The sequence below is a fragment of the Thermobia domestica genome, chromosome 2, assembly GCF_964235325.1.
Source record: "Thermobia domestica chromosome 2, izTheDome1.hap1.1, whole genome shotgun sequence".
Classification (NCBI taxonomy): domain Eukaryota; kingdom Metazoa; phylum Arthropoda; class Insecta; order Zygentoma; family Lepismatidae; genus Thermobia; species Thermobia domestica.
This window is the reverse complement of record NC_137455.1, coordinates 293,119,799-293,241,694: the sequence shown is the minus strand read 5'-3', so window position 1 is coordinate 293,241,694 and position 121,896 is coordinate 293,119,799. Positions and strand designations below refer to the sequence as shown.

At 35.0% G+C, this 121,896-nt stretch overlaps 1 protein-coding gene across 1 annotated transcript; it reads left to right on the top strand.

The window, feature by feature from the left end:
• Positions 1-13,526: 13,526 nt before the first annotated feature.
• On the top strand, positions 13,527-107,858 carry LOC145678582 (aminopeptidase N-like). Its single transcript, XM_081748898.1, has 13 exons — positions 13,527-14,006; positions 14,909-15,064; positions 18,784-19,092; positions 21,581-21,764; positions 25,980-26,136; positions 38,454-38,719; positions 45,023-45,221; positions 49,445-49,722; positions 56,437-56,636; positions 67,424-67,591; positions 74,225-74,368; positions 81,566-81,647; positions 107,201-107,858. The coding sequence occupies exons 1-13, from the start codon at positions 13,555-13,557 to the stop codon at positions 107,366-107,368; spliced, it is 2,763 nt and encodes a 920-aa protein (XP_081605024.1). The 5' UTR covers positions 13,527-13,554; the 3' UTR covers positions 107,369-107,858.
• The last annotated feature ends 14,038 nt before the right edge of the window (positions 107,859-121,896 follow it).

The following is a 121,896-nucleotide window of genomic DNA, read 5'->3' as shown; positions in this document are numbered from 1 at the left end:
TCCGCCCCTGTTTAGAGTAGCCACAATCGAGTATTTTCCGCTGTATGTTTGGAGTCGTTGTCTTGCTGAACAATAAATTGTTTTCAAGAACCATCTTCTGCGCACTAGTATGGAGATATTCCTTTAATATGTTAATATACACTTTGTGGATCATCACTCCATCGATAAGGTGGAGACGACCCACTCCTGAGGCACTCATACAACCCCAGACGAGCACGGACCCTCCTCCGTGTCTTACTTTAGAGACGAGATTTTGAGGATTCATCTCTGTATTCACCTTGCGCCATACCATACGAGTCCCATTGGACTCGATAAAATTAAATTTACTTTCGTCCGAAAATATGACCCTATTCCAGAAAGAAGCCTGATCCCTTATCTTTATACTCTTTTTCAAACTTTAGTCTCTTTATACGATTTGTCTTGTTCACCCAGAACATTTTCCTGGCTATCCGACCATGATACCCTGCAAATATTCCGCACTGTACTGGCTGATACTTTAACACCGCGTGTTTCCAGATCCGTTGCCAATTGCACAGCACTACTTTTTGGAACCTTTTTTCTTTCCCTAATAATGTAACGTTTAACTTGTTCACTCAACACTCTTGGTCTTCCAGTTCTTTTTTTTATTATTATTATTTTTTTATGGTTTCGCACAGTGATAGAAACATTATACATCGCAATTATTGTTTGTACTGTTGAACGAGGCCTGTCTGCAAGGTTTGCCAGGGGCGGATTCAGGACGGACTTCTGGGGGGGCGGTCGGCGGTAATACTGCTACTTTTAGGAGCTCCAAACTTGTTATGGATGGGTTTATCTATATATAAAATAAGAGTTTCCTCTTGTGGGGGGGAGCGACCGCCCCCCTCTGGATCCGCCCCTGACTCTATAATACCTTCAAACAGCTTCGCACACCTCCCCAATCCCCAGACATGAACCCCATAAAACATCTATGATCTGTTCTGGAGACAAGAATCAGAAGGCACAGCTTGTCTACTAAAGAAGGCCTAAGAAAAACTATTCAAGAAGAATGGGACATAATCAGTCCCGAAGCTACAGAACTACGAACTACTACAGGTGAAATCAATGCCACGAAGACTACAGACAATCATTAACACACAGGGTAATCCCACAAAATATTAAATAACTTAATATACTTTATAAGCATTAATTCAATCATAAGTGTACGGTGACTTTTTGCGTTTACAAAAAAGGAATTCTCTCTTTTCTTCTGAACAAAACAGTGATTGTCTTTGTTTGGCCTTTCTCTTGTATATAGAAATAAAATGTATGAATGTGTAGTCTTAATTCTGGTTATATATATATATTCCACCTTCCGTTCTCATGCTAGCTGTTTTCAATATAAAGTATGCACGGTGTACGAACACTTTCTGCGCTCACTGTAGGTATGTTGACAATAAGCGAATGTTATTAGAATATTTGTTGAGATTTATTTTCCTTCACTGCCTTTCGCCTGGTTAAAAAGTAGTTTGCTTGCAGTGCTTTGGAGCAGCTGCAGGTGGGAACGCGATAATGTTTGAGACATACCGGCGACTTTTTTGTGTGTGAAAATAAGACCTTTCTCATAAAGTAGTAAATAACTGCAGTAGCAATTGTCTACGTAAATGATAAAGACATATCCAACTACAAGAAATTAATACCGTATATATAGCCTATTCATTATTGTGTTTCTCTTTTAACAGCTACTAGCTAAGGATGGCCAATTCCAGAATTTTTACTTTCCGGAATCCGGAAAGTAAAATCGGAAAAATTCCGATTTTTTCTAAATTCCGGATTTTTTCCGAATGTCGGAATTTTTCCGAATTCCGGATTTTTTCTGAATTCCGGAATTTTTCCGAAATCCGGAATTTTTCTGAATTCCGGAATTTTTCCGAAATCCGGAATTTTTCCGAATTCCGGAATTTTTCTAAATTCCGGAATTTTTCCGAAATCCGGAATTTTTCTGAATTCCGGAATTTTTCCGAAATCCGGATTTTTTCTGAATTCCGCAATTTTTCCGAAATCCGGAATTTTTCTGAATTCCGGAATTTTTCCGAAATCCGGAATTTTTCCGAATTCCGGAAAGTAAATTTTCCGATTCCGGAAAACAAAATTTCCGGAATCCGGATTCCGGAAAATTTTGGCCATCCCTACTAATACACCCACCGACCCATATATATATATATATATACGAGGGTCACTACGGAAGTTTTGAGATATGAAATAACTTACATACTTAAAATCAATTTAACACTTACATTTTCTCAAAGTATTCATCATTACACAGGACACACTTTTGCATCTTCGAAAACCACTTTTGGAAGCAGTGTTGCCAATCTTTTTCTTCAAGTGTTGAAAGTTCATTCTCGTAAGCCACTACAGCTTCTTCAGGGCTGCAAAATCTCTTCCCACGCATGCGATCTTTGATTCTGAAAAAAAAAATCACACGGGGCCACGTCAGGGCTATACGGCGGATAAGTCATAAGTTTGACCTCCGTAGATTCTAAAATCTGAATTGTGATGTTGGCCGTGTGTGTGGAAGCGTTGTCATGATGAAGCAGGACCCCACGCAATCCAGTTCTTGGACCTCGTTCTCGAAGCTTTTGGAACACTTTTGTTAGGCAAACAGTGGTATACCACTGAGCAGTAACAGTCCTTTGTTCTTCAAGTGGAACAGTTGCAACATGGCCAGATTTGGAGAAGACAGTTGCGACCATTTTCTTCTCCACACTTCGCGGTCGATTCACTTTTGTGGGTGGATTTTCGTCTGGAAAGATCCAAACTGTAGACTGGCGTTGATTTTCAGGGTCAAATTAATAGATCCAAGTCTCATCACCAGTAACAATGTCACAGACGCGTCGAGAATTGCCTCCATCAAATCTTGCAAGCATTTCTTCACACCATTCCACACGCATGCGCTTCTGCTGTTCAGTCAAAGTGAACCCAACGAGATGAAAACTTCGTGAGGCGAAGATGATCATGAAGAATTATTGTTACTGCTGGCGATCCAATGTTCACTGTAGATTCAATGTCCTTGAAAGTTGTTCGAGGATTTTTCTCGAATCATTTGTTCCACAGCGTCAATGTTTTCATCTGACACAGCTGTTGCCGGACGTCCAGCTCTCTCTTCATCTTTAAGCGATGTCCGCCTCTTCTGAATTCACCAAACCACCGAAAAATTGTAGCATGGGAAGGAGCAAGGTCCCCAAATGCCCCCTGCAAAGGTCAAGGCTTTGTGTCTCGTTCAAACCACTTTTGAAATCGTAAAGGATCATTGCCCGAAAATGTTCCCTTTCGAGCTCCATTCTAGACAGCCGAAACTCCTCACATCAACAAACAAGTGAAGGCGATACGTCCACGCCGATAAGCGAGGCGAGTTGAAACTTGCTTTGCTTCTTTGCTCTGGATAACACTACCGAACGCAATTGTTGGAATTCAAATACTGTGCCACAACAATGCGTATCTCAAAACTTTCGTAGTGACCCTCGTATATATATATATATATATATATATATATATATATATATATATATATATATATATATATATATATATATATATATATATAGGGTGTTTCAAAACAACATCGACAACGTTTGGGAGGTGATTCCTGATACCAAAATAAGACGAAAAGTATAGACCAACCTCGGTACACAAATGCTTCCTTTCGGAGTTAAAGGCTGCCGAAAACATGAAAAAAAAAATGAAATTTAAAGGCCCATAACTCCAAAACTATGGGGTCTACCGTAGTCGGGTCAAGACTTTACTTAAGAACTAATATGTGCTCTATCCGAAAATACATGTTTCAGAATCCTAAGGTACTCACGCAACAACTTTTGAGTTGAGTTGAGTTGAGTTGATTTTAGTTTAGCATCCCTTTCAGCAGCGAGGCTATATGAGACGTGGACCTACTGATTAACGTGGAATCCGAACCACATGAGCTCCCGCCGGGAATCGAACCCGGATCTTCCACGCCAAAGGCGCGTACGCTAACCGCTTAGCCACGGAGGAGCTCGCAACAACTTTCGTACAGGCAATTTGGTTACGGGCATACAATCTGAAGTACTCACTAACTACCTCTATAAAAATTGTTGCGGAAGTACTGCATTACTCAAAACATTACTCACGGCAAAATATATATCAGGCATGTCAAACTCTATCTCAACTGGGCCAAATAATATCAGCGTAAAATAGGGCAAGCAGCAAGAAAAAATTGAAAGAAAACATTTTTATACTTTATGATGTATTTAAAAAGATGGATGCAACATAAGGAAATACGCGCAGTACATTGATATCTGTTGTTTCTTTCCCAATACCTGAAACTTTTTATGCAACTAATTTCCTGATATCTTGAGACACGCAGCTCACATTACCAATTTTCAGAATGAAAGTTAAATAATTGTCTGTTAACCTAGACCTTGTTAAGGATTTGTTCCTTTTTATATGTACGCTGACGACACTGATACGTACCACTTGAATATGCACTGCGTACGACTGATACGTACCACGGAAATCACATCCAATGCAAATTATTAGCTTTCTTTGAACTGCACATACAAAGAAATGCAATTTTTAAAAAATCTTTACAATTTGTAAATAAGTAAATTATACATTGTTTTCTTCTCAAGGTAAACCGAGAGCCACAGGAAAATGAGTCAAGGAACATGTGGCTCATGATGTATGAATTTGACATCCCTGACGCAGATCAATAAGCTTATTTGACTACCATTTTCCATTATATTAGATGAATCTACCATTTTGATCGATCGATTTTGAGTTTTACGTCCCGTTCAGCAGCGAGGCTATGTGAGACGTGGACCTACTGATTAACGTGGAATCCGAACCACATGAGCTCCCGCCGGGAATCTGAAAGAAAACGGTAAAAAAAAGTAGTAAACGAAGAAGAGAGTGCATGTAGTGTAGTCGCTAAAATTAATTCTCTTTTTTACGAGGGCAATTACTAAACAACACCTACTAATTGAAATCCTGATTATTTTCCAATAAAGTAAATTTCAATAAACTTTCTTATTATTGTTCGTCCCTTAATGCATACTCGTCTCATGGTTAATTATCCCATATCGGACTTCCGAAGAAACTCATCGAAACAACTTATTGACCGCGCCAATAGCGACTACTCTCAGTCATGACACCGTTTTCTTCTCTTACTTTTTCTATTTCTAAATGAAAATTATCCTGTCACAACAAATAGAGTATTTTAATACGAAATAGATTACTGGATAATTCCGGGAATATAGTAAGAAGTCGGGAAAGTCGTTGAAAGATGAATCATTTTAAATGTTATCAACGATTAATCAATTTTAGAATGCTTCGAAATAAACACATGTTCCTCCATACCACCCCGACCTAGCTCCAGGCACCACGTTTGTGGGGTTGCCCAGACCTAGACCAGGAAAGGAGAAAATCGAAATTATTCTTCGTAGAGTTATTCCAAACAATGATTGATAACCATCCAGTATCTCTAGGATTGACCACACATATGAATTAGCCAAGAGAAAAAAAAATCAAAGTTGTAAACTCAATATAAATTTATGTATCGTATCAATAAGGGTTTCAACTTCCTGGAAGAAAGATGTCGTATTTAGGCTCATCCTGCTATTTTCGTTTCACTCCTAGAGCCGATTTAAACCGTTAGTAGCGGTCCTTCATGACCTAGGTTATTTACCTTAACACATATAATAAAGCATGACACATATATTATAGATGTTAATATGACCAATGATATCACTAAATTACTTAAATTAAATCTATCATGCATTTACTCGCTCACTCACTCAGGACAGTGTATATATGTTTAAAGGAAACCAACTAACTACAAAGATACAAATAGTTTATTACATAGTTTATTTATTCATAGTAAAAAAAGAGAAATAATTATAAAAAATTATTAAAAGCACAAGTTCTTGGTTATATATCAATAGAATACACAGAATTATACTTTAGTAAGTCTTTATATATTTGATCATATTGACAAATGGGAAAAAAAATAATTACACATATTATATCTTAGGCATGCTAAAGCGAAATTATGATTTGCGACATACGCAAAGAAGACACTTATTTTACTTTTTAAAAAAAATGGACAAAGAAAAAGAAAAGAAAAAAAACTTTTGGGTGTAATAGAACTTATGAGTCTCTACTTCACATTGAGCAATAAAATATTAATAATTCTGAGCGTTCAAATCACAAATCGCGCACTACTTGTAGCGTCCAAAACATTTCGCTCCATTTAACTTAGTTTGTGTTTATACATATCTATCTATCTATCTATATATATATATATATATATATATATATATATATATATATAACTATTGGTTTATAAAAAAACATACATCAACTATATTTAATTTGTGACTATTAGCAGTTTACGTCTGCACTCGCATACTGTAACGTTTATACCCATCTAGGGATTTTGAAATCCTTTCCGCCAGAGGATGTTTCTCCTCTTAGTCAGTCCATTTCCAGATTTATTAATTGGATAATTTCAAGTTATTTGTTTAACACTGGGACACGTTATGAAACCTTTCCTTAGGATCACTTTTGTATATATGTATATATGGTTCGAATTTAAGACGATCTTCCACAGGTGTAAGGAGTATGATTATTTACATTGAGGATAAAAAAAACACTGGTCAAGTCACAGGATACATATGCAGGTGAGAGGTATTAAAGGTACACTTTCCACAATGGTTTTAGGTTGGTAGTTCAGGGATAATATACATTATGATGTGGGTTACATTTAGACCTGCCGTTACTTCTTAATACATGCCAATAAATAATTACATAGGTTATGATTTACATCTATTCAGAAGAAAGGAAAATTATTTGAGTGCACGGCGGTATTCTTGACAAAAATCTATATTCTTATCTTCGTCGGAAACTTACTGGTAAACTATAGCAACCAATACACGTTTGGGGGGACAGACACGAGCGCTCTTACATATATCCATATAATACATTTAATATCCTACTTTTACTTTAACATCATATTCACATACTAAGTACATGTACATTTCGACGTATTCATTTCTCTCTCTCTCTCTATATATATATATATATATATATTTAATAAATGCGCACACATTTAAATTAATAACCCCAACAATAATTTCTGATAAGGTTGCAAACATTGTACAAAAAAAAACAAATGACTTCCGACATTACATATGAAAAAGAATTGATTTTTTATCTGATACCGCGCGTCTATAAATGTTAACTTTCATATAGTCAATTCGTGCATGAATCGAAAAAAAAAACTTTTTGAGGCAGGCACGTAACACAGAGCATTCCTAAAGATATAAATAGATAAACCAAAATACAATTTCTGGGCCCAGATTAACTACAAGATAAACGAAAACCAAAACGGAAGGAAAGTGACCAATGGATTAAAAAAAACTTAAGAGGGACGACGGTGAAAGAACGTAATTGAAGTGTCGTCAAATATGAAGTCGTTATTCATTTTGGCAATAGGTCAAAATGTGATGGAGGACCCAATCATTATCTACTCTATCCATGAATCGTGTCTGGCAACGTCTCAGCTGGTAATTTTAGATCAGAGTTGTACGTTAAATAAATTGTAAGCGACAAGTTCAAAATCGGGGGGGAAGGTTGAAATTAAAAAAAAAACTCTAGAGAAGAAGTATAGGTAAAAAGAGAGGAGACAGAACACTACAACTACGAAAGATAAAGGGTCGAATTTACGTATACAACATACTATAACCAAATATTCTCTTTTATGCCCAAAAGGGTTCGGCTTACCAAATAAATAGCCGAAAAAATATGTCTGCAAAGTTGAGACAAGTCTGTGTCCTCGATGGGATTTTCGGAAAGACGAAGGCTTTAGGGAAATCCCACCACTCACAGTATCCGGTCAACACCCTTGCAGATCCCGGAATCCTCCGGAAGGTTAGAGACGGCGCTAATTTAGAATTTCAAAAGAAAAAAATCATCCGACCTCTCGGAAACTAAAAGATTCCAGAATAGTAATGAAACTAGAGTAATAGCTAAGATATCCCTAATTAGTGATTTGCCAAAATAAAAAAAAATTAAATAAACTGAATTTTGGATCGGTGATTTCAATGACCAAACATCACCGATAGCTCCCCTTCGCAGAATGCGCTAAATTCTGAGGCATCGATTAATTTCCATCACTATCTAGTTTGAAAACTGAGAAAAGAAAACGAAAATATTCAAGGGGGGAGGGGTCGATGCCCGGGTACGGGAAAATAAATTTCAATAACTAATTGTTTTGATTCTGTAACCCTGTCAGAGCTGTCGCCTTCATGAATACTGTAAGCTAGCCCGAGTAGGTAACGTGAAAAAAAATCTCACGGAGCAGGATATTCTATTTTAAAACCGACCGAAAAATATAATTCACTACAGCCCCGTTGTATAACTATTGTCTTTCCATAATTTATTATTCAATATGTCTAGTCAGCGATTGTACGATGCTACCCATGCTATCAGATGATATTATAGTTGATCATTACTATAACACATTAAACTACAAAGTATTGCCATAGTCCGACTATATATCGCCCTCCTGTCCGCGTGATATTCCGGTGCAGGGGTCAGAACCTGAGATGTTTGTAACTACACGTATCTACTCAATACGTATACGAATATATATCGACACGTGGCGAAGTATGCACTGAGCTACTATATATATAACTATATGGGTGTCCTATAATCTATATTCATCTACTATAATATTCATATAATTCATATTCATATTGAAATAAATATTCATATATTCATATCATCATCTTTTTCCATTTACTACGACGCTATATTTTACAAACACCCTGTTTCCTCTATCTACGCCCAGCCTACATACACATTTCATCATAATACTTTAAAATCTATAGTCACTACAAACATTTCCCATTCCAATCACTGCACGACAACCTCATTTGAACTCAAGACTCTTTCACCACACATACAATACTATGTAATACCTGGTAGCTTTATTAAGAAAGAAAAAAATCATACGTATGTTCACTGAAAATAGAATTATCTGCGATAATATTTAATGTTTATGAAATTCTGACAACAATGAAATTATTCTGCAACCACAAAAAAATGAACATTTAATATAATTTCAAAGCGAAGAACTAGCATCATATCGCCCGACTTCTGTTAAGAAGTTACGTATTGTTTATTTACTTAAATATTTCGATTTCTAGACTAAGTAGAATGTTGTAATTTTCAGAAAACATTAGTTTTGGGTCACTTAACCTAACTATACATCCATATGGGCTGGGAATTATACTTACTAGGTTTTATTTTGAAAAGAAGGGTTAATTCCATGGAAACTAAATCACTAAGAGCATCGACATAAGAATGACGGTTAGTACTGACTTTTGACACTAGAGGGCTAGCGACGATATGATCAACCCTTGAACCACTGAATGTGACCTTGTACACGGAATTTTTATACAATGACACTCTCATTTTCTGATATTACTATAGATCGATATGTTGCGTTTAGATATTGATCAAATACGAATGATACACTGTCCATACTTCATTATTTCACACACTCTTTCATCACTTAACTACAATTGCTACTACTGATACTACATTACAAACACATACATGCCACATCCATAACTACAACCTACATTAATACATGTTGTACTAATGAATATACACCAACAACATTCAGATTTTACCATTTTTTTTTAAATCGGCTCTATCGGTTACAAAAGGAAAGAGAAAGAAAGGTACAGGGCCAACTGGCCCTTGTATTCACCAATTCACATTCTTTAAACTGTTTAATCAATGCCCCCGAGGGGACATATCAAAGTATTGGCTAACAATAGGACCCCTGCCCTGAAGGGGCAGGAACCCGGAACAAACTACATGTTCAACTCATCCCGCTGGAAGCCGTACTCCCAAGTCAGGAGTCAGATAGGAGCCCTTACTGTAAATTTACACGTGCATTATTCTACCTATCTTAACAACGCCAAAATTGAATACCGCCATATATGTTAAAAAAAAGAATCACATCGCTACCTACATAAACAAATCTATATATGGACAGGTCTTATAACCCTCAATTAGCAGGAAAATTGGAAGTTGAAAATATCAGGGGAAACACTAATCTTCAGAACCGGTTTTAGGAAAAGAAAAACGGAAATCACACTACTTCTGAATCCTGTCCATAGCGATCGGTAGATGAAATCATGGCGTCACTAAATTGCACTTCCTATTTCAGCTTTTTTAGTCCAGTTTTGTTCTGAAAATTTAATAGTTTATGGCTCCTTGAGACTTCCAGCGATTTTACACGTTAATAAAATCCAAATATTACCTGAATTTTGATGTTTACCACTGCAGGAATCAGTCCATTTACGAAGCAACCAAACTGATGTCGTCGACCAAAATTTCAAGCAGGGAATGGGAATAATCGCGCTCTAACATCATAGCGTGGGTGAATCCTCCAATCAAAACAAAGCATTTTTGGCGGTGGGGCTTTGAAGCGAATAAATTTTGGTAAAATCTGGATTAAACTAGATTTCAGAAGGACCTAGGTATCTAAAAGAGAGGTGAAGAGTGGTCCTGAAAATTCTGTCGAATTTTAGATTGGTTATTTATTCGAAAAGTTCCGTCCAATGGTAGACCTATATTTTCAGATCGCACTGACACCGTAAGAATTGTAATAATCCATTTACATATCCGTATACAAGACTTATAACTAATTTAATATATAAATAAAGATATTGATTCCCAAAACTATAATTCCTAATGAATATTTTACAGCTTTCCATGTTAATTTGAAATAGAATAACAAACAAAATTACGAATTATATGAACAGCCAGAAATTTTTTGTTAAACGTCAAGTACAGTCGGTGCAAAAAATTTCGGGCACCCTCCTATTAAAACATCATCACATTAGACTGTAATGGCATATTACAAATCGAACCCAGGTAATCTACCATTTTGATGTCCACCTAAGTTATTTTTCTTGTTTTCAAAAAAGACCATTGTTGAAAGACGAATTCGGGACAATTTATTTCCAGAGAGTAATAACTCTTTTTGCCTCAATGGATTTCTGTGAAACTAGGCGAGTTTACCGTTTTCGCGTGCAAGAGATTTAGATACATCTCGAGAGAAAATGTTAAGATTCGAATTATGAGAACCTAATTTGTGGAAATTTAATGATTTTGCCCAAGCCAATGCCATGTAACCAGGATGGAAGAAAGTAGGAATGCTTTCAAAATCTTAACTCGAAAATCAATCGGTAAACGACTATTAGGAAGATTTAGGTGCATATGGGAGAACAATATTAAGATGTATGTCGCAGAAATAGGAATACAAAGAAGAAACTGGATCCAGTTGGCTAAGGATAGAGGTCAAGGGAGAGCTTTTCTGAATGTGGCATTGAACCTCTGGGTTTCGTAGACCATAGAGATAGTTAGAAATACAATTATTTTACTGTTAGCAGAAGAAAGCAATTATCTAAGTTTTGAGCTTATAGGGGTGACTGGAAATAATCATTTCGGGTAATCTAAAAAGTTTCACAAGACTAGAGGAATCATAAGTTTTCCGGTACAAGAACTCGATATTAAGAATTTCATTTAGAAACAACTTCAAGAGAATCCATTTTGTAGGAGGGAGAGTAAGTTATATAACAATTGATATTTTAAAATATTTTTTTCTACGTATTTTCTTAACATTCAAGGTTTTTTTATCTGCTTAAGGGTTGCCTGGGAGACAAATATTGACGTTTCTTCTAAAACGGTGTCGTGAAGGTGGTATACTGTCTCGGAAATTGGATGTGTTTTATTGGAAGAGCTCTGTTTCATCTGGTATCTCATCAGGAAGATTCTATCTCATCTTGTCTCGGAGACGTCACTAGTCTGCTGATATGCTCGAATTGCTGAAGGCGTCTATAATAATACTGGTATATAAAGGTAGTTAGAAAACGACTACGAAACACAAGACCTGCCCACAACACTGAAAGAATTATTCATATGTTCTGATTTATCTTCGGAACGATAGAGTGAATTTACACTTGATGGCCCCCGAAGAACAGTATGGTGACGTAACTAAACCCTGTCGTTTTACCCTTTCAGCTGTACACATGTCAGAGGATAACAGATAAGCATTAGATTGATGCGAACGAAATGTCCATCCCAGGTGGGTCATTTCCAAAGGCCAAAAATATAATGAAAACCACAAAATCTGGTTACTCAAAATAGTCGCCGTTTGCAATCAGACTTTTGCCGTCGCTCAACCAACAATTGGACTGGACAGTTAGATTTCGTAGGCGTCTGCAATGAGAAGAACTTATCAACGGCACGTTGCATCACCCAATCATCAGGAAATGTCTTCCTTCCCGAGAAGTGATTAAGATGCCAGATGGGGTAGGGAGAGCTGTCACTAGAATTTGGTGGATGTGGAAACGTTCACATTGTAACTCATGGAGAGTTCACCGTCTTTTAAGTGACATGTGAGCATAAATTGTAGTACAACATGAAGACGCCATGTCTCTTGACCATTAATAGATGCTTGCTCAGTATTTTGGGTTGTGTTTCATGGAGTTCAAGACTGTAAGCAAGAAAGCCTTGAGGGATTACACACACCATAAAAAAGCACCAACACCTTCATCGGGTAGAGGAGTAGTTTGGAACAATGTTCAGGATGTTGATCACGATTCCATCACTGTCCTGGTCGTTTGCGACTGTCGTAGAGGATCTACATTTCATCAGAAGTGACAATCGATGCGAGTAAGCAATTCCAAATTATTCCATACACTCATTGAACTGCATACATCAAATTTTGTTAACCAGTATCTACTCATGAGTCCAACATTTAACCTTATCGATTGCACTGAGCCGCGGAAAGATAATTATGTGGTGTGTGTCTAACTTGTCTGCAATGGTACGAACACTTTTACAAATACCTCCTTCCACGGTGTTCTGAGAAGCTCATGCGAACATTCTGTCGATCAGTGCCCACAGGTTCAATTTGCAAATTTGTGTTATCGGAAGGAAATTTGACAAACCAGCCGCGAATAGTACGTTCATTCACCAATCCTAATCTAAATCTACCGTTAATGATTTCTCGGTTTGCTATGCAGAATGCCCCAGGTTGAATTTCAGAAAGAAAAATCACTCACAGATTTGTGTTCTACATTGCCTGTTTTCTTACGACACTATTCAAATTACGCACTGCCTCCTGGCTGTCTGGGCACCTTCAGCCTATTTGCTGGATATGTACCGAGTTTGTGATGTTAGATGCGTGACTTTAGTCCATTCTTGTGTTTGGGTTTGAGGTGAGTTTCCCAACAGGCATCAAGTGGATATTTCATTCTAACAGCCTAATAGTCTTACACTGTACAATGCACTTCAGCTCTGTGGAAGTTTAATTACATGTAAATATCTTACATAAATTTAAAATCTAAAACTAAGACAGACCTAAATTTTCCGAGTTAATACTTTATTTTTTCTTATCTTTTCAGTATTAATCGAATTCTTTAACTATTTATCTTTGTTCGAGAACTAATAAACACTTGCCTATGAAGTTGTATAATGTTGCATTACAACTTACACGCATGCATTTTCACAGTTCTTGTATTACTAGTGACTCCATCCAGAACAAAACACTCTTACAGACTTCCAAGTAAATTAAGACCTATTAAATATCATATAGAAATTATAACTTACCTGGAGAACTTTACCTTCAGTGGAAGAGTGACTATGTTGTTAAAATGCATTAAACCAACGAATTATGTTACACTTCATCTAAAAGACCTTCAAGTAGACGAGGAATCTGTAAAAGTATATGATAAAAATGAGACCAATATTTTTATCACTGAACATAGATACTATAAAGAAAACGAATTTTATACCATGGAGCTTGGAAGTGAATTAGTAAAAGACAATAAATACATAATAGAGATACCATACAAAGGGAACATCTCAGAACATTTAATGGGATATTACAGAAGTAGTTACACGCATTCAAAAACTGGAGAAAAGAGGTAAGTATAGGTTATTTTCTTCTCTCAAGTAAGTTCAATAGTGACTCTTTTAGGAAATTCACATCAGTAAAAACTAAACCTCTATTGTCAGAAGCTCAGGTGTACTGATTCTTCTAAACAAGGAGCAGGGTATTAGATAATTTTCTTTTTGCTTCGCTTGTAGAGATAGCAATTTAATTTTTTACCGATGTGAATTCCCTCAAGAGCCGACATTAAAAAACTTGCAATTTGTCAACGGTTAATATTATTTGTATGAGAGAACCAACTAAATTCTGGAGCACAGAAACCAGTAGTTTGTTGTCTTAAGCTGTGCTTCCTTTAAATTGACTCTTTATCAGATATTTCAACAGGATTCGGTTCCATTTATACATATGGCAGCACAGTACCAGAGGGCTATGGCTATGTTCGTAGAATCAATTCCAAGCCATGTACGTTCTTTTATGGGAAACCACTTTCATCTCTTTAGTTTCCAGTTCTTTCAAACAGTTACTATCGTAATATCAAAATTCAATTATTATATTTGTCAATTAGTTACATGGATGGTCATAATCAATTGTAACTAAAGTAAATGTCAACATACGTTTTTCTAGTATAAACGAAATGATCCTTGATTCTATATTTCATACCATAATATTAATATGTATGTTGTATACTATTTTTAAAATTTAAGTACTGTATACTGTTTTTTGTTATGTTTTGGAATTAGCTCTGGTGAGACATATTCTCCCCTTTCTCCACTCTACAACGCAGTGTTAACACCTAAAAAATAAAACCTTAAGCTGCACTCGCAATTTATCTTATGGTCTATTTATTTATTTATTTATTCATTCATTCATTTATTTATTCTTTCATTCACTACCTTCTGCAGTATTAATATTACTGTTGTACTTGTTTACATCTAGGTGGCTGGCAGTAACTCACATGGAGCCAACCAATGCGAGAAGAGTGTTTCCTTGCTTTGACGAACCTGCCTTCAAGGCTAAATTCCAAATTTCTCTTGGAAGACCAGAGAATATGAGCAGCATCTGTAATATGCCTATATCAGAAACTATTCCAATGTAAGTATGAGTATATTTTATTTTACTGATAGTCAAAATAGCAGAACAAAAGAAAAAAACTTCTATCCCATTCTAAGATTGACTAAAAGAACTCCATGCCCATGCGTCCCAAATCTGGAAAGTAAGTTCATTGTGACATATAGATAAACAAATAATAATAGCAATAATTCAACTGTTTGTGACATTATCATAATTGTTAAGAACGACCGACCGGACGAGCGAGCATTATCATACCTGGCGACAGATCTGAATCTGAACCAATCTGAGAATCATTTCATTCCAAAAATGATTAAATTTTATTTTATTGCATATCTGTATTGTATTCTAATTTTAAGATTACGCGAATAAATATGTAGTAACTTATATCGTTGTACATGACATTGCTAACAATAGTGTAATATAATCAATTTCACTCCATCACAGTTTCTGTTTCCCGTATTGTAGAACATTACCCAATAAAACTGGACGAAAATCTGGGCGATCATTCATGCACCGATATTGTCCCCTGCCCTGCAATCTCTCTGGTACAGTGTTGTTCATAATATATACCCTACTAACGGAAGACTCTTTGAATTTGGTATCCGCAGCCTCTCTTTCTGCGGTACCTGTCATGCTCTAGATACTCTACAACACCGGTTCGATAGTTGTTCACAGAACGTTACAATTTGGTCTCACTATAAAAAAAAATTATTGCCCGTATCTCCAGAACAACTCCTTCTACTATCAATTGTATGTTATTTCTTGATTATCAATTTTATCCCTATACTAAACATAACGCAATTCTGTGGATCACGTCCCACACTATAGATATGCTTTTATGTAATGTTTTTAATGGTAATGTGACTTTGTACATCCATCAACTTTTGTTACGCATGCACACTATTGCACTTCCAATTTGTAAACAAAGGTTGCTAATGTGTCTATTGTATATTTTTTTATTCTTTTTGATGTAATTGGCTCCTAAGAGTACAACTTTTTTTGTTTATTGTTTCTTATATAATTATCCGGTAGAGTACAATAAAGTATTAAAAAAGAAAGTGGTAGAGCGTTTAACTCTGATGCATGGAGTCCCTGGTTTGATACCAGCTCGCGCCAACTGGACATTGTGGTGAACAAACACTGTGTGCGTGGATTTTCTTGGGGTTCTCCCGTTTCCATTCATTTCTCATCATCACCGTCTCTTTTAGCCTTGCCGGCATAAGCGTAGGACGTAAAACTGAAAGATTTCATTTTAATCCAATAAATTATTCTGAATGTGTAGCAATTTAATGCTTTTTATCACTTAGGATTTCATGGGATATTCATTTCTATTTAGGATGCAGGAGCCGAGATTTTAATTCAGGAACATCTGCTGGAAGATTAATCAACTTCAAAAATATTCAGTCACCAAGTTCACGAATTAATAACGCTTACTAACCATTATATTTATGGGATGTCATGACCTTCAGAATGGCTGTCTTGCCATTTGCATTTCATTTAATGAAACAACCTACGTCGAAGTCGATTCAGTATAATGCCTTTCTTCAGTGAATTACATGTCAAAACAGTCATTTTATGAAAAGAATTTCTATCTTCAGTTTCAAAGTTAACTTGTATAACTTTTTGCCACGCGTGAAAACCTATTTCCACAAAGGTATATATTGCCTTTTATCTGCTTTGGTCCGTACTGATTGGTTGGTACCATGTTTTATAGCAGTTTTACGAACCAAACTAGCTACTTTTATCTACGATCTTATCATAAGCAAGACCCGGATATTGCTGTTTTTCACTTCTATTTCAAGTACCAACTTTCTTGTTTATACTGCCTTTGAGTTATTGTTATACAACAAAGTACTCGATGCCGATGGATGAAACATTGTGCAAATCTCATTGTGTCACTATAATTTTTTCTTGTCTAAGTTAATTACAAAAAGTGTCCATTTTGGTAATAGATATAGACAATTCAACACACTAAAATAATTTCCAAAGACTCTTGATTTGATAGCATTTTCTCAAGAACATTGAACTGACTTTCTTTCCTTTCAATTGCAAATGCCCAAACAATTTCTCTACTAATTTTATTGAAGTGAATATAGCAAGCTTCTATCATTCGCCTCAACTGACATTTATGTGTTTGTTCGTTTGTATGTCTAACCATTTTACGATAATTCTCGTAAAATTTACCTTATTTTAATGATATTTTGCAAGTGTCTTCATCCAAACTTACGAAACAACCTTGTTGTTTGAGACTAAAATTAATCGAGAATAATGGGACACAATGAGGTAAAATTCACTTCGTGCTGTACGTTTGCACACACACACACATTTGTAGCTATATGGGCATTTGTGGTAGGAGAATATTGTGTCTGGATTGTGTCTGATTGTGTCTCATGTTCTTCCATATCATCCTGCTATCTTTTAGCCACTATTCCGTGAGCATCGTTCGTTTGTATTGTTGACGTGCTTTTGTGTACAAAGCATAACTGAAAGAAAAGTTTCATTTCATATCTAACTATAAATGTAATTCAAACTATCATGTAAGGAGACACTAACTATAGCGTCGAGAAAAAAATACTACTCTCACCACCCTCTATTTCTCGCACTTCATTTTTGAGTCTATTCTATGTATTAAAACTTAGAGTTGCCCGAAAGGATACTCATGCACATGTTTCCACTGAATTCAAGTCTTCAACCTACTACAGACATATTTCCCACTATAAAAAAATTCGACCCGTAGTGCGTAAAATTAAGTTGTAAATAATATTGTGTGTATGTTTGTTAATGTTTTTGTTGATATTCTGTTATTTGTGCTTATTACTGGTATTACACTTTAAATAGTCAATGCACTGTATTTAGAACTATACAAATACAAAAATAAGTAGGTAAATGTGCACAGCGTCTCTTCATATTAAAACATTCACCCCTTAAATGCCGAAAATACGATACTTTTTTGCTGAGGCTCCCAGGATCTTTATTAATTACTTTACTTGCTAGTAACACCAATCAAGACATGCAATAAAGTAGTTGAATATATTTATGATTGAAAATGTAGAATGTCTATATGCATCTATTAAATTACGCCCTTCAGTTAGTTGCACAATTGCGTAAACTTTATACAAAATTTTATAATTTTATTCATTGCAATCTTGCAAAATATCTTTACGGGTTTTAAAGATTTTTTCAATATTTCTGGAAATCGTGGTATCATTAAGGTCAAATGGGAAAATAACTTCCTTTGATTACAATTGGTTTATTGATTATAAGTGGAGCACCATTTGGTTTATCTTGGTGTATGAACTGGTACCAAAACAAATCTTCTGTAATAAGAGAGATGGTAAAAATTATGTACTTTAGAAGAATATAGGTCCTGGTAAAATCCAACGTTCTCATATCTTCAATGCAAAGTTATCGTCAGCCGTAAGAACTAAATGACTTGCATTATTGTGTGCGAAACGTACTAATTATTTAATCCACTTCATTCAGTACGTAACTAAAATAATCTAGTTTCTGCAGACTCTCGCTCCCGTGTCCACTCTAGTTATGTTAGTATGATATCAATTTGATGGTCTTTAAAATATTTTTGTTCTTAACCTGGTCTGCCGTGATATTAATTCTAGAATGAAAGCATATAATTTCATTTCAAAACCTAGTATGACAACATTATTTCTGACTACAGATCCAATATTATATGTGTGCATATACAATACACATTCAGTCTAAAATTTCCATCTTTTTTCCAGGGAGGGAAATCCAGGATGGTTTTGGGATAAGTGCGAGAAATCAGTACCGATGAGTACTTATTTGGTAGCTTTCGCATTAACGGACTTCTCGCCCGCAGAGACGGTAACCTCTAACAATCACTCTTTTCGAGTGTGGACCCGGGATCAAAACAAGGAAGATGTAAATTACAGTCTCGAAGTTGGAAGCAAAATTCTCGATTTCTACGAAGAATATTTCAATATAAGCTTTCCTTTGCCCAAGATGGATAACTTAGCTGTTCCCGATTTCGAAGCAGGAGCAATGGAAAATTGGGGACTTATCACATACAGGTATTGAGACGTGTGGTTACTTGGTAAGAGTAATAGGTTAGTTTCTGAAATATATTTTCTTACACATGTTATCATTATTTAAAACCATATCATATTTTTACACAAGATGAAAGTACATAAAGAACTGCTTGTCTACAGTTTTCTAAATACTATTTAAATTGAAATATTCCATTTTAACTAATTTTAAAAGAAAAGTGTTGATTCTAGGGTGGAGAAAAAGAATATCCAGAGAATAAAATATGTAATATGCGCATATGCAAAAATTAAACCAAAAATCTAGTCTATATTGTAGTAACTTAATCTTCTAATAGGAACTTAATGTTGGATTGTTTAGTCTTCTGTCAGTGTCAAGGGTTCAACTACTAATTAAACAATAAATAAGTTAAATCTTTCGTACTGTATATTCTTTCTTGTGACGGACAATAGAAAAGCCTGAAAATTCTGATAGATTTTAAGTCATCAGAACTGAGTCGGTGTTCCTCGTTAAAACTTGACCATTGCTCTATCAAGGTGTTTAAGTTTATGCACTAAAAGTTGCTCATGCTAACTAATGTAACATTCAATTCGCATTAATCACTAATCTCAATGTAAAATTCTTGAATCACAACGTAAAAGGGAATAAGTCAAAAATGCTACCCTTCAGGAGAAAGATTTAAAGTTTTGTTGAATTTTTGGATGCATTTTTGGAACAGAAATATTTACTCTACCTGAAGCCAAATTAAGTGAACGCAAGTTTGAATATTTAACTGTACATATTTTGCTATTTTGTCTTTGAGATTTATATATATATATAAACAAGCATTGTTCGACTTAGGCTGTATGTTGTAAAAGAGGATAAGTCGCACTACGAACAAACTTTATTGTTAAATTTTTTTACATACACAAAGAAGGTTTTACCAGTGTATTTGACATCAAACTAAACAATTTCCGGAACCACAAAATCATTATTATAATATGAAAGGAAAGTAATACAAAATGTTTCTTTCTTTTGTTTCTGTCATTGTCTTTCATGTTAAAAAATCACTCAGTGGTACGTGGAACACTGTAAAGATGCTATCATACAGAATAATATCGTTACCACTGTTTTAATCAGCATCATCAATAAGAGTAGCTCCTGGATCAATAGAAGGTACACTTTTTGGTGTTTTCAAGTTCCCATAAAATGGGTGATAGATTGGATCTAGTATAAGTGGTAAAAGTAAAATAAGATCTTCATACTTAGCTTGATTTATCGAGTTAGGTCCAGAATTTGACGGTTCTATCAGAACATCATTTATTATTGACCCTCTGCGACGTAAATCAAATCGTCATCGTTGCAAGTCGCCTTGCATTGAGTTATACCAAATTCTCGTTCGTATCGTAACCAACGTATATTGAGAAAGTTAAATCTTCTGCCTTCGCTGTCGTTGTGGCGATGAACAAGTACGATCTTTGGAAGATCAGAAAAAGGAAGAAAACCCTTTTGACTCATTTTCACAACAGAGGTTGGCTTCTTTCCCCTTGCCATTCGAACCATTTGTTAATATTTTTGTGAAATTCTTATCTCAATGTTAAATGTTTTCTTAGCATTCTCTATTCGAGAATGATCGCCCTCACATTCCATGTAGGTGTAACCTGGTTCTAAAAACTTATGATTTATGATGCGTAATGTCTCTTTCTTTGTTATGGCGTTAACTATGCATCGAAACAAAATTAATATTGCGGTTTTGTCCGTCAGATGTGTCCCATAGCATTATTAAACGTGTTACACTGTCAGACAATCCCACAATGAAAGAAAACAAACAAGACGCAATTCGGTCGGACCCTCTTCCTGCGATTCCCTCATGTAACTTGTAGTAGTATCGTCGTTAGATTTGTGAATTGTCAGATTGTAAATCCACAATAACCTTTTAAAGAATGCTATGTTACTATGCAAATTGGGTGTTACACTGTTGCAAATCAAAAGCAACACCGACAACACTTTTCGAACTTTCCTTGCACTTTATTTTGTCCAGTCTCCTCATCTCATAAGCATATTCTCCCTTTGCTTGATGAGCTGGCAACGGCTCCTGCAAGGATTCTCTTTTACTGGAAGAAGCTCATTTAATATTTAGGATAAGTGAATCACAGAAATTACACGTGTTTATTTTAGGACGTTTGATAGTTAACAGTCTGAATTCTTTTTTCATGTATTGAATATAGTATATGTAGCTGACTGGTTTCTCTTTACTTACCTGTTCATAATTTTATTTAATTGATATTTGTTAAAATAACGTCCGTCACTGTTTGAATGACTATAATTTTTATTGTTTTTAAGGATTATGTATGGATAAGCTATCATTTACTGATAAAACAACGTGTTTTTTCTGTTTCGTAAATGTTGTCTTTGAATGATGAACTCTAAATAATAACCATATCCATATAGATTCCAGAAAGCAGAAAAAATCAAATTTTTAATATATATACTGGCGTTATTTTAACGAATTCCGATTCATTTCACTTTTTATAGAGAAAAGTTGCTCCTGTACAACCCGCTAGAAGATGATGCACTGTGCAAAATAAGTCAAGTGATGGTGATAGCACACGAACTTGCACACCAATGGTTCGGAAACTACGTGACACCAAAATGGTGGTCGGATATTTGGCTTAATGAAGGATTTGCAACCTACGTCGCTAACATAGGTATAGATCATGTAAGTTACTTGTTTAGGATTGTTTCATACTCTTTATTAATATAAAAGCTATAAGGTCAATATTAAAATTGTATTCATAACCGAATCTTTTCAACGTGTCTCTCTCAAATGAATATGTTTCATTCTTTCACATAATTTGAGTTTCACTTCGATACATTTGTACGCATAATACTGCCTAGGGGGTACAGTGGTAGAGTCCTCACCTCTAGAAAGAGGGAGTCAGGTTTGATCTCATACCATGCGACTGTGTATTGGGCAATACAGTATCTGTGTTTTTTGGGGGGAATTTTCCATCCATTTTTCCCACATTATAATTTCATTTAAATTCATAATCATTCACTTTCGTTAATCGTGAGCCTCCCTTTGTCTAAAGGGCGCAAAGCTAGATAATGATTTCATTTTTCTACGCGCACAAGTAAAGCTATGTGTTGGATTACAATATAAGCTAGGATATACGTACGCTGATCAATAAAGACTTATCAGTATTTATGGATGAGTACAACACCAAGGCACAAAAAACGAAACACGTCTGTGTAGTGGGAGAAGTGACGAATAGATCGAGCAAGTTTGAAGACCATGCTGTCAGGAATGTGACCTTGGCAGCCGTTCAAGCACACTTAGTTCGCTCATGGAACTGATACGCGAAGAACAGTACAGAAATTCTTTTGACTATCTTGCAAAATCAATGTTACGTTTGTACCTCATCCTCCATATAGCCCTGGTTTAACCTCTTGTGATTTCTTTCTTCTTCCAACTTTGAAGAAATACCTCCGGGGACGGTGTTTCGCATCTTTAGGGACAATGGTGAAAGCTGCGGAGGCTATTTTCAAGGATCTATCCAAATATGGCTTGCAGCATGTTTTGGTGACTGGTAAAAACGTTGGGACAAGTGCATTGCATACAATGGTGACTACTTTTAGAAAGACCACCAATATTTGAAGGATTAGTACAGGTAATTATGTTTTATTCAATTATGATCATTATTTATTGATCAGCCTTCGTATATTCCCACATACAATTTACAAGGCTGTAGCACAAAATCGTAAATAACTTCTACGCTCATGCTTGTTACTGAGTAGTTTTTACTCTGTATTATTGAAGCTTGTATTTAAACTACATAATGATATTAGTACTACTGTGTTATTTTCTCTTCCAGATAAGTTCATAGTTGCTTGCTTGTAGTTAGTATTAGGCTACATACATCTAGATATTTGGCAATGCAGTATTTAGGAACTGTGAGATTATTGCTTTTTTGTCTTGATACAACAGTATCTACATGTATTATGTACACTCATGTCCAAAATGATTGTCGCATATCTATAACTGTTTTCTTATAAGAATATAATTTGACAATGATTTTGCAGGGTACTTTTAATACTGTTACTATGTGTATAAACGGGAAATATATATTTGTGGTAAATTTCATAGGGAAGGAATTATAAATACGAAAATTATAATTACTAAAATAAAATATTGCTAAATGGACAAGAAAATTTTATTTTCGTTTTATTGTTCTTATTTACTGCTCTTTTGGCATGAAATGCCACATACATGTCTTTGCCGATTATACACATAGAAACATTATAAGAAATACCGGGTGAATTCGTTATCAAATTTTATTCTTACAACAAAATATTTATAGATATATGACAACAATTTTGGACATGAGTGTGCATCATTTGTATAAAATTTATAGTTATGACAGTTTATGAACTTTACTTCAAAATCTTTCAGCCTTCCTTGCTGGTCTAGTGGGTAGAGCATGTGCCTTTTGCAGGGTGCGAAATCATTTGAAAATGGTGGGGGGGAAGAAGTTCAGCGATCCACACTAATGCTTCGTGGAGCCTCCAAAAAATTGAAATATTAATGGGTTATCAATAATAATAATAATAATAATAATAATAATAATAATAATAATAATAATAATAATAATAATAATAATAATAATAATAATAATAATAATAATAAATGTTCAAACTAGTCGTAATTGTTATTTAAAAATACTTTAATGTTATTTATTCATTTAACCAAAATTGGTAACTTATCTACTGCATTTAATATACACTTCGGTGCGTATGGTCCAGGGTTAGACTCTAGTGGGAGCACAGTACCCTTGTGTTTACCATTATATTGAAGATTACATTCGCGAAAATAGCAGTAGAGATATATAAGTCAGAAATAATAGTCCCTGAGAACCGATGTCCTAACCAAGCATTAGAACTACTAACTTGAAGCGCTCCACCTGGCAAGCCATAGATCCTCATGAGCTGTAGAGTCAGAGAATAGTTTTTATTATTATTTATGAAATTCTTGTTTCTTCGCTACGTACGTAGTGTTTCAGTTTGGTCGTTCAGATATACGGTCACCTTTGTAAGTCTAAATAATACTATGTATCTATATTGTATTATTAGCAAGAATATGTTATTATAAATAATGATTTCAATACAAATACTTGATAGACAACAAAAAACCGTGTTGCCTCAGTGGTAGAGCGCTCTCCTCAGGTGCGTGGAATCATCGGCTGGATCCTAGCTCGCGCCAAATTCTGCTTGCGGTATACAAACAATTGTGTGGGGGTTTTCTCGGGGTCCTCTCGCTTCCTTCCATTATCCTAATCAACCATTATAATTCATCTCATCATGACCGTCTTCCTTAGCCGTGGTGAATATTCATAGGACGTTAAACTTTAGAAAATAAAAGCACAAACACTATAATACGATTGATTTGCTGATTTAAGTTTAATGACCCTTTTCAGCAGCGAGGCTATGAAATGTGGACTTACAGTTTAAGGTGAAATCCGAACCACTGTAATCGTTCAAATTTTTGTCCTGCGGCATCTGTGACTGTCGCGATACTTTTAAGTGTTGCAGCTGTAGATGACTTACTGAACACTTGGTAAAGTACGCCTAACAAACATGCAAAGTTGTGAACAGCATTCACAACACCAAAAACTCTTTCAGAAACAAGATCAATTCGATGTGCCATGCAGTGTACGCTAATTAGGCACGGGTTGACATTTCTTCTAATTTGAGCAGCAACACCGTTTCTCCCAGTAAACACTGCATCCCCGTCCGAACTAAATCCAACCAGTCTTTCTTTAAGATTAAAAATATCTATGCCATCTTCGGAAAATCCTTGAATAATTTTCTCTTTAAGGGATTTTTCATCGGCATTTTCTACAGGCACTAATTTATAAAAACGACAACAAGGTTTATTTTCTTCGTCCACATGTGTTCATATAACAGCAAGTGCTTATCCGCAAACCTGTTTGTAGATTCGTCCACTGAAATTGAAAAAACAATTTGTTTGTTTGAGAAATTTTACCAATTTTGCATGCAACTGGTACGCTAGAGAATAAAGGTCTTCATTTCGTCAACAACCGAAAAAGTTAAACACCTGATCCTTTTACAAATAAACTACGTTTTTTAAAACAGCATGGATTTAAAATTATTGTTTGTCTGAAAATTTTCTTTATAGACCTACTTATATTTTTCTATTAAGGTGTCCCCCCTTACAGATTTTGGTGAGGGGGAAAAGCAAGTGTAAAATTTTTGGTGGGGGGAATCCCTCCCGTCCCCCCCCTGGATTTCGCACCCTGGCCTTTTGTGAATATCGTCCCTAGTTTGATTCCTCGTAGGAGAGCACTAGAAACCAAATTTCAAATTCATTCAGTCTCATTAATCATCCGTCTCCTTTACCCTAAAGGGAATAATCGCGATATATTAATCTTAAAACAATCATTTCGAGTTGAATGATCGACCAGCTTCCTTGAAGAAATGCTGCATATGTTTATGTTGCTTTCCATGTTTGTTTAATATTTTTTACCAAATTATATTCTGATATAAATACGAAATGCCTTTGTCATTAACTCATTCATATTATGTATTAGTATTTTCCCACAGAAAAATGATCTAGAATAATACAGTAACTCAGACTTGAATTAGTAAATTTAAGAACTATAGACAAGGATATATATTCAACTAAGTTTCAGTACTAGCAATGACAAACTCGTTTTTGAGAAGCATGGACAGAAGTATTTTGTTTTATACTGGACTGTTATTATACTAAGCTTCTAAATTCAAACTTCCAAAGTATCTTTTTTTTAGCCTGTTAAGAAATAAAGTTTTCTTGACTCATACAATAATATCGATTAATTTTAATATTGATATTTGATCAAATTTGAAAGAATACATCTCTCTTCCTTGTCTTCCATAGGCAGAACCAAACTGGAAGATACTCGACTATATGGTACTGAAACATATTCTGGATGTTTTTCCTTCTGATGCAACCAATTCTTCTCATGCTGTTTCGGTACCCTTTAGCAATCCACGGGAAATCACCCAGGTATTTGATACCATCTCGTATAACAAAGGTAAAGTGACCGTTATATTTTTTAATGTTGATCGCTCTCTTTATTAGACTATTGTTGAATATAATGAATAAAAACAATTATTTCCTAACTAGATGTCTACACTAAATTCCGATATTTCTTCTAATTTATGTAAATGTCTGTATGCACATTTCTAGTTATGATTGGTGATCGTAGCAAGAAGGTGGCAACATATATTAATATGAACACTTTCTCGAATATGTTCTAACTTCTAGTAGCAAGAGTATCATATGCTTTCAGCATTCTGAAATTTTGTTATCATTATACATACATACATACACACACACACACACACACACACACACGCATATATATATATATATATATATATATATATATATATATATATATATATATATATATATATATATATATATAAACGACATTGAACATCTATAACTCTCCCGAAAGCATCTTTGATAAATTATCAGATGAAAATTATCACTTACCAAGCCTTTATTTTCGTCGTAAGAGAAAGAGTGCTATTTCAACTTTTGAATTTATAAAGATAACAGAAGTTGAAATGAGAAGAATAATTTGTACACATTATTTGGTTATCTGTGACGTAATCTTTTATTAAACTATAAAATAATATTATTCCACACACACTAGAACTTCCCCAGTTACATGAATTAAATTTTAGACACAATAAACGAAATGAAAAAAATGTGGAGAAACAGATCTAATTCACAGTTGGAATCCATAAAAAGTAAAAGTTCTAAAGTAAACAGAGTATGCAACCCTCACTGTAGGTACTTTCCCAGTTACAAGAATTAAATTACACAATAAACGAAATTTTTTTAAAAAAAGTATGGACTCTTGTTAAAGAGAAAAACATGTCTAATTCACAGTTGGAATCCATATAAAGTAAAAGTTCTAAAGTTAACAGAGTATACAACGCTCACTGTAGGTATCTTTCTAGAAAACTGGAATATATTCAACAAGTTGGTTACAAGGCGTCTGCACTTTGTTTATGAAACCTTATTTAACATTTTAGTTATAAGGTTCAGACTTTATTACCGTTTTTCTATGTCACTGATATTTAATGTTTAAAAGATTCAAAGATTTACTGTATTCTACTTTCAATAACTTCCTTTAATATTTGAGTGTTCGCAGCTAAATATACGTAATTTCATTATATCATATCGCTCTTAACGTAATATACATATTCTAGCAGGGTATTTTTTTCAGCGTATCTTAATTTAATTAATTGTATTAGTATTATAACATTTGGTATTTTACTTCAATAATACAGAGTAGTACCATAGTACACAGACAAACGGAAGGAGGTGATAGTAGACGTGAAATTAAGCAACAAATATCTAATGAATATGAGTCGAATGCTGCACCATTTTCACGTAAGAGGCGTTGAAAAACCGGCGAAGGCGTTGATATAATACTTAATATCTCGTGAACGCGGAAAGATATCGGTGTCAAGTCAAAACATTACCCAGAAAGTTGCACCCGACAAACAAATGGAGAATTCATACAGGCATTTTCCATATGTGAGGATACTCATCACACAGCGACCGCTTTGCTACCATTTGTATGTCATGACTTTCTGTATAATCTTTTGATCCGACAGCAATATATTTTCGCTTCATGAGATATTCAGCACTATACTAGCATCTTTGCCGGTTTCTCAGCGCTTTTTAAGTGTAAACGTTGTCGCTTTCGGACCATGTTAAGTAGATATTTTGCGTTTAATATCATGTTTACTCTCACCTCCATTCGGTTTGTCGGTGTACTATCGTACCACACGTAAGTGAACTTTTCTTATTAGTAATAAAACTGTTAAAAAGGCGTTAGGGACCATATGTTTCACCTTTGTGTCCTTGTGTCTGTCCGGGAGGCAAAAAATTCTTGATGGATCACCACGAATTGTGGTTAGGGTGTAGAGGGTCGGAAGTTAACAATGTATTCGTTGGTGGGGATAACATTTAAACCAGAAGCAGTAGAAATTAACCATTTGCGTTTTAATGTTGATCACTATAGAGCAAAAACGTGAATAGATAGCTGGATTACCCTGGAATCGATTACGCGCTCTAAGAATACAGCTAATCTTAATCCTTTACTCCCTAGTAAAACAGAAATTGATTTTAAAAAATCCACTTCAACTTCTCGTTTCAATACTAATCAACATAGAATAACAACGATAAGAAAGCGAGAAGTGGTTTGTTTGAAATCGATTAAGGTTCCAAAGAGTATATTCAATCTCTAGTCTCTCCCTACTGAAATTGGAAGTGGTGGAAATCTAATTGAAACTTCGGTTTCACTATTGAGAAAATATCAAGCCATGTAAGGAAAACTTTTTCACGTAGTATGCATGTGCTACAGCTGCTTGTTGAATATGTCTGCGTTCACGGACCGCGAAACAATATAGCTTAAATGTAATTCAGCACAAAAGTTGTTGATTTCATAGAGATTGATTAGATTAATATGTCATTTTAATATTTCTCTTTTTTTTTCAAACGCAACGGATGAAAATTGATCACATCCAAAATTCTATAAGTTGTTGGTTTTGGTTTTGGAGAGAGGAAATTTATTTATTACTAGACCTAAAACATCTTACTGGAAATTTCAACGTGATAACTGATCCGTTTACTTGAGAAGTTCGTTGTGTCATTTAGAAGCTTCTGTTTCTTTATATAGGTATCAACGTATAAATTTTATTTTTGAGAAAGGGACTTATAATAGTCTAATAAGATCCATGCAATTTAATTATATTTATATTTTAATACCAGATTTTTTCATTTCTCCCACGGCATTCTCAAGTTCAAACAGAAAGCTGTGATAAATTGACATAAAAACACCATTCAAACAATAGACCTTTGGATTTCGAGACATCATATACACAGTGAAGACGCTTAATGTCAAAAAATAATTTTATACGTTCAGATTCATTTCAAAGTAGAACAGCATAATAAATAATTTATCAAAGAGAAACCCACCTCAGCAAGCCACTGTAATATTCTTTTAGTTTAGATTTAGATGTAGACTTTTGCGTTTAGCGTTCCTTTCAACAGCGAGGCTATATAAGACGTAGATATATAGCTTAATGTGGGATCCGAACAACATGAGCTCCCTCTGGGAAATATACTTTTATTATAAAGGATTATATTTAATAAATAGCCTGCATATATAGGAAAGGTTTCCTAGATTTTAAATTAACTGGTGTGAATCAAAGTTATTTGAATTATCCAGATGTAGATTATCACTGAGTAGTTGGTATTCCTATCAATTGTATTAACAAGTGCATCGAAAATATTTTTAAATTTGATTCCTCTGATTTGTAATATATTTACCTATATAATTAAACACGAAGGTCATCCAGGAAATAAAGATAGCTCAATTATACAAAATCAAAAAGACAATATTTATTGGAAAAAACAAATATGTTACACACCTGAAGTTTCCTTCACTTCTATGCATAATTACCACCCTCATTTAAACATTTCTAATATCTGGTCAAGAACTTCAGAATTCCCATGTTACACTCTTGTGCCGCCAGTTCGTTAAGGCAGGTGATCATTGCATTCTTCAGCTTTCCATCACTTGTAAAACGTTTACTGCCCCGAAAGTTTTTCAGCTTAGGGAAAACGTGAACATCGCTAGGACAAAATCCACCAAAAGAACATCTTTACAATCCCAAAGGATGGTCGTCATGACCTTTCGTGTTGAGACTGTCTGTTGCCGTGGAGGGATGATGCCACTCAAGTGATTGGCGTTTGCTCTCTGGGGAAATGAGACACCCAGGTCTCATCACTAGTCACAATCTGATCAAGAAAGTCGTCACCATAGGTGTGATATTGAGTCAAAAATGTCAATGTTGAGTCTTTTATTTGAATGCAGTGACCATCTGGTGTAATATATACGTATGTGTGAAGTCAAGGATGACAACAAAGTTCTGACGATATATATACACACACACAATGAACATGAAACTCAAAATAGTGATGACTTACCATAATATATTAATTACTTTGATCTCAGGGTTTCGTGGCTTCCGTCTTCTGTTGAGCTTTTGTTTGCTACTAGTTTTCCACCTACAGTTATTGGTACCATCACTTCTATTTGTTCAGCGATAAATTTGAGATAATGAAAACTCAATTGTTTAACTTAGCTACTTTAATAGGCTAAATAGTTCAATGAAAATAATAAAATTTACAAGTGCAAAACAGTTATCATAATAGTGAATATTTGTTTGTGTTATTTATGAAACCAGTTTCTTATAAATTGCGAAATCGTTAATTAACTTTTAAAAATTCACAAGTTTACTGAAAATATCTTATATTGCATCTGACCTAACTCAAGAATGTAAGTTGGCCTTTTTATTTCCTACAAAATTGATTACATTAAATTTACAAAACAAAAGGGATAAAAATATAACTTTACTCACGGTCAGATTATAAATAACTTTAAATTGAGGGTGTGTCATTTGGTCTATAGTTCTTTTGACGCGCACTGCACTCAAAATTCAGGTAATAATATATCACTTCACCTTCTTGCTGACAACTGCCCATTGAACGTCTTCCTTTACTTCCAGCGAGGTAGCTCCACGGTCTCTCTATGTGAAAAGTCCCCGTGTTGCCTCTATTGTCCACTTCACTGGAAAGTCCTCAGAAAGTTCCAAAACTTACTCCAACCACTGAATATGATTACCACAACCGATGTCACGTTTAGAAAACCTTGATTAAAACATTTGACATTATATCAGGTCTTCTGTTGTAAGCTGGAATTGCTACTAACTGTTCTTTATCACTGCCCGCAAAATAGCCTACTCGTGTGGCCTTCTCCATTTCGACCGCCTATCGCCCCACTAAAACTGTATTCCAAAGCTCAGAGCTCTAAGATTTTGACTAACGGGTTGTTACACTCCCTAAATTGAAGTCTGTAATCCGAGGTTCTATGATCTTAACTCAACTGCCTGCCTTTCTGCTGTCCTCTTCCTTTATTATTTTCCACTAATTACGTATTCAGTTTTGTTTCTTCTTTCCTATCCGTCCTTTGCAATCAGTGACCATTTTCTCTTTCTGACACACTCCTTGTCTAACTTTACCAATAACGTTCTCTTCATTTTGTTTCACTACGTTTTATTTGCTGGTTTCTCTCGTTTTCTTGGCCACTCTCTCTTTTTTATTGGTTTCTCTCCTGTTTCTTTCCAAGCACATCCCCTTTTATTTTTTCTATTTTTTTTAAAGTTACCCTCCTTGGCCAGAGACCATCTGCTGGAATTACGCGAACTACAAATTTAGAATGAATAGCCTCAAGTGACAAATGTGAAAGGCTTAAGAAATTATTTTCCAAATATAGATTAGAATATTCATTAATCTTGATTTATCAAATATTATATATTTTGTAACAATTTATATTTTTCAGATGGTAGTTGCTTATTACAATACGAATATTTATATTTCTATCATAATTTTGCGTTGATATAATAATGAAAATAAAAGCGCTACTAAGAACTACTTTTAAAATGATAGAATAACTACTTCTATTAATAATTGTTGTATAAAACTATATTCATTCTAGTGATAATGTTAATAATGCTATTAATACTACTTGTTGGCTAAATATAACGAAATTTACAACATATAAGCCATATATAATGGTGTTCAAGGTATCCCTATAAAAGTATATATTTACTTGAAATGGCTATACAATATTAAAATGATCCTTCTTTTTACAAATTTCATGATATTGTTAACTACTAGTACCAATAATAATAATAATAATAATAATAATAATAATAATAATAATAATAATAATAATAATAATAATAATAATAATAATAATTTATCTCTAAATATTTCTACAGATTACGTACTGCTTTTAACTAAGTCAAGAGTGATCTTCTGCCTAGCAGTGGATTGATAATATTTCTACATATATAATTATACGTATGTGAATAGATCCTATATAGATTGAGAGCGAGAGAGAAAGCCTTTTAAAGAAATAGTGCTCCATTTATTCTTTTTAAATTTGCATGTTAAACATTGCGTTTTTACGTATTACAATACTTTCAGTTAGTTAATTATTTTACTTTAGAAAATTTAAACAAACATGATTTTTCGCTTTGGTGCATCATTCCCTACTCTTTTGCTTGGGTATTTCCGCACCCTCCTTCTCTATGCCCTCTCTGGTTCGTTTTTTTTCTTTCTTTCTTGGCGTTGCTTTTCAAAGACCTTTTCTTTTTTCTCACAGCTGCAAACTCTGACCGCATTGACCATTGTCTCTCGTATTTTATGTTACGAGTCTTAATAAATTTCGATAAACGCCAATGTGCCCTGGGAATATATTCTTAAAATAACCACACACTTGGCTTGGGTTCGTTTTTGTCATCATGCGGTTTGTATGCTTCGCGTATTGATCCAATAATTAGAATTATTTTCTAGCGTCAGGTCATGCTATTCTTGGCCCCTTACGTAGCAGAATTCTGGAATTGTTTTTCTTTCCCGAAGGAAAGTATCGAGTTCTCATAGCGTTGGGTGCTGGTTTTCTACCATGTGTTCAGTTGTTGCTAAATCTCTACACGTCTAATTCTAACAGTGCATTATACAGCTCATTATTTCCGCTTGTCCTTCTACTAAATAATATTATCCTCTCCCGGCAATGTTACCAATTTTATTACATACTCTTAATAAGCAAAGTTTTATTTATACACTAAAATTTTCGTTTGCTTATTTCTCTTATAAATTTGGCAACGTATTGATCATTTTTATTCCTTTTTGTTCATCTCCAGCTAATCTGAAATGTGTCAATGTTAGTTTGTTTTGGGAAGTGTCTCCACATTGGTTTAAAACCGCATTTCCGTCTGCTGTATCTACGGTCATTTTTCCGAAAATGTCTTGGTTACCATCTACGAGTAACACTCTTCCAATAAATTCATGGTTTGTCTAGTATCAATCGATGAACTCTCTACATTAAAATTCCTCGCTGGAGTGGTAAAGACACTACATTCTAAAACTTCAGGAAATAAACTACAAAACTTACAACCTTGGCGACGTGTTTACTCGTGTGTGGCCGAAAATCATGAGGGCTCTCTTCTTTGTTTCCTTTTTGTTTAATAAAAGGAGAAAAAACTTGGATGTATGCGAAATCACACCTTGTTTATGTTTAACTTTAATGAACATAGTCAATCAATATGAACAATTAAGCGTATTACACAGGCTTGAAGACTTAGCGACAGAAGAGTATAACATGGCAATTCTGAAGCTCGTGAACAGATACGACTAATATTTAAATGAAGATGGTGATTATGTAGAGAAGTGAAGGAAGCTTCATGTATGTAACAATTATTTTTTCCAATAAATATTGTGCTTTTCATTTTGTATAACTTAACGGGCATTATTTTCTGGATGACTCTCGTATATATAGAGAGCAATGAGTATTTAAATTTATATTTATTTGAATGTTATTGTATTCATAATGTGCAAACATTATGATAAACGCTATAGTCAGTTTTGTTGCACAGTCAGTGTATCAACTCCAGATACCATATGAGAACGCTCAATTAATCCTACAAAAGTTTGACCTTGCAAGATTGGATCTGTAGCAATCAACCAGCATGATAATAATATTGATTAACTGAAGTTCTTGAAACGAGGCGGAGTCAAAAGAGACATGAGAAAAGGTACATTTATTCTAAAAACAGAAAACTGAAACATTCATTATTTTTCTACATGATCTCCCTGCACTTCAATTCATTTTCCTTAACGTTTCACAAGTTATTTTTATTATTAGTCCGTCGGGTAAAAGGTTTTTCGGTTGCACCTGTAACCAATTTTGCACCGCATCAGACTAACTTGTGATTTACGTTTAAATGTGTTAACTTCTGGTGATGATGAGTATTTCCAAACCATGCTCGCAGCCTTACTTTCCGGTTCGTGATGATGTACCCAAGTTCCTCAGTCGCTGACGTCGAAGGCCTGCCTGAACTTTCCCCGTCTCATAAGTTCTTCCAGTGGCGTCGGAAGTATTTTTCAGCTGGGGGGGCAAACTGCTGTCTTGAAAATAGACACGGGAATGTAACATAGGTAAGATAATGCGAATATATGTTTGTAATGTAACAATAATTTGACTTGATTGGTTAATAATAATAATAATAATAATAATAATAATAATAATAATAATAATAATAATAATAATAATAATAATAATAATATAATGAAGCTGTAAATAGTTTCGTGAGAGTGAAATTTTCATCTATTAGAGGCATCTTAGTTTACATCTTTGGATTAATTAATCCCGTGTCAGTTTTGTGCTGGATTTTGGTCTGGTGCAGAAATTTTCAACCACTGAAATCAAAATTAAAAACATATAAAATTGTAAAATTGGTACTGCTCATAATGACTGTTTGTAAGTACAAATTTTACCATTTTATATACTAGTACATATTTTTAACTGTATTGGACGTGGTCACACGGACACTATTAAAGAATCTTAAAGCTACTTAAATCACTTGGAAATGTAGAAATTAAAATTATATTTTTAAAAATCCAGTTCTGATGTTGCAGTCCACTGTAATATTAGAAATTGCTATTTAGAACTACAAACTTTGTAGCACTCTGTAGTAGAAAGTAACTTGTACATTATAAAATAGGCTACATAATCAAGTAAAAAATAAGAATATTTTTTTTCTACCTACTTGTCTTCGTACCAGAAATTAAAAAAATGGAATTTTCACTAAAGACTTCATAAAATTTATATAGAAAACTCAATTACACTAATTATCCAGAGTTATTTGTATTTTTTACTACACTTATTTCAGTATATCCAGTTTGTTATTACATTAATCTCTCTTCCTAATCTCATTATATTCACTTCACTTCACACTAATAAAGTACGACACAATTAATAAGAAATAATCCAAGTTTATATTGAATTTTAAGTGCTATTTTGTGATTTAAATAATTGGTTATAATACGCATGATCTTTCGCAAATGCTCAAGAAGCTGGTATAGTGAGAACGAAAGTCCCTAGACGAACAACTTGGTCGAGAAGGCTACGAACAGTTGGGGTTTCAGCACTAATAGTTTTTAATATTCTGATGGTCGTCAGCGACTCAGTCGTCATCAAAGTAGGTGGAAACAGCCTGAGCTGAGCTCATAATCTATCCACGTTAAAATCCGACGAGTGAACTCCCAATTCCTGCTTCAAATATTCTCTTGAGAGAGGACCACCAGCCCATATAGCTCCTCAGAAAGTATCTTCTAGAGTTTTATGAGTTGTTTGAGGCCTGGCTGATTGAAACGACGCTGCACTTCATTCAACAAATAGTCAATGATTTCAAAGTTCATTTTTGGAAGATCTGATACAGGTTCTAGAGTAGCTGCTATAGAAGGATTATCACTCTTCTCCAACCTAATTGGTGTTGTCTTTGATCTTGATGAAGTGGACAATTTTAAGTGTAGTCTGTCTGCATTTTCCTTTGTTTCCTTATAAATGTTTTCAAATGCACTGTCCGTTCGTAGGTTTCTCAGAGTGTCCTTTAGATTGAATTGCTGCTGCTCTTTTAGCTCCAGAAGCAGAAGCTTCAGAATTTTGAAGCACTTTCGTCAGTTGTCCGCAAGGTACAAAAACACGTATACTGACTATCAGAAGAAATATCATTCCGAATTTGTTCATTCTTTTCAAATACCCTTTTAGAATTACTTTTTGATCATCATTTGGACCACTTGTACTACTGATGATTCTTTTCCAACGTGATTTGAATTCGTTTGTAGTAGATTGAAATTTGTTTAGAGATTTTCGCCTAAAACACCAGCGAATAGGACAAACAGGCAGCAAAATGTTTAGGATTACTTTCGTCAATAGTTTTACAGGGTTCAAGAACAATGTCGGCATGTGTATATTGTCTATCGTTTTGCAGAATCCAGGTTGATGTTTCAACGTCTTTCACTATGGCCCGCACGTCACACAAAGATTCGCATTTTCGTGCTACTTCCTGCAATGGAAGATCTAATGCATGATTATTGCAATGAATGTATATAGCTTTCGGATGTTAAGTCGAAGTTATCTTCTGCACACCATTCACTCGTCCTGACATGATAGCTGCACCATCATGACACTGTATATTTCCTGCATTCAGGTTAGGTTTCGTTAAAATATCTTTGATCGTGAATTCTGTTTCCGATTTTGTACCACTGGGGTGATCATTTCCATAAATATTTTGTTCGGTTTGATGAATCAGAGTCAATACAGCGCACACAGAGACAACTGTTCTTTCTTTGAAATATCAGTCGTGGAGTCGGCTATGATTGCATAAAATGGAGACTCTTTAACTTCTGCTACCAAGTCTCTCTATATTGCATGTCCCATAATCTTTAAAATTTCATTCTTTCAATCAGCACTAAGCCAGTTATCCTGTCGATTAATCCATTGGTTGAAAACAGGCACATCCATTTTTCTTTCATCCAGGAGTGACATCAAATTACAAGTACTATGCAAATGTTCACTGATTGCTTGACCACTGCGAGCTAAATATCTAACACTACTAGTTATTATAAGCAGTGACTGTCTTTCTTATCCTTGTTTACAAACTTGGTCTGAAAGGAGAGCTGAAATAGAGGTTCTGTTTCTGCACTCATATCTTAACCCTTTCACTACCACTGGGATATGTGTGTCCCACGATACATACTCAGAGAACCCCTGTAATTTACCACATGTTATTGCTATGAATCGATGTTCCACTGGTAAAGAGAAGCCCGCTAATGGTTCACAGAATTCTTATTAATATTATCCAATAGACAGTAGTGGAAGTGAATGTGAACAATGAAAGTGATAATGGAACAAAGAGGAACAATGTACTAGTGATAAAGCAGTGGTTGTATGTACTGTAATTTGTTAAATGATGCCGAAATGTAAAATATTTGTAATCATAAATACGACCCAATTGTTTTTCTGACAATATACGTTTCATAATTGAAAATACAAGATGATCATTCATGAGTTGAGTTGAGTTGAGTTGACTTTGAGTTTTACGTCCCGTTCAGCAGCGAGGCTATATGAGACGTGGACCTACTGATTAACGTGGAATCCGAACCACATGAGCTCCCGCCGGGAATCGAACCCGGGTCTAAGATGATCATTCATGTCAATACCACTGGAACATATAGGTCCAATGTAAAAATATCAGAGGGATACATATTGTCCCACCCTTCCCACATCAAAAAACGAAACGGTGGAAAATATTTTTTATATATATTCATACGTTTGAAAACAACTTAAAATAGCCATATATTAATGTTTCTCACTCCGAAAAAAATGGTAGTGAAAGGATTAAACGAACGGAACGACAATAGAGTTCGCATTTTCATATGCTCTAAATTATTAATCCTACCTTATACATTTTTCCTCCTCACTATAAAACTTACTGCACTCTGTATATTGTTTGTAAGAACATTAACTTTATAGAAAATGTATTTAGGCCCTAAATGTCCTGTTACTCATTTAAACTGTTATATTTTTCAAACTTTAAAATCTCGCTCGACGACTCCTTTCATATTGCAGACTTACGGTTACTTAAACAACAATTTTAAAAGAATTTACAGTGTTTTGAGAATGTACACCAATGGAAATAATGATAATTTTCAATTCTTTTTCCTAATTCTTTTTGTCTAACATGGGGGCAGAGAAAGCGTCCGGTCCCTTGTTTCAAAGAGAAAGATGAATCTGGAATAGAGAATTTTTTTTCACATTATTATAAAAAGCAAAACTTAGTTCATATAATCAGGGTTGTGTGATGTTTTTACAGTCTGAAAGTGAGGGGGCAAAACTAGTATCTTGCCCCCTTTGAAAATTTCAGGAGGGGCAACTGCCCCCCTTGCCCCCCGGTTCCGGCGCCCCTGAGTTCTTCCCTGTTTGAAACGCTCTATCCATCCGTAGATCTTGCTTCGCGATTAACAGTTGTCACCATACTGCGCTTGCATTCGACGAATAATTTCCGCAAACAAAAAGTGAATCACTACCCTCATTACCTCCTTGGTGCAGATCGACAATGGAGCTGCCGTGTTTAACGGTCTGTTACACTCCAGCGACTAACGCGGGATTAATAGTGACACGTTGCATAGAAGTGTTGCAGATGACACTAATTCAGTGCTGGATATTAGCAAAGTTACCAAACCCTAGTGCGAGAAATTGCGAGTCTCTTTACTTTTTGACTTCCGCTGATACATGGACTACTACAATAAACAAACTATGAAAATGAATGGCTGAGTTAAGAAGTAAGTAAAATAATAATATGCTACTATAGATATTACTGTTAGATTGTAGCTGATTTAAGTATTCGATTTCAGCGTCAATTCTTCTCAGAATGTTAAACAAAATTTTAACAGAATCAACTTTCCGTGAAGCACTAAATGACTATCTGAACAACTTTAGCTACGGAAATGCAGAACAAAATGACTTATGGCAATTCCTTGACGATCATGGTCATAAAGATCAGACGCTTCCGCCACAGTACTCCATAGCCACAATCATGGATAGTTGGACTTTACAAGTAGGATATCCAGTTCTCAATGTAGAACGAAATTATGAAGCAGGATCTGCAACGATAACACAGGTACGTATTATCGAAGATTAAATGTTCTATCTAGTCTAAATACCTAGGTATATACTAACAAATCTTTTAGTCTAGATTAGAATTAACAAATTTTAAAATTTATAAGACGAAGGAATATTAAACAAATTATTTTTATGAAGAATTTTCAGCTACCTATATATTTCTTCAGCAAATTGTCTTAGATGTAATACAATCTTGGTAATTTGTACAGTTCGCAGCAAAAACCCTGCAACATGAGCATGTAAGTTTATTGTGAAACGACGGTCTTTTGCTCCAAAGTAAGTGTGCAGAGGAGGACTCCGAGGTTTCTCCTGGCGTGATTCGTGCCACTTAGACGTTATGTTGATTCCCTGCGCTGTTAGGCGTAGTTTCACAATAAACGTACATGCTCATTTTGCAGCTTTTTGCTGCGGACTGTACATGTTATGTGTTTCAAGTTACACAAATATGTTTATAATGATATTCCAGTGGTAGCATTAAAGTTATTACTTCTCTCATATGGCAACTGAATGTATTAGTTAATTATGTAAGTCTCTTTGGATTAACATTTAAAATTATCCTCAGGTGTAGTTACAACTTTAATATTTCAACAGAAATGCTAACAAGGGACATCACCCAATTGTCCGGCGCCGATTTCAATGATTTTTTTTTTCTGATAGAGGACATGTATGCATTATTTGTGATGACAGAAATTTTTGCCATGGTGCATGTTTTCTCTTTTCTTATTTGGTCTAGGAATTAATTCGTGCGGTTGGTACGCACACATTGAAGCTGTAGTACAAACACAAAATACATAAATACCTTAAGAAAAATATTGTCCATCGCTAGCCACCACTTTCGCCCATCTGTCAGGCAATGTACGGATTCCGTGGCGAAAGAAGTCCTCATCCTTGGAAGCGATCCAGTCAGAGACCCATGTTTCGATATCTTCTGAAGAAGTAAACCGCTGTCCAATCAAATCGTTGTTCATGCAATCGAACAAGTAGTAGTCCGAAGGAGCAACGTCTGGTGAATACGGCGGGTGGGGTAAAACTTCCCATCCGACATTTTCTAAATAGGTTTTGACCGATTTTGCGACATGTGGGCGAGCGTTATCATGTTGAACAATAAGTTTATCATGTCTGTTCTCCCATTCTGGTCGTGTTCTGGCCAGAGCTTGCTTCAAACGCATTAATTGTCGTCGATAACGTTCTCCATTCATAGTTTCACCCGGTTGCAGCAGCTCATAGTACACCACACCTTTCATATCATACCATATGCACAGCATAACCTTTGCACAGTGAATATCTCGTTTTGGTTGTGATGGACCTGGTTCACCTGGTTTCACCCAGGCCTTTTTTCGTTTAGGGTTCTCGTAATGGATCCACTTCTCATCACCCGTAATAATTCGATGCAGAAACCCCTTTCTGCTCTGTCGTTGAAGCAGCAATTCGCAAATGGTTTTTCGTCTTTCAACGTCTCTGTCTTTTAATTCCCATAGCTTTCAAGCGTTTGGAGGCTGTTGTTCGATCAACGCCTAATGCTGCTGCAAGTTGTTCCTGCGTTTGACACGAATCCTGCTCGAGCAATGCTGTCAATTCTTCGTCTTGAAATTTTTTTGGCTGTCCAGCTCGCTCTTGGTCTGCCAAGCCGAAATCACCACTTCTAAACCGTGCAAACCACTTCTGACACGTTCGCTCAGCTAGAGCATGGTCACCATACACTTCCACCAAAATACGATGACTTTCAGTCGCACTTTTCTGCATGTTAAAGTAATGCAGCAGGACACCCCGCAAAAACACTTTATCAGGCACAAATTGCGCCATGTTCACTTAACTACAAACTGGTGTTGTTGACGCTTTAATCCACTGCCCTATACTACGAACGATACGCGATGACAGGGGTTTGCAACACATGTGTGGATACACGGAACTGTGGGACGCTCCGTTCGTTGCGCCATCTCTTGTCCACCCGCACGAATTAATTCCTAGACCAAATATGATTTTTAAAAGTTGTGATGTGATTATTAGAGATTACTGCAGAAGTCCCTTACTAACCTTTGTAAACGGAACGTTAATGAAAAAACAACCATGTAAATACATATAAGACCCAGGGGGAAGTCGTATGGTAGGTATGGCATTCACGGCAGCCATCTTGAAATCCGCCAGTTTGAAATAAGGCCATTTTTTAAAAATGGAAATAAAGTAATATGATACATAATTTCGGGCTAGAATTTAATCAGGAAGACAATGGTGAGGTTAGTTTTAAGATATGCCCATTTGGGGAAAAGTTACACGCATATTAATTGTTTATACTTACTATGTGCTTAAGTCTCTTACCTCCGCTTCTAACCCGCGTATTAATGATAATAAGTGGATAAAAGCTTCGGTAATACATATTATGCTTAGAGGGAAGTGATACGGTAAGGGTAACCTTGACGGCAGCCATCTTAAAATCCGCCATTTTGAATTAAAGTGAAGTTTTGAAAAATGAAAACCATTGCATGTGACACCACATTTTAATAGCAAATTTTCTCCAAAAGCCAAAAAGACTTTTTAAAATTAACAATGAAAAATACACGTATAAATAATTACATTAGAATATAGTTAAAAGCTGAGACACTGTTTTATAGTCTAAAAGCATGTTATGGTGTTTTATTGATGATATACTTTAGATAAATCACTCCATTAATAATGTAAGATGATGTAGGTACACAGAAGGAACCGACGCAGTGCAAGAAGGAACAGGTAACAAAGTAGAAATACAAGTATCATAGCTAAACGAAGTTTACGCACTAAACGACGTGACAAACATCTTGGCATTTGAAGGCGGCGCTCCAAGTTCCCTTTAAATGCTGCTAGCAAATTAGAGGCCTGCGGTATTGCCACTTTCATTTTGTACACATTCACTTGAGCCTATTCCTGCCACCTGATCGCGCTGAAGTTCGTCTGCTTAGCCAAGTCATAGCCACACCCCTATACTACGTGGCAACGTCGCCTCAGAGCCTGCGTTTTATTCGTTTAGCTGAAATGCTAAGATGCTTATCACAGGCTTTAAAATCCGTTGTTCAAAACAACAGGAGCATAGAATAGATCTGACAAATCTTTCACTGTTTTTTTGTTCCCTCTCTCATTCTATCCTTTGTGATCGCATAGTATTCAGAATTTTTTTTTTCGAATGCCTGATATTCTTGAACAGCGATTAAGAATAGAATATTAAAGTCATGATACAATCACTTTATCATTAGAGTCATGAGTCGATTAAATAAGTGAACACATAAATGAAACAAAAGTAGGCGTACTTATACGCCTTGAAGCAGAAGGTATACCCTAATGGCTAAGATTAAACTGAGAATCTAAGGCGTATACCCTTGCATACCCTCGACTACAGCTCTGCATGTATATTAGGGCTACTACGTCCCTTTTTGACCAGGACATCCCATAGTTGAGAGCTCTTGTCCTGGTGTCCCGTTGGTTTACATTTTGTCCCAGTTTTCAATCGTGTAATCTTTTCACACATTTTCTGTACTCTATCCTTATTTCAATATTCTAAATATTATTTTTGTAATCTATTACATATTTTACACATCAAAGGAAAAAATGATAATAACTTTCATTTGAGAATAGCAACCTGGAATGTACGACCTTTATGACGTGCGGGTCAACTTGAAAATTTAAAAGTGGAAATAAATACATGTAAATAAATATAGTGGGTTCGAGTGAAGTGCGATAGTCAGAAAAAAGTGAAATAATGTCGAGAAATTACATAATATCCAATTCTGGTGGCGTTAAGGCCAAGAGTGGTATCGCGATAGCAATGAGAAATGAAATAGCAAAACGCGTAACCAAAGTGGAATGCTGTAGTCACCACTTGATGTTTGTAAAGTTCAGTGCAAAATCAAAGGATATCGTTATAATACAAATGTATATGCCAATAACCGACCATGATGACAATGAAGCAGAGAAATATATGATAAAATTAATGACATATTGCCTCAGAAGAAATAGAGAAAATCAACGCCATAGTAATGGGAGACTCCAACAGGTCGTGGGAGAAGGAGCTGTGAGTAAGGAGACGGGATCATTTGGACTAGGTAGAAGCAACGCACGGCGCCAGATGCATATTGACTTTTGTATGCAATTTGATACGATGGTGACGAATATGAAGTTGAAGAAAGGGAAAAAGACAAGTTGTCCTCGTGGAAAAGTTCAAGAGAAAGAAACCCTACCAAAGTGATTACATTCATATCAAACAACTACATTCATGTTTCAGGAGTATTGTACGGGACACTATGTAAAGCATATATATATATATATCTTTTGACCTAAAATCTGGTATGTATGGAGCTTGTTCAGTGAGATATTTTCTGGATTTATCGCTAGTTTAGTCAGCTTGTAACGACAATATTATAGCCATGGAATGTCCAACTTGTGTCGAGTTCCACAACGCTTAGAGTTCTTAACACATTTCAGATTCTGTCGAGAATCGAATTCAATACGCATATTTCAAGATGAAGTGTCCCTATCTATTCAGGAACCTTGTTTTTCAGCATATAAGGACAAATATTTTTGGTAACTTCCAATACCTTGCACTTCATTGCAGTGTATTTTAGTATAAACCATTGCCTAATTTATTACAGAATTGTTCATAATGTTATGGCCTATCCTTAGCTAACTGCATCCAGTTTCTACTTTGTATTCCAATCTCTGCGAGATCCATCTTAATATTGTCCTCCCATCTGCGCCTAGGTCTTTCTAATGGTCGTTTTCCGATTGGTCTTCCAGTCAAGACTTTGAAAGCGTTTCTACTTTCTTCCATTCTAGCTACATGACCCGCCCACCTAAGCCTCCTAGACTTGACGACCCTAACAATGTTGGGTAAACCATATAAATTATGTAGTTCCTCGTTATGAAGTTTCCGCCATTCCCCATTCCCGTTCCCCTTGGGTCCGAATATTCGTCTCAGGATCTTGTTCTCAAATACTTTCAGTCTATGTTCTTCCCTCAGAGTAAGTGACCATGTTTCGCAGCCATACAGAACAACAGGCATGATTATCGTTTTGTATATTTTAAGCTTCAAATTCCTCGGCAGAATTTGCGACGACAAGAGCTTTTGAGTTAGTTAGTTAGTTATCTGCAATATTTTCAAGCATAAATGTATTATTTTTTCTATTTATTTGTGTAACGAAATGCAATTGCGTAGTGACATTTTCAACTATGCACAATGTTTTGTTTAGAACTAAAAGTGAGTATTTTATTTCTAAAGAAAAAATAATATTAGTTATATTTAGTTTCAGAGATGTAGATTATGGAAGTCAATATGCTAACCACACACAAAATAATTGAAATCCATCTCGTTGACCATAGTCTTTTATGGACTATAACTGAATAACCCAGTTTACTTTTCGCTTGTAAACTTATTCATATATTTTTTTTATTAATAGAAATATCTAGAAGTCTTTATGCTTTTAAACTCCTACTTGATCCTCATCACTCGACAAATAGTAATAAAAAACAAAGAATAACAGAATGTCAAATCATGCCTAAGATTGTAATCATATTTTTCTTTTCGTTGTTATCCTACCTGATCAATAAAAAACGCAGCAAAAACGCGCAATTGTGAAGGTAGGAGTCCTGTACAGAGCCAATGACTCACGGATAATATAAAGCAAAATTCATGTAGTCTGAAATTTGTGGTAAAGGGCGTAATTTTCAAGCTGTGGAAAAACGTAGTTTTATTTTCTTTTGTTTATTTATATTTTTATAGTGTCTTGTGTGAACTGCAAAGAGAAAAATTTATTGATTTTGATAGGGATATGCCCTGTAAAACCTTTAAAATACATAATTAAGTCGCGAGATGGTAGAAAGGTGCGCGTACTGATTTCATTCTCATAGTAAGAAGCAAAAGACACTGTCCTGTAAAAAATGCATTTTCCTTTTGACACAAATAGTACTGAACAAATAAATAATTTTCCTTTTATAGGTAATTTTAAGACACATATATTCGTTACATTAAAAATAAATATAATATAGTGTTTATTAGAAGTAATTTTACTAGTATTTGTTCTTTCCATTTTTCAGTCGTATTTGAATGTATATGCAGTAACTTAAACAGTATAACTACTTGCGTCATAATAAAATTGCAAAGACATACATTCTTTGTTCCTGTTGTGAAACAGGAACACCAACAAAACTTTTCAAAAGCTAAACGTACTACACGCTACTATATTCGTTTACTGTAATCCTAAAAGCTCCATTTTTGAAGTCCCCTAAATGTAGTATCTCATTAGGTTTCATTTTCGAAGTCCATTTTATTTATTGGCAGAAAAGATTCTACATATCTGAGGATCTAAATAAACAGGACGATAAATCAATGTGGTGGATTCCGTTGACTTACACAGATCAGGAAAATCCAAATTTCAATACAACTGAAGTTAAAGTTTGGATAGAAGGCAATCGCAGTATAACGATTGAGAATCTCCCAGATAACAACAGCTGGATTATATTCAATATTCAAGCAATAGGTAGGTAAGAAAAAAGTATGTAAATTATAATTCGATAGCTTATTATGTTTATAACCATCATTAAACAAAATTAATGAAAGCCATATTTTTTCACTTAGCTCTGAACTTGCTTGAAATTTAAGTGTGTCCGTAAAAAAAGCTTGTCCTAGGATTATATTCCTATTATATCGTTCGTCCGATTAAAAAATTGCATAAATGCAGTACTTTGGTGTAATCAGAACCATATTTTACACCACTGGGTCTTAGAAAAATTGCTTGCTGATTTTGTTCATTGACTTGTTACTCTCTTCATGTTTTCTAAGTTACAATCCTGGTTTGTTAAAGAAAACCTCTGACACTAATCATACGTTTTCTTGTCTTCAACTTTGCATTTTCATTATATTTAACAATGTCATATTGATTTGCTAAGTCACTTGAGTGCTCATTCTTGTGTAACTATGTCATATTCATGTTGTTAATTCACTTGAGTGCCAATTCTTGTGTATCTATGTCATATTGATGTTGCTAATTCACTTCAGTGCCAATTCTTGTGTAACTATGTCATATTGATGTTGCTAATTCACTTGAATGCCAATTTTTGTGTAACTATGTCATATTGATGTTGCTAATTCACTTGAGTGCCATTTCTTGTGTAACTATGTCATATTGATGTTGCTAATTCAGGTGAGTGCCAATTCTTGTGTAACTATGTCATATTGATGTTGCTAATTCACTTGAGTGCCAATTCTTGTGTAACTATGTCATATTGATGTTGTTAATTCACTTCAGTGCCAATTCTTGTGTAACTATGTCATATTGATGTTGCTAATTCACTTGAGTACCAATTCTTGTGCAATCGAATGTCTTTAATGATAGTTGGATGGAGACAGTTTTGAGACTATTCATGATGCCCTCATTTACATTAAAAAAATATTTATATTACTGAATTCTGAGATATTGTAAACTCTTTTCGGTAACAAATTTAACATGACTAATAAGGTAGTATATCACTTAATGGACACTCAAATAATCGATTCGTTGAATTATGGTAACCACTTTGGGAATGCCTACTGTAAGGTTTTGTTTTTGAAGTTCTGTAAAATGAGAGGTAGATCTGACATTTGTAATAACCTAACATTATCATAAAATTCAGTGTATGAAAACGACTCGATTTCACTTGTTCAATCATACACTGGGTGGGTTAATTTCTATGAAAGAACATTTCCGAATTCGTGAACCAGGAACAGTTAGTGATTACCTGTTGCTTTGTGGTCTTATTTGCACTGATAAACTCGGAATATGAAACCTAAACCTTCACGATTTTTTAACGTGATACAATATCACATACAACATTATACCAAACGATGAACAGAGCACTTTATTCCTTAGCAAATTAAAATTACACAAACTTGACTGTGTGAAGCGCTAAATTCCACTATGTCTTGTAGCTCCTTGAAGACCTCTTTATTGATAGTTTGAGCACATGGAACAAATTCGTGATGTACGATCTCGAACATGTTAAGAAAAACACAATCAGCACCACTTTCACCAGGGATTGGAGTTGACTGACATTTTTTGAATCACGAAGATCCAAGTGACTTCCATTTGGACGACCTTACCGTGGATTCGTGGTTGTATCTGTAAACCCATGATTCATCCTCTGTGATGATACTAGCCAGGAAAGTCGGACCGTTCGCTCCTATTTCCTATAATTTTCCTGCTTATGGTGATATAATTTCTGTGTAAGAGTCCTTAGCTTGAAATTTACCGATACAAGCCTCATCCCTAGTTCTTCATATAAGATTTGGTGATTTCGGCCGATGAAATGGTTTTACTCCCCACAATTTCACAAACAGTCAGTCGAAGATTAAATCTCACAAGTGAAGAATCCGAGCTATTTTCTCCTCATTCCCACTCACGGACAGCGAGCAAAACTGGGATCGTCCTCTACGGATATTCTTCCAGCTTGAAAACGCTCAACCCCCTGATAAATCGTCGCACGACTCATTCATGGATCACCGAATGCAACTTGCAATATTTCGTACCTCTCTGTAGCCGTTTTTCCTAGTTCCAAAATTAATATAGTAATTAATATAATACCCATTTGATAGACCGATATGAATCTCAAAACACACCATAGAGAATCATGCATCTCTCAAAACTGTCTGGGCTCAGATAAGCATAACGCCGTGAAATCATGAGGTGTTGCCAGATGGATATTTCGAACTAGGCCTAATAGTTTTTGAAAGGAAAAGCGATTTAGGAATTAAATGATATTGCATACGTAGAACTAGTTTATTTCTTAAATTAAGTTTATACACCACGCTTCACATCATAAGACAATATGGAAATAGAAGGCCAATATTGAATATTTACACAAAGTTATAATTTCTGAATTTTCAGTAACAATTAATTCCAAAGAATACGGTTTGTTTGTAATCTCTGTAGCTTCAAAAAGCAAGAATTGTAATGGAATAGATATATTTGTACAGCAGATAAGTGTCAAACTATCTTACCAAGGATCAACAGGGACTTCTTTTATGCTTTCGATTTTCTATCACAGTCCAGGAAATAAGTTCAATTCCCATGGAAATGATTATGGCTCAAATATTTTTATTTAGTCTCACTACATCAATACACTTACATGTTATTTGAGCAATATTGTCTTTTACTCTACATAAATCTTTAATTTAACACCATGCGGTTTGTCCTGGAAAATTAGTAGAGGTAATCAATAAAAACAACATCAAGAAACACTGACACGCTATTGCTTACCACAAACTCGTAATTCCTGGCTAGTTGTGAAACGAAGTAGGGATCTAGCATCCGGTAATGTATTTTTAAAGAACACATAATGAGTTAATTGATATTCAATACTTAAATGAAGAACATGAAAACATTTTAAAGTCAAGGGTAATTAATAATTATTTTACGAATCATCATGATGTAGGTAACTCTTTTCCAATATTCTGGTGGCTTTCACTCATCCATTGCAGTTCTCTTCGACTTCATAGCTGCATCTGAAACCAATGAGAAATACGGAAGGTACAGGTAAATACGTCATGTTAAGGGTGTTGGATTGTTTAAGGCCTTGATTTTCATGAAACAAAAAACAACACATGTGCGTTGCAGAGTAGACTTCTCCGCGTATAGAAAAAATGTGGCAATGATGCCACTTACTTCTGTTTTGTATCAAAGGTAACAGAAAAAAGTGTTACAAGTTGTCGTATTTACTAACACGTGCAGGTAATTACACCAAGTCTAGAATATTACTAGAAACTTGTAATAAATCTTGCAAGTGCTTACATCGTCTGTATTAAACGAAGTCAAATATTACTACACAACATGTCTGAAGCAAAAAAATAGAGTAGCCAAAGTGCAAGATGAAGATAAAAAGAAAATGTAAAAACAATAATCTCTAAAGTTGAAATGAAGTTCCAAACCGAAAAGTTTGTCCATAAGAAGATAAAAACCAGTGTCACTGTACTGTGACTCAAAAGAAAAAAAAACTACTCCGATATCAAATGGAACATGTAAGAAATATGGAAACATCTTTGACTTCTGCAGTCAGTCCTGCACAAGCCCTGACGTATTTTGCTGTACCGTACTTGGTATTGATTTAGTAGCCATGGAATCTCAAATATTAAAATTACATTTACAAAACGAAGTATTCCTAGATTGACACGAAATAAGGCATACATTGCTGTAAAAAGCAAAAATAATAATAGGCAATGTTCTGAGTTAGTATTATATTAAATAACCGACTCTTACGTCTACTGAAATAATATCTTTTCACGGAACCTTCCCGAAGCAAACAACGCTGCACGGCGTGCGGTCTCAGCGCTGTCACCCGGAGTATTCGTCATATCGGACGTGTCCAAGTCCGTGGCACATATTGGTTACGCATTCTAGCGAACTTCTACGGGAACGTCCCACTACTGAACACTTGGCGTATTTAGCTGGACTGGCGTATATATCTGCAGTTACCTTGTGTGTGAGAACGTTGGCAATACCTTCTAACAACTCATATCTACATACAATAAAACCAACTGTCAATTTTACACCGAACATCCTGTATGCTTTGAAAGACTTATTAGTGGTGGGATATTTGAGTGTCAATTCAGAAACTTCTGAAAAGATTCTATTAAAAAGTTAATTTTAAATTTGATTTGACCTAAATGAAACAGAAAATAACAGAAGCGTAATTAATAACACTTGATTTATTCGTTTCTTTGTGTTAACAGGTTTCTACAAAGTAAACTATGATAAACACAACTGGGCTCTTATAGTCAAACTCTTTAACTCTGATAATTTTAAGGTAGTGAGTGTGATGAACCGAGCCTTGATAGTGGAAGATGCATTAGCGTTGGCAAGAGCTGGAATGTTGAAATATGATTTAGTGTTTGAAATTCTCCAGTATTTGGTCAACGAAAGAGATTATTTACCATGGTGTGCTGCTCTGATAGGAATGGGATATATTGAAAATATGTTACTTAGAACCAAAGAATACGAAAGTTTGAAGGTGAGGATACCAATTTCACTTTCATTTTTATATTTAAAAATATACGAACAAGTTTTCTCTCTTAATTATGTATATATACAGGGGTTGGACAAAAAATCTAAAACGTTTGCAAAAGTCTGAAAAATCATACCTAGTATGTTGTGGGGCCTCCTTTTGCGTCCAAAACAGCTTGGATCTGATGTGGAATGGACGTATACAGCTCCTGAATCGTGGTGTGTGGAATTATGTACCATTGTTCCTCCAAAACATTCTCCAGTTTCTTAAGGGATGCTGGTGAAGGGTAATGAGACCGAACACGCCTTTCTAACTCAGACCACAATGGCTCAATGATGTTCAGATCTGGTGATTGTGGGACCCAGGGGAGGTGTGATAGCTCTTGGTCATGCTCCTGAAACCATGATTTCACTGTTTTTGCAGCGTGACAGGGTACCAAACCATTTTGGTAAATGCCACCACCATCAGGGAACAATATTTGGGCCATGGGTAGAACCTGGTCCCCCAGAATGGCATCATACGCCTTAGCATTCATCATTCCATGCAGGGCTATGATGGGACCTGCAGAAAACCACGATATCACTGCCCATACTGTAGCAGAACCACCTCCATGCTTTACAGTTGGGAGCAGACAGTCTGTATCATAGGCCTGCGATGGTGTTCTCCATACGTAAACACGACCGGTTGTTCGAAATAAGGTGAAGGTCGATTCATCGGACCACATTACGTATTTTCACTGCTCATGAGCCCACGCCTTGTGGTCCTTGCACCACTGGATACGCCTCTTCGCATTTACTGCTATGACCAGGGGTTTGGCGATAGCGGCTCGGCCATGAATTTTCATTTTATGAAGTTTCCGTCGCACTGTTTTCAATGAAACCGGGTTATGTAGGCCGGAATTGAGTTCAGACCTAGTTTTCATTGCAGTGGTCTTATTTTTAGCTGCTACAATCCGTTTTAATGCCCCCGGTCCCTATCTGACAGGATTGTCTTTCGAGCACTGTTGTGCTTTGCAGACGTCGTTTGCCCATAAATTGTGTATGCCCTTGTGACATTGGATACAGTGTCTTTCAATACCTCCACAATGTTCGCCACTGTTGCCACTGAAGTTCCAACCAAACTGGCACCAACGATCATGCCCCTCTTTTTCAGGTCGCCCATTTTACCGCACCACTTTCACACCATGACACTCACAGGTGAATTGGTTATTGCTGACGGAAGAGGAAGTTCCACATGACACATTGAAAACAAAAAACGATCGGCAACCGCAACACGTGTTGTACAGTGGAAGGCCAAACTTACAGCCCTTTCTCATTTGGCGGCGGCGAATTGCCACGCAGGGTAGAAAGACATTGCAAGCAATGGAGCTTTTCATATATGCGCGGCGGTCGCCGCAAATTTTCACGGCGATGAAAAACAGCCGCCTCTCCCTGCTAGAAAGCGGCGCGGCAGATGCCGCGTGTAGCGAAGCGAGACATTGCAAGCAATTGAGCTCTTTACATATAGGCGGCGAATTACTGCTTGGGTGTTGGGGGAGGTAGCAAGTGTTGCCAGGAAAGAGTAGAGAGTGGTTGCGGTAATATGGATGTGTGTGTGTTTTACGTATATATATATATATATATATATATATATATATATATATATATATATATATATATATGTGTGTGTGTGTGTGTGTGTGTGTGTGTGGTATGTGTTTGTGTATGTGGTTATGTTCTAGCTTTCAACCTAACCTGGAGTGCTTTCAACCAAACTTGTTACATACAATATATGGGAAAAGATAATATGTAAAAATAATCGAAAACGACCGATACCGGTACTACCGAAGTGTCGAATTCATAGGTCGTTGATTAAAGAGAGTCCAAATCAATACATTTTTTAAAAATAATTTAATAGAAGATTGGGATATACGTATGTGCGGGCAGCGCCGGGCAAATGAGCCTGTAATTCTATATATTTCTTGTGCTCCAAAATTGAAATATATACTATCAAATATTTCAACAATATTGCATCTTTTATAGTCTTTTGTTATATATTGATGTACTATTTTGCTATATATATTTTGTTACATAAAAATTCGTTATCCGAATTTTAGTAATAATACTGTACCTTAGCATCATTTTGATTATGTGATATTTGATAAATATACCGTATTTTATATATTTTATAACTTTTAACACTTCTATGGGTGTAATTCCTTGAATAGTCACTTGAATTCAATTATGAACTTTATACTTCTTTTACTGATGGTATATTTGTATTTTCTCTTTCATTTCTTGCTGACGTTTTTGAAATATTAAATAATATTCATCACAAACTCCAAGGTAGAAACACGAACATACTATGTCACGAAAAGGGATTTTATGGGGGATAAAATCACTATGAAAACGCCATCTGAATACTTCTACGCCCAACTTTTCATCTTTTCCTCGGTTAAATAAACTTTTGACAATAAAACATATGATTTAACCGTTTGGAGAGACAATATAACTCACACCTAGACTCAGTGTATGATTAATTCAAGCGATATTTTCCTGTTTTATGTAAAGAAGACTTGTAGCGCAAATTAACAAGAACACCTTTCACCATTCATATGGATTTACAGTACTTCCAATCCAAATGAAATTTAGGAGGAACGAATTGAATTGAAGTGCGATTCAGGTGCCAAAAAACTGTATCAGTCAACGTCTTTGGAAGAATTGTAGATTTTGTTTCCTGTCTGCTTACCCAAGAGTAACAAAACAAAACTTAAAAGTTCTTGTTCATTTCTCGACAACTTACCTCCGTGAATCAGGATTTAAGCTGTTGACCACAATAAAAACAAAATATCGCAACCATTGAAAAGTGGAAAATAATATCAGATATGCTTTGTTGAACTTAACACCGAATAATAAGAAACTTATGAAGGAAAAGTAATATCAACCATTACACTGAGCTTTTCCTTTGCCCTTACTTGATAAGTTTCTGAACTCCATCTTACACATTGAAATAGCATTTTGTACTCATTTTTTTAATATAAATTTGTAAAAAAAAAATGCATAATTAGACATAAACCGTCTTATGCAGAGTCGTTTTGACGCATGATTAGGGTCATACTAAACGCCTGACTACTGCAGGAAACATATGTTAGTCGAACTCTTTAGTATGGCACTAATCACGTTACAAAACGACTCTGCATAAGGCCCATTGAGTTTTTAATAAAGCAGAAGTTTTGAATAGGAATAGAAAAGACAAAATGTCGAAGATGTAGCGTTTTGAAGTTTGCTAAAGCTAAAGTGTAAATGCTTATTACAAGTTGTGTTTTATTCATAATTTCACATTTTATTTCTGTCATAGTTTGCACCTTGCTCGCTCTTCACAAACACCTGCTCTTGAAGATGAGTTTTCTTCTAACAAAGTTTTCCGAAAATCCCTATTATAATTATGTTCATTTCGTAAATAAATGTTCCCGTAATAACTGCAGCATGATATGATTCAACTTAAGAAGTGATAGCGAAAACGTTTAGGAGTGACCCATACCATTTTTAATTGAAGCATTATTTCAGCACTGTAATGAATAAAGCTTGTACAAAAAATTCTATCTAAGCACTGCAGTCATAATTCACGAGCATACAAAATTGTTAATAGTGACCTTTCCGAATCTTTCTACACGAAAATCTCGTATCGTACTTTTGTTTCTTTCTGTGTCAGGAAGAACGTGGAGTTATGGAGACCATTTCTGTGAGCTCCAAAATAATGTTGATAATAATTACTAGAAGTAACATGATAATTATTGAGTAACTTTAATATTTAATAGTATTTACCCTCTGAATGTTTATCTATTAACTCTACGGATAAGTAGAGCTTCCTCGTGTCTATACAGTTAGTGTTGGCGTCATCCGTGCGGGAAACCCGTGTTCGATTCCCGGCAGAAGCTTACGTGGTTCATATTCCACGTTAAGCTGCAGGCTCATGTCTTAGCCTCGTTGATATAAAGGATGCAAAATCTAGTAAAATCCACGAATGATTTGAGAGAGTAATATTGAATACAGTAATATTGATGAATGTCTTCGGAAAATAATGGTATCATTCCACGTTCTATACTGCGAATAAATATTCGTTTCATATTACGGTATCTGTCCGATTTTTTTTTAAATTGTTATTTTGATTGATTCTTTATAAGCAACTAACGCATTGCATTATTAAAAATTACCTACTTTATATATTCAATATTTTAATGACAATTAATTATCATTGCAGGAAGCATTGTAATTAATTTGACTTTGAAGAGCAATTCAGACAATGATGAAACATTCTTTTTCAATTTTAACAGGATACTACAATGAAAGCTATATTGTAACAACCGATGGGAGAGAATTGAAAGCATTTCGATTGTTCGGATTCTACCTCGGACTATAAGTCCTCGTCTTAAATAGCCGCAGTGATGTAAAGTGACCTAAAACTTCAAGAACCATGTTGTAATAAACTTTCAGTAAATAAGTATTACATGTAGTGATGCCTTCTAATTGTTTACAATTCGGTCTAGAAAGCCAGCGCCGAGAGGAGCTTATGTGCTTACCACACATCATCCGAAAGCAGTGACGATTTCGCCCGGGGAGAAATTTCAATATATAGGAGGTTAAAATAGTACTACGGGAATATTGGTAACCCTGGTTGAAACGATCGTATATTTGTTCCGTGGTGTTGGCACACCATGAAATCACCATTGCCTGAAAGGCATGAGTGTTACAACCTGGCTAGTAGGCCTTAGGTACTACTGGCTGTTTGGCTAGGACCATAATTTTAATTGCTAAAACTTAATGAGCCTTATGCAGAGTTGTTCTGACGCGTGATTAGTGCCATACTAAAGAGCTCCACTAACATATCGTCGCATGAGAACCACAGGAACATAACTCCAAAAATGCGGTTTTAGCTTTCGATCATTTGTTGTAATGTAGCTCAATTACCATCTTATTGAAAACACATCTTTCTAACAAAATAATATTATTGTCCTCTCGCCTGTAAACCTACGAAAATGGAGTTACGTTCCTCTGGTTCTCATGCGACGATATGTTTCCTGCAGCAGTCAGACCTTTAGTATGACGCTAATCATACGTCAAAACGACTCTGCATGAGGCTCATGAAGTTTAAGCAATTAAAATTATGCTCCTAGCAAAACAGCCCGTAGTACCTAAGGCTTACTAGACAGGTTGTACCACTCATGAATTTTTAAGGCAATGGTTATTTCAGGATGTGCCATCGTTTTTCAGTTTACCCAACAACCAGTCAACTATACTAAACTACTAAATGTATGTAATTATTAAAGAACTTCATTATACGATTCGTACATAACGTTATGATTATTTGAAACATTGAGTAGCTAGTGATAGTGAAGGTAGCGACGTCTATTAGCTTCACTCTTTATTATTAGGAATTAGTGTGACGCACAAAGTAACAGACTTAGACATTTGCCTTTTACGAACATTATTAGCATTTCACCAATCTAATCTTGGAAACTGATTTATATGTATGTGAATCGGGACACAATACACTTGTATGATGGAAAGGAATGTTTCGTTGTATGTAAAAATGTATTATATCTAATATGTTCATACCATTATGTTACTTTGCGATCAAATTAGCGATCTGACTGTCTATAAAACTTTTCTCTCAGTTTTATTGTGTTTTTCGCAGTATTAGTGTTTTTCAACAAGTAATTTTCTGTCTATAATATTTTAATTCTAATTAATATGTTTGAATTTCGTGTTTCTAAAGAAATCGATAAAACTCGTATTGTTTTCCTACTCCTTTAAATATAGGTTAGTCTAAAAGACTATCTGACACACTTGTCTAACGTCAACTAATATTCAAGATTAGCGTGGATAAAATGTTGGTTCACAATCAGAAGGCAAAAAATTAAATAATATTCTGAGACGAGTATATAGTGAGGTGTCAATATACAATAGACAAAACGTAATTATTAAGGGTAAGAGCACAATCTAATAGAGCATTAATTAGCTTCTTCGTACATGACCAATTTCTATAAATATTACTGGAGATAGATTGAATATTCTTAAATATGATAAATAAAATGCCTTTATTATTAGAAAATAGTAAATAGTTTGGAAGTAATTTACAAAAAAAATTAATCTCGTAGTTATCCAAATCAGTAACTTTATTCGTGTAAAATAATGCCAATTGATCCCTCGAAATGTAATAGCAGGAAGAATCATTAGTGTATGAGAATATCAAGGAATACAGTACTTTGAGCTGGAGATCACGTTCAAAAGCGCAATGTATGATATACACGATTTTCTCTATATCGTTAAACATAGTTGGGCCTATGCAGAGTCGTTTTGACGTATGATTAGCATCATACTAAAGGCTTGACTACTGCAGGAAACATATGTTAGTAGACCTATTTAGTATGGCACTAATCACACGTCAGAATGACTCTGCATAAGGCCTAGTTATACTATTTATTTTATCACCATGGATATAATCTTGACTGCATGATACAAAAAAGAGAAAAACTATATATCTTGTAGGTTAGATAATTTTCTAATGTGAAATGTCTTCAATTAAGAATTATTAATTATAAATACGAAAGGTATAGGTGATAAAGCACAAAAGGAATGCACATTAGATTGCACTCAATTCTAATTTCCTTCTCCAAGATAGCTATCATTGAACATTTATTTCGTACTTATAATTTCGTGTCGTGTTTTTTTTCAATTCCAGGAATTCATGAGAACAATAATATCGCCAGTATATAAAGAACTTGGTTTCAGAAGTGGATCCGAAGACGACTTTCAAGATCGGTTATTTCGAAAGTCAATCATGGTTACCAGCTGTGACTATGGCATCGAAGACTGCATTGGCAACAGTCAAACTATTTTCCAACAGTGGATGGAAGAGAAAAATCCTAGCAATAACAGCCGGTGAGTTTGCAACTGTAGTATTATATAGAAAGCAGTTGAATATTACAAATATAATATCTAGAAACTATAAGTAAACTAAAAAGATCATAGATTTTCATGATGAGATGTCTTTTTGTGATTTCTAGTATGGATTAAGACTTGATTAATCACTGTATCGAGAAGTAATGTGACAATTACGCTTTGTGTCAAGTGTCTTTGCTATGTATTTCAAAGAAATTTATCAACTTCATAGAATGACTACTGCATATGACAAATATTTTGAAGTAGTGTTTCGATACACTCCTCCAAGAACTTCAAGATAAACTATAAAACTGATGAAAAATAGGCATGCAAATCAGATTTGTTTAATGAATAGCAATAAATAGAGTTAGAAGAGAACATGTAAGTAATTCGCTGGATTAAAACGAAACTTGAGGGAGGTCATTGAAGAAATGGTTGCTGTGATGGTGAAACAACAATTCTTTACACTAAGAGTAGCACGCGCCTTATTGCCCAACAATAAGCAGCATGCCTATTGGAAAACCTTTACTTGCAGCAGATAACAAATGTGAAATAAAGCACAATAATATACTTTCGAAGTTAACCGCATCAACAATTACTTTGTGTTCAAAGAAATTGAGACAGACCGGAGTAAAGTCAATTTCACTTGTAAAGCCTCTTTATTTTTATAGAATCTACAAGTTGATATCTTAACGGAAATCCAGTCTTGAATAAATCAGTATATCTAGGCATACTTTTTCCAAATCCATATGTTTGAGCTATTTGACAAAATGTCACTTAGGTTGTTTGAAAATATTCATATTTAATCCTAATCCTAAAACGATTACCAAAATCTATTGTAAGATATAATAAAGTTTACATGATTGAGATTTACCCTCGAAAAATAATTCTGGTTTCTGCAAGAAGACGATAGATCCAAACATCATAGTGACTCGTATACTTAATGAAAGGACGCTTGATGGTTCATGAAGAAATTCGCAGCTCCATAATTGAATCGTCATCTTCATGAGATATGGAAGTTTTTACCTGTAGATTACGTTTAAAAGCTTGTTAGAAACGAATCTTGAGGATCTCAGGTTATATTCGACAATGATAGAGATTAAACGTCAACTAGGTTAGCATACAATGGGTATTGAGGTCAGTACCTCAACAATAATAGAGGTTAATAGCCAGGAGGAAACCCTGTGGTGAGGTTTTCGAATAATAACTATGAATTGCAAATTACATTTATATGTTCATTATTCAAACAATTTATCTGTTACTTTTATATAACACCAGTGAAGAAACCAATATACTCAAACACTCAGTCAATTACCTAATCTTTTTGCTGCTGCACATAGCTGCTACAATCAAGTGTACGGTACTTCCGCATTAATATGACGCTTGAAACGTGTGTTCACACAAATATATTTAGCTCTTTTAATTAGTAACTATCTATAGATGTATTTAATCTTATTATAAAATGCTGATTATTTTAGCAATTATGACTGGCAAATGTGTTTTCATTGTGAGTAACTTAATAATTTGTTTCAGTTCGATCAACTACGTAAAAACACATTTGTTATTTACATAAATTCTCAGCGTGCGAAAATCCTTTATATGTATAAGTTTACAGTAAGAGTGAGCCAATGTGTAAATAATATTTGTCGTAATTATACTATTTCAGTTTAATGCAATACGAGTTCAAAATTAAGTAACTAGAAATCAGTGACTAGTAATAAGAAAAATGTTGTTCTTCATTGATTTTAGGAAATCTTTTATTGTAAGTCCAGACTGTGTTTACTTAATAGGTTTGTTTTCAAATATTTCCCTAAATCCTTGTTATGAATAGCAATCAATGATTTATTTTTCTCTTTGCGAAAACCTAAGTTCAAATTCCAACTTTGATAGGCAGTAACTCTGAAATTAAAGTTCTGCACAAGAAAATATATCTCACGCGTATTGAGAAAGTTAAGGTCTACTTGCGTGCTGTTTAGTCAAGATCGGATGATTCCTATAGATCACAGATGATATATTCTGCAGATCCTGGCACGCATCACCAATGATTTCTGTATAGTACTAACAATAGTAAGGTAGTTCCACAGTATTATTAGACATTTGAAAGTGGCGTTAGTATTTCAGCTCAGCTTAACATCAATCATAAGAGATAGTATGATTTTCTCCCAAAAAGATAACGAAATCATATTTTGAAAATTCATTATTATTTCAAAAAGTCATAATCAGATAAACTTTGGATCACACCAGTACTTCTAAAACTATTATCTTGCTTGAGTTTCTTCATAGGTATACTGAAATCAGCCCTTCTCACAGTTATAATCTTTCACAAATATTAATCTTCTCAATGACAGTGTGTTGCTCTTTTTTTTTTGGGATGTAGCTAAATATACAAATTTTACGGGTATTCTCTAAGTAGTCTGCTTCAGAATTCGTTGATTGTTTGGTTAATTTCGACTTTAACGCCTCTTTCCGCACCGAACCTATATAAGACGTAAATCTACAGCATAACATGCGATCCAAACCACATGAGTTCCTACCGGCAATCAAACCCTTGTCTTCTGAGCCGAAGTCGTGTATGCTAATTACATGATCACGAGAGATTTCAGATTCAGAAGTGTTACACTACTCTGTACTGTATCAAAACTGAGTTCCTGTTTCTATTAAACGTTGCACCATCAAAAAGACCTTTATAAATTTTTGACCTCTCAGATTTCCGTTAATTTTTCTATCTGTCGTATAGGCTTTCAGACTTTGCTTACCTCTAAAATACCTGCCTATTATATTAACTATTTAATGTTCGTTTTAGTTTACAGACTTCGTTTTAATTTTATTTTTTCTATGTTTAGCACTAAAAGTGATTTTTAAAGTCAACTATAAGATATAGTACCAATATATGTTGAACGGTATTATGTGCAGCACTTATTTATTGTTTTTCGTTGCTTTATTTTATGTATGATTGAAGTTGATATATAACTGATGCTGGTTTCGGCCAGATGAAGACCTTTTGATGAACATAATGACATTATAGTGAACTAAAATAAATTAATTAAAGCCTGCGACAAACATTTTGGCATTTCAGCTAAACGAATAAAACGCAAGCTCTGACGCGACGTTGCCGAGTGCTAAGGGGTGTGGCTATGGCTAAGCAGACATACTACAGCGCGATCAGGTGATAGGGGATAGACGTGGATGTGTACAAAATAAACGTGGCAATACCGCTGGCCTCTTATTTGCTAGCAGCATTTAAAGTGAACTTGGAGCGCCGCCCTCAAGTGCCAAGATGTTTGTCACGCCGTTTAATAACAAATAAAAGTGAAATGGAAGGTTCAACTAGGAGTTTGAATTACAAAGTATAAGTACAAATTACGAATTAAAATTATTCGTACAATATTTGTGATAACATTGATTTAAAAAAAACAAATTAATGAATCATATACTTTATTTTTTCGGTTGTAGAATTTAATAATAATCACTATACATCGGCTTTTTAGGCTAAAATAGCCTCTACGAGTGTAAAGTAGACTATGGAGTGAAGTCAATTGATCTGTTTGTCTTTATCGATACCAAGGACAGGACCTACTACTGTATTAATCCTATTTGAATTTGATCAGAGACATGAATCAATGTCAGTAGTAATTACTTGGAATAGCAAACTGGGTTGGGTAGAGAAAATTTTATTAAAGCATTTTTATACCGAAATTTAAATTGCCTGACTTACATGATAATGCAACACCTCTGGACATCGCCGGCTACGATCCCTTAGCGCCTTACCATATCCCTCTCGTAACATCAGATTTAGCGTACAGAGCATAGTTGACCTTTCGGCCGTTGTGGCGCTACTAACGTGCACTAAACAGAAGGACAGGTTGTCTGTTCACGTAAGTCTGAGTGGATTTAGACAAGTGTAGTGTGGTCAGGATTGCCAAATAAAAATAGTCTAAATAAGGGGTGGGTTGACGAGTTTCAATGAGTATTAACGGGAAGGTTTTAATAAACATGATCTAGTGGTAGAAAATGAACCATGCATCACTTAAAAAAGTAATCATTTTAGACTGAAAGAAATACAAAAGTATAAACTAATACAAAGAGTTAATATAGATCTAAGAAAAAATAGGTAAATCTTACTTATAAAACATTGGATTTACGTAATCTAAACTATTTCAAAAATCCTACTTCACGCTTGACTTAATTGTACTTATAATCTTTTTCAAGTTTGGATTTTTCTTTAGGCTGTCGAAAAACTCAGCTGTCATCAACTGCACAGAAACACATATTTCTGTGTCAGTCCATTTCAAATTCATATATGAGAAAACTTTCCACAAATGAATTTGACGGTGGGATCCTTAGGCAAAAGGAGACGACTTTAAATAAATTTGGCAACTCGGAGCTTTTCTGAAATAGCATTTACCATTTACTGGCCGCAGTCATGACGACTCATTAAAAATTGCGGGCTTTAAAGTCGTTGTCTGAGGTAAATTTGTCATTTGGGCAAAATATGGGACTTTTGCTGCCCCGTATCGAAGCTCCCCGGGACGCGAGACAAAATCATAAAATAAGGGACTGTCCCTTAAAATCCGGGACATTTGGGAACCCTGAGTGTGGTGTTTTACGTGATTTTTCTCCTTGCTAAAAAAAAAAAAAAGTCACGTGGCGTTTGTAGGCACTATAGTTGCATAATACTTGCAGTACCTTTATGTGGTAAAATTAACAACACAAAAATGTTCTTTTATTGTTTCAATTATGGTATATTGTTGTTTATCATTTTGTCTGGGAGCAATGATATGTTGGTTAGCAGAGCCAATGTATATACAATAAATCGAATTTTGAAAACTGGATTACAATCGCTGCCTTCCACTGCAAATTTCTACTACTATTTCAAAGGAAAATATTCCCGATCACTTTCCTGATTCTGAAGCATATATCCCCATACCAGATACAGTTACATAATTGTTAACTGGTCTTCATACTGATCCTAGTAAGTGTTGTTTTTTGCTTGTGTAATTAATTTTATTTATTTATGTTTCTGATTAGTAATGGGATCTATGCGTAGGTTAGTACTTTTCTAAAGAAAAAAAAAAACAGACGTAAAACCTTTAACTTATGTGCAAGTGTGCCGATTTCTGTGTAACTTTGGGGGAGCCCTATGGCAGCTACGCTTTAGTAGAACAGGGAAAGGAATTACCATGTACTGTAGAAATTGGAGAACCTACTTCAACTTAGCATTTTGCCCCCCCCCCCCCATTAGGGGAGCCAATTTCAACTTCGGAGGGCCCGGCCTTCAAAGCTTCCCAAAATTGATGCCCTTGCTAATGGGATAGAAGAACCCAGAGCCTATATTTCAGATACTATCCCAGTATTTGGTGTGCCAGTGGTAACCCCAAATTTCCCTAATATTTATCTACAATAGATAAAATGATTTTATTTATTTTGTGAAATGTCGTAGTAATATATTAGTAGAGTCTTATTTACATCTTGCTAAAACAGATAATAATAATATACAAAGATCCCATGTTTTAGAAAGATATTTGTGTATTTCTGACAATCTACCATATGAACCCTACTAATATGATAATGCCAGGAAAAAAATATAACCATTTTGCACTAGGAGAAAAATAGACACATTCATTAAAATGTAAACTAAAAGTGAAATTCAGTTAAATCATAACGCAAATGAAATCCAATCCTTAACAATTCAGTCTGTACACACTATATGCACAATAAGAAATAAGTCAACTCATAACATTTTAAAGAAATTAGTCAATTCATAACATTTTAGCCTATTGTTCACTACTATTGTCACAATTTGTATAGTACTTTAATGTTCCCATTTATGGTTTTCTTTTCAGGCATTTTATTAGGAACAGTGAAATTAGCTTCTACTGCTCGGAAAATTATTCAAAGTATAGATTGTGCCTCATGTCACAAACTTATCAGTCAGGACAAATTCAATTCCACGCTTATGGACTTGATATATAAACAAGACAGTAGAAACGTAATGTGCTATCCTACAAAAGAACTAGTATGGGTGATTCACGTTGTTGAAAAGGCCCACCTGTTTGTGAACACCCGAATTTCGGAAACACTTTCCGCCTATATTGTTTCCTTTCTGCAACACGTTTAGTATTTGCAGTGTCTCTTTTCGGACAATCATTCATTTAAATTAAGTGTAAAAATTTGCGATGTAATAGTTCCAGTGTTGCTGAAGAACATAGCAGATGTTGAAACACGATGTTTCGAACATGCAAAATTTCAAAATGCCAAGCCATTATCTGGGGAAGTATTTCGTTTGTAATTTGTTAAGGATTTTTTCCCGGTGTGTTTGTATTATCTTTTATTCTTAATTAATCGATACTAATTGTATTCAATTTTAAAAACAGTTTAGTTTTTGTGATACTATGTGGGGGGGGGACTTTTCCTGTTATAGCTAGCTATTTCATTTCCCTGCTACACAGAGAAAATATTGGTGCACGTAACTAGCGCCACAGCGGCTCCTATAGGAACTAGGCCATGTTCGCTTCTCTGAGCTATTTGGGAAGGCGCTAAGACATCGCATGGTAGAAATAAGATAAGGTAAACCCACGCGCAGCCTGCCCGTTCGCGTGACGTCACCTTCGACACCAAATCACTGACCCTCCGAACAAGATGATACTATTGTCGCGCCCTCTCAGTTGACAGGTTGCTAGCTGTATTTCTATTGAAGATTTTCTACGTTTTCTTTGATTTTAACATTTGGTTAAATTGTTATACGCTGTTGTGTATGACATTTTCTATGTATAAATATTGTATTTTGTACTGTACAACTCATATGTATTTGTTACATTGGCTCTAAAAGCTTTAAAAATACCCTCATGCGCTGTGTATGGCTGTAAAATGAACACAAGAGAAGAGTTGGTGAAGAGAATGCCAAGTTCCATTCATCTCCAAAGCAGGAGGATATAAGCAATTGTTAGAATTTTACCAAATGAATGAATATACTGTATACAGTAACACAATATATGTGTTCTTTGTTATTACCACTTTAAATACTGCTTTTGGCATTAATTTGCTTATTGTGTATCTCTCTATACAAAAGAACAAGCCCTGACTGGGCTTGACGCCTAACAGGGCTGACGCCTAACAGGGCTTTGGGGGGGGGATCCAAAGGGGAAGGAAAGAAAGATGAGTGGAAATTATTATCTTAAAATCTCTATACCTTGGGATCTTTGAATGTTAAAGACATGAAGTTTGGTATTTGAACTTCTCATTCAAAACAATTATACACATTTTTTTAGCGTTTTGTGATATTTTGCCTAGACGAGAAGGAAAAGAAGTGGGAATGAGAAAGGGGTGGGAATTACAATTAATATAAGATGTCCATATATCGGAATCTCTTAAGCTTAAACACATGAAATTCGCTATTTGGACATCTCATTAAAAATTATTAGATATGTATGTAAGCGTTTTTTGATATTTGCTCTAGAAGGAAAGAAACCAGGACAGTTATAATTGGACAGCCATATCATGAAATCCCTTAAAGTTATTGGCATGAAAATTGGTGTTTGAGTTTTTAATTTAAAATAATTAAATTTGAAACAATTAAAGACATGTTTCTGTGTTTTTTAATGTTTCCTTAGAAAATAGAAAAAGGGGTTGGGGCTGTAATTGGTAAAATAAAATGACCATTTCCCGAAATCCCTTAAGAGTATAAACATCTTAATTAATTATATATTTTAGCGATCTTGATATTACCGTTGAAAGGAAAAAAGACGGGAAGAAAATAGTTGCGAGTTGCAATTGAAACGGTTAGAGGATAAAGATGGTTTGTAACAAATTGTACATTTTGGGCAAATGTACACTATATCCGTTAACATACATCCTTCATCGTTTTCAAATCTCTTCACTGGGACGAGGACTCACTAAATGATCTGTTATGTAACATGACTTTCCACGTGCATGAACCGCTTCATTCGTGCGGTTCGAAAAATATAACGTTTCGAAAAATATAACATAACACTTTCATCCTAAGCGCTTCAATTGTTATAATAAGATAATATATCTCAAAATCCCTTAAGATTTAGAGTTCTTAGAGATATGAGAAGTGAGAGGCCATGGGAAAAGCAAATGTAGGGGTCTGGGGGCGAAGTCCCCGGCTAACCGAAGGCAGTTATTCAATAAAAAATCTGCATGAGCTAGATTTTACATGCCGGTTTCTTGGTATTTGTTTTTGAAGCTCCAAGTTAATCACGTAGCTTTAATCCATATGCGCTTATTTTCTAATATTTCACCAGTGGTTTATAAGAGAGTATTTTGGAATGAAAATTTATATTTAAATTCACATTTTTTATTTTTTAAAAATCAGAGGCATGGGTTCAAGCAACGACCATCCAGATTCTCTAGGATTTAAGTACAGACTAAGAGGATATATAATGAGTAAGCATTCTGCTGCTTTATTTACTCACGGTAAAAATGTTAAAGCTATCGAAGAATCTTCTACGCAGCAGGAAACAGTAAGATCTACATTAATTGAAGATATATATATACTTAAAAAATTCCGTACTGTGTGATGAATTATGTACAACAGTGCAACTGTTGATGTATATTTTACCAGAAAATATAAATGAAAATGAAGTTCAAATATGTTCATTAAATAAGCATGACCATGGTCTTGAATTTATTTTCAGGGCGAGTAGGTTTCAAATTTAAAATCAAATATTCACAGTTCCCTGTCGAAGAACCTGCTGCAATACAACTGGACAAAATTAATCTCAAAAAGAGGACTGACATTTCTATCAAAGGAAACGTCTGGACACAATCAAAGTAGCTAACAAATATTTTCTTGCATATCACAAAAAAGAACGAGAATTTATCTGGAAAGAAATAGAGCATCATTAGAAAATTAACAAGTATAATGAAAAATGAATTTAATAATAAGTGTGAATCGAAAGTTTTATCATATTTTATCCGACTTAGAACATGTATAAGAATAAATAAACTAAACAAGCAACTGAAAAACCCTTCCCGTAAAAGAATATTTTAAAGAAAATGAAGAAAGTGGTGAAGTAAGAGAATTGAGTTCAGTAAAAAAAAAAAAAAAAAAATCTGGTAAATGCAAGTGGATTAGGCCTACTGGGGACACCATTTAATAAAAAAAAATAAAAAAAACACGACGGGCAATACTTCTAAGGTTGTGGGGAAACTTGCCTGTACCGTATACATAGATGAAGTTGATTGTTTTGGATGTAATGAGTATATTGAAATACTCGATTTACCCTACTTTTCTTTTCATGTGCATTTAAAAAACAAAAAAATATATTCCCATGTCAGAATAAAATTCCAGTAATATAATAGGCATCTAAATCTGAAATAGCAAATAGATATCTTGAAATTAGGAGAAAACAGTAATTTCACATTGAGATTCCAAAGAGAATATACGGGAGCAAGCAGACGACAGAGCGACTCCTTTCCCGAGCGTGTGTCGAAGGTGACGTCATTGCGCGAGTAGGACGCAAACGCGTTCGGTGATGGACTTACCTTGTCTTATTTCTACCATGAGACATCGTAGCCGGCGATGCTCTGGAGGACAGGAATAGCCACCACCCCTTCTGGCGTAGCCACTGGCTTGGATAATTCTCATCATATCTCTTCTTCCAAATCACATCTCTTTCTCGCATCATATTTCTTCTTCCAGACACTAATATTTTTCAATACAATAATATTATAATGTGAAAGAAAGACAGGGTTACCTACTTACGTTACAAAATTTCCCTATTTTTATTTTTACTTAGTGCTATGATGTGGTATTGATATTCTACGGATATCGTTACATTCTACATTTTTCACATTAAAATTGCTAGTGCTACGCCTCTACATACGTTCCTGGGGAGCCAAAAATTAGAGAACAGTGTACCACTAGAAGGTAAAAAATTTAAGGTCTAATTTAAATGTTCAGTTTAATGATTGGTGGACTAAAATGTGAAAGGAAACTAGAGTGTTTCGAGAAAATCTATGTAAAATATTTAGCACTACAGATATCATGTATTATGATCTTAATTTAAATTCTTCTTGAGCTTCTAGGTTTCATTTTCCGATACACCATTTGCAAATATCTTATACTTCTAGTCTGGTAATCCGACGATGCAGCAAAATAACATGCCTTCTTATGTATGATAGATATCCAAAGAATACTTTTGAAATTATATATACTAGGAAAGAGACGATTATAAGTTGAATAGTAATGGGAATCAAAAACATCTAAGAGTGTGCAATTGCTTACTTTGATAGAACGCTCATCTTAGTGGTATAAGTCACTAACTTAATATTAGTTATATGTGTTTATGTTTGTAAACATTATGTCCGTGAATATTCTTCCGTTTTCTCCCACTTTACCATTCCATCATTATCACTTATTGATCGATACATTTTCATTCACTTTCTTTAGCCTGGAAGGCATGATCACGAAAATGTAAACTTTACAAAATATATTTTTAAAAGTTTATCTGTCAACTCCACCTGATATATTTTAAATACAGAAATTTTGCCTCTTAATTTCCGGTAATGACTGTTACATTTGATAAGCCAGAAGTTGCAAATCTGATAAACAGCTGAAAAGTCAGTTAAAGGATTGTTATGTAAAATGTTATTAATAAACACTTTGCTGGTTTCTTTCGCCAAAAGACGTTTTTTATTTCTAATTATGAAAACATACTTGACCTGATGTCTAACGAAAGAATAATTGTGTATAGTTGATTAAATAGAGTAGATTCTTAACTCAATGCTAATTAAGTAAAATTGAAACTATTAATCTTTTCCAGTGTAACTCCTGACCTTAAAATTACCATTTATTGCACAGCAGTTAGATATGGAGGACCAAAAGAATGGGATTTTCTGTGGCAAAGATATTTGGAAGGTGAGGGACGCAATGAAAGAGACTTTATAATGAATGCTCTTGGGTGTAGCATTAACGAGACGATCCTAGAGAGGTACTAGCAACATCTATCTATCTATTGATATATATAGCTATACCGGAAGTTTAAAATAAAACGTCCAATGCCTATAAATCACAAAAAAATATGTAAATATATAAAACAATAGTGAGAAAGGAATATCTCGGCGCATCAAGTGGAGTGCTCTACTTGTCCGTACGAGTCCCGTATCATTAGACACAGCGGAATAACCTAAAATTATTAAGTACCTAGGTATGACTTTTTATATCATTGGAAATATAATGGAAAACAAACAATTTGCGTAGGGAAAGTTTTTCATGTTTGGCACAGTTCATGAAATCATTTAATTGTCAGTTCTTGTATATTCAGAAGAAATATCCAAGTGTTCTGTGAATAATAAGCGACTGGAGATAAAAGGATGAAACAAAAAGTGAGACAGAAAAATGTTAGAAGGCGCGACAAGTGCAAATTGTTGTGGGGTTCTTGAGGAACCAGCCAAAAATGTTCAATGGTAAGATGTGTAGTTTTGATATATCATGGTAAAACAAAACGTTTCTTGGAAAAATATTTCCTTGTGGGTCAGTGTTTACGAAGTGGCCACCATTTAACTTGCCAGTTTTGTCTTATTGTGCGAGAATTCATAATTCAATGGCGATCATTTCGTAAGCATTTCCTCAAGTTCCCCAAACAACAAACTTTTTTCTTATGTTTTTTTTTTTTAAATAATATTTTCAATTGTGTAAAAATTACGTACATTGTATTCAAAAGCTTTGAGCGACTCTCCCAAGCTTCATGATAAGGGGCCCTACGAGGCAAGCAGAGCGATCAATTACTTGCGCCCTCTGATAGTTTTCTATATTTGTATCCTTTGTAACAAGATTATTTCACTTTGCACACAATTATTGTTCTATGATTACTTACTATTTACCTGGTTCGGACTAGAAGATTTGTATTTTCTCACGAATAAACGTTATTCTATCTAGATATGCCTGAATACCTAAAAACAACTTAATAATTGTTTATTTAACTACCAAAAAAAAATCATTTCATGACGTTTTAATTAACGTCGTTATACCATTATTCTATGTTTTCTATTATTCTTGTTGTATATGGCTCCCCAAAAAACTAACATAAATTGTACTACTAATACAATTTATGTAATAAGTCTGGTCTGTAAAATATTGTAATCTGCTTTTACATAATAGTACTAAACGTAAACTTAATAAATGAAACTTGGGTCTCATATTTTAAGTTACATATGTATAGGATATAAATTTACATATTACATGTCTGTCAGATATTTATCTAATTTTTAAAATAAATATTTTTATATTTTACATAATTATTTATACAGGATGTTAATGAACTATACCAACAAACTGTAAGAGGTTGTTCCTCACATCAAAATAAGATAAAAAGTTCATATGGACTTATGGCGAAAAGTGCATTGTTTCAAAGCTAGGGCCCTGTCCAAAATCACGAAAAGGCCAAATTTCCATAGGACCTATTTCGAATTCAAGAAACTGTGGATGATGGTTCTAATCAGCGTAAAGGAAGCCACGCATATACAATCCAAAAATGCATATTTCATAAATTTTTAGTAGGTATAGATGGTATTCCCTACAGGGTGTAATTCTCAGATATGTTTTCAATAGAGTTTTCAGATATACCTTGATTTCAAGAAGAGTCCAAAGTAGGCAGGGGGTAACTTTGGCAACAATGGACATCCAATGCTTCGAAGGGAAAGCAGAAGTGTTAGAAACCGACATCTCCATGTTGTTTGTGCTTGGAATATCGTGTGATGATATGTACCTGTATTACGTGACGGTATATTTCACGTTTCCTTCACTTATAAGCGTGAAAGAAAACATCGCACCATGCGTTTTCCCGAGAACGAGAGACCATGTGGCTGACGATCCTTAACACTTCCGACATCACGTCAAAGGATTCCGTGCTCACTGCTATCGAGGCTTATCGTTTGCCTACTTTGGACCAATCATAAAATCAGAGCATATCTCAAAATTCGGTTGATGGCATGACTGGAAATTTCACCCTGCAGGGAATAATCTGTACACCCATTGAACATTAATGAAATGTGCATTTTTCAATTGCGTATGCGTGGCTTCCTTTACGCTGAAAAGGACCACCATCCACAGTCTCTCGAATTCGAAATAGGGCCTCTTGAAATTTGGCTGTTTTGCCATTTTGGATAGCCCTAGCTCTGAAACTATGCATTTTTCGCCATAGGTCCGTATGAACTTTTTCTCTTATTTTTATGTGAAGAATCACCTCTTACAGTTTGTCGGTTTAGTTCATTAACACCCTGTATATTTCTGCTTACTATCTCCGGATATCATTCGTTATTTTATCTTGATTTATTAATTATTGACATATATATATATATATATATATATATATATATATATATATATATATATATATATATATATATATATATATATATATATGGACGTGTTGTAGGTGTGTGTGTGTGTGCATGTTAGTTTATAAATTTCATATGCATTATGTATGGACGTCTACGAAGTTTTAAGTAACAAACATACGACATAGGCTTTGATAATTGATGAAATTATTTACGTGGTCGCAACTTAATTTATTGCAATCGTGGCCATAAAATAAGAGAATGCAAAAGCAATACGAATAAGGTGTTCTGATGGCAACAACAAACAAAATATACGAAAATAACATTCAAAACATGAAAATAATAAAAAAATATACACTGAATAAAGAATTGCATCCATTAAAAAGTAACTTATCTAACTATATTGAAGATAGTCAGATCGATTCAATACTTCCGCTCGACAACATAACAGCATGCTTTATAACGAGATTACATGACGTTACCGGGCAATCGACATAAAATCTCGTGATTCCACCACCGACGTATTAGTAGGATTCTCACTTTCAGATCCTTGAATTTTAGATCTGCTGTTAGACATCCGTGAAAGATGGTATTAGGATATAACACAACGTCAGCACCCTTCTGCTTCAAGTCAAACAACGCTCTTTGTTGTACTTCATCGCACTATTCTTTTCGCTGGTACTGACACAATGAAACGTCAAAGTTGTTCGACATAAAACCTTCTTTAAGCTTAACTTGAACTGTATCTCGGAATATTAGAGGGAATACCTCGAGCATCTAGCACAGCATCGCCATTATACTGAATACTCGAATAGAAAGAGCAGTGCCCAAAATAGCATGTTAATCGACATTTCAGACTATAAGACATCTGGTCTTCGTACCACTGTTTTAAAGCATTGCCATATTCGTGAGTTCAGATTGAGGCTGTAACTGAACTTCCCCATGTGAACATGTGGATGTTTCCGTTGGAAGCTGTTGAACTATATGCCAAATATGAGTCACCAAATGTATGAATGGGTTCATGAATATAAGAATAAATGTGAGAGTATCTATTACAATTATTCATGCGTTATATATATATATATATATATATATATATATATATATATATATATATATATATATATATATATATATATATATATATATATATATATATATATGAAAGTATCTATTCCAATTGTTTATTTATTTAACAATAAGATGTTGAATTTTAATAATCCTACAATTTTAATTCCCGATCCTTCAAGGCCTGGCAAAACAAATTTTCTAAACTGTTCATTTGATAAACGTAAAAATATGTTTATTACTTCATTTCATGAAATAGTATGCTGCTGCTGTGCAGTGATACCAAAGTTAGATTTAAATCTAAATATAAGAATTGAAAAGGGAATTCCAGAAACGAACACATTTCACATTGAAGAAAATTCATCATTAATAAGAGATAACTTCATGTCTGAGATAAGATGTAATCTTCCTAATTTATTTACTAAATATGCACATCATAATAAATTAACTATAATATTTATTGTACAAAATTTATTTCCTAAAAGAAAACATGCACATAATATTAGTTTTATATCACTGTGTTTAAAAATTCAGACAATACATTTTTTAAAAAAGCAATATTTGCTTAGACAAACTGCCTCGTCAAAGTAAGCAAATTGTGTATATGTTTGAAGAAGTAGCACGTAATCATCACATTTATTTATTATTTGACTTAAAGCAGAAAATAAACGATGTATTAAGAATACGTACAAATAATTTTCCTTATAAAACAATGTATGTGTATGCTAGCGTAAAAGAAGCACATTCAACAGTATACGCTTAGTTGTTATCAAGATGTTGAAGGTGAAGCAACACATTGGCACTCCCCGTAGCTTATGCAAATGTAAATCTGTTAAACAGAAACAAATATTATTCTATAACATTCTTCGTGCAATTTAGTAAGTACCATTTCACAAAAGGGAACATTCCTTTGAATTTACATAAGAAATAACTTTTAATAGACATAAGAAATAACTTTAATAAAAGGTTATGCGGACTTTTTTTCCAACACCGCATTGCGCTTAAGAAAAAAATACTATACTACAGGAAGGTTGGGTGATTTTGCCTTTAATCTTAGCACCAATATTTGGTATGTTGCAAGCAGTATCCTTGGAAGATAAATTTCGATATACGTAAAATTATTTTAGTTCTTGGATATGCAGTACATCAATCGCGTGCAGAAGAAATGAATAATATTTTAAAGCGTCGTGGCGTTAGTGGTGATGACAAATGGATATTTTATCAACAAGTGTAACATTAATATTTAATTATTCTTCATCGATAAATTCGCAGATAGTTTTTATTATTTTATCTTTTAATGCACCTAAAGTAAAATCATATAATGGTAAAGTACGGGAATCACGTAGTAGCAAACATATTTACAAATTAGAAAGAATATAAAATATCAAAATTATGACAAAGTTATCAAGAATATAATTACTCAAATCCTACCTCATTGTCAGGTATTAAAAAATTACAAAAGAAAACAAAATTATCAAAAGAGAAATTTCACAAGATGCATACAGATTACATGCACCAGAACATAAAGTTCTTGAATGCAAACAATATTAAGGCACTTAGTGAATTGTTAGAAATGAATTTAACAGAAATGCAAACATTGCAAAGTACAAAAATGCCTCGAAGGACTATGTAGACATCAGTACAGTAACATGTTGGACTGTCTGTACTTGCACAGAAAACCCCACGGGAACGAAATTCACGTTGAATGACAAACAATGAAGTGAAAGACCACACACTCCAACTGATAAACAACATATCGCAATCATGTCGATGAACTGATCCGAGAGAACTGGCGCATCACGCAAATAGGGTTTGCTATGAAGTATGGTATATCATGAATCTATGTTATGGAAAAGTTTGTGCATGGTGAATGTCGGAACATCTTACTCTCGACATGAAACAGCACAGGACGGACATTTGAAAACAATTGCTTCTGAGCCATGAACACGAAGGTTTTAAGTTCTTGACACTCTTGTCGTAGGTGTTGAAACTTGGGTGGAACATTTTGAAAATAAAAGCAAGAGTATCTGAATAGAGTATCGCCACAAAGGATTGCCTGTAAAAAGTTTATAGCTGTATCATTGGCAGGCAAAGTTATGGTGACAGTCTTCTGAAACATTCATGATATAGTGCATATGGAATTTATGCTTAAAGGCAGTTCCATCGATTGTAATCAGTACTGTAGTACTCTCACAAACTGAAAGTGCGGATTTGTTGAATTTGTCCACAAATGCTCCCCGCTATGCTAATGCTATGACAACTAGGAAGATTCAACGCCTTAGTCTGAATGTCATACCTCATACTGTATACAGACCAACTCTAGCTACATCAGATTTTAACATTTTTCTGAATCTTAAGGAACACCTAAGAGTACTTTATTTTGATTTTGACGATTCAGTAAAGCAGGAATTCAGGTTGTGGTTCCATCATAAAGATGAATAATTTTACAAAGACGGAATTATAAAACTTTTCACACATTTGGCAGAATTGTGCTGATTGCCACAGTCATTATATGGGAAAATAATCATTGTCCTCTGTAGATTAATGAAAGTTCTATTAATATTGACATATATTATTTTTGTATATGCATTTGTTTTACACCGATACCTCAATCGCTGGAGTTTTAGTAATATACACGTGTTTGTTTTACACCGACACTTCAACCATTGTCACATAAAGATATGGAAGGCATTACTTTTCAGAATGCGCTGCAAGATTTAGTTATAATCTTTTAAAACTGCTCTTTATCACGAATACTAGATTTACGTACCATTACGTTGATTGATGCGTATGAACATACGAGAATAATAACTGACCATGCATATTTAAAACATTACACCCAAATCCAACTTTAATTTAATATGGATAAGAAATTTTCAGTTTTGTTAAAAGTATTTTTCAGTCATTGACAAGTCTTAGCAATGACTGCTTAGCCGGAAATTCATTTCCTGATTTCCACAGTCTATAGCCCAGATAATAAGCGCGTTGTATTGGCTGACAAGTTGAAACTTTGCGAAGATACCTTCATGTATGCAGTTCCATCTTATTGAAAAATTCGTGAGACGAGTCAATAATAGGTGAGAGATGCTGTAATCTCAAATTTTACGTTTAGTCACGATACTCGTGAATTAGTTATGGTTTTAGTTATTAGGATTTCTAACCTCAATTAGCACTGTGTGATAGACCACATACAGAGAAACTTGTAAATATATTTCCAGATACCTCAATTATCTTCTGGAGAAAGAATCACCAATCAAGAGCCAAGATATTACGACTGTATTTACCTCCGTCTCCAGGAGAGAAGCGGGATTTGGCATTGCTTTAAAATTTCTCACACAACATTTTATGGAATTAAATGATTTGTAAGTATTTTACATATATAACATATTGTTTGATTATGCAACGCATAGTAAGAGTCATCATCCATAAAATTTACTTAGTTTTTTTATCTAATTATAAAAAGTTGATAATACTGCGATGTTAAGGTTTGGAGAGTTTAGCGTTTCAAATCTTGCAAAATATTGTGAAATAGAATATGCTCTCAATGATATTTACGATATAATCATGGAACTCTTTCTAAAAAATTAAACTTGTCAGAAAATCTTTGTGATTCGCCACTATGTTTCATCGTAGTATTTCAAATACCCTTCAAATTCTATATTTATCTTATTTCACAGTTACTCGAGATTTACTACCCTTACTAGTAAAGCCACGTTTCTCAATTGTGAATTGCAATATTTATGAAGTTTATGGCTACATTTAAAAGGCCACAAAAATATATAATATTATTATTAATTTGCTTCCTTTATATACTTGTTCTGATTTATTTTCCTCTCAATGCAAGCTAGTTATTTCTGTGCATTCAGGTACCTTATCAGCAATTTCTTTTTTTGTAGAGTCACACTTCTCAGAATGGAAGAAAATAGGAACAGTTTGAAAATTTTACATGGAATCGGAAAAGAGCATTGGCAAGACCTAGGCACAGATACAAGAATAATAGAATCTTAGATGGATATCGGAAAAATAACAATACAAAGTAGAGACTGGTGACATCAAGAATGTGCTTCTGTGAATACGGAGTTGAACCTTCGGGTTTCACAGGCCATACAGTTAACTAGTTAGATTGACATTTTCATTTTCAGGCAATTCCATTTTTAAAACTAGAACTTGATTTCAGAGAAGTTGAAGAGAGAAGGGGAGTTTTGTGTAAAGCAACAGAAGTATTGACATTTTCACTTCCAGGAAACTCCTTTCTAAAGTTAGAATTTAATTTCAGAGAAGTTGAAGAGAGAAGGGAGTTTTGTGTAAAGCAACAGAAGTATTGACATTTTCACTTCCAGAAAACTCCTTTCTAAAGTTAGAATTTAATTTCAGAGAAGTTGAAGAGAGAAGGGGTTTTTGTGTAAAGCAACAGAAGTATTGACATTTTCACTTCCAGGAACTTCCTTTTTAAAACTAGAACTTAATTTCAGAGAAGTTGAAGGGAGAAGGTGATTTTTGTGTAAAGCAACAGAACTATATTAGAAAGATATTAAGCAGTGCCACTGATGAAATCATCTGATATGTTTATAAGAATTTTCATTCTGAAAAATGACCAGGTTACTTCTGATCTGGTGTTAGGTTAAAATAAAGGGTTTGCTGTGAAATATGATGAAAATTATAAAACGTTTTCAGAAAACTTCACCCGAAGAATACTCTTCCCTAAAAATAAACTATCCATTGTGGATTCCTTCGTAAGAAGTGACATGTCATATATAAGAGTTATTAATGATATAATTGTTCATAAAATGTCAACAAAATCGCATGAGCTGTATTTGAGAAAGTCCTCTAATAAATAACTCTTCCCCTAAACTAAACTATTCTTATGCACTGTCGAATAGATTCTGTTTTACTAAACTTGTAATTTAAACTAATTATGTCCCTGTAAAATACAAAGAGAAAACCCAGACAAAATAAGTTTTTCGATCTCCTGAAAAATTAAGATTATGTAAGCGTTAGTTTTACGTTTCAATCTTTCAGCCAATCTCTTGATTTTTTTTTATTTATCATTATCACCACTTGAAAATGCAAGTGATCTGCTACTCTGTTTGCTAGTATATGACAACTTGAAATATTCATTTATGTAACACATCGTTTCACAAAGGAGATGCTTCAATCTCCCTCCAACTCCTGCACATAATTTTATACACAATAAATAATCTGTGGATAATCCTGATTCTGTCCTGATCTTCTTACACTACATAGGCTGATGAAATCACAAATCTTAAATACCCACCTACAAGACCTTAACTCTTCAATTGGTTATTGCATCTTTAGTTCGTTTCAATATTATTTCATACATTTTATTAAACATAGAAGGGTCCTTTATGCATAGTACTTAAGAAATAAATTCCAGTACAAAAGTGCTGATTTAATTATAAATACATAGTGTGATCAAAAAGTACAGTGAATGTAGTTGCATAGCGCCATCTATCGACATTTTATCCATTTTAACAAGTAAGCCTGATAGCCGGAACCTTTGGAATAGTCAGTTTCGAGTTTGAACGAATAATGACGTGTCAGTTGGCTTCTAGAGGCAGAACAGTGAGGACATGTTAGAAGTGTGTCGCGCGTCAACATTAAGTTTTATTTTTAAGTTGCAAAAAAGTCCCAAAGAAACTCGTAAAATGTTAAAATCAGAGTATAGGGATGGAGCGGTAGCATTGAAGACTGTTTATAAGTGGTATGAGCGGTTCAAAAGTGGCAATGAGTCGATTGAAAAGAGGAATGATCGTAACGTCCTTCGATGTCAAAAACAGATGAAAACGTGCTAAAAATGGCACAAATGATTCGTACAAACATGCGAATGACTATACAAGAGCTTTCAGAAGATCTAAACATCTCGTACGGTCGGTGAAAAGTATTTTAAAACTCCCGATTATTGGGCAATGACTTCCTCCTTCATCACGAAAACACACCATGCCAAACATTGCTTTTGATCCGCGAGTTTTTGGCCGAAGAACTATTTCTGTTTGTCCACATTCGCTGTGCTCTCCAGATAAGGCACCATGTGAGTTCTGGCTATTTCCAAAAATTAAAACCCTGTTTAAAGGAAAACGTGTTGACACCATTCCTGACATTGAGAAGGCCTGACAGCAGTTGTCCGTCCCTTCAAAAGAAGCCTTCCAGAATGCTTCCAGTCATGGATTAAACGTTGGGATAAATGCATTGCTAGCCAAGGACAGTACTTTGAAGGAGATTAAATCAAATTCTATGTAAGTTTATTACTTTGTTTCTAATAAAATTATTCACCGTATTTTTTGATCACACCTCGTATGTTCGTTTTGAATTATTAACATCGTTATGATAGATGAAATGAAATTTGGAAATTAACTCACAGACAATAGTACGCCTACATTAATACAAAAAAATGTTCTTCTTATACTAAATGTTCTCAATTTTTAGTTCTTCATATGAATAAATACTTTATTTCTGATTCACTAAATCCTTAATCATGCAAATATATGTTATAAAATTTATCTTGGACATTTCTCTGGTGAAGTTAAATGTACGTATAGAGACCCCCTTTAAACATATGAATTTTAATTCAGCTGATACGTAAGTTCCATTTTGACCGATACAGTCCTGATTCGAAGACTGTGTATCGCCAGCTTACAGTTTGTTCCTACTCCCAGTTGTAACACTTTTTACCTCATTTACCTCCTATCCTCATTACAGTATTCTAAAATACCATTTTCGGTATTACAGTCACTACATAACTTATACATTAATATCTACAGATGTATAATTTACAGTAGACATTAATATTGATAGTGTGCACCATATCACGGCATATAGTTCATAGGCCTACATAGTCTTTGGATCAAAGATGAGTCTTATCTTCGTAGCTATTACTTATACTTCCAACAGGAATGGAAAAAATGGCTCTAGTGCTGGTTAGGTACTTTCTACTGTAGAAAGGAGTGAAGGTAAACCATTCTCACAAAAGTGTCCCGGTTTGGAAGATTCACCTCCCACCAGATACGCCCGTAGGATATCTTCCAAGAGGGAGCAAAATGAAGACACACAAACGAAATTTAGAATTAACACATCCTAATGCATACAGCACTTCATATCTAGTAAAACAACAATTATTTATGTATATACAATGCATAACTGTATTAACTACAGTATATACTATAGAATACTATTGTGTATGAGAAAGTAAATCTAATATGCTACTGAGTAAGTAAATCCCTGAAGCACCCATGCCTTCTACCAAAATCCAAGGTTTTAAATACAAGAAATATGATCAATCTAGTTACTTATGTATATAGATAGCACATACACTTTCCTTTCGTAACTTTGAGTGACATTACACGTGAATGGCATGATTCTCTTGTGTGCAAGTATAAACTTCATATTACTCTGGTATAGGAAAAAAAAATAAAAGTATGTAAAATTTATTACACAAACATACAAGGTTTAGCTGTTTTCGAAGCAAACGGTGATCCTGAAGTAACTGGCAAAACTGACATGAGTACGAAACTGAAATTCGTTTTGTGCTATCATATCACGTTTTGTGCAAAGTGGATGTCTCGATAACAGCATAGAAGGGTTGTGTGCGATAATACACAAATGCAAAACCACGGTGGAAGGAACTAGTCTGCAGTGTTGTAATGTAATGTCGTGCGACCTATCGTATAGTAGTGTGTTTAGAATGAAAAATGTCAAAACGGTATGTATAGATAATCCAAATCCGTTTTTCTACATATAGGGCTTTTATACAACAGCAAAACAGACAACGTGTAACTACTTTAGTGAAATAAATGTACTTCGACTACTTTGGCATGAAACTTTCAGATAAAGGAGATCGTGAGCTCCATAGGAATCGAAGGTTTGTTAAACTTGAAGAGTTGGAAAGTGTAGAGAGGAGTTCAATGCCGTTTGTAGAGAGGAGTTCAATGCCGTCCTGTGGCACGGCACGACATAATAAACCACAGTAAAGATTGCGAAACATTCTACGAAAAGTTAGCGAGCCAGTGCGTATCAGAAGCAGAACATTTTGGCCACTAAGCCAGACCTCCGCAGCGATGATATTCCAGTAGCTCCCCCACCAACTGAGCAGCCACCACAAAAAAGCCTAGGACGATCATCGACCGATTCGTGCCGTACTAACCTGACAATGCTCAATGGAAACCTAGTACCACTTAGCCAACACAAACTTAATGATTTAGTGCACGACCTGAATTTACCAAGAGATACCATAGAGATACTAGGATCTAAACTAAAACCAAAGAGCATTTTGTGTAAAAATAACATGTTCTCGTGGCATAAATCCGAGAAGTGGAAGTAGTTCCATATTTCGTACAGGAAGAAGGGTTAATCATGACATTCCTGCATTACTAAATTTTGCAATGTTCCTTACAATTCTCAATAATATTGTGCAATATTCTTTTGGATCGAAAGGTTCAAAACGACCCCACAAATACCAGTGTTTATTGCCATATTTCCATGCTTCATATTTTTCTAGTTTGAACGACTACATTTCAACATTCATTTCACATACACATGAATTCTGAGGGAAAATGCAGGATATACCTATTATATGATTACTTTCGGAATCGAATAATTTTGAGTTTAGAATAAGCTCTTTACTTACGAACAATAGAAAAACGGAGGAAACGGACGATTGTGTTATCCATGAAGTACTCAGTATATACTACTAATTGCTCAACAACTATTCAAAAATGGCTACATCCGACACATTCAAAATTGTTATCTTCAGGCCCGTATTCACAGGGGGTCTAGAAACTGCCCCCTAAAATTTTCACGGTAGGCTTGCAAATGAACTATAATATAGCGATGAGCTATAATATGGTTTGATCGGCTCCCCCTAACTTTTTCCGCCCCCCTACATTTTTGGGTTGGCTACGGGCCTGGTTATCTTTATCCTCATACTGAAATCAGTGTCAACTAAGATGTTACAAAATAAGAATTTAAACTCACAAGGAGAAAGGACACTTTGGTAAATGAACTTTGAGACCATTTTTTGCAAGGTGATAGTGCACATTTAAATTGTCCATATTAGAAACTGGAAGAGCGCAATGGACTAATATAGCAGAGCAAAAGCGTCTTAAAGTTTTCGACTTGCGGCATATGTCATACGTTGCGCAAATTTCTGAAGTGACGGCGTGGCAGAACCAGTAGCATCTGTGACTCACGTGCCAAGGGTCGGGAATTCGATTCCCGTTGGAATCGCTTTTTTTTTTTTTTTTTTTTTGCTTCAATCAATAAAGTAGCCACTTGTAGTTACAAGTAAAATGTTAATTCACCATATGTTTATAATGAATTAAAACAATAGAAATATTCAAATCAGTTGTAAAATCTTTCAATGTTCCATGTCAACTAGCAACCTGTTCAGTAAATATATGGATATCACGAGTATATTATTGTTACCACAGTCGTTGTGTAAAAAATGTTCTTGACGCTTCGTGTCTACATCTATTGACAGTGTGAGCATTACAAGGAGGATGAGAAGAAAATCCCCTTTGGTAATACTGGATGTTACTATAACCAAAGGAGATTTCCCCCTCATCCTCCTTGTAATAAGCGGCGAAAATCTGTCTCCAACATTGGGGGCAGGACGGATAAGACAGTTTCCGTATTTTTTAAAACCATTTTCAAAATATTTATGAAGTTGAAAAACAATACTATGGAGGATCAGGGGAGCAGAGTTGTCTTCAACATTGGGAGGTGGGCATATTTGAGGCTTATTCTGGGTGGACATCAATTTCATCTCACTTTCCTTTGTTGCAATCGGACACAAATCATCACATTTTCTCCAAAAAACACTTTTCAAATCGGATTATTGGGAGGGACAGTCCTTCAGTTCCAAGATTGGAAGGGACATGTTCCCCTCATCCCCCGTGTCATTTGTGCCAGTGCTTGGAGTACACACACTGTCAAGAGATATAGATAGACACGAAGCGTCAAGAACATTTTTTCCACAACGCTGTGGTAACCATAATATAACTCGTAGTATCAATATATTTATGGAATATATTACATTTTGTTTTAGTTAACATGAAATATTGCAAGTTTTACAACTGATTTGAACATTTCCATTGTTTTATGCATTATAAACATATGGTGAATTAATATTTTACTTGTAGTTATAAATGGCTACTTTATTGGTTAAAGCAAAAAAAAGAAAAAACAGTTCACTTCCGCGTGAATCGAAACTAGGACCCTTGCCACGTGAGTCACAAATGCTACTGATTCTGCCACTTAATAAATCTGCCTATCGTACGATATATGCGACAGTCGAAAACTTTAAGACTCTTTCTCTTCACTATATTAGGCTGTTGCGCTCTCCCAGTTTGTAATATGAACACTTTAAATGTGCACCATCACCTTGCAAAAAATGGTCCCGAAGTTCTTACCAAAGTCTGCTTTCTCCTTGTCAGTTTACAAAAGGAGATAAACAATGAACATTATGGTCTGATTTATTGACAATATTATATCACCCTTACAGTTTGGTTTTACGTGTATTTTGAATATTGTTTCCTGCATTTCAGGTCGACATCCACCTTTGGAATCATTTCAAACATAATAACTGATATCGGGGAATTAATGAACACCGAAACAGAATTGCAACAGGTAAACTTAAAACTGTATTTTACTAAAATAAGAATATTACTTCTGTATGTTATTTCTCTCATCTTACTATTTTTACCAGAAGAAAATTACGCGGTATCCACATCATAAATACGTAAGTCATTGACAGTTGTAATATGTCGTTACTAATAGCATTAGTAGTCACAAAGTCGCGTATCTTCCCAATCAATACGAAGAAAATATTCTAAAAATACGAAGGGGTGCTGATAAGTTCTTAGCTTTACTAAGAAAAAAAAGACAAAATTAAATTTCTTTGATGGATTTATTCAACATACTCTCCCTTCAATTCGATGCATTTTTCGCTTTGAGCTTGCAATTTATTTAGGCCCTCTAAATAAAACTTTTGGTTTAGTGTCAAACCATGGGTTTACTGCTGTAATTGCTTCAGAAATGGTGGCGAATTTTTGCCCCTTCAAGTGTTTCTTTAAATTTGGTAGTAGGTGGTAGTCTGATGAGGCCAGGTCAGTTGAATATGGTGGGTAGTGCAAGTTTTTCAAACAGTAAGCTAGTCCATTTTTGCATCGCAACATTGCTCTTGATGATGATGATGATTAAGTCTGCCTATAATCTAATTTAAAATATCCATTTTTAATACCAATTGAGGGGCTTTTCGGAAAATAACCCTTGTCAAAACACAAAATTTCTCTGAAGAATGAAAAGAAAGCTTTCTTCAGTACACGGTATGAGAAACTTTGCAAATCTGTTTCTTTATAAGTTTCTCTAATACCTTCCAAAACATACATAAACATGCAGCTTTCTATTCATTTTTCTGAAAAAAAAAAAGACCTTGTTTCAACAAGGGTTGTTTTTGCTACAACTCTTTCGATTTGGTGGCGTTTTGTTTGCCATTGTATTGTTTGCCACGACTACATTTTGGTATTGTTTGTCACGATTTTGCCACAGTATTTGCATTCCGATTTTATCAGATCTCATTATCGTGAAGATTCACACACCTGGACTGAAAGGAATGGTTGCCAGGTACCTCTGTTTTGATCCTCTGAAACAAGTGGTAAGTGTTCTCGTCTTTGGCATGAGAGAGGTCTCATTAGACTCGCTGCTGAAAGAGAACATTACACTCCAAACAAATGAACGCAAAACATCATTGATATCACAATAGTTTAGTGAATTGATATAACTGCATTTTCTCTTTTAAAGGAATTCTTAATATCACCTGTTGAATAATGTTCTGCTTTTCGTTATGCTACGCGACTACAGAACTGGATTTCATATACTTAAGAAAAATGAGATATTACAGTTTTACGTCCCACGTTTATGCCGTGTAAGTTAAAGGATATGATTATGATAAGAATGAATAAAAAATAGTGTAATGAGGAAAGTGGTGAAACAGAAGAACTCCCGAGTAAATTCACGCACACGGTGTTATGTCCATCACAAAACCCACTTCGCGAGAGTTGGAATCTAATTAGAGACTCCCAAGCACCAGAGGTGAATACCATTGAACAACCTTTACCTCTATATACTTAAGAAATAAAGAAGAAAAAGAGCGTCCGGAATCGATTGCCACTACCGGCTTTTATTATAAAATTCCACTATAAACAGTATTTTACAAAAAATACTATAAAGATAATTTCTCTAAGTTTGCAAGGTTAGATATAAGTAGTCTTTGACCACAAGGTCGCAGACAGGATCTCCACAGAGCCCCGTAGCAGGCTAAGCGGCTGAGGTTGATTCCAGACAGAGCCCCGTAGCAGACTAGGTCAGGGGACAGGAAAAGTCAAGAGTCCCGTTGCAAACTAGAGGCCTGGAGTTAGGTTACTCCTCTGCCGTGTCGCGACAAAACGCTTTAACTTGAGTTACATTGTTTTGTCGCTATAAGCATTTTTGAATTTCCCCCACCGATACTTATGTTCACCAGGCCCAGCATTGAGCTGAGTCAAATACTTTTGAAAATATACCAAAGAGAATTTCGATGTAAGTAGGAAATTAGCCGATCTGTAGCGACTTTACGGCTCTTTTTCTCAAAACTGCTCCGCCAAAGTTACAGCGTTTTGTCGCGACAGGGCAGTCCTAATGTTCCGTTGCAAACAGGAGGGGCATAGAGAACTGGTACAGGTCCGCTGTCGGCCACCACATTTATGTGTCCTCGGACGCCAGTGGCGCTGCTGCTCCGTTGTTGTCGTCTGCTTCGTGGGAGTCGCCAAAAGTCCGTCGTCTGCAGGTGATAGTGAATCCATCTCGTGTGTAGAATCCTCTTGTAAAACCATATGGTGGTGTTTGTAAACATACATGTGAAGTAGTTTGTATACAACACCACGTGGGACAGTACACACCCCTGGCTTGTTTAAAAAATAAGGGGAAGGGTTATTTTTCTTTTTGTGGGGGTGGCAACACTAAGGGTTCACACAAAAAACCACTAAAAGCACTAATAACACTGAAAAAATTCACTTTTCGGAGCACTATTAAGGCACTGGAAGAAAGCACTAAACAGTTATTCCCTAAACACAGGCAGGATCGGTGCATATTACATGTCACTTCATTTCCCTCGAGGAAAAGCTGTTTTAAGTTTTGGCGTTGGATAGTTAATATACATATATTAGCTCACTAATGGTGAGGGGTGTTGAAATCTGTGAAATCGTTTGTTCATTAGCTGTATGAGTGCTATTAAATGTGTCCATTGGAATTGGTGGAGATATATCTAGACGAGGTCTTTTAGATGTTTTTGGCACCGAACGAAGACGGCGGTATAGTAGTTACAAGATAATAAGAGTTGCGAATACGAAAAAAGTTGCGATTATCACGGGAATATAAAGATAATTTATATGTATATTGGAAAACTCGTGATGCGAACGGCGTGGTTTCTTGGTCGCCCTGTATAAGGTGTAAAATTTCTATAATATTTGTACTAAACATATGTATTTAAATAAAATAATCCAATTTCTAAATGCCAATGATGATGGTAATAATGGTCCTAAATTCCTGGTCATCCTGTATAAAATAACAGCGACCATGATTTTTGGAACATCCTGTATAATGTTTATGTTGCATAATGTCGGTGACAATATGTAGTTCATAGTGAAACAAGAAATAAAATATCGAAGAAATGAAGAATTATAGGTTACTTTCCTTGTATAGATCATTCGCCTTTTAAATGCGGAAAAGCAATCTCAGCATTGTTTCGTTCAGTGAAGAATAATGAATCAGCTTTTTGTAAAAACAGAGAATAGGAAGCGTTTGTATTGCAATGAAAAGTGTTTTTATCTATCTGAATGCTTGTCTTTGTATTTCTTCTTCCGAGGGGTGAGTACTGTCCTTTTTTTTTTTTTTTTTTTTCAAAGTAAAAAGCGAGAATGATTAAAATGTTTTATGCTCTACAATGGTCCTTGCCAATTGAGTTAAATAATTTAGATGAGTTTATTTTCTTATACTGTTCTTTTCTTTTCGTGCTGCCAATTGAAAGAAGAGAAACTATGTTTGCACTATCCTCCGGAAAAGTGTTTTTCCCTGACCTGGTATGAGGCATACACTAAAATAAAGTCAAGTCCGAGTCACTAATTTCACAGTTTAATACATCACATACCTATGAGGAAAGAGTTCACTTCCTATTAATAAAAATACCGTCCGGCAGGGGAGTATTCAGATCAAAACTGAGCCTGTCAAAGCCTCGACAATGTAAAACTCTGTCCCATACAGGTTGTAGGTAGAGCATTAATAAAAAGAGCGTCCGGAATCGCCTCCCACTACCAGCTTTTACTATAAAATTCCACTATAAACCGTATTTTACAAAAATACTATAAAGATAATTTAGTTTGCAAGTAGGAATGCGCACGAGTCGAGTCGAGTCGAGATTTAAGCCTGTCTCGACTCTACTCGAGAAAATGTTGTCTCGACTCGAAAATATGTTTCTGTCTCGACTCGACAGTCTCTGTCTCGACTCGACTCGACTCGAATTCGAGTCGAGACGTCTCGAAATTCGAGTCGAGACAAAATGCACGAGTTAAAATGTGCGCACACATCAGCCAGACTATTATGACTACCTACCTAATTATCAGTATGTCGACCTTTGGAACGGATAACAACGGCGACGTGTCTTGGCATGGACGCAATGATCCTTGGTAGGTCGCCGGAGAGTGTTACATCACATATGCACACACAGGTCACCTAATTCCCGTAAATTCCGGGGAGGGGGCGATACGTCGTGACGTCACGTTCAATCACATTCCAGATGTGTTCGATTGGGGTCATATCCGGCGAGTCGGGGAACCAGCACATCACTTGCAACTCGCTCCTGTGTTCCTAGAACCACTCCTTCACATTCCTGGCCTTGTAACATGGTGCATTATCTTGTCGAAAAATCCTACTACCGTTGGGAAACATGATCATCATGAAAGGGTGTCCGTAGTCTGCAAGCAGTGTGCAATACCCTTCGGCCGTCATGGTGCCTTGCTCGAGTTCCACTAGACCAGCGTTTCCCAACCGGTGTGCCGCGGTACAGTGGTGTGCCGCGAATGGGTCGCTGGTATGCCGCGAGGAAATCGGAACAAAATTATTAATTCTATAGCAATCAAATTGCAAGACATACAGAAAAAGGTATATTTGTATTTCAAATTACTACTATGAATCTAAAATTTAAAGTTTCATACAGTGTTACTTTTCTGTAGAACATTTTTCTGTACATTTCTAATTTTGAAATAAAAGTATTTGTTATCATTGTTATGACCATTATTGCTTCTTTATTGTTGCAGACTATTTCGTAACTTCAAATTTTAAAATATTATTCAATCCTTCCGGCAAAGTAAACATGCATACGAATTACCTATATTTGTGTTTTAAAAGTAAAAGAGATTCGTTTGTTCGTTCGTTATTTAGTGATCCTTCTTAATGAAAGGTTGGATACAGTTTTCGAAAAAAAAAAGTGTATTTTTAACAACTTGAGCCCTATATCTGATTGTAATTGTTTTCTATTTTTAAATTAAAATGAAAAATAAGCATAATGATTTACCACGGGGAAAAAACAGTGGTCTAGCTTTCTTCTCTGTGAGAAGGATGTCAGTAATCAGAAAAAAATACGACAGTATTTTATATTTTCAAATAATAATAATAATAATAATAATAATAATAATAATAATAATAATAATAATAATAATATGCGTGCCGCGAGAATTCAAGTTACCCTGAAGTGTGCCGCAAGTTGAAAAAGGTTGGGAAACGCTGCACTAGACACATGGATGCTCACGTGAATGTTCCCCAGATAAGAATTAAGCCGCAGCCCGCCTGTCTCCGTCTCGCAGTACAAGTGTCAAGGAGCTGTTCCTTTGGAATACGACGGATTCGCATCCTCCCATCGTCATGATGAAGAAGGTATCGGGATTCATCAGACAATGCAACGCTCTGCCACTGTGCCAAGGTCCAGTGGCGATGGTCACGTGTTCATTTCAGTCGTAGTTGCCGATGTCGTGGTGTTAAAATTCGCACATGAATGGGTCATCGACTGCGGACGTCCATCGTTATGAGTGTTCGGTGCAATGTATGTTCAGACTAGTGTAGTGAAGGCCTGGGAAAAACGGAAATTTTGGGTTTAAAAGAACAATTTTTTTACGGTTCTCCCGAGCTTGGAAAAAAACGGAAAATTTGGGTGAAATTGAAATTTTCGAATATTTTATTATATTATGCTTTCAAAATTAAAAGTGTTTTGTATTTACTAGTTTTTAGTTAATATGTTAAATCAGACAAATTTTATAGAGATATGTTCTATGTAAAATTTCCGGAAATTTTGAATCCATTAGAAAAAATAATTTGTTCGGAAATATTAGCAAAAACAGGAAAATATAGTTTAAAACTATTTTTTGGCCTGATGCTAGTAATCTTAATGCTGTAACATGTCTTTAGCAATACAGTAGGAAGTCGAAAATCCGAACTAATTGGGACCACAGGTAGTTCGCATTTTCTAAAATGACAAAAAATGTCATTTAGGCTTACATATACTGTACGGTATGTACTTCTATCGATACAGTGGTTATTCAGTACATACAGCAATTACAATACAGTACGAAAGGCTACTTACATTTAATGTTTCTGAAGAACCTGCTCGTACACTAAATTACACTGATTTTGTAAGTCACACTTAAAACTTATAGGCCTAAGAGAAAATAAAAATAAAAATATGTATGACAAACAATTACATATGAATGAACTTTTGTAAAAACACTGGCTTCACACAACGTCGACGGACATATTATTGTTTGTTTATCGCAAGCGTTAAGACAAAATGTAAAAAGCTTCTAGGGACCGGGTTCGGATTTTTGACGTTCGGATTATCAACGTCCTACTGTATATACAATGTATTTCGCTAACAGAAAAATACTTAAAGCAACAGGTTTTAATTCTACTTTTTAGTTTTCTGATTTCTGGTAAAATCCCTCTTTATTCTTTGTATATTTTTCGAAAAACTCAAAAAGAGAGAGGATCTTATTTACACATACACACATATACCGCACAAGTGAGTGAATTTGAGCAGCAAGAAATATATTAGAGGGTTGAGTATGTGAAACTTCCGTTCGTTATTATTACAGACTAGCAGAATACCCGTTCTTTGCACGGGAAGAATACGTTTCATTTTGGACACAAAGGGCACAAAACTGTCATCAATGAACTTATGGAGCCCCAAAACTATGAATTCGACATTAATATCCGTAATTTTCAATTATCTTTACATGTCACCATCCCCCCTTAGAGTACTAATGGGACTGAATTTCGATTTAAACGGCCGGAAGTGTCACTGTTCATCTCAGCAACCCCGAAAACTATGGATTCGACACTAATATATGTCATTTCCCCCCTCCCGTTCCCTCAAGTTGCATCTTCAAAGTGAAATAATAAAAAGCATCCCGAACCTCATTTATATTGAAAATTTTATCAAGGTCGGTAAAATTTCCAAAAATTTTGAACCCATTAATTAAAAAATTGTTCGGGAATATTAGCAAAAACCGGAAAATATAATTTAAAAAATATTTCTTCGTCTAATGCTAGTAATCTTATTTATACAATGTATTTTGCTAACAGGAAAAATACTTAAAGCAACAGGTTTTAATTTTACTTTTTAGTTTCCTAATTTCCGGTAAAATCTTCCCTCTTTATTATTTGTATGTTTTTCGAATAACTTAAAAAAGGAAATGAACTTATTTACACATATACACATATACCGCACAAGTGAGTAAATTTGAGCAGCGACAAATATATTAAAGGGTTGAATATGTGAAACTTCCGTTCGTTATTATTACAGACTAGCCGAATACCTTGCATGGGGAGAATACGTTTAATTTTAGACATAAAGGGCACCCAAACTGTCACCAATGAACTTATAGAGCCCCAAAATTATGAATTCGACACTACTGTCGGTAATTTTCAATTACCTTTACATGTTCCCGTTCGCCCTTAGGAGTACTAATTGGGCTGAATTTGTGGATTTAAACGGCATCTTCTGTTTATCTCAGGGACCCCAAAAAGTATGGATTCGACGGCCATTTTCGATCATCTCTCTCTCTCTCGATATATATATATATATATATATATATATATATATATATATATATATATATATATATATATATATATATATAGATGAATTTGGATTTAAACGGCCGGAAGAGTCACTGTTCATCTCTACGACCCCGAAAACTATGGATTCGACACTAATATCGGTCATTTTCAATAATTTTATATATCTTCTCCCTCCTCCAAGTTGTGGGGCCAAATTTGATTTAAACGGCATCGGAAGTGTCATTTTTCATTTCAGCGACCCCGAAAAGTATGGATTCGACACTAATATCTGCCATTTTCCCCTCTCCCCTTCCCTCAAGTTGCACCTTCAAAGTGAAATGATAAAAATCATCCCGAACCTCATCTATGTTCAAAATTTTATCAAGGTCGGTCTGATGATTCAGGAGTTATTAAGTTAGAAACATAGTCACTTTCATTTTGATTGTAATAGATAATCTGTCGCACTAGGAAACATGTGTTTGTTTACATACAGGTAGAGGTCTGCGCGGATACAAAATATCGCATCCGCATCCGTACCGTATCCGCAGCATCTCTACCCGCATCCGCAGATAATGAGATAACAAATATATACAACTTACATATTCTATAATACACGTAGTTTTCTGAATCAAACGAAACAATATATTATATCAGTTTCCTCGTGATCAAATACCAACTACGATAAATAAAATGCAATATAAACCGTGCAGACAAATTAGAAATTAATGAACGATTTATGTACTTACCCAAGATCTTCAAATGCAGATATCGGGCCAAAATAATGTCACGTAAGTAATGTCCCCTCAATCGACTAATTTTAGAGCACGTCACTAAGTTTTTAAACTTCATCATTACTCATAAAAAGGGGCATTTGTTTTAAACACAAAGGCGAAATAGAAATTATCGTTATTAAGAAATAAAAATTAATCACAGGACTGCAAACACATCCACATATCCCGAACTGACACTGGCACCAGTAATTGCACTAAATTTTAAAAAAATAAGTGACGAAACTAACAACGCAATACAATGCATGCTTTCACGACCAAGCTCCTTCGTGGCTAAGCGGTTAGCGTACACGCCTTTGGCGTGGGAGACCCGGGTTCAATTCACGGCGGCAGCTCATGTGGTTCGGATTCCACATTAATCGGTAGATCCACGTATCATATAGCCTCGCTGCTGAACGGGACGTTAAACTCAAAATCAACTCAAGCTTTCACGACCAAGCTTTTACTGAAACTAGAAGTGAAAATAACTTCGAATACAAATAGGAAGTCTATACCGTTAATTTCGGGAAGAGGCAATAGAGGAAGTTTAGAATTTACTGCTTTCCTTTGCAGCCCCCACTCATTGTTGGACACATTTAGGATAGGAGAAACAACGCATTGGTTGTTCTTTCTTTCTTTACCAGAGGCCCAGAACATACATACATATACACATACACACAAGAAGAAAGAGAGAGAGAAAACAATTGCTGTTATAAAACTCCAATCCCTCGGAATGTTCAATGAGGTCCGTGGCACCTCTCCGAAGAAAGAAATCTGTGGGATCGCAAACGTGCATTCAGTATCTGCTGTACTTCAAACGAAACAGTGAAGATTTTTTTTTCTTCATTTTTTAAGAGAGAGGGAGAGAGAAAGATGAGCGTATGATTTGATTTGTTTACTATTTCGGTGACCTACGCGCTTCTCCAGTTTGCCACAAAAGGCAAAGATAATTCTGCTGATCAGTTTTCAGTTTATGGAAGGGGATGCGGTGTTTTAAATTAGGGTTTTGGTTCCTGACCTCTCAGGCTATAAAAACTTTATTTGAAGACATTTCTTCCTCTTCAAGGCGAATGGTCTGAAAATTTTCAGCTTTACCAGAGGATTAGCGATGGGGCCTGTCGTTTCTTTCTGTTTAGGTCAGAGATGTCATTCACCTACAAAACGGCAGCTAAAAATATTGAAAACAGCAATAAAAGGACAACTTTCTCGTGTCATTTTTTGTCCTTTTGCTGTCACTGAGTCACAAGCTTCAAACACACATTTTTTTTTATTTTAGTATTTTCAACTGGTTTTAAAACTTTTAATTCAAAACGAACGTTTCTAATGCTCTTTCCACCATTATCAGAAAATTCACAGCATTTTTTTTTTTGGTACAAAAAATGTAGGAAACATTATCCGCAATTTTATCCGCTATCCGCACAGAAAAGAGATATATATCCGCAAATACCCATTTTAATGCGGATATCCGTAGATATATCCACGGATATCCGCATCCGCGCAGACCTCTACGGATACAGGATTTTGTACATAAAGTTTATATAAGTGTCTATATTAAAATATTAAATAATAGTAATTATATGTTTTAGTGCATTAGCATTAGTGAAGTTTGCCTATTGCTCTTTCTCTTAAGAAGTGATTTGGTTAAAATTAACAAAACTTCACTAGATCAAAGAGCATATTAAGAACTCAGTTTCATTCAAGAGAACTATTTGTTGCAACAGAAGCACTTCATGTTGGTAGGCTAGCATGTAACTGTAAAAGTTCTGTAATTAATGCATATCCACGAATAAATGGCATAATAGAAATAAGTGCAGACTATTAATTTTCAACTAGCTGAACCTGCGCTCTCTACACAGCGCATCGTTCACATATGAGCATGAATCTCCTTGTCAATCCCCATATCTGTACATGTCCCTTTACAGATACAAGTGAAGTACGCCTTCATAAAAATCGGGAAGGGTATCATAAACGAGAAATTTTTTCGATTATTTTTTTTTTCAATATTTCGCACCGTTTGCAAGATTTGAGCCCACTTGTAGTTGGAATTTCTAATTCGTATATGACCAGTGTTTCCTTTCTTTTTGCATGCATTATGTAATAAATAAATAAATTACACACATAATTAATTATGTCAGAGATATACGGAGTTCATTGTGAACAAACTCCCCAAACAATGAAGATTCATCTTAGACTGGAGAAATGATTATCCTTCGTTTTCTTATACTTTGGCCATTAAACAAACCCCTGAGAGATATACAACCCCTATATACAACTATGCGACGTTGGAATATATAACTCATAGAGTATGATGCTTTACTTTTACAAAAAATTCAGTACTTCCACTGTACCCCTAAAAATGTAATAAAGAACTAATGGCCATGTTGTTTTTGTTTTTAAATATTCAATTAGAACTGGACAATTTACACAAAATTTTGGAATCGACCAATGAAAACGGCACGTTCCTAGCACTTGTGGGATCAAGATCTCATTGTCGAAAGGACTGGAGACAAACATATAAACTTTTCTGTGGGGATCTAGTACATATACGCGTAAATATGTAGATAATGATTGGAATAGTTTTATTTTCGAGTGCTATTTTTTAATATTGGCAATATTGAAATTTTTGAACTAACGCGTTTGAAGAAAAAAGATATGATTACTAGTAAAAATAATCTAATACAAATATTTTTATTTTTTCAATTTTTCCAATTTTTCAAGAAAGAAATAAAAAAAGTTTTTTACCAACATGTTCAAAATTTCCGAAAATTTTACAACACTAGTTCAGACACACTTGTACTTTGCCCAGCATTAATTAAACTCTGATGTTGGTTTCGACGCAGTTCGCTTCCTGTCCTGTTTTACCAGTCTGCCCAGCCTACGACGTCGGACAAATGTAATGAGGTGGAGGGCGCCCAACCCATCGACGTTTGGACGTCGTTTTCCCATAGTTTCGCCACTTGTTGAAGACACTCACCACAACACTTCTCGAACACCTGACAAGTCCTGCAGTTTCCGAAATTCTAGTGCCGAGTGTTTCTGAATGAGCACTTTCTTCAAGATAATATTAAAAGTTATAGAAAGATTTTCGAGACATTCGAGTCGAGTCGAGATTTTTAGAAGCTGTCTCGACTCGACTCGTGTGTCGACTCGAAAATTCGAGTCGAGAAATACGTTTGTCTCGACTCGTCTCGAATTTTACAAAGTGTGTCTCGACTCGAATTCGAGTCGAGTCGAGTCGAGATTCGAGACATGTCTCGACTCGTGCGCATCCCTATTTGCAAGATTAGATATAGGTAGTTTTTGACCACAAGATTGCAGACAGGATCTTCACAGATCCCCGTAGCAGGTTAAGCAAAATGGCGTTAGGGATCCCAATGCTCCGTGGCAAGCAGAGGGTTGGTTAGATGACCACAGAGCCCCGAAGCAGGCTAAGCGGCTGAGGTTAGGATTCCCGACAAAGCCAGCTAGGCCAGGAGACTAGGCCAGGAGACAGGAAAAGCCAAGAGTCCCGTTGCAGACTAGAGGCCTGGGGTTAGGTTACTCCTAATGTTCCGTTGCAAACAGAAGGAGGGGCACCAGAGAACTGGAACAGGTCTGCTGTTGGCCATCAAATTTATAGGGGTCCTCTAATTTTACTATCTATCTATCTACCTATATATATATAAAGTTTAGGCGGTCGCAAGATTACCAAATGCCAACTGTAATAACAGATGTATATGTGTTAACTTACGAAGCTCAAAGTTGATGTCATATAGCCCTTTTGCTGTTTCTAACTCTTTTCTAATATCCCCATAGGCTTTCTATAGACATAACATACTATAAAGCAGAATTTATGAGCCCAGAAGCATGGAATAAAGTAATGACTATAACACATCACGGTTGGTTCTTACTCCTAGGTGGCTCCTATTAGAACATTTATCCCCTGCATTCTGTACAAACTGCACGTCATCCATGCAAAATATAAATCCAAAGTAAAATGCTGTTATTAGGTCCTGAAATTTATGTACGAACTTCTAGCTTCTGAGACATTTTCTCAGGTCGTCATGTTCTCTCAGGTGATGAACATTCTTGAGCAACAGTGCCAACACTTGGATAAATGTCTAATTGCGCTTTTAAAATTAATTATAGAACACAGAATCGAATGAAAATATCCCTAAATATATCCATGCATAAAGTTACGAGAGAAATGGCCTGTAAAGTTGAGCTTTTTGGCCTCAAATGGTGATTTAACGATAATTTACTCTTACCTGAAATAACAGTCACTACCAGCGTAAGAAAAATTCTGAGTGTCTTACAAAGTTCAAAAAACTCAAATATTGTAACTTTAATTTATAATATCATTGAGAAAATTCGAGATAGCAGCTGCGCAGACATTGACTTGACAAAATTATAACTTAGATGATCAGAATAGATTGTAATGAATTTCTTGATTGCATCACTGTCATTTTTTAAACGTTGCACAAATATTTCTCATTTCTGCATGCCAAGAATCCTCCTGAGATATGATTTTGTGTACACTTATATCAAAACACCAATATTTTAAATTGTTTTTCTTAGTTTCTTCTGGGAATGTTTCAGTATCAAATGAGTTATCTCTCGATGGTAGGATTCAACTTTTTACATTTATATAGTCTAAATTTCCCCTTCAAACGCCCGAGAGAATTAATGGCTGAAACTTACAGATATGTAATCTGACCGTATACTTCTGTTATAGGTTTTATTGACGCAAATCGTGCACACATCTCCCGTTTGGAAATGTGGATAAGGTACACACCTTTGGTGTGGGAGACCCGGGTTAGATTACCGGCGAAAACTTACGTGGTTCGGATTCCATGTTAAGTTGTAAACCCTGGTCTCATATAGTATGCTGCTGAATTGGATGCTTAACTCAAATCCACTCCAATTTGTGCACACTCCATCTTGTTTCAGAAAGACTATGAAGAGATTGCCCACCCGTGTATTTTAATAATATTTGTAATAATATCTGAGGGCTTGAAAATAACCAAATAACAATACAAAAGTCACTAAATTTTTGTATTACCAATAGACTAAATTTCCTTCCGCTCACCAAAGGTGTTTAAAAGATTGCTAAATCCACATATTTAAATCTAATTTTGTTTATCTCTAAGAAAGTTATGGAATATTAAAAGAAAGAGATCAATTTTATAATGCACCCTCCCGAAGCTCCGGGTCCCCGGGACTCACTTATAGATGGTCCTGATGATATGCCTAGATACAAAGTTGGCTACACATTCCAGTACACACATATTGTACGTCACATCAAGTTTCAAAATATATTTGGGGAGTTTATAAGCACAAGAATGATTCCCTCGAGTTCATGAACTCAACTTGAATAAATTTAACTGCGACGTTAACAGCCGATAGTGCAGTAACCCAATAATGTGCGTGGAACCGTTTGTATTGTATGTATTCTGTTTATAAATATAATAGAATTTAATTGTCATCTGGCAACTCTCTGCTTATGATTCGATTTTGTATAAATCTTCAAGATTATGATATAAGATAAATCAGAGAGAACAATACCGTGGCAGAAACACTAAAATCAAGTCGTAGCAAACGACACTGTGGCAAACAACACATAATCTTCTATTTATGTACTACAATGGTACTAAGCGAAATAGAGCAGGAACCAGATTTCAAAATTGCCTTCAAGGTAGAATCATGAACAATTTGCCATCCATGCTTTTATATATTACCATCTTTCCCTCTTAATACTTACTGTAACGGTAAGAAAATAGTGCAAAATAAGATATGCCTAACACATTATATAAATGATCAGTTTTTAAACTGTTAAATCTTATTTACAGAAGAAGTACTTGCCTATTATTAAGATTGTGTACAGTGCTATAATATAATAAATCTATAAGAAGAAACGTAATAGAAGAAAACCATATACTTAAGAAATCTCTACTCAAGGGAACAAATTATTTGATTTCTCACTTTCGAGCATCAATATGTCACCTAAGAAGTACCTAGAAGATAAAAAATAGTCCCTATCAACCTCGATGACCTGCCAACGTTCTCGAAGGCCATGGATTCCATCGCAGAAGAACTTGGTGAGCCGTGAAGCGAAGAAAGTTTCATTTTGCACTTCTACTGGGGATTTGAACTGGTGTCCTCTAAGGTGATTGTCCAAGGAATGGAACAAGGGATAATCAGACGGTGCAATGTCCAGGGAGTATGGCGGATGCAATAGTGTTTCCCATCCAAAGCCTAGAATAGTGTCCCGGGTCTTCCTAGCCACGTAGGTTTTAGCGTTGTCCAGTAACAGGATGACCCCTTTGTGATTCAGAAGTGCTGGCTCCAGAACTTTGTTTTTTTTTCTTTTTTTGGAACACGGCTCAACTGATGACAGTACACATTTGCATTGATGCTCTGATCAGGTGGTAGCAGTTCCCGATCCACGATGCCGCGAGCAATCCACGAAACACACAGGATGAACTTCTTTGGTGCAGTGCTGGTTTCGGCTGTTTTAGAACCAATTAATGGGATGCTAACCAATGATAAAGGCGCCGTGGAGCTTCATACAGGACCCACTTCTCATCACATGTCAACATCCTGTTAAGAAATGTCTCCTTCCTCAGACGAGACAGCAAAGAAACACAGGTGTCTGCTCGCGTTTCTTTCTGGCCCAGAATAAAATCATGTGGGACCCATCGACCCAACTTGTAATGCTTCCCAGGTTGATGGAATTGCTTCCGAACGGTTTATCCACTCACACTGACCGTGCTCGTATAGTCCCAGTTCCTCACATGTCTGGCCACTGTTCGCCCCAATTGCTGCCTGAAGATCTTCATTTTATACATGTGCTGGTCTTCCGGCAACTAGTGCGTCTTGGAGTGTTTCGTCACTGCCTTTAAGCTTGTTAACCCTACTGCACTGTCCGTGAAGTCACGACACCCTCACCAAAGGCCTGGCATATCTTCCGTCTCCCTGCAGCGGCGTTTGATCCTAGTTTGAACTCGTAGAGCATACACGCCCTTATGACGCTCTGTGGAGGTCCCATTATGATGTCAGGTAAGTATTAACAAAATAGCACTAAATCCCAGTAATTCTACAAATAGGTTTTATATTGATATTAATATTTAATGTAACTTAAGGACTACATCGTCAATGAGAATGCACTACCTATTTTATAAATTAGGTTTTCTTCAACTTCCTTCCTTTTTAAGATAAGATTAGGAAGTAGCAGTGTTGCTAACTGTTACTCACTCTAACTGACGAAAGCTACTCTATAGACTAAATAAACTTAGTTGACAAAAAATCAACCTACTCTATGAAAAGGATAGAACTTTCTTATTGGTAAAGTAGCTCTTAATTTAAACTTAAAATTAATATTGAGTTCAGTTTATAGGTAATAATTAATATGTGAACGTTACTTAAAAAGGGCAGAACAGCCACAAAATTCAACTGGACTTAAGTGATACTCTACATATTTTCATTTTGTGTCAGAGATAAACCAAATGTACTAGACAATTTTCACAATATCCTATTTAGCATTACCTTGGATTATACTTCACAAAATTCGATTTTTTTACAAGATTTTAAGTTGGAAACACTGTTTACTTCTTATGTCAGAATGATAATAATGTATTATAAAACTTTATTTAGTAAATTCTCACTTATGCGCAAAAAAATTACTGCAATTGTCTCAGTAGTAAGTAACTTACAATAGCAAGTATGAATTTTTTATAACAAAAATGATGCGCAGGTCACCGCAAATATTGAAATAGGTGACGTGAATCAAAATGCCCAACAATGCCGAGCCTTCACCTTTCGAATTTCGATTCTATGGACTTTGAACTATCAGAAACACCAAAAAAAACATAGGGCATACATTCATGCACGTTATGGCCCAATTTTTTCCAATTTCTGCTAGACTATCAAATCAGATTTCAAGAGAACTCATTCAGACTCCCAAACAAAACATTGTTGGTATTATTAAGTATTCTCTCTGTGGACAAGTTCTGGGACTTTTTTAAGTTTGGACTTGGAAATGTTTCTTTCATGTTTCTCGACCTTGTGTTTCTCGCTCTACCTAGTCTAAAGTTCTCACCATCTTACTTGCAGCTCCTTCTGCCACTACGAAGTTCAAGTTCCCCGTTACTATGGCGTTGACCTTATCTCTCCCATCCTGATGCAATATGTCACTATCTCATCATATATATATATAGGGTGTTAATGAACTATACCGAAAAACTGTAAGAGCTGATTCCTCACATCAAAATAAGAGAAAAAGATCATATGCATGGCGAAAAGTGCATAGTTTCAGAGCTAGGACTGTCCAAAATCGCGAAAAAGCCTAATTTTGCGGTCCTGTTTCGAGTTCAAAAACTGTGGATGGTGATTCTTATCAGAATAAAGGAAGACATGCATACACAATTCAAAAGGGCATATTTTGTCAATTTTCAATTAGTGTACAGGATATTCCCTATAGGGTATAATTCTCAAATATGGTCTCAATCGAGTTTTCAGGTATACCCTGATTTCAACGAGGGTCTAAAGTAGGCAAGAGGTAAGCCTTGACAACACTGCCGTGTCGCGAAAAAACGCTGTAACTTGAGTTACATTGTTTTGTCGCTATAAGCATTTTTGAATTTCCCCCACCGATACTTATGTTCACCAGGCCCAGCATTGAGCTGAGTCAAATACTTTTGAAAATATACCAAAGAGAATTTCGATGTAAGAAGGAAACTAGCCGGTCTGTAGCGACTTCACTGCTCTTTTTCTCAAAACTGCTCCGTCAAAGTTACAGCGTTTTGTCGCGACAGGGCAGAACAATAGACATCCAATGCTTCGGAGGGAAGTCGGAAGTGTTAGGAACCGGCAGCTCCATGTTCTTTTGTGTTCGGAATAATGTGTGATGCGATGTATTTCATCAAGGTATACTTCACGTTTTCTTCAGTTATAAGCATGAAAGAAAACATTGCAGCATATGTTTTTCCGAGTACGAGAGACCGTGCTGCTGACGATCCTTAACACTTCCGACATCGCGCCAAAGGATTCCGTGTTCACTGCTATCAAGACTTATCGTTTGCCTACTTTGGACCAACTATAAAGTCAGAGCATATCTGAAAATTCGGTTGATGGCATGTCTGGGAATTTCACCCTGCATGGAATACTCTGTACGTACGCAGTACAAACGAAACAAATTACGGTACAATCCGGTACAAACGAAAATCTTTCAAATAAGCCGATTAAATCGTTTGTACTGGCACGTGGGGGCAGGTTCACGCACCCCCCTAATTTTGTTTTCTTAATTTATCATAATCTATTATGGTTAAACTAAAACTCATTGCGGTACAATCCGGTACTAACCACGTACTTTCATATGAGATACAAAAGTCATGTGTACCCGGTATATTAAATCCTGATTTGACGGCCTGCTTGATCTTGGTCCCCATTTTGTTCCGTTAATTTCTCACAATCTAGGACGGTACAAGCGAAACATATTACGGTACAATCCGGTACAAACAAAGGTATTTCAGATGAGCCAATTAAATCGATCCTAGAAAATTGTGGGGGGAGGGTGCGTGAACCTAACCTAACTACTTTGTCTTCTTAATTTATCATACTGTAGTACAATAGAAACAAAATTATTTGCCGTACAAACCGGTACAAACGAAGTACTTTTTGTTGATGTGCGGAAATCGTTTGCACCGAGAGGGGGGCACGTTCACAAGGGTTCTCCGCTTATACTCTTCGGGCTATGACATACGAAGTCCTGAGCCAACAATAAGGAAGAGAAAGCGCGTACGGAGCAGCAAGCTTCCATTCTTCCTTGTCTATCTCTACCAGCTGAATAAACAGCTCATGTTGCCAATAGTTGGAAATCGCGAAGTATGAAGAAAAGTATTTTCCCCTAATATGTGAAGTTTCGCTAAATAAAGAAATATACTTGGATTAATACACACATATACATACACAATAATAATAATAATAATATCAATGACTAAATAATATATCAATAAATATTTACTAGACTTGTCTTCTCTTACTCTATACCAGCGTTTCCCAACCGGTGTGCCGCGGCACACTGGTGTGCCGCAAATGGGCCGCTGGTGTGCCGCGAGAAAATCGAAACAAAATTATTAATTCTATAGCAACCAAATTGCAAGAAATAAAAATATATATTCGTATTTCACATTACTATGATCATCTACAATGGAAAAAATGTGGTAATTGTAATATATTATTGTGCATACATTACTGTGTAGCAGGTACTATTTCGAAAACAATTTTATTTGCCGCAGGCTCTTACACATTTCTACAAAGGCTGTGAAAGTTGTTATTCCCTTTTCTACATCTTACTTAAGTGAAGCAGGATTTTCTGCAATGAATACAACCAAGAGTAAGAACAGGTCCCAACTGTTAACTCTGGAACACGATATGAGGGTGTGTTTATCAACTATCCATCCACAGCTGAAGAAGATTATGAAAGAATATTGTACTCAAGTTGCACATTAATTTTGCTTAGTACGCCAACCTGTTTTCCTTATTTTTGAAATACTGTAATCTTCATATATTAGAAAATATTAAACAATTGTAACCTTCAATAGATTTTATTGAAAAATTGTTACATTGTAGAGAATATTATTGAACAATTCTAACCTTTGTGTAATATTTAAAAATTGTAACGTAGGCCTATATTAACCGAGTTAATAAATGGTAAGTTTCATACTGTTTTACATTTCTGTACATTTTTAATGTGGAAAAAAGTACTTGTTATTATTGTTATAACCATTATTGCTTCTTTATTCAAACTATTTCGTAACTTGAAAGTTTAAAATATCATTCAATCCTTTCGACAAAGTAAACATGCATACAAATTACCTACATTTATACTTTTAAAGTACAAGGGATTTGTTTGTTCGTTCGTTATTTAGTGACCTTCCTTCTTAGTGAAAGGTTGGATCTAGTTTAAAAAAAAATGTATTTTTGAAAACCTGAGTCCTATATTTCATTGCAGTTTTTTTTTTTTTAATTTTAAATTAGAATGAAATAATAAGCATAATGATTTACCACGGGGAAACCAGTGATCGAGTTTTCTTCTTTGTGAGAAGAAGATCAGTATTCACAGAGGAAAAAAACACGGTATTTTAAATTTGAATGTGCCGCGATAATTAAAAATACACCCGTAGTGTGCCGCGGGTTGAAAAAGGTTGGGAAACGCTGCTCTATACATAGATATATAAATCTATATGAGGTATTATTTTTAATATTTTAATAAAATGATATGCAAATAAGAATAACTTATTGTACAGAGGAGCCCTTTAAATGCCTGTCTTACGTACAAAGTAATCTAACATTTTTCGTGATTGAAAAATTTTTCGTTTTCTACTTTCTTGCGGCAGGCGGAAATTAAAGGGAGGAAATAAAGTGAAGCCTTTAAGCTCTGTGCTAAACAAGAGCTGCACGGAAGAAAGTGGTTGGTAAGAAATAGGATTTTGTTCTTCTTCCCGCAAGAAAACGACTCACTCGAAATATTCCAAGGATGAGGTAGCCTCACAGTAGATTTCCTAATTTGCCTAGCATTCTCCTAACGTACTATACTATCATGAAAGTTAATTACACCTGATGTACGTTTACTTTTTTAACCATTTAAGGGATGAATGAATATTGTTTAACTACATTTTAAATTGATTTACCTGTGAAATATTACGAAACGTCCTGTGGAAGCATGTATGCGAAGTTACAGGAAAATGTTTAAGTGCTACGCTTATAAATAAAATTAACCCTGCAATATTCACACAAAAAATGCTAACCTGAATACACATGTGGGGTGTCAGAAAATCTAATTTAGTTAAGTAGTACTAAAAGCAATAATAAACGAACTTTAACAAATCTGTATCACTTTATCAGATACAATAATACGCAATAGCAATTTCTTTGAATTTTCAACAAACATAGTTATTTCTTACTGCATCAAAGGCATACTTCATGTGCTCAGCACAAACAGCAATCTTGCACCTGGTGCAAAAATATTTTGTTTTCTGTCCTTGTTCCTGGGATACAATCGACATCGTGCTTGCCTCGGAAGACCAGGTGTTGAACCACATATAGATGATAGTTGGTCTTCAATACCAAGAATATTTTCGACGCCAGTAGACAAATTCGTGGGAAGATTTACCCTTAGGCACTCCTTCATGTAGGATCTAGGTAACTGCATCCCCAGTTCTTTGAGAAACTCCTTACATAAGATTTTCTTCTGTTAACCTATATTGTTGAACAGAACCATTGCGTTAGCCTGATTCAAGATACCACAAAGAAAATGCAGAGGCGATCGTCGCGTTTTCCTGATGACACTACATATGTGAAGTAACTGATCGAAACAGAATACTTCCTTTTGTTTCGTTGTGATGGTCTAGTGTTTTCAGTACAAAGTATGTAAACTTGCTTTAACCTGCATTTACTTTCACCATCAAAAAATATCACATAAACACACGTAAAGTACCTAAAACGGTTTTCGACAACACTGGATTTCACAAACGTAAACACACACATCGGTACTGAAGAACCCCACCCCTTATTTATCTTCTATTCTAAAACGAAAGAAATGGCTTGACCACTGGGAAAGTCATTATCTGAAATTAAAATACACGAAAATACCAACCAATAGGCCTGAAAACAGCGTCACAGCGGTGATTAGTATAGCTACTGGAGTGCTCCAGCACCTTGGTGTGTATTGTAGTCTTAATAATTATAATGTACTTACAAATAAGTGGAGAATAACAAAATGATTAAAAATAAAATTGCAAACTTTACAAAAAAAATACATAAAAATGCATTTCTGTAGTGTTTTTGTAGTGATACAGTTACTAGCTAAACAAATATACATTATATAAAAATTGCATGATTTATTGAAGAACAACACTTACAATCAAGACTTTTACACTCGGAGAAATAGATATTTTGTCTTCGGCTCGAAAGTACTCCAAAGAAACCCCACGGGCACGATGTAGTCCTCCACAAACTTATTTGGGCGGCGATCGAACCAGTAAGCCCACACATTAGAAGCCAGCGCTGTACGGCTGAGCCACCATGGTCTTAAAAGAAAGAAAGAGAGGCTCTACCAATGTACCTGATAGTGATGTGAGGTGGAAAATTTTCCGCCATATTTTTCCAGAAAATTTTCCGTTCTAAACAAATATCAGTAATCAAGTAACAATTCCTCAGCAATCATAAAATTGGTTGAATTCATGTATAGAAATGTTAAAAATTAAAATATCGTTTAAAGAATCTGAAAATTTTCTGGCTCAATTTTAAGTACTTTGTAATAACAAGTGAAACAATTTTTCATAAATCGAAATATTTTCTGTCTTATATGCAGAAATTGAAGATTTTTTTATGATTCGGAAAATTTTCATCATTTTGAAGCAAAAAGTAAAACAACATTTTGTGAATCGGAAAGTTTTATTGCTCTGTAGAAACAAGTGAAAGGAATTTTCATAGATCGGAAAATTTTCATCACGATATAGAAACAAGTGGAGAAAACTTTTCATAAGCCGGACAATTTTGGATATTATGTATATTGATGTTAGGCGGAAAATTTTCCATTATATTTAACTGCATACCAGTGATGAAAATTTTCCGGAAAATTCTCCGATTCATAAAAACATACTCCACTTATTCCTACATCGTTGTTTAGCCGTGATGTGAGGTGGAAAATTTTCCGTTCTTAACAAATATCAGTAATCAAGTAACAATCCTTCAGTATTCATAAAATTGATTTAATTCATGTATAGAAATGTTAAAAAATGAAAGATCGTTTAAAAAATCTGAAAATTTTCATGGCTCAGAACAAGTGAAACAATTTTTCATGAATCGAAAAGTTGTTTGTCCTGTACAGTGATGAAAATTTTCCAAAAAATTTTGAAACGGAAACTTTTCCGATTCATAAAAGCTTCCTCCACTTATTCCTACATCGTTGTTTAGACGTAAAATTTATTGGTAATAAATATTGTCTTAAAAAGTTTCATGAAGGGAAAATCTAACGATTCTTCATTTCAAGAATGTTTCAAAAACTTGAATGTGTTCTTCCCTCAGAATCCACCTTTGATCTTACAATGTTAGATTTCGTCAGTTTAATACGCATAAGACTTTTTTCTCATAGCTTTACTACTTTTATAGATTTACATACTGCAACATTTATAAATACGTAGATATATATGAAGTGCCTACTTTAAATTTTTTATCTACCCAATATTCGAGTTTAAATTACTCATGATAGCAAATACTGACCATTTTCTGGAAATAAACATTTATTTAGTCATATATTAATTCAGAAGAGAAAGTGAAATATAAATAATAAGGAAGCTGATTTGTGTAGTTGTTCTTCTAATAAAATAATAAAAGAAATATAGAAATCTGCACTATTAGCCCTGCGTTATAAAAGCAACAAGTAATTTCATTTTCATTTACAAAATAAAAAACATATTTCTTATATATATATATATATATATATATATATATATATATATATATATATATATATATATATATATATACTTGTTCTATCGAATCGTCATTATTTCTAATACATATTTATACGTAATAATGGTAGTTTTCCATTACAAATATCTGCTCTAAGATGTTGATTATACAAAATTCCAATATTGAAATTATGATTTACTAGTGTTAAACACAATAAAATCATTATTTCTTATTTTCTGTTACAAAAATAATCTTCATAAGGAACTTTTATGTTGTTATTTCATTACATAGCAGGCCTACATGTGAAGAAATAGTGGAATTTTCTGTTTCTGAAATTGATAAATTCACAAAGACTTCTCTTCAATTTCTTGTTACATTTTAAATATTGGAATGGGATATTTGTACTCTACGAACTCGATGTATGTTCCCTGCACTTTACACACACACACACACACAGAGAGAGAGAGAGAGAGAGAAACACTGTATATTTTTACTTCCCAACTTAAAATATTACAAAATTTTCTGGTTTCCGAAAGCTAATTGGAACAATGATAATTTGTTGCTTTCTAACTTCCCTCTACAGGAATTGAATTTTATAGCTAAATGTGCAGTTAAATATAGTGGAAAATTTTCCACCAAACATCACTATACACAATATCCAAAATTGTCCGGATAATGAAAAATTTTTTCACTTGTTTTTACATCGTGATGAAAATTTTCCGATTCATGAAAATTCCTTTCACTTGCTTCTACAGAACAATAAAACTTTCCGATTCACAGGAAGTTTTTTTTTTATTTTTTTGCTTCAAAATGATGAAAATTTTCCGACTCATAAAAAGTTCTTCAATTTTTCCATACAAGACAGAAAATACTTCGATTCATGAAAAATTGTTTCACTTGTTCCTACATAGTACTGAAAATTATCTGAGCCATGAAAATTTTCAGATTGTTTAAACGATCTTTCACTTTTTAACATTTCTATACATGAATTAAATCAATTTTATGAATACTGAGGGATTGTTACTTGATCACTGATATTTGTTAAGAACGGAAAATTTTCCGGAAAAATATAGAAGAAAAGTTTCCACCTCACATCACGGCTAAACAACGATGTAGGAATAAGTGGAGTATGTTTTTATGAATCGGAAAATTTTCATCACTGGTAACTGAACGTTCTAAAATTATTTCGAATTATGTTGTTGTTGAATGATAACTTTATTACAATTATCTGTAGCGAGCGCACATAGACGATTGTCTTAGATCGTAGATCAGCTTCATTGTTCTGAAAGTAGTTCTATGTTTACATTGTAGACGTAGAGTTTATGTTTTATTTTTATCATTCCTTGCTTGCTACTATGAAATGTGCTTGTAATACATCTTTTAATCTTTTCAATTAAATTGTAAGTTTAAAAGTTTCAGTTCATCAACATCTATTATTATTATTATTATTATTATTATTATTATTATTATTATTATTATTATTATTATTATTATTATTATTATTATTATTATTTAGTCCACACATTTCAATGGTTATATGAGACATAGATCTATAGTTTGTAGTGAGATCCATAGATAAGCTGCCTGCTTGACTCCAAGATGAGTCTTCACTTCCAAAGCGAGAACCGTAGTCATTGATTTACAACCAAGGAATATCGACTCCCTGACAAATGCAGTGGTCGATTTTCTTTTTGTGTGTATGTATTTTTTCTGGACATAGTAAGGAAACATCATAGATTCCGGTTGATTAACTAATAATCAATACTCTAACTTTAGTTAGTTTATCATTATTCGCCTTATGTGAATAAGAAAGATAGAAAATTTAGAGGAAACCAAATCAAAGTTTTCAAAGAGTATTGCACCTACAAGTATCAAAATACGAAACTGGAAAGCATCCATTTCTTCAATCATACAAGAAAAGAGTGGCTTTATTATTTTCTAGTCAACTACCAATGTTGGATCTATGTTGTAACTGGACGCTTTCCCGAACAAATGCCAACTAAACCTTTATGAAATAAGTAAAATTGAGATTGGAGGTCCCAATCCATAACGATTTGTGTCAATACAATGCAAAATATATGTGTTAGTTTGCGATAACAGGCATAACACCTATAATTGATTTTTGCAAGTTTTGGTCAATAAATGCACTTCGAATTACGTGCAGCCAACATATTTTTCAACTTTATTTTTGAATACTTATCAATTTCCAGCCATTAGCCTACATAACGTTTAACAAGTATACTTCTATGGTAGATGAGTGAGTTGTGTGAGATAGGTACCCCTGGAAATGTAGTAATTAAAATTTTAAAAATCAAATGGATTTATACACTAGTAAAATTCTTTTCTCTTTAGAATTTGATGTAATAGATACTTCGTCCCGCTCTGTGGCCATGAACACGACTTATGTTGTATGTTAGGCGAAATATCACTAAAGTTACATTGTTTGGCCATGACCACAGAGGCGGGGTGAAATATTGGGTATAATTGAATTCGAAAGAGAAGAGAAGACTGGATTGGGTATAAACATGGGCACCTCCCTGGCTTCGCGAAAATGTGGCTGCACGATTATAATAACAACTTAAATTCCTTAAGATTTTCTTAAAACAAATTAAAAATACCAAACGTAATATAGCAACCGGAGAGATGCACCCCTAGAAAATTTTCTTCGGGTGCCAATGGGTATCAGGTAAGATTTTTAGTTTCTAATGGTATGTATCCTGTAGCACCTATTAGCAATTACTATGGTTTCTACTTTGTTATTAAACTAATTGTTAATGGATTAGTAACCTCTTCCTAATAGTTGTTTGTCTTTTGCAGCTAAAGGAATTCACAGAAAAGAATAAAAATTTCTTAAAGCAGAGCACACTTGCTGTGCATCGCGCACTGGAGAACGTACAGTCAAATGTCAAATGGATGAACAAAAACTTTAAACATATCAAAGCGTGGCTTGAGTGCCACAAAGAGAAAAAAGTTGATCAAACGTGAGATACAATGAAAACGTTAACAAAGAAACGTTTATTATGAACTGTAACTACAACTACTTTGACACTAGGAATTAATGTTTAGTGTTTTTTTTCTGTTCAATGCAACAGTACCGAAAAATAATTAGAGAATAAATCGGACGATTGTGCTAGTTTTAGAGAAGTATTAAACATGGCAGGACCAGGAAGATACAAGGTACTGCTCTTTCAAAATTTGGGATTTTAATCCCAAATGTGTGATCGCGTACTCAATGTTTTTATTTTGTGTTAACATGTTTATAAAATATTTGTTTCCACGGGACAAATCTTTCTCCTCTGTTTTCATTGTGAATAATAAGAGTTCAAAAATGGTATTTCAGAATTCGCTGAGGCTTGATCTTGTGAGGGTTAAGAAAAAATACAAAGACCTGCTAAAATTTTCATTTCTCTGATTATGTGTGAATAACTGCGCATTATCATAATAGTCTATAATCAAATAAATTTTAACATTAAATATTGCCTTTGTTATACATAAAACAGAAAAACTGAATAAAAAGAACATGTTAAAATAGAAACTGTATCTATTGGTCTGCTCCAGTTGCCATGAAGTTAGTTCTTACGTTCTCCACTTGTTGTGTAAATGGTAGCCCTTTACTTTAAAAAGAAATTACATATTTCTCTTAAAATGTCTTAAGAAGGAAACTGGACTACTAATATGAAATGGATTTGACTTGATGTTACCATTATTTATTTATTTATTTATACACATATATCACATGCACACATAGATTATTACAAATAAAAATGTAATATATTCAGACATATTTAGGAAATAAGAGAACAAATAAAGGTAAGTAGAATAAAAATCAGCATTGTTGTCAGATATCAGAAGCCCAGAGAATCTAATGGAGGGTCTGCTTGGCCAACTTTTTAAATAAATTGATTGAGTTAGATTTATGTTGTGTGGGAAGCCATTCCATGCACGAATAGTGGATGCAAAGAACGCATTCGAGTAATATTTCGACGAGTGCAGAGGGAAGAGAAAGTTTATTTACACCTGATCTTGTATCGTGATCGTGATGAGCATTTAATGGTTGCAATCGTTGAAATAAGTAAGAGGGTTGTTGAAAGCCGCGAAGTCTTAAAGAGAAGTGTAACTCGATGCAGATGACGTTTACCACCAAGTTTCACAAGGCCCAGTTTTCTGTAGTATGGCATTAAATGATTAGATCGTTTTAGATTATAAACAAACTGTATGTAGGCATTTTGGATATGTTGTAACCGGTACACTAATTCTTCACTTAAGTCTGATAGAGCTACATCACAATGTTCAAGGTGAGGAAATATTAGAGATTTTACAAGTTGTAACTTTGTTTCAGTAGGTAGAATTTTCTTTAGTCGAATGAGTGTGTAGAAAGACCAGAACGCTTTCTTACATACGTCGTTGATCTGAGGTTTCCACTAAAGAAATAGTAATCTATTATTATCTCGATATTTGTCATCGTTTCAGAAAATGAAATAATTGTTCCATTTATCTGTACTGCTGGTAAATTTTAAGGATTCATTTTGTACATTCACCAGCAATGTTAAATATAGACATCTTACCTGTATACAATGTTATTTTATGAAGTTATGCTGTTATTACGGCCGTGTGTCAGTTACTCTGCACAGTCTTGAACGGAAGCGAATTCTTTGAATTGTGTTTTACGCAATAGAAAACTAGAGCAATTATCTCGATTGAGGTCGTTAATGCTGTCAATCCGTTAACATCTTAACAGGTAACGGCACTTTCAACAATGGATATATTTTCCATATCTGTGAGCGAATTTTTGAATTCTATATCTAGGTAAGTTGCTCGTGATTCGCTTTAGTAATACCTCCTGAAGAGCTGATCCATTCAAATGTAGTATGCAGTGCTTTATAAAGAACTACATTGTATCTACATCAAATAAAATAGAATTGTTATTAGGTCAAATCATCCTGAAGTTATTGACATAAGAAAATATTAGATAGATTTACCTGAACTATTGACAAAGTTTGAAACTTGAAAAATGACCTTGTAAACATGAAGCTATTACATACTCCTTTTATTTGCTGCAATATTTACATACAGCCTTTATCTTTGTAGAATGGCACAAACAATGTCTTCTTCGTATTCAGTTCTTTTCTCATACAAAAGTTAATTTTTGCACATGGTTGCAACTCTCTTGACAGCTAATGTCTGCCGCTATTATAAAAATCTTTAGTAAGAATTTGTGATATTATTTTTATGTAGTCTTTCCCACAAATTGAGAAATTCCTCATCTCGTCTCAATTCTCGTGTCTTTTTCGGATGACAGTCGAGACGAGAAGTGCATTTTCAAATTCGAGAAAACTCGAGAAACATGAAAGTTCTCGCCTTGTTTTCGAGACAACAAGAGATTTCCAGTGTTTTGTAACAACATTCTTTCATTCAAGTCTTTGGTTTCAAACATTGCTTCAGTGTTACATAATGCACAGTAAAAAATATAAATTGATGTAAAGTGATTGTACGAACACAATGAAAAACATTTGTCAAAATTTAAAGATACGCAAATCATTACACAATTTATTTCAATAATAAGCATGGTTGACATGTTATATTATACCCTTTGTAGTAAACCAATTTTGTTCGTTTTAGATATAATCTACACTATTGTTACTTATGTTCTCCTTTTGTTAATCTGCACCATTAATCTTTGCATAACTTATTTCTGTTATGTGCATGTAACTTAATTTAGTATGCATTAATCTAGTATATGTAATTATTATTTTTTATTTATATGAAATGCCTGTTTGAATACCCTGAAAAACGATGTTATTTAATATTTCGAATATGCGCTTTAAGGCTTTAGACCGTGATCACTCCTAAAGTTATGACTTAGCTGTGATTTAGTATTGCTTATTCTGAACAGTTTTTAAGTTTGAAAAAGATTTGATCAACATATTTTTTTACATGTAAAGTCAACTAATCAACGTTGAAATCGTAATTAAGTATTCAATTTTAATCAAAACACCAGAATCCAGAGTAAGAAGTATTACTATCTAATTAGTGCAATCTCAATTCCCTTCTGAACTGTATTTAAAGTTTCTATTACTTTAAATACTACCTTTCTCATTAGGTGTTAGTTCGCCGCAAGCGGCAACGACGAACTGCAGCGCAGGGCAGAAATACATTGCAAGCAATGGAGCTTTTCACATATGCTTGGTGGTTGCCGCCCATGTACGCGGCGAGCAAAAATAGTCGCCTCTCCCTGCTAGAAAGCGGCGGCTGCAGCTCGCCGCGTACAGCCAAACGAGACATTACAAGCAATGGAGCGTTTCACATTATGGCGGCGTTCGGCTGCGTGGGTGTTGGGAAAGAGAGCAAGTGTTGGCAGAAAAGAGTGAAGAGTGACGGTGATAATATTAACAACCTCCTAACGTCGTGCCTTAAAAGCATGGGGATGAACAAAGTGTGACGTTTAGAGATTGCTACTACTCATTGTCCAAAATAGTCCAGTAAAGATAGCCCATTTTTCCGCCAAGAAAAGAACAAATTAGTAACAAGCTGAAAATTGGTATGGAAGTAGGGGGATGTGTCAGGAATAACATACTAAAAGTCCCCTAAAATCCCACTGTAGCTTTTCCCGCAATTTTGAAAAATGTCCGCCATCTTTTGACGACGACAAGGAATTTATGGAAATCGTCACCCTTTATGTTTATTCCTCTAGCCACCGTTCTAATTATCACAAAGCCATGAATCATATATGGTTGGAAAGCTTGAAAGACAGAAAATCTAAGAAAACAACATATATGCCCATCGTGCTAAATTTCTAGAAGAAGAGGAAGAAGAAAACAACTTTGTTATTAAAAAAAGATATATATTTTCAGAAATCATGAGAAGTTTGAAACACTGACAATTATTGCACACCAACGAAACAACATCAACAGATGCCCTTGATATTTATCTCAATGATAGCCAACAATGATACAAATCGGTATAATACAAGCCGAGAAAAAAAAATATAACTAATGTTACTTTCTGACCTCTTTGTACAAAAGTGCATAAGGTGACATACACTTTCACGGTTCTAGTCACCTTCTTTTATCATATAGGACCAAGAGTTATATATCATTGTAAATATTAAGAAACGTAAATTTGAACTAGGTAACCCTTACACTAATCAATCCCAATTTGCGTAAGAAGCGGAAACCCCAAAATTTCGGGACAAAACGTGATTTGCGCATAAATGCTTTAAAACTTGCAACAGTGACAATTATCGTATGTTAACAAAACTCAGCCACCGTTTTCACTATCATCATTATTAATTTACTTTTAAAATGACCACCGTTTTCCCCCAATGCAGTAAGTTTTTATGACATATAGTTTTACATCAGTTAAATATAGCATAAAATTTATTTATTGACAGCATTAGAAAGTAGCAGAAATTGGTAGTCTCCTTTTTATAGGAAAATCGTAATTCACTCTGAATTACAATAGTCATTTTAATGTAATTTTTTAAAAAAATGTCTTGTTTATACTAGAATGCAATGTTTCTCCTAGTATTCTCAAATCAACTTACTATTTGCATTAGACGTTAGTATGCACTTTAAGAACATTTTTGTAACTAGTCCATTCGGACTTATTTTATTAGAAATCAATGAGGTTATCATTATCTTGTTCATCTCTATGATCCTCATCATTTGGTTTTGCATTCATACATCAAATTCCTCGATTTAACATAAATTAGAGCACACAATTCCTGCTTTACGACAACCGTACATACTTTCACAACCCTTTTTACAGTTACTGGATATTACACGGAGCTGGTTCCTTGGTCATTCTTGCTGGTACGAGAATACCTCCTAATGTTGTCCATTCATATTCAGTCGCTCGCAAATCATTTCCATGGTACAATTGAACCTGATGATAAGGTGTTTCGCAGCATCACTGGTGGGTAGCAATGTTGCCAATTGTATTTCGTTCTGAATGGGGAGCGACTTACTGCAAGGATGTATGAATGATACTGGAATTCATCCGGTAAGGTTACTACTTCTGGAGAATCGTAGTGTGTTAGTAGAAATGATGTGCAGCTTCATAGATTGTACACTAGCATTATCATGGTTCAAAACTTCAAGTGAACGGCATAAATCTTCCCGTTTTTGAAGTAATCGCAATATTTTTTTTCCCTGTCGATGGTAACTGAGCAAAACAGTTAGTATATTTGTCCGTGTATCTTACAACTTCTTAGTACTAAATTCTTTACTCACGTCTTGTCCACGTCCAAGATGTCGTACTGATTCTTACCTTGTTCAAGCAAAATGATTAAAATGTCAACATCCTCGCCAATTACTACGACGTGCCTACAAGGATTTAAAGACTTGGCTACAACAGTTTTAGCTATAAGTGCGTCATGATCACTTCTTGCTTGCTGGGTTTGAATTCCAGTTTGTGTCAAATGAACCATCAACTCACGGGTGAACAATCCTTATTTTTTAAATTAGATAAGAATTTATCTTTTTTTGTTAATAAAGCGGTTTCATTTGTGAATAACACCAAAGCTGATTGAACCTTTGACTCACGTTGCTCCCGCTCAGCGGCTTTTGTACAGTTTTCAGTGCAATACCCATAAAAAATAATTGTTGATTTCGTTCCTGAATTTGTGAGTACATAGGACACATACGAGTTGTACACGTCAAGGCATGTTCAATGTTGTGGCCAAACAACATGATGTAGAAGCTAGCCTCCATCTGTAACCTGCACAGTGTTTTCAATTTGAGTTTTAAAATTTTCCGATATTCAAACGTCGTACAAAGCGGACTTTTTCGTTTTTCTCATGGACATTTCTGGAAGAGAGAAAGTGAATAAGGTGCAAGCTCGTAAGCAAAACACTGCTGGAGTTCTTTTTCGGACTTCTACTCATGTGATTCAGTTGAAGTATGGTGTTTACAGCCAGTAGCTCATCACGGATACGCACTACATTGTGCATTACGGATAGTGGGATGGCTTTATCTATTTTGTTTAAGTTTCACATTTCCAAAAGTCTGTCCAAACATTCCTTCCATAGCATCCAATCCGATTTGCTTAGATTTTATCAGTTGACCATTTCATTACCTACCATGCCAGTGCTTAGGGACGCGAGCTCCGAATATGAAGGGAATGGAGAATGCTGGCAAAACCAACGCAAGAATTTCTTTAGATGTAATATATCACGCGATTGACTACTTTGGTACAGGTCTACATGCCAACCAGTGTGAAGTTCATGCCTATCTTTGTTTAATAATTTTTCAAGACATTCTCGTAAGTGGCACGCTGCTGGCATACCTGAACACATTTAGATATTATCTTATCAGTCATGCCTCTCCCATGGGTCAGTCCACCGCTGCTCTTCATAGCTCTCGCTAAAACCTGCTCAATCGTCATATCAGACAATGTACCACTCCTAAATATATCTTTTCTACGAACAGTGAAGTAACCGTCTCCTGTAAATAGCTGAAACTCATGAAGATCCATTTCATCCTCCAACCGCAACATTTCTTGTCAGTACAGATGTGCGTATTCGGCATACAAAAGATACCCAGCTGCAAAGAAGTATGGTAACATTTCTCCATGCAGTGAAGATGAAGATTCAAGTCTCCAGTTCTTTCGAGTTAAAAGACGCATAATTTCTACAAGCTGAAAGTACAGAGTGAATAACTTACAGATACAGCTTGTTTCTGCAGCAGCGTCAATGAATAACTTCAGGTCATTTGCAATCTTGATTGACTATGTTTGAATGTTGAACAACTACATCAGTATCGATATCTTCTTCAGTCATCAGAGGAATACAAACATCTCGCAATTCACGCACAAACTCCTCAGTGACGTCTGATTCATTAAATATACATTATATATTGCAATTGCTAACTGTATTAAAAAAAAAAAAAGAGCTCGCAAAGCACGAGCAATAAGAATGGCCTGACTTCATCTGTGGCATGGGATTACTAGCATACACACAAGACTAAAATTCTTCAATGCCACTACCTTTCATTATATATGCAACTGTTTCCATAAATGACATTATTATAGTGTGGAAAACCCCAAGTCTAACAACCACTGACGGTAATTCACCAGAATTTCTACATGCTGCTACAATGTCAGATGCTTGGAGTACAGAGGTTGATTCAACGTGACTAAGCACGCTTTTTTTGCTTATTTCCTGCAAATTCTTTGCTGGTAAAACATAAGCGCCGAGTATACAGCATCCATGCTTATTGGCTGAAGATTGATGAAAGGTTGAATTACTACTTGATATGTTTGGTACTTATGGTTGTTGCTTGTCACCAGCTGCATAAATCCATTCCAATTGTGGCAAGTTGGTGTCTTCACACCATGTTACATCGTACAGAAGGTGGATTTCAGTTTGGATATTCAGAACACGAAGGTATCTTATATTTTCAATGATTAAATCCGAAAGGCCATTACCTTTGCGTGTGTACGTTAAAAGTAGTATATTCCATTCATTCTTTGACAGTGTAGGTTTTTTGAGCCAAGGTACTCCTCAATGATATGAGAGCGAGGACAACATTAGGAGGTATTCTCGTACCAGCAAGAGTGACCAAGGAACCCGCTCCGTGTAATATTTTGTAACTATAAAAAGGGCTGTGAACGTATGTACGGTTGTCAGAAAGCAGGAATTGTGTGCTCTAGTTTATGTCAATGTCGAGAAATTGGTTGTGTGAATGGAAAATCAAATTATGAAAGCCATGGAGATGAACGAGATAATGATATCCTCATTGATTTCTAATAAAATAAGTCCGAATGGACTAGTTACAAAAATGTTTTTAAAGTGCATACTAACGTCTAATGTAAATATTAAGTTGATTATAAAGAAGACATTTTAAAAAATACACTCAAATGACTATTGTAGTTGAGAGTGATTTTAAGTGTGTGAATTACGATTTTCCTATAAAAAGGAGACTATCAATTTCTGCTATTTTCTAGCTGTCAATGAATAACTTTTATGCTATGTTTAACTGATGTAAAACTATGTATCATAAAAGTTTACTCCATTGGGGAAAAAACGTTGGTCATTTTAAAAGTAAATTAATAATGATGATAGTGAAAACGGTGGCTGAGTTTTGTTAACATACGATAATTGTCAGTGTTACAAGTTTTAAAGAATTTATGCGCAAATTACGTTTTGTCCCGAAATTTTGGTGTTTCCGCTTCTTACACAAATTGGGCTTGATTAGTATAAGTGTTACCAGGGGCATAAATAACTGCCCCACAGACCCCGCATTGCAGAGGGCTTAAGCCATCAGAGGGTCCCAAATCGTGAAGTGGGATGTAGAGACGGGGCCCCATTCTTCGCTGTCTGCGATGAGGCCTCCAAGCCTTTAGTTATGCCACTGAGTGTTACCTCGTTCGAATTTACGTTTCTTAACATTTACAATGATATATAACTCTTGGTCCTATGTGATAAAAGAAGATGACTAGAACCTTGAAAGTGTGTGTCACTTTATGCACTCTTGTACAAAGAGGTCAGAAAGTAACATTAGTTATATTTTTTTTCTCGGTTTGTATTGCACCAATTTGTGCCATTGTTGGCTATCATTGAGATAAATATCAAGGGCATCTGTTGATGTTGTTTCGTTGGTGTGCAATAATTGTCAGTGTTTCAAACTTCTCATGATTTCTGAAAATATATCTTTTTTTAATAACAAAGTTGTTTTCTTCTTCCTCTTCTTCTAGAAATTTAGCACGATAGGCATATATGTTATTTTCTTAGATTTTCTGTCTTTCAAGCTTTCCAACCATATATGATTCATGGCTTTGTGATAATTAGAACGGTGGCTAGAGGAATAAACATAAAGGGTGACGATTTCCATAAATTCCTTGTCGTCGTCAAAAGATGGCGGACATTTTTCAAAATTGCGGGAAAAGCTACAGTGGGATTTTAGGGGACTTTTAGTATGTTATTCCTGACACATCTCCCTACTTCCATACCAATTTTCAGCTTGTTACTAATTTGTTCCTTTCTCAGCCCTATCTTTACTGGACTAAAATAAGTAGGTCAACATTACTTGAGAGGAAATGATAACAAATCTATGCTTCGTTTAATAACTGTATTGATCTAAGCAATATCATGATGTCTGTGAGTATGTTTGAGTGTGAATGTAACATAACAATTCAGATCACAAATCGTAAACCTCTAGAAATTGTATCACGATCAACACGCACATAGCTGAGATACACATACCTGCTTTGAACTGAATGCTGGTACTTCTCCACACTGGATCTCCTGGACTAGATAGTTGATTGTATGTATTCTCCAAGTGAATACCAACTAAAAGCCAACCATAACTGTTGGACTATGGTTGGACGTTGAAGAAGAGTAGATCACCCTTGATCTATTCGTAGTCGTAATGGATTGCAGACCACTGCTTGGCTGCTAATTCTCCCAAAGTGTCTCTGATTCCTCTGATCCACTTCTGATCTCCTTCTCCTCTACTTCTGATCCCGATCCTCTCCATCAAGAGGTTTTTGTTCATGATTCCAGACACTGGAATTCGCTTCGTCGATCACTTGTGTTTACCTCAGCTATTGGTGAAACATTGGTTTCAACCCGTATTACATCGTGACCAAATTCCCAGACTAACAATCGCAGCATATCTGAAAGTTATGCCACATTCAAATTGTGTCAATGTTAACAGACTATCTTTCACATTGATGACATTACAGATTTCGTTCACAACTTTACAAATCAAAACAAAACAAATAAACTGACGACTTAGCGTCTAGCCATTATTTCAGTGACAATATAACACAAATACAACCATTTACGTAAATAAACAAATACGCGTGCTCATATGACATAACATTACATTATCACTTCAATTTAATCTCTTTAATTTTAATTCCAATAAATCTTAGTTTCCATCACCAAAATAAAATCGTAAAACCATATACCGCTACAATATGAATGTGTACGAACGTGTGAGGAGTGTGTTTGTATATGTGTTTATGTTCTAGCCTAGAACACCTGAGTTAATTTTAACCAAACTTGTTACATACAATATATGGGAAAAGATGACAAAAAATAATCGAAAACGACCGATACTACCGAAGGGTCATTGATTAAAAAGAGTACAAATCAATAGAAATTATATTTTCCATATAATAGAAGATTGTGATAAATAAATGCCCGGGCAGCGCTGGGAAATGAGCTTGTAATTCTATAAATTAATGGTGCCTTAAAATTGATATACATGCCCGTGCTGGCCCACCGAGACAGTCCCGGTGCGCCCTCCGAAACGCCACATTATAAATAAAGGTACAAGTTTTTTTTTTTTTTAATAATAAATTCTTGTAGTTGTTATTGGTAAAGAACTCGTGATAAGTATAGTGCGCTCTTTACATAAGGCGCCCTTGCAAAACCATATCAAAGATAAACGGTTTTATTTATTCTTCTGTATAGCACAGTTCTGTACAATAACTACATACTGTTACTGCTGATAAAGAACCAGTAAAGAGTACAGTGCGCCCTGTAAAACATCACATTATAGATAAATGGTGTTAGTCGTTCTTCTGTATACCAGTTCTATATAATAATTTCACATAGTGGCTGTTGGTAGAGAACCTGTGAAGGGTACAGTGCGCCCTTACAAAAGGCGGTCAGGGAAATAACACATTATAAATACATATTTTTTAATACCTCTGTATACCACTTTTGTATTATACATTCATATAGTTGCTATTAGCAGTAAACAGGTAAAAAGTACAGTCACTGTTCAAAAAATACGTAAAAATCCAATAAAGCAATTAGCATATAGATCTATTTCGTAAGATAATATAGGAGTTTTTCGTGCTGCTACTTAGTTATTGCCAAAAAAAACTTTACAGAAGCTAGAAGCGCAATAGATGTAGGGCTGTTTAAACAATTCAATCTTTTTAAGCTCTTTATTTACAAATTTGATGGTGTGTTTTAGAGCAGTGTTCGAATAATCAGTGCCTATTGTGTTTCTAAAATATAGTTATATTGATTTATTGGTAGGCTATATGTTTAGCTTTATTTTGTTTGACAAAAAATTATTACAAGAACTAAAAAGTGTTTCTCTAGTTAAGACGTTTTCACAGTTTAGCTATTTACGTTACTAAGCAAATTTGGTGGTTTTAATACATATTCTGACGCCCGTATATATATAGGGTGTAACTTAATTAATACACCAAATGTCGGGAGGTCATTTCTCACACCGAGATAAAACGAAAAGCATACACCAACCTGGATGTAGAAGTGCCTCCTTTCGGCGCCTTGATAGTCCAAAATTTGTCGGAAAATGTACAAATAACCATAACTCAAGAACAAAACATCGGATCGGAGTCGGGTGAAAGAAAATCTTCATAATTTTTAGTTGCCGATTCCATCAGTATACAATCGGATATAATGCAGTAGAGGCGCAAGGGTGGCTACCAAAGATACTGGAGTATTTCTTTGAATATTTTTATCAAACGTTGCATGAGGAAAATGAACAACAATCAAGTACAAGATTTCAACAATCAAAAATAATAGTACATAGTTCAAGTTAGAAGAAAACTTAGAATTCGAAAAAGAGAGAGAGAGAGAGAGTTACACATGTGTGATAGATTTATTTTGTCTCAGTACAGAATAAACTTTCAGAAGAAGAATTTAAATGAAACAGTCTTTAACGTATCACAGTTATATCTTCTAGACCAGGCCTGTCCATGAATTGGCTCCCGGAGCCGAAGCGCGAGCGAGCACGAGCGGAGAAAAGAGCAGGTGAACACAGATGGTGGTAGCTTCGCCCCTTCCACTGCATCCGATAAGTGTTGCCAACCACACATGATGGCAAAAAAACCTACGGCCAAGCCTGGTCAGAAATTCGCACGATGTTGAAGCATTGAGCAGACGCAAGCGTGAAATGTGCAAGTGTGCTCTCCCCCTCCCCATTTCGAAAGCAGTGACGCGAAAACACTGCAGGAAATAAAATTGGTACGTTTTTTGGTCGAGGAAGACGCATGATAGAGGTTACAGTTGAAGTAACTAACAAATGAACAAGAAAGAAAGAAACTAATATTAAACATGTCAGCTTACAGACGTAAAAACGACTGCAAAAATCGGAAACGAATTGTTTCAGACCTTTTTAGCTTGCTTACACAATTCGTGACGTTGTATTACATTATCACTCGGTCTGTAAGTTGTCACTCGCTTCACGTTTGCTCAGTTGTAAACGCCTTTCGTTCCTAGATTGATAGCAGAACGACGGGAGATTGAAAATAATAATAATAATAATAATAATAATAATAATAATAATAATAATAATAATAATAATAATAATAATAATATAATAATAATAATAATAAGGACAGAAGTTAGTGGAAATATTTTGTAAACGCGGCATTGAACCTTCGGGTTCCATAGGGCATATAGTTAGTTAGTTAGTTTGTTATTATTATCTAAAAGAAATGTTCAAATGTTGTTAAGAGACAATTACACAGAAGAACTGAGTTCCGACCAAACACTAATTTGCCGGAAGGAAATTCCAGTGCAGTCCAGCCCACTTTAAGAGTTATCCGTGCAACCCACGTTTCATGTTCAAGATATTGGGAATAATTGTTCGTATCATTCAGTTGGAACGTTTCCTTCCGATTTTACGCTGTTACAGTAGCCCTACAACCTTGTGACTTTCAAAATCAATCAGTATCTATCGAAGAAAGACAAGCGTGTAGCTTCAGTCGTTGATATGATTTAACATTCTTTTTCACTTTTAACAAGCCACCGGCAAGCAACCAGCCAGGCACAACATGTTTTTCATTATTAAAAAGACACTCTTTGTTATAAAAAAACACTAATGGTAGTCACTAATGGTCACTCTTAAAAATGGAAAATCTCTTTGGCTCTCTTAATATTTTGTTTGATTCTTTGCGATCAAAGTAACTTTAAAAGTGGAGTAAGAAATATTATTCTTCCTATTGATGGTGTAATAGTGGCTTCTAATCTCCACAACCAACCCCTTGCTAAGCCTATTCGTACACACATACATTCATAAGCTAATTTTCTGGAGATAATACTTAGATAATTACAAACAAGTGCTACAGTATTTTTTTTTTGTATCAACAGATTCTCTCTTTTCCCAAAAAGCGAAACAAATAATATAACAAACCCACACTCGGATTAAGAACTTGATTATATATATATATATCTTGAAAACCGGTTTTCCATTGGGCAAACTAGCAAATTTTTTATAAATGTAAGCGTTGGTTTGATTCCACCACATCCTTCTTTAACAAAAGGAAAGAAAAAAGAAGAAAAGGAACGTACATAGTTTATCATTTGATTGCTGTTACAAGTTTGTGTTGTCTATAGTTAACGGTTACCACATTGTAAAAAACACTTTACACTAAATGGCAATCAGTTACCATACATACTGTTTTTGTTTTTTTTTTTATTTGGTGGGCTAGTGATTACCGCCAAGGTTGACAACACTTCCGCTCCTCGAAGGACGGAACCCGAAGATTCACGAAGCACGAACAATGGTATTTGCACGTAGAATGCTCGTGAGCGCTTACGAGGAGAGTTTCCACTATCTGCTCGCCGTGGCCAGGGCTGTTCTAGACTAATGATGACTGATTATAAATGAACGGCTTCTTGTCCAAGTTACGAGTGTGTGAAAAGGGAAAAGATAACTTTGATCCAGATTAGGTTTAAAACGACTGTGCATGAGACAGTCAGGCATGCATGTAGTATATAAAAAATGCAAAGACCATATGTGATGAACGAGTGTACAAGGGATTCTCCACATGACCGGAATTCCATAATGCTGCGTGAATACATATTGGGCAAAAGTAAGCCGTATTAAAGGGTTTCCTCATCGTAATATATAATTCCGTAGAATATGATACTTCTGTGCACAGAAGCAACAAAAATGGACGAAACACGAGATGCTGTACACGTTGAATAACAATACAAAGAAATGCACTGGAACAGTATATTTGATTTATCTGTTAGGTGAATCTTTTTTCAGGGATACTTTTGAGAGGCTTTTCCTCTACCTTGGAGTTGGCAACAACCCCAAATCCCTGAGCTACGAGAAACTACATTGCTATTGTGAATATACGAAAATAAAGTCCTAGTGTGGCCCACTTATATTTTGATTTTGTCGTAACTTGAAAAATTTTTAGGAGAAAGTATTCGTTGGAATTAGACCCAAAAATGGAGGAACGACATCTTTTCTCGACGTTCTAATGTAATTTGAAGCTGGATGGAATATCTACATGGAGGAAAGAGACATAACAGCATGTACGTAGCTTATAGTAGTTTCACTAAGAGCATGATGCTTTGGTCGCACACTATGGAAATATCGTCCCTTGTGTTCCAATTGCAAGTGGCTCGCAGAAGGCTGTGTTGCAGTCTTGTTGTGGAATGGCGTCAATTAGCGTGGCTGTGTTGTACTAGGCATCTACGGAACTTGTGAGTGATATACCTAGTCCGAAGCTCTGGTGTTACGTATGGAATTGCTGTATAACAATAGGATGTGTTGCGTTCAACGGTA

Bases quoted from the DNA above. Each gene is read 5' to 3' on its own strand.
- LOC145678582 (XM_081748898.1), top strand. From the start codon at position 13,555: ATGTTGCATTACAACTTACACGCATGCATTTTCACAGTTCTTGTATTA. The intron at 14,007-14,908 runs GTAAGTATAGGT...GTTTACATCTAG, and splicing joins TCAAAAACTGGAGAAAAGAG to GTGGCTGGCAGTAACTCACA. The intron at 15,065-18,783 runs GTAAGTATGAGT...TCTTTTTTCCAG, and splicing joins ATATCAGAAACTATTCCAAT to GGAGGGAAATCCAGGATGGT.